Genomic DNA, 144,179 nt, shown 5'->3' with positions numbered 1-144,179 from the left:
GTTGGACTACGTTGGATTCGAGGACTACTTCGATGACGGCTTTTTTTATTATCAATAAAATCGTTAATGAGGGTTGTGTGGTTACATTTTATTTCAATAAACCAGTTTTTTATATTTCTTTGTATATTTTTTAAACTTTATTACTACCGCCTTATTAATATCTGCTGACTGATTGAAAGCGTCCATTACTAAGACGAGGCTTGGTTTATATAACCCCATTTTTATAACCAGCCAGATAAAACACAGCAGCAGGCTAGCATTACTAGGGTGGGAAAGGCTACTGTTTTTGGGCTTTCCCAGTCTAATAATACCAGCCTGCGGCCACGCCACTGACCAGCCATCACTACAGATGATCAGGTACTGGATCGTACCCGGCTCTTGCCAGTATCCTTGGTGGTGGTGGTTACCGGGGTAATAATGGGGGTTAGTGATAGCCTCTCCATGTCCAACATTAAGCCCTGCCTTAGTAATGGACGCTGTCAATCAGCCAGCAGCTATTAATAAGGCAGTATTAATAAAGTTTAGAAAAATACAAAGACATAGGAAAAATATTTTATTGAAATAAAAATTCCACACGCAACCCTCGTTATCCATTTTATTGAGAATAAAAAAAAACGCCGTTATCGAAGTAGTCCTCGAATCCGAAGTAGTCCAACATCCGAACTTGTAAAAACACACAAACACACAAAAATAATTAGTAACACATAAAAAAGCAAAACAATTATTATTCTTACCTTTCCTGCGTCCAGCGCTGGAGACGCAATGTCAGCGAGCTAGGCCCTATATATAATCCTATCATGTGTGATACTGTCTGCTGAGCCACTGTATCTAATCCTATAATGTGTGATACTGTCTGCTGAGCCACTGTTTCTAATATTATCTTGTGTGATACGATCTGCTGAGCCACTGTATCCAATCCTATCATGTGTGATACTGTCTGTCGAGCCATTGTATATAATCCTATCCATAGCTATAGGGTCGTAGTGCTATAGATATGCTGTCTCCTATATACACATATACATACACGCACACACATTTTTTTTTTGGGGGGGGTATATGTATTGGGGCTATTTCCCCTGGTGTTTCAAGACTTTTGTGACGTCCCTAGTTGCTAGTGCTACATCGTTGGGCCACTTAGGCGGTCGGCCATGAGAAGTTCATGGGGGGGGCTCAAGAAGAACCTTTGCTTTGGGCCCATGAGCCTTTAGCTACGCCCCTGCCCTAAATTAATTCCTCAAGGGGCGTAGTTTCCTAAATGGAGTCACTTAAATTTGAGCTCCAAAAGCCAAATGGCGCTCTTTCCCTTCGAAGCCCTGCCGTGTGTCCAAACAGCCGTTTATGACCACATGTGGGGTATTGTTTTACTCAGGAGAAATTGATTTACAAATGTTGCGGTGCTTTTTCTCCTTTAGTCCTTGCGGAAATGAGAAAAAAATAGCTACACCTACATTTTCTTTGAAAACATTTTGATTTTCATTTTCACGGCCTACTTCCAATAATTTCTGCAAAAAAAAACTGTGGGGTCAAAATGCTTACTATACCCCTAGATAATTTCCTCAAGGGGTGTAGTTTCAAAATGTGGTCACTTGTGGATGGGGTTCCACTGTTTTCGCCCCTCAGGGGCTTTGCAAATGCGACATGGCCTCCACAAACTATTCCTGCTAAATTTGAGCTCCAAAAGCCAAATGGTGCCCTTTCCCTTCTAAGCCCTGCCATGTGTCCAAACAGCCCTTTATGACCACATGTGGGATATTGTTTTACTCTGAAGAAATTGCTTTACAAATATTGTGGTGTTTTTTCTCCTTTAGTCCTTGTGGAAATGAGAAAAAATTAGCTAAACCTACTTTTTTTTAATTTTAAATGCTCACTATACAGCTAGATAATTTACTTGAGGGGTGTAGTTTCCCAAATGGGGTCACTTTTGGGGGATTTCCACTGTTTTGGCACCGCAAGAGCCCTTCAAACCTGACATGGTGCCTAAAATATATTCTAATAAAAAGGAGGCCCAAAATCCTCTATGTGGGCCTGTGCTTCAGTACATTACCACACTAGGGCCACATGTGGGATATTTCATAAAACTGCAGAACCTGGGCAATAAATATTGAGTTGCGTTTCTCTGGTAAAACTTTCTGTTACAAAAAATGGATTAAAAATTAATTTCTGCAAAAAAATATAGAAATTTTTGAATTTCACCTCTACTTTGCTTTAATTCCTGTGAAACGTGTAAAGGGTTAAGAAATTTTCTAAATGCTGTTTTGAATACTTTGAGGGGTGAAGTTTTTAAAATGGGGTGACTTATTGGGGGTTTCTAATATATAAGGCCCTAAAAGCCACTTCACAATTGAACTGTCCCCTGTAAAAATAGCCTTTTGAAATTTTCTTGAAAATTTGAGAAATTGCTGCTAAAGTTCTAAGCCTTGTAACATCAAAAAAAAATTTAAGTATGTTAAAAAAAACTATGCTAATCTAAAGTAGACATATGGGGGCTGTTAATTGGCAACAATTTTGTGTGGAATAAATTCCTGCCTTACAAGCAGATACATTTACATTTAGAAAAATGCTAATTTTTGCAATTTTTTTGCTACATTTTGGTGTTTTTCACAATTAAATACTGAATGTATCAAGCAAATTTTGCCAGTAACAAAGTTCAATGTGTCACGAGAAAACAATCTTAGAATCACTTGTATAGGTAAAAGCAACCCGAAGCTATTACCACATAAAGTGAAACATGTCAGATTTAAAAAATGAGTCTCTGTCAGGAAGGTGAAAAGTGGCCAAAGCGGGAAGGGGTTAACAAAACTAAAATTTAATACACATTGTCTTTAAAATATAGCATTAGCTGTGAAATTAGGAAATCAAAGAGTCTGTTCACATGGCTTTTGCTATAAATGGAGCCATGACCGTTATAAATCATCCTAACGGATTCTGATGGATCTGTCAGGTTTGGTCTTTTTCTTTTAGACAGCGAGTTAGAATGTAGCAAACTATGCTTTTCTTGACCTCAAAAAGCAATACAAACCATAATGAACGGAGCCCAAGGTGAGAACAGAGACTCATATCATGTAAAATATCTATTTTGCTTTAAGATGAATGGTTCATTTTTATATAACATTTACACAAGCTCTTTTATGAGATACAGAGTTTACTTTAATCTTAGTATTTTCATTAACGCTTACCTTTTGTACTCTCAATGTTGAAATTTAACTGGTATTCATGTTTTATCTTTTGTACTTCATTTGCATAGATTTTGCTAGAAAGGGAATAAACTGTGTTCAGTGATTGCTAATTAAATTTAATGAGTATATTACACCAAATTGGACGAATGTTTAATTATCCTTTATAGTGTTGTTTAAAAGCAGATTTTTACTAGGTCCATATTTTTGTGTTGTTGGGCATAAAATTAGTTCTGTGTTTATTGGTAAAAAGCAAATAAAATCAGGATGCAACTTAATGGAAGCAATAACCTGTCCAGGCTTCTACATGGAAACTGAAAATGTTCTATTATTTTTTGCTGCTCACACATAATTCTTCAGCACATATGTAGGTCTAAAGTGCTGCGATCAAGTGGGCACAGCGTTTCTGATTGCGCAACCACCTGTGGAAGCGGCGTGGGTGGCTGTTATTGACATCAAAGACTACTCGGCAGTGGCTGGAATCAGAAAAAAACTCTGATACTGGAATTTATAGGGCTCGTCCACACGTAGCGGAATTGCTGCGTATTTTACGTCCACAATTGCGGACGGAAAATATGCAGCAGAATACAGTAGCAACTTAGTGGGTAAGATTTATCAAATCTCATCCACAAGCTGCGTAAAAATTCCGGCCAGAAATTGACCTGCGGTGCGTATTTTTCGAACCGCAGCATGTCAATTCCTGCTACGGAGAGTGGACAGAATTGCTGTGTTTTTCACAGGAGATGCGTGAAAAATGCAGCAAAACACTCACCATTTTCTGCTGTCAAAAACGCAGGAAATGGTGCAATTTTGCTGCAGCAGAAAGTCTGCTACTTTCAACAGAATTTTTTGCAGCGATTCCGTTACGTGTAGATAAGCTGTAACCCTTGTGATGCAATGATCACTAGCTTTCTTTGCCCCCTGATTATCTCCCCTAGCCATAGCGATTGCCAGAGATGATGTTTTTACACAGAAAATAAACTATAAACATGATTAGTAATAAATCATAAAATAATACATATACTGTATTTCCTCTTAAAGAGTGCCTGTGATTCATATTTTTTTCATAAATCAATCGTACGAGCGAAAATAGGCAACTTCGTAATATATGTTATTACAGAAATATGCCTTTCTCCACTTAATAGACTCCTATCCTCTTCTCCATCTGTTTTCTTAACTGTTCACTCACTCTGAAGTCACCTATACAATCCATAGAGCAAAGAGGAGGGGGATTATAAGCTTCACTGAGATATCAGGCTACAGCTGCCCATAGAAGTCTATGGAGAGGGGAGGGGGAAAGAGCTGCTGGAGGGAGACAAATGAAAATCACACAGAGACGATGCTGCAGAAGTGTTTTATATCACCCCAGTGCTGGATTCCAAGCTACATTGCTCATTATTTCTGTGTAATCTCCTTCATACTTCTGCTGCTTCTATATATGTGATAGATAGAGATAGAGGAGCAGGATTCACCTCTCTCTCTGTTCTGGTATAGCAGACATGAAGCAGCTAGCCTCCTCCCTCTCTGGAGCGGAGCTCATGAAAAATTAACAGTTAGAAATAAAGCCTACAAAAGTGGGAAAACTGCTGATAAATGCAGGAAACAAGTCTTATAATTGGTAGGTATAGTGTTATTTCTCGTGTCGCCTGAAAGGTATAGTTAGGCTTCACTACAACCTGTACAATAAATGTAAAAGATAATTTAGGGTGTTCGGAGAATGAGCCAGCTCTATTGTATCCCCAATCATCATGCATTATCTTGGGAATATAGTGCATGTTACACTCTAGTAGCATATTGGAGTACTGATCCATGGTATACCTATATTAGTAACTATACCCATCACCTTTTTCGTAGAATAAAAAAGAGTTGTCTGTGGGAGATGTGGTGAGGTAATGAAGGGGAAAGGGGGTTTGGTATACCTAACAAGTTATAAAGCCCCATCTTTATAAGTCCATTGCTCATTGTGTCCACTGTATTTGTAGTTTCCCCTCCCCAGTGACAGCTGCAGGTAACTAGAATGCCCATGTGAAGGGAAGCTTTATGACTAGCATAAAAGGGTTGTCCTAATAATTAGTTCATATAGATATCACAGGGCGGGGGTATGTTTTTTCACACTCAGGACCCACCTCTATGACCCAGAGCACAGAGCAGCTAAAGAGAGCTGTTCCTGTTTTGGTGAACTCAGGGTGACCACGATCTGCCATTTATTTGGGCACTATGTAATTCTAAATTAATTATGCAGAGGCTATTGGTTTGAAAAGCTAGGCATGTGGCAATCAGGGGATCCCGGCAGCGACTTGATTCTAAGAAGGGGGTATCACATGGGGACAACATCTTAAACAGGTATGCTCTCTAAATTTTTGTACGTTTTTTTTTACTGCTTCACACTGGTGCGGCCACATCTTGAATATGCAGTCCATTTTTGGCTACCATTTCATAGGGAGAGTTCAAAGAAGAGCGACTAAATTAATTAGAGGTTTGGAAAAGATCAGTTAAGAAGAAATGTAATCAAAACTAAATGTACTGTAGTTATCCAGGGGAGGATATGATATCTTCACAGAGAAAACGTGGTCACTACTTATAGTTAATGGAAATGCGATTTTATCTAAAGATTTTAAGACTTTACTAGAACTGTAAAACTATGTAACCTGCTCTCACTGGTAATGGCCGAAAGTGTGGATTGATTTAAGAAGGGTTTAGACATATTTCTAGAAGAATACAATATAAAGGTTTACTGTAATTAAAGCGGTATTTACAGAATCCAAAATTATCACCTATCCTCAGGATAGGTAATAATTGCCTGATAACCTCCATTCCTCCTCACTGCACTCCCAGCAGCGAGGGGCTTGAATGCAGCGGTGGTCAAGCATGCGCCTGCCGCTCTATTCAATGTCTGTGAGAATGACGGAAACAGCTGAAACAGCCGAACGCTGCACTAGGTTATTTCCGTCATTCCCAAAGACTTTGAATGGAACAGCAGTACGCATGCTCGACCGTCTCGCTATTTAATGTTGATGTCAAGCAGTTAGAAGGAACAGGGGGTTCTAGATTGGTGGGAGCTCCAGCGATGGGACCCCCCAGCGATCGGAAAATGATCACCTATACTGTGGATAGGTCATAATTTCAGATTCTGTTTTTACATTTTATGGCAAATTTGTCTATACCATTCAAGGGTGTGTTTATTCTTCCTCTGGATCAGTTGGGTCTTAGAAGTTGGCCTTTACATGAGCGTGTCCGTTTTTGGGCCTGCAAAAAAAGACCATCCATATGAATCTCCGTGTGGGTTCCGTGTGTCATCAGTTTTTCTGCATTTATTTAGCAACTGATCCATGCACGCACCCATAGACTTCAATGAGCAAGTCTGGTCTGCAAAAATCAGACTAGAATAGGGCGTGCTGTGAGTTTTTTTGCAACGGACACACGCTCCGTTGAAAAAACTTGTGTGAATAGCCCCATTGACTAGTTTGTTAAAACCGACAGCACATGGTCGAGCAATACACTTCTATGAATAAGGCCTAAGGGTCTAGGACTTTTATCCAAAATCACTTTGTAACCGTATCTTTTTTATGCAAGTTAGTAAAGTATAAAATGTGTCTGTCCACACATTCCATTTATAAACTGTAATTTTATACTGCTTTAGGCCTCATGCACACGACCGTAAAAACTCCCGTTATTACGGGTCGTAATTACGACCCGTAATAACGGGCTCATAGACTTCTATTGGCCACGGGCACCTTCCCGTTTTCTTGCGGGAAGGTGCCCGTGCCGTTGAAAAAGATAGAACATGTCCTATTTTAAGCCGTAATAACGGCACGGACAGCCCATAGAAGTCTATGGAGCTCCCGTAATGACGGGTGACTACGTGTGTGCACCCGTCATTACGGCAGCGTTGCTAGGCGACGTCAGTAAATAGTCACTGTCCAGGGTGCTGAAAGAAATAACTGATCGGCAGTAACTCTTTCAGCACCCTGGACAGTGAATTCCGATCAGAATATAGAGCAACCTGTAAAAAAATAAAATAAAAGACGTTCATACTTACCGAGAACTTCCTGCTTCCTCCAGTCCGGTCTCCCGGCCGTTGCCTTGGTGGCGCGTCTCTCTCGACATCCGGCCCGACATCCCTGGATGACGTTTCTGCCCATGTGACTGCTGCAGCCAATCACAGGTCAATCACAGGCTGCAGCGGTCACATGGACTGTCTCGTCATCCAGGGAGGTCGGGCTGGATGTGAAGAGAGGGACGCGTCACCAAGGCAACGGCCGGGTAAGTATGAATTTCTTTAACTTTTATTACAGAAAGGGCTGTCCCTTCTCTCTATCCTGCACTGATAGAGAGAAGGGGCTGCCGATTAGTGCAGTGCTATTTTGCAGCCAAAAACGTGCCCGTAAATACGGGTGGAATACGGGTGACACCGGACCCATATTTACGGACACGTGTCCGTAAATACTGGTGCAAAACGGGTCGAATACGTGTGACACCGGACCCGTATTTACGCCAGTATTTACGGGTGGGAAAAAATACGGTCGTGTGCATGAGGCCTTAGTAATGGTTCGGTCCCAGAGAAACACTGACTTTAATTTAAATGGACCCAGTGCTGTTTTGTTTTACAAAGTCAATTTCAGACTCAGAAACACACTGTGATTTAATGAGCACAGTTTGGAGCAGGAACTGAAATGTGCTCAATCTGGACTGCTGAGTTATGGTCATGATTATGTCTTGGTAAAAGGGAAATGGCACATCCCACACAGTATGTATTACATTATAGTCAGCCACGGTGTAGTTAGATCAAATCAAATAATTCCTCTTCAGCTTTACATTGTATCTGTTCACTGTTGGAATTCCAGAGCAGAGTTTTTTTTATGTAAAAGCTAGAATGAAATTATGTACATTTTGCTAATTGCAGAAAGAAATGTTTTCACTAAGGCCTTATTCACACAAATGGGATAATCAGCCATGTGACGGACGGTTTTTTAACGACCGTCACGCGGCTGCATTAAAATGAATGTACTTCTAAGGGGCTATTGACACGGCAGTTTTTTTTTACCGGACCGTGTAAACTGCTTGTGAAAAAATAGGACATCTCCTGTTTTTACCCATTTTCACAAATCGCTAAATAGACTCAAATCCATGAGGGATCAGTGAAAATGGGTCCCGCACCGATGCAAATCGGCCGTGAAATATGGCCGTTTTTCAAGGCCAAATTGACACCCACTCGTGTGAATAAGGCCTAAGCCTATTATTTTTATCAGCTGAAACAAAACTTGTTCTGTAACGATACTCAACAATTAATCTTAAAAGGGATCCCCAAACTAATCAGTGTCCTCCTGCTTAGACCCCCAGCGATCAGCTGTAATCTGTAGGAAACCTGGCAGTAAGACGACTATTATTTGCTACGCCGATCATTCGTCCCCATACATTTTCATCATGTCGGCAGCACATCTCCCTCATTACAAAGGGAGATGTGCTGCCGACAACAATGATTTTTAATTTCGCATAAAAGAGCAGATCAGCTGATAAACAAGTGTATGCTCGTTCATCGGCCTGTTTACACAGGGCAATGATCGGAAACAAGCATTCATAATAACGCTCGTTTACCCGATCAATGGCCAGTGTAATAGGGCCTTAAAGGGAACCTGTCACTATCATTTCACCTATTAAACCAGCAATACCTGGTGGTAGTGGGTGAAAAATAATTTCTATATAACCTATAATTGTCCTCTTAGTCAGCTCTGTAACTTTAGTATTCAGTTTTTTAGTGTTCCCACACTGTATGCTAATGAGCAGAAAAGAGTCATATCTTCGCTTTGAAAAGAGTCATAACTTTATTCCTCAAGTCTTTCCAGGTTTACCCCGCCTCCTTACTTTTGATTGACAGCTCCTCACCTTCCCCCAGCACACAAAATCCTGCGCTTGTGCATTGATGTCCTCTTCTGGATTATTACGGATTAAGGGACACCGGATTATTACGATAAAATGAGCAAAATGTTTGCAGACCGTTATTTACAGTCGGAGGAGGAGTTTAGAAGAGGGGATGACGGCAACAAACTTTTGATAGCAGCGGCCAGTGAGGGATAAATAAAGTTCAATAGGTGACAGATTCTCTTTAAGTGTTTAAATTCCTCTGCAGTGCCAGCACTGGTGAAATTATGCATTACACAGTGCTCTTCCGATCAATGGGTTGTGTAATGCTGGGTGGGACAGGACCTTCAAAGAGAGAGATACTCTTTCAAACCACTCTCCACTCTGGCCAAGAGATGAGAATTTTTGTAAGGAAGCTGAACTGTGTAACCTCCATCTGCAGCCTATGGACGGCTCATGTAACCTTTTTAATGCCTGTTACGTAAGATGAACTATTCGAGATGTTCACTATATATATGCACCACAATGCAGTCAGGTGAGACAGTTTGAGACCATAAAAAAACTTTGGGGCCATTCAGGGAGAGTGCAGACTTACTGTGTGTGGTGCTAGGCCGGTAAAGGATCATCCAGTGGAAACAAGCTTGTTTTTCTTCGGAGAGGTGGGGAGACTGGAGGTTGGGAGACGTGATGGAAGGCCTATGCGGAGCTGAGGAAAGGTGTCTTTTGTGAGCGATTATCTGAGTGGAGAGCAGTGTGAATGCTTTAACAGCAAGGTCTGGAGCATGTGTCATCAGAGCAGATGTGAGCTAAGGAAGTAACCATTAGTGGTCTGTGAGTCTATCCGTTGAAGGGGTAGGACTATAGACATACCATGTAGGTCGCAACTGAAATGGGGGTGACTGAATAGTAACATCAGCCTAGAGTGGTTAGCACTGGAGAGTCTGCTGGAGCTGTGGGGATAATCAGTCCAATGTGGAAACCAGTGGATGGGTGGGCGGTGCTATGCTCAAACTCAGAGGAGGCTGTAGTTATGTCCTTTTGATGATATAGGAGGATCCCTGTCTGAGTGGGTTAGTCAGACAGCTATAGCGAGAATAGGTTGCCCTGCAGGCCTGAGATGTGGCTGGGTATTGCCGTCCTGAATTAGATTAGACTGAGTGATGTAGACAGTGGGAGGGCTGAGCCCTTGAGAGTCATGGTGAGAGACAGAGTTAGAGAAAAGTAGAGACCCCTTTGTAACCCGATCTGCTCCACCTAGTTGAGATTCTGAATGAGGGACCTGAGGAAGAAAGATTCCGTATTTGTCCAGTGTAGGGTTGTCACGAATTTGGACTTTGATACCGATACTATGTGTAGTATTGCGATTCTCGATACCAAAACGATACTTTGCCAACAATAATAAAAAAAAACAAAGTTCTTCCATTTTCTGATGGGAGGCACATGGTGTGATGAACTTTGAACCTCCATGTGCCTCACAGTAATAGTAATTAACCCGATCATGTGTCTCAGTCATAATGGACAACATTGGGTTAATGTGTGAAGTACATGATGAGGTTAATTACTATTAATGTGAGGCACATGGAGGTTTAAAATTCATACCATGTGCCTCACATTAATTAGTGAAAGAAAGCAGTTTTTATTTCATTTTTTTACAGCGTACACAACATAAATGATGCTTTAATTTGTTGTGGTTATTACGGTCGTGACGATACCAAATGTGTGTAGATTTTATGTATTGAGACTTTTATTTTATTGTTTATTGTAAAAAATGCATGTGTGTATTTTTTTACTAAACATTACTTTATATTTTTTACTTTTTTATTTTTAAACTTATATCTATATGCCAGTACATTAGCCTGTGTACTGATAGTACACAGGCAGTAGTTAGGACATACCCATGTATGCCCTGACAGGAAATATGGTCATACAGCCCTGGGATCCTTCCATGGACCCTGGGTTGTCTGCCCATATATGGTATGTCCCTCGATCACATCACAGGGATTCCCTGTGACGCGATCCAAGGGGCATCCCTCTTCTCATTTTCCCCTTAAATGCTGCGGTCAACTTTGATCGCAGCACTCAAGGGAATAACGGGTGAGAGCAGGTCTGCGTAATACAGCCATTGCCCCGCTTCTGACAAGTGTGCACGCGCTGTCAGCATGAGGTGATGCAGCCGGCGCTGCACTAATAAGTGGCAACGCAAGCACTGAAGATAGAACATGGGGGTGTTTTGCAGTGCGCCCGCCATGTTCTCTTTCTTCAGGGCAGGCACTCAGTGCAGCACGTGCACTTGTCAAGAGTGTGGCAATGGCTGTATTACGCAGCCCCGCTCTTACTACATTCACATTTTACAATAACAAGCTGGGCGGCCACACAGCTTAGTATCGAAATACACAAATTAACGGTATTGAACCGTTTGAGGGTGCACGGCCTTGAAATAGTATCAATATATCGATGCATCGTGCAACCCTACTTCAGTGTTCAATTTGTTCGGTAAATTTGTATTATTAAGAAATTGAGCCACCTTGTGTGCACCTCATTTAAAGAGGCTCTGTCACCAGATTATAAGTGCCTGTTTCACTGCACAATCACACTGTACACAATCACACTGTGCAGTGAAAGAAGCTGGGCTGGAACAATGAGAAGTGTATGATGCTGATGGGTCACGGATTGGTTAGCGTCATACACTTCTCGTCACAACGCCCAGGTGGTAAAAAGTAAAAACACGCCCAGTTGTCTATTAAGAAAGTAATTAGCATAAATCTAAAATTGTTTAGAACTTGCTCAAAAATGATAATTTTTCAAAATAAAAACCACTGTTATCTACACTACAGCGCCGATCAGATTATGTAGGAGATAGGGCATTTATAATCTTGTGACAGAGCCATACATCATACTTTGCCTCTTAAAGTAATAGTAACCACAACACTTCTTGTGCCACTGCATGCCCAGTTCTGTCAAAATTAAACTGGTTGCACATTATTTGGTCTATGATTGTGTTTTGTTTTTTTAAAGGGGACCGACTCCAGTAACCCCAAATTATATCCTGAACAAAGGAACCCCCTCTATTAATTCTCTAATGAGGATATGAAACAGGGTTTTCTAAACTGGTCAACCCATTTATCTGTTTTTGTGCTAAGTTGAAAGCCCTGGACTCGAAGCAGCTTTTTAAATCTGGAGAGAGGTGGACTATAGTGTTCTTCAATAGATTTACTGTCAGGAAATCCAGAAAAAAGTGTATACTCCCATAATCACTATTTCATTTAATTGTCTCTACCTTTTATATTCACTAGGAACAATTACATACATACAGTAAAAATTCAGAGATCTCAGGACTGACAAGATGCCTAGCAATCCAATATGTCAGACTATTGGTACTCACTAGCACGTGGTTGGATGGTCTGCTGGGTACTAATAAAGAATAGGACATCTGCTTAAAACAAATGTATTTGCTATGTAGTCCCCATGAAGGAACATACATTAACTAATACAGGACTGATACGATTGTAAATTTCCATATAAGGACATCTGCACCAATGTGAAGATGTCATGACACATACATACCTATACTTCATAGGAGGACTGTAATAGTTAATGTAGGCCCCTGTATAGAAAATTACGTTAGTTTCACGCAATCTCCGCTACAGTATGCCTGCCTATCAGGTTATTTTTTATTATAATTAATAACATTTTATTTTATTTGTAAATTATATCAGCGCTTCTATGAACTGAATTTTACAAAGATCCATACTTTAGTATGCTGCATATTTAAACCGTGAACTTCTTTTTTACTGGCTTTCTAAACTAACTGGAGCATGACCTGGATCTCCGAAAGAAGAACCAGTATTTTCCAAGAGCTGCGTCAAAGGCATCTAATTCCTCCAAAACAACCCTACTCTGTATAAATGATCAGCAATAACTCCAACACAGGGCTAGGTACAAAATGGTGTCACTGGTTTGGCTATTAAGTCAAGTTATGTTTCAAAGCTTTGTAAAGGGTTGGTCATTGACATACACATTATGTCACCTGTAGGTGGCACTACAGAAAATTTTCTTCCTTCTGGAGGAGCGCAATTTTGTATTCCATTTGTGAATAGTGATGAGGTGATGAACCCATATTAAGACAACGATCTTTAAAAGACTCTTATTAAACTTTGCTGCTCTTCCATGCTGGGGTCAATAGCTAAAGGAGATTCTGATAACATCAGTGATATTCGAGTTATCTTGTGTTAACCCCTTAATGACCACCCATACACCTTTTCACTGCGGTCTTTAAGGGTACATATACCACAGCGGAGCTGTGTCATAACCCCAGCACGGGTGTCCCATGCCGGCTAGAGCGGGTGCTAGACTGGCTGGCCGTTTAACCCCTTAGATACCACAGTCAATAGCGACCGTGACGTCTAAGTGGTTTCACAGGGAGGGGACTCCCTCTGTCACCCCATCGTCACTCCTGTGACGCGGGTTTCTATAGCTGGAGGCCTAACAAAGGTCAAGGCCTAAAAGAATGCTTTACACTGGCAGGCATAATACACTGCCATACAAAAGTGTTGCAGTGTATTATAAAAGTGATCAAACAATTGAATAGTGAGGTCTGATAGTGGGACTAAAGAGAAAAAAAAAATAGATAAAGTTTATAATAAAAAGGAAAAAGAATTCCAAATAAAAAAAAATAAAAGAACATTTTTTCCACCGTACAAAATGCTTTATTATGATTTTTAAAAAAAATGTATACGTAATTGATATCACCTTATTAGTAATGACCCAAACTATAAAACGTATATATGTTTTTTAACCAGCATAATAAACGCTGTAAAACAGTAAACAAAAAAACAATAAAATTTCCAAAGGCTGGGTCACTTCCAACCTCATTTCAGTGAAATAATACAGCTGGAAGCTAATCACATATATGCTGAGAGTAAACATGACTTGGCAGAATTTTCCAGCATGCCTGGTTAATAATCCTATTAATGCTGATGAAATCATTATTTTATACCAAATTGTGCAAATTACAAAAGAAATGGCTATGAAATTGCATTATGTGTTGAGTATAAATCCCTGGAAGCCAAACCTCTCCAATGTTGTTTGTAGATCAAGTGTATTCTGTCAAAGGCCTGCTCTGCGTCCAATGACAAGAACACAATAGGGCAGTTAACCGTTGCCGCAACCTCAATGAGGTCCACAATTCTGTTTCTCTGCATTAACCCCATTGGATCCCCAGAAACTAAGCATCCAATCACCTTCTTGATGTGGGAGGCCAAAATGACTGCCATAATTTTAATATGATAATTTAATAGATGTTACAAAGGTTTTGATATCCTCTAATGTGGAGGAGGGTCCAGCCACCCTAGATTATATAGCTTTCCATAGTACTCACTAAAAGAAGTTGCTATATCTTATGGGATAAAATCCTGCGCCTGCAAATGCCTGCGCCATCTTTCAGACAGCCAATATTCTATAGGACCTTTTGTTGTTAAGCCTATTGCTTACAATTTCTCCTGCCTCATCACCCATAAGATAAAATTTGGCCTTTGTTTTCAGAAGGGCATCCGTATATTCATCCAATTGTAGCGATTTAATTTAGGAACGTGTGAAACTTACCTCTGCTAACCCCGTGGGTAGAGGGTTGGCTTTATGTGCCTCTTCTAGGCAGCAGAGATGTTCTTGTAACTCATTGAATTATTCTTCCTTTTTTTTTTTTTTTTTTTTAAACTGAGCCATCAATTGTGTGCGCTTCCCTCTAATTACGACTTTATGCGCACACCACAACGTATGGGCAGAGATATTTCCACAATAATTTAATTCAAAATAAGTTTTCAATGTATTAGCTAGTGTTATGTTTGGTTCCTCTAATTGTATCACAATATTCCTCAAGCGCCAGTATGCTTTGGGTCTAGAAGGGCGGTTACCACCTAAGCGTAGAGTAATGGGGGCATGGACCGACCATGCTCTAACTCCAATTTCAGAGGACTTAATGTTATATAACAAGGAAGGACCAAAAAAAAAAAAAAAAATCTATTCTTGAATAAGTATCATGTCTCGATGAGTAAAATGGAGTAATCTCTTTCACTTCAGTGAAAATATCTCCACATGTCATGAAGATCTGTTTTGACTAGCAGGCTTCTAATACCCTTTCTTGCTGTATTATTTTACATGAAGTATCTAGCTTCTCCTCTACTATGATATTAAAGTCTCCGGCATATATTACATGACCTATCTGAACCTCCTTAACCTTGAAAATTAGTTCCTTTATGAATTTATGCTGACCCTTGTTCGGAGCATACAAATTGACTAGGTTATATGCCACGTTTTGAATCTTACAATTTCATATTATGTATCTCCCATAAACATCTGTATAAAGGACTGTGCATGAGATATCGTTTCCCTGATACCAATTATCACTCCCACTTTTTTACTAGTGAAATTAGAGAAAATATTTCAGGATATGATGTAGTCTGAAAACTAAAGACGTCTTTATTCAACAAATGAGATTCTTGTAAAAAAAATAATTAAAAAACACCACATCCTGAACGATCAATCTCCCTCCATGTCAAAAATGTATTTTGTGGTGCATTAAGTCTGTTGACATTTAATGACAAAAACTTCAGGGCCATAGAAGATCAGTACTGCAAATATGTAATACCTTCTCCATCATTAAGACAGAATAAGAAAAAAGAAGATAGAAAGAGCAGAAAGAATTTATGAGGAATTCGTAGTGATGACCACTTATGAAGGGCCTATTGTACCACAGGACTCCGCATATCAGTGAAAGCACTTCTGATGCAATGATCTTAGTCACTAAGCATCAGAAAGAAGAGGGGGAAAAAAACCAAGCATAACGCACTTTACTGCGGAGAGCAATTATTATTATTATTATTATTATTTTAATGTTAGTCCTATTATCTTCTTTCCTTTAGGCCGTTTTCCAAGCCATCACAATTCATATTGGGGTGCCCCCTTCTAGCCTTGTATCCTGTCGCAGAAGGCCCCATGGGATGCACAATTCCTTTGCCTTTCCTGGTGTCTGACATATATGCGCACTGCCATCTTTAAATATAAATAACCCCACAAATATAATGCTCTTAGATCTTAGAATTGCAGTTAAATCAGCAAATTCTTTCCGCTTCACCAATGTTGCTGAGGATAGGTCAGGAAATACTGTAATATCTTTAAATTTACCCTGTAGATCAGTGGCGTTGCGCATTGAACGTGTAAAGTCCTCTTTTATAGGAAAAAAATGGACCTTGATGATTACATCTCTTGGGGATTTGGCAGGAGCGCGACCTGATTTCCGTAGCCTATGTGCGTGGTCAATTGTTAAATCTAGACTCGTAGCTTTGGGCATTACTGCTAGAATAAGTTCCTATAAGAATCTTGACAGTTTGGTCTCTGGAATCCCCCTCAGGCGCATATTGTTCCTTCTTGCCATGTCTTCCATATCCATAATTTTATTTTTGTAGGACTTCAGTTCCTTCTCTAGTTTCATAGTGTTCTCTAGCAATGCATTGTAATTTTGAATTATGGTGGTCGTTTGTGTCTCCAGGATATCTGCTTGGGTTCCAATAGCGGTTAACTCACTTTTAATATCCAGCACCATATCTTTAAAATCATTTTGAAGTTGTAAGCGGAATTTACTAAATAATCTTTCCGTCGCCACTTCTGTCAATACAAAGTCCTGATTTTGAGCTGACAACATGGAGGCGTTATTTGATTCTTCTCTGGCCTTGAATTAAAACCGTTACGTTTTCTTTAGAGGCTGCAGGTTTTCTTGCTATTGCTGAATTTTCCTCACCCTGTTCCGAATCCATTCTTCCTCCCTTGTCCTCTAGTCATAAATCTGGCCCGGCCCGAAAATAATACATCCAAAAAGAGACTATATAAGCACTTAGGTGGAATAGGTAGTAGAAAAGGCTGGAGGTTCCACACGTATGGGATTTTTTTTTTACAATGTTTCATTAATCAGCTGTACACTATTTAAAATATACAGAACACACACGCACGCACACAAATAATTCCCCAACAGTTGTGATATAGCTGTTGAAACGTTATTTATAATACACTTATGCGAAAAAGTTCAATCCATTGTTAGCAGTTTAGTCTTCTCCGTACACTTATACATATTAATAAGATCACCTCTAAGACGTCTTTTTTCCAAAATGAACAAGCACAATTTTTCTAGCCTTATATTGTAAGAGACACATCCCATCCCATTTAATAATCTCGTTGCCCGCCTTTGAACCCTCTCCAGTTTTCCTATGTCCTTTTTTCAATGTGGAGCACAAAACTGAATTCCATACTCTAGATGTGGCCATACAAGAGATGAATCCCAGGTTTTTATCTCTCCTTTTTATACACCCTAAAATCCTATTTGCTTTTGCAGCTGCTGCCTGACATTGAGTGCTGCTGCTTACCAGAATACCCAGGTCATTCTCTTGTTCCATTATCCCCAGTTTTAATCCATTTAATGTATATGAATTAATGCTATTATTGCATCCTAAGTGCATTACTTTACATTTATCAACATTAAATTTCATCTGCCATGTTTTTGCCCATGCTGCCAGCTTATATAGGTGTTTCTGTAATATTTTAAAGTCAAGCTGATACCGTGCTATCAATACCATCCACAAGGTCATTAATAAAGAGATTAAGAAGAATTGGGTCTAACAACTATCCTTGTGGTACCCCGATGCTGACTTTAACCCATTTTGAGTAAGTTCCATCTATAACGACTCTGTTTTCTGTCTCTTAACCAATTCTTTACCCACTTGCATACCCATTCCCCCAGTCCCTGTAGCTTCAGAACAAGACTGTTGTGTGGAACAGTATCAAATGCTTTTGCAAAATCCAAATAAATCACATCAGCCACATGACCAACATCCAGATTTGCTCTTACCTCCTCATAGAAACCAAGCATATTGGTTAGGCATGACCTGTTTTTCATGAATCCATGCTGGTTTTCAGTTATTCGACTTTGCTCTGCTATATACGTTTGTAATTCATCTCTAAGAATACCCTCAAATACTTTACACACCACAGATGTCAAAACTCGGTTCCACCTTCTTAAATATTGGTGCAACATCAGCCGCTCTTCAATCCTATGGCACTGATCCTGTTACAAGAGAGCCTAAGAAGAGGAGATACAATAGTCTGTCCAATACCGAGTTTAATTCCCTTAATACTCGTGGATGAATGCCGTCTGGGCCAGGGGATTTATCAATATTTAATTTGCTCAGACGTAGCTGTACTTTCTCCTGTGTTAAGCAGGTAATATTGGGTGGGGAACCTTTATCACTTTCACCCTGAATATCTGGCACTGGGTGCTCATCAGTGAACACAGAGGAAAAATATGTGTTTAATATCTCAGCCCTGCCTTTGTCTTCTACAATTATATTCCCAAGGTCAACTTTAAGAAGGCCAATATTATCAGATTTGTTCTTATTTATAAAAAATGTGGGGATTTATTTTAATGTCATTAGTGATTTGTTTTTCGGTAGATAACTTTGCTAACTTGATTTCAATTTTACATTTTCTATAGAGATATTTGTAAGTCTGGAATGCTTTTTGCTGTGCCCTCAGCCTTCAATGTTTTGAATGCTTTTTGTTTTTGTCTTACTATATTTAGTAATTCCTTACTCATCCATATTGATCTCCTTTTATCCGTAGACATTTTTTTTACCAGTGGGTATAAACTTACTACACGATTCACATGATATATCTTTAAAAGCTCCCCATATAGTATCAGTATTTACCATTACATGATCCCAGTCAAGAAGACTAAGTGTTTCCCTCAGTCGATTGAATTTTGCTTTCCTAAAATTCCAGGTTTTTGTTGCTCCCCTTCGTATTGTTTTATTGAAAATTATATTAAAACTTACCATATTGTGGTCACTATTGCCCAAGCGCTCCAGGACCACCACATCTGATATCTAATAGACCAGGCACAGTAAGACCAGATCCAGCACATTATCCACTCTGGTTGGTTTATCAAAAACTGAGTGAAATAATGGTCTTGAATTGTGTATAAAAAAAACGTCCAGCTTTTAGAACATCCAGCAGCCTCTATGTCCCAATTAATGTCAGGATAGTTAAAAGCCCCCATAATAAGGACCCCATTATTATTTGCTGCTTTTTCTATTTGTTGCAGCATTTCATCCTCAGCCTGTTCCGCAGCTTATAACAAACTCAAATTAGCAGTTTACCGTTATTAACTGTTCCATTAATATTTACCCATAAAGACTCCACACTGTCACAGTCTCCTCCAATGTCTTCATTCAGCACTGTTCTTAGGCTGGATTTTACAAACAGACAAACCCCTCCACCTTTTTTATCTTTTCTATACCATCTGAATACGGTGTAGCCCCCCACATTTGTTACTCAGCCATATCTCATCCAGTCAGGTTTCTGTTATGCCCACTACATCATAATCTATGTCGGTCATTAGAATCTCCAACTCCTCCATTTTACTTCCAAGACTTCTTGCATTCGCCAGCATACATTTAATCTTACCGACACCTTTAATATTCTTAGGTCTGTATTTATTCTTAGTCACCTAGTGTGGTCAATACAGAGAACTACATAGCACATGATCTATTCCTTCCAAGGTCTCTACAATAGACATGGGGACACCCATTGCGTGTGGAAAAAGGAAGTTTCAGACATCAATATAGAAAAGTGTTCTTTACAGTTAGAGTGGTCAAGCTATGGAATGCCCTTCTCCAAGAGGTAGTGATGGCAGATACTATGTCATCATTTAAAAAAAAAAAAAAAAAAAAAGGCTAGATGCTTATTTATTTATGAATGGCATTGAGGGTTATAGTAACTCAAGCAAAGAATGACAGGTACTTTAGGCGTAAACGCCTTGAAATACGCCTGAAAACAGTGCGTGTGAACATACCCTCAGAGGGATTATTAGTTTCCTCACCAAGAATTAAATTGTATTGGTATAGTATTAGTCTTGAATGGAGTAAGCTGGAGTAGTATTAAAAGGGTTAAGGATCTCAGGTTAGATTAGTTAGTAGTGTACATATACACTGCATACATATTAACTTGTTATAGACTTATCAATAGTATTCTTATTGCAGTATTAGTTATTGGTGAGGTTAACAGCCATTACCCATTATTCCCAGCCCCGGCTCCCAGTTACCCTTATGACGATTCCACTGGGAGTCCTCTTAGGGTATGTGCAAACACAAAATAAAAAAACCTCTGAAAATACGGACCTGTTTTCAAGGGAAACCCGCTCCTGATTTTCAGCCGTTTCTTAATCAAAAGTGCGTTTTTGGCGGCCGTTTTTCTAGTCAACGAAAAACAGCTCCAAAAACAAGGCGTAGAAAAAAGCCCTGTCAGAACAGAACATCATATTTCCCATTCAAATCAATGAGCAGATGTTTGTAGGCGTTCTGCTTCCATTTTTTTAGGGGCTTTGAGGGGTAAATGCCCCAAAATACACCTAAAAACACTCCGTGTGAACATACCTTTACAGTTAGAGGCTAGCTAGGCGCAGGCTACCTTCCCCACTGTATTGCAGCAGGAGTGCCAGCCAATCAGCACTGCGATGTCTGCCAGCTCCTTTATGGGATAGATCATCAATCTTCTGTGCTAAGCTCAAAGACGTAGCAGTGCCGAGGGTTAGGGTTCCAGTAGCTGTTCAGTGTTATCCATGCCATCACAGTGGCTGACATAACTATGATGCTAGGAGCCCGGCTCCCTGCACTGTGTTCGGTCCGGGAATTGCGGCCAAAATACGTTCCGTCCTTTACGGACCGAACATGCTCGTGTGAATCCAGCCTTATAGTGGGAATATTTTCATGGCACACGTTAGATCCCTTGGTGCCACTCCCACTGCATATCTGAACCACTGAGAAACAATACATACAATATTACAAGATGAAATCCCAGAGGAACATATTCACAAATTTACAATATATATGCCCTCCAATTAAGTCTGCCCTTAAAGGGGTTTCCCAGTACCAAAAAATGGATGGCCTACCCTCAGCATAGGCTATCACTATCTGATCGATCGGGATCCGACTCCCGGCATGCCCGCTGATCAGATGTTTTGAAGCGCTGCTTCCCCTTCATTCCGGTCACTGCTCACACTGTGAAACCCTGCCCCACTTATAGTGGGGGTTCACAGTATTACAGCCTTCTCCTATCGAACTGAATGGGAGAAGGCTATAATACTGAAAAACTTGTTCATCAGCTGATTGTATAGTTTATGCAGCATGAAATATTATCGCTGTGGACAGCACATCTCCTACCGACATAATGGAAATGTACGGGGACGAACGATCGTAGTAACGATCACTTGTCCCCGTACATAACCAAGCATTGCTTCATGAAAAAGCAGCAAACGAGTAAACTCGTTGATCGGCCCTGGTTTACATGGCCGTGTAAGAGGACTCTAAAGGGGGTTTTACACTGGGCAATTATCGAGCAAACGATCACTCATAGAATGCTCGTTGCCGATAATTGCCCTGTGTAAACACGGCAGCGATGAGCAGATGAACGGGCAAACGCTCGTTCATCTGCTTATCGTATAATTTAAAAAAACTGAAATATTATCGTTGTCGGCAGGACATCTCCCTGTGTAAACAGGGAGACGTGCTGCCAACATGATAATGTATGGGGACGAGCGATCGGAGTAACGACCGCTCGTCCCAATTCATAGCTCCTTGCAACAGGAGCAAACAAGTGCCGATTAACGATGTTTCATTGATCGGTGAACCGGCCAAAATTTGCCGATGTAATAGGAGCTTCAGAGCGGAAATTCTGCTGGTGTCTGTACTATGGGACAATAAAAAGATTTGCTTTTTGTAATGCTGATGTTAGAACGGGACAGTTGACATGGAGACCAGACTTCGCCGGTGATGGCGAGAGGGAGAGCAGCACTGGATTGGGGTGAGTAACATATAGTACCACTTTGATGTAGTCTTCAACATGGGGAAATAAAGAATACCTGCAATACTTGGGAGCTGCTCTGCCAATCAATCAACTGACATAAAAAAAAAAATCAGCCGCTGAATATATTTTCAAAATGTTGAATTTCAGCTTGACTGAAATCCTATTTATAATTACTCACTACAGTGTGTTTCCCACAAGTGCCTGAAGTAGCCTTTGAGGAAGATAGAAACCAAACCTCATGCTGCTCCTTTCCCACCAATTACTTTTTCATTTTTTATACATAAAAAGATTTTAAGAATCTAATGCTTTAATGAGTCCTGTTACGGTTATTGCCTGTACCATGCTGTTCAGCTTAAACGTCGCTATTTTTACACAGCTTACGCCATATATTTTCTCCCTTATAATAAAATATGGGTCAAATCATACTGTGGCTTGGTTTTATTGTAAAGACGACTAAAAAATAAAGCCAAATAAAATGTTTTGCATTTTGGTATAGGCTAATTTACACAGCTATTATGTTAAAGACATACACTATATGGCCAAAAGTATGAGGTCACCCCTCTTAATTATGGAGTTCAGGTGTTTCAGCCACACCCATTGAAAACAGGTGCACAGAATCAAGCACACAGACATGTAATCTCCATAGACAAACATTATTAGTAGTACGGGTTGTACTGAAGTGCTCATCTCTGTATGTGTCGATTAACGACACATACCGAGATGGAAAATGGCACATACATTCCCATAGAGAATGCGAACGGGAGCCGTTCCATTCACTGCAGCGTACGCCGTCTGTGTGGGAACAGCGCATGCGCCGCTCCCACACTGACCAAAATAAATCTCGTTAGCAGAGCGAAATCCGGCGCCATTTTCATGTGGACCGGAAGCTGCTGCCGGACAGTCAGATGACGACTTCCGGCCGCGGCTTCCGGCCATATGTTCAAGGAAGCGAAGACGCAAGAAATAGGAGCGGAGGCGGCAGGAGCAGGTAAGTTATGTTTGTGTATGTGATGTGTGCATTATGTTCGGGTTATACTGTCTGATTAGCACTGTATCTAATCCTCCTACACTGTGCATTCGCTCAGAAAATGGCGGCACACAGTGTAGGAGGTTTGAAGATTCAACCCCCTCCTTCTCCTGGCACTAGCCAGAATAAGGGAGGGGGGATTGTGTGAGGACACTAGAGAGAGTGTATCCACCCCAAATTTTCAGCATAAAGCAATGAGGTTGCTTTACCACATTGACCAAGCTGCAATTTAGGGAACTGCTCCATCTAGTGACCAGCACATGGAAATGTTATAAATTATAATCTAATTTATAATATTTCCTGACTTGTGAAAAAATTAAAAGAATGTGTAATCACTCAAATAATGATTGTTTAACTAAACAAAAATAAAAATAATTCTAGCGACACATTTCCTTTAAAGAGCCTCTGTCACCAGATTATAAGTGCCCTATCATTTTTAGAGGAAGTTATGAGCAATTTTAGATTATTGCTAATTACTTTCTTAATGCCCAACTGGGCGTTTTTTAACTTTTGATCAAGTGGGCGTTGTGGAGAGAAGTGTATGACGCTGACCAAATTTAAAAAACGGCCAGTTGGGCATTAAGAAAGTAATTAGCATAAATCTAATATTGCTCATAGCTTCCTCAAAAATGATAGTTTTTCAAAATAAAAAACACTGTTATCTACATTACAGCGCCGATCAAATTATGTAGGAGATAGGGCACTTACAATGTGGTGACAGAGTCTCTTTAAAGCTATGTTCACACAGGGCGGATATGCTGCGTAAAGTATGCCGTAGGGAATCCGGACGAAAAAATGCACCAAATTGTGGTGCAGTTTTCTGGCTGGAATGTTCGCTGCAGGAAACTGCACAGGAAAAAAAAGAAAAGAAGAAACTTGCCATGGCGACGCATTCTTCCGACGTCTGACGCTCTGCAGCCCTGGGATGACGTTTCATTCCATGTGACCGATGCAGCCTGTGATTGGCTGCAGTGGTCACATGGGATGAAATGTCATCCCAGGAGGCTGTCCTGCAGGAAAAAACAGACTTCTAGGTAAGTATATTAAAAAAAAAATTCTCCTCAGTTGAGTTTTTTGCAGAAGATTCGCTGCGATTCTGCTGCAAAAAAATGCAACATCTGCTATTTGTTGTAGATTTTACCTACCCATTGAATTCAGTGGGAAAATAGCACAACAAATAAGCAACGATTACGCAAATACAATTGAGATGCTGCGGAATAAAACTCTGCACCGAATGTCAATTTCTGAGCGTTTTTTCCACTCAGCATTTACGCAACATGTGGATGAAATTTGTTCAAATCTCATCCACTGATACTGTAATATGCTGCTGATCTTCCGCAACAAACTCAGTTGCGGAAAATCCGCAATATGGGTCAATTTATACGTTGAGTAAATACTGCAGATTTTCTGCAATGGAATTAGTTGTGGAAAATCTGCAGCAAATACAGTAGCAGCAAAGTGGATGAGATAAAACAAATGTCATCCACACGCTGCGTAAATACTGAGCAGAAAAACCGCTCAAATTTACCTGCAGTGCGGAAATTCATTCCGCAGCATGTCAATTGTATTTGCATAAACACTGCTTATTTGTTGTGGGTTTACCGCATTGAATTCAATGGGGAGGCAAAAGCCGCAACAAATAGCAGTCGTTGCGTTTTTTTTGCGGGGGGTTCGAAGTGATTCCGCCACATAAAACGCAACTCTGCAAAAAAAAAAAAATTATACTTACCCATGTGGGAGCTGCAGCTAATCACAGACTGCAGTGGTCTCCTGGGATGAATCGTCATCCCATGAGGCCGGCCTGCTAGTAGCTGGTTAAGTGCTGCAGTTTTCCGCAGAAGACATTTCGGCGCACAGGGCGGACACGCAGCTTGCTTTTACGCATTGCGCTACATGTGAACTGACCTAAGGCTACATGCACACGTTGCAGAATTTGGTGCAGAAAATCTGCATTAAAAAATGCAGGTGAATGCAGGTAATTCCAAGGTAAAATCCGCACCGAATTGTGTGTTTATCTGATGCGGAAATAGGTGCATATTTATGCTGCGAATTTTGGTGCGTTTTTTTTTTTTTTTAAAACTAGTCAGATATGGTTCTCAAGCAGAAGCGCAAGATAAATTGACATGCTGCGGATTTTAAAATACGCACCGCAGATCAACTTACGTGCATAAAAAGTCTGCAACGTGTAGATTAATTTTCTTGAACTCTCATTTATTTTGTTGGTACTGTATTACACTGCAGATTTGCCGCACGAAAATATGCGCTGCAAATTCACACAATATATGCATCGTGTGCATTGTCCTAGGGAATTTTCACACATAGCATAAATACTGTGGAATTGACACAATGTATATCATTACGGAAAATCCGCAGCGTAATACAGCAGTAGCAGAATGGATAAGATTTGAACAAAAAAAAAAATCAGCCGAAAAAATTTTCTTCAACTGAACTGAGGTTTTTTAATTTTTGAATGGCTAATTTTCTGTTAAGGTTTTCCGCATTGAACTCAATGGGAGATAAACCCCGCAACAAAATAAGAGAAAAAAAATAAAAAATAAAAGCTTATACTTACCCAGATCTCTGTGCTTCTCCGCCAGACTGGCCTCCTAAGATGACGTTTCATCCCATGAAACTGCTGCAGTGTTCACATGGGATGAAACGTCATCCCAGGAGGTCGGGCTGCAGGACAACAGAGGGGCGCTTCACCATGACTACTGGTATGTAGAAGCGGTTTTTTTTTTAACCCGACATTTTCTGCAGTGGACATTCCACCTAAAAAAACTGCACCATAATTTGGTGCATTTTTTTTTCTGGAATTCCCTGCGAGGTTCAGGGTGTATATGCTGTGTACTTTTACACAGCGCATCCGCCCTGTGTGAACATGGCACTGTCATAGGACGTCACCTTTGCCACAGTTTGTGAAATTTCTGAACTGCTCTGGTCAACTGTAAGTGGAGTACTGGCTCTCTAGAGACCTGGGATTGTGGTACCGGAACAAATAATGTTTCTCTAGGTAAATATATATATGTATATATATATATATATATATATATATATATATATATAGTCATTCTTTGTCCCAATCCTAGGTGTGTAGAGCCAGCACTCTTTTTTTTTACAATTGCATTTTTTTTGGGGTATAGAAAGCAACCAGTGCACTTGCCACAATATTAATTAACAAGTTGTTTTTTTTTTTGCAGAGCTGCCCATTATTGCTTTCTTATGACTGCTTCTATGCACAAAGCAGAGTCCATACATACATGGTTTGAAGAGTTTTGTGTGGAGAAGTGTCCTGCACAGAGCCCTAACTACAACCCCATTCAACACCTTTGGGATGAATTGGAACACCTATTGCAAGCCAGACGTTCTCATCCAACATTACCTGACCTCACAAAAGTTATTTTGGCTGAAATGGCACAAATTCCCAGTGACATTCCCCAAAAGGCTAAAAAGCTTTCCCAGTAGGGTGGAGGATCTTATAGTTGCAAAAGGAGACCCAATTCCATGTTAACATCCATGGTTTGCAATGGGATGTCCAAGAAGCTCATATAGGCGATATCCAGTTGCCCACATACTTTTGGCTAGATAGTGTAAATAAAGAAAAGCTCAAGTAAACAGTGCCCACAAGCCCTACCTAACATCCACTCCCTATTTCTGTCGGGTACACCATTTTTATTTGTCATTACTTGGTCATTGTATAAGGGGTCTATAGAGCTCTGTAGTTCATGTCCATGACAATTATTCCCACAACACTTCTCCTGGTATTCTGGTCACGATCTTCCCCCTTGTGGCTCAAATACAAAACATTCTTAACTTCCTCCATAAACAGCCCTTCTCCCAGCTCCCTAGTCACTCATGCTTTATGCGTTACTAGACCTGCAAGTCCAATATCCTCCTCCTTCCAGACAGAGCTTTATTCACCCATTAGACTGGGTTCTCACAACGCATTCAACATGCAATTTTGAAGCAATTCTCACACAATGGTGCAATACTGCCAGGGTCGAGCAAGAACGCAGTTTTGTGAAAATCGCAGAAAAATATTGTTGTAATGTTGCATTTCGTGGCAAATAAATGCATTGATCCCTTATAGCCTTAGAGAGTTATCTAACAGTGGTGATCCAGAAGACAAAACAGGCCCCATGAGGCAAAAGGCCAATTTTCCTAGAGTAACTATGACCAGGCACACTGTGGGGGAAAAGATAGAATGGCCTAAAAAATGCTGACTCTGGGGCCATTTTCCCCACTCGAACATAGCAGAAGCATTTAGTACAATTTGCTCAAGAAACTAGTGTAAATTATAGCAGAAATGCTATGGCATCTCAGAGAGCGTAGAGTTAATTTAGTAGCGCATGGCCAGCCAAAGATGCAACAAATTAAGTGTGCACCTCTTAATAAATGTCTCACATCTTACCCTAACGAGTTTTTTTAATTAATACATCTCCTAAATGGGTTGCCTCAAGCACACGTCAGTATTCTGGTCAGTATTTGGAAGCAAAAAAACAAGTTGAGCAAAATAAACAGAGAAAACCTATAATGGAAAGACTTGCACCTCTTCCGTGTTTTGGCTTCCAAATACTGAAGCAAAATATGGACGTGTGAATGAGGACTCAATCTGGTGTTGGTAAATGCTGGTGGAAGGAACGCACCCAAATCACAAGGGAGCCAGGGAACAGAGCTGGATAGGTCCCAAAAAATAGCTCTGCAGACTTCTGAAAACTCTTAGGCCTCATGCACACTTCCATCACCGTTTTATCAGCCGTTTCTGTTTCCATGTGCGCTCCATTTCTGTTCCGTGTTTCCGTTTTAAACGGACGTTGTACTTCCGTTTGGCTTCTGTGTTTGTTTAAAAAACGGAAGGTAAACTTCATTTGAACTGGTCACATGTCCCAGGAAACACCCATAGGAAGGTTACAAGAAGTTTTTGTTGGTTTTCTTTAGCTTTCAACGCATAGAGAACAGTTTGAGATTACTCTGCTTGGCTTGCTTTGGATTTTTGGAGTGAAAATATGAGCCCCAAACCTGCTGACTGCGTCCTTTTTGCCAGGCTTCTTTATTGGTGCTTTGGACAGCAATCTGCTAGGCTGGAAGAAGAACCAGAGGAGGAGAAGGAGGTATTGGGTTCATCCCATTGTCTCCCAACGGACTTCTAAAGGGCATTTCCATACCCTCTACCATGACCTGCGAGAGCACCCTGAAAAATGTGTGAATTTGTCATGTCAATCAGCACATTTGATCTGCTGGAGGCCGTGCGTCCTGGAATCACTCTCCAGGACACATATGAGGCGCTGTATTTCTCCTGAGGAACGACTGATCGTCACCTTAAAGAGGCCCTGTCACCACATTATAAGTGCCCTATCTCCTACATAATCTGATTGGTGCTGTAATGTAGATAACAGCAGTGGTTTTTATTTTGACAAACAATCATTTTTGAGCAAGTTATGGGCTAGTTTAGATTTATGCTAATGAGTTTCTCAATGAACAACTGGGCGTGTTTTTACTTTTTACCAACTGGGTGTTGTACAGAGGAGTGTATGATGCTGACCAATCAGTGATCAGCGTCATGCACTTCTCATTGTTCCAGCCCAGCTTTTCACTGCACAATCACACAAATGATTGTTTTTAAAAATAAAAACCACTGCTGTTATCTACATTACAGCGCCAATCAGATTATGTAGGAGATAGTCAAGTTATAATCTGGTGACAGAGCCTCTTTAAGGTAACGTGAAAGTTCCCTTTCAAAAAAAGACACCATGTCCCCCTGATACAGGTCTCTTATTTTAAATAATTTTTTTTTTTTTAAATCTTGTTTTTCAGATTTCTGGCAACTCTATTGCTTCTCTTCACTTAGAGTTTCTGCTAGGGAACAGCACCATATCACGTATTATCCGGGTGACGTGCGAGGCAATCTGGCGTCTACTCGGAGACGGTGATGCCACAGCCAACAGCAGCAATTGGCTACGAATTGCCGATGGCTTCCCGGAAACCACACAATTTCCAAACTGCACTGGGGCGCTTGATGGGAAGCACATTCGTCTGCGGAAGCCACCTCACTGAGGGTCCCAATACTACAATTATAAGCAGTATTTCTCTGTAGTACTGTTGGCCTTGGCTGACAGCAACTACAGGTTTATAATTGTAGATATTGGGGCCTATGGGAGCACTGCGGATGCTCACATTTTCAGGGCTTCCCGAATGGGTGAACGGCTCCAATCCAATCAGCTCTCCCTCCCGGAACCCAGACCACTACCGGGATCATCTGAACCGCCAGCCCCACTTGTAATTTTGGCTGACGAAGGATTTGCACTCTCCCCACATCATGCGTCCATTCCCTCGTAGAGGTTTGAACAACAGGAGGCGAATTTTCAATTACCGCCGAACACGTGCGCGTCGTTTTTTTCGAGTGCGCCTTTGGGATTTTAACCCATAAATGGAGAGTGCTGATGACCGCCATACAGACGGATGCAGACAATGTGACAAGCGTGTGTCCTATTACACAACTTCACCAGGATTCACGATACCTGTTTGGACACGGATATTGATCAATACGCCACTTCTGCAGAGGTCCCTCTTGATCTGACGTCACATAGAAGACCTGGATCGGCTGGCCTGGCTATCCGTGACATTTATGCCGCATATTTCCTGACCCCTGAGGGCGCAGTTCCCTGGCAGCAGGACTCTATTTCTGCTGCTTGTTAAACATGTCATTTTCTAGAATGCTTTTAGTTTTTATTTAGTCGGTTTCAAAATTAATACCCGAATTACCCGGGGGGCGTGGTCTCGGCATGTGAGGAAGAAGGACGCATTCTGGGGAGCTCCCGCCGACCGTGACATTACCAGTGTCATTTACCGTATCAGCGACCTGCAAACACCCTGAATCATCGCGTTATGCCCCGGGGGAAGTCTCTGAAGGCTACAGATAAGACCACACCGGCATCTGCACTGTCCCGTTTCTTGCGGCCACGCGTCTCACAGACACAGGAGGAATCTAACATGGCGACCGCGGCTCACAGTGGGAGTCCTCAACGGCCGGCAGCGATGGTCTCAGCTCGCTCCAGTTCTTTATCAGGTGCGTCCACTTCAGCTAAGCCCCTGACGACTACTCCAATTATCAGTCCAGGCTCCGAGAGATCCCCTGATGGGGTTCATGGTCTCCGGGCCCTGTCTCCCCACCCCTCACTGAGACCCCATTGACTAGACTGGATCTAGCGGAGGCCCTTAAACATCTCCCATCCCAGAACTTTTTTGACAATATGTTGGAGAGGATGGAAAAAATGCAGCGTACGTGCTTAGAGGAGGTGAACCGCACGGTGGAGCAGATGTGCTCTCGGGTCTCAGCCATTGAGCAGCAGACAACTACTCATGGCAGCAGAATAGATAGGTTGGAGGACCAAATGCGCTCGCAACAATCATTAATACAGGCAATGACGCTGGACCACGATGATCTAGAGAACCGAAATAGGCACAATAATGTACGTATTCGAGGATTGCCAGAAGATAAGGAGGTGAATAACCTACGTGCTGTGGTTGTGGAACTGTTCAATGGTATTTTGGGAGACCCACTGGGCAATCATATTGAGCTGGATCGTGTACACAGAGCGTTGGGTCCCATGTCAGCAGACCCAGAACGACCTAGGGACATTGTGTGTCGGATTCACTATTTCACTGTAAAAGAAACCTTAATGCGCAAAATGCGTACCATGGGCCATGTGAAGTTTCGAGGGGCTGAAATTCATATTTTACCTGATTTGTCGGCTCGTACCTTGCACATGAGACGCGTGCTGCAACCACTGCTGGATATAATCAAAGAAGCTGATGCGACATATATGTGGGGGTTTCCGTTTCACCTTATCGTCAAGAAACAAGGCTCAGTGATTGCTATACATACGCCGCAGGACTTGCCCGCCCTTTTTGTTTTTCTGGAAGTCCCGCCGAGCACCGTTCCGGACTGGATTGCGGCATCCTTGAGCTATCGTCCATCTAAATGCAGCAGGAACCGCCCTATAGATCCTCTCCAACCCAGGCCGCAGCGCATCAGACCGGCGAGGCCACAGCTGCCATGAAATGGGAATATGGAATCATGAGAATTTTGGCCGGGCGTGGAGTCATGTCTATGTTTAGCAACGGTCTCCAGATTTTCCCTGAGTACTATGTGTGGTTGTATGATCGTATTGCTAGAATGTTGGGTAGAATATTGCTGTATTATCAGTCCCAATGTAGAGCTGAGTAATAGTCTCCTTGAATTGCTTAAGATTTGTCAGCTGAGATTTGTTGCTTGTTGACACGAATTCTCTTAAGTTGCGGATAACTTTTCATACTGCCTTGAGTGAGTAAGGGAAAATCAGGGATTCACTGGGGTGGGGTTCCGGGGCTGAACCATGTCATGTCTGATGCTACGAGGTTACGCAAAGGGTGACGGGTTCCTCATGGAGTTGTTGGGGTTGATAGTGTGGGTCACATGACTTTTATGGGGGGATTGACCTCGGGTCCCTACTGGGCAGCTCTATACATCGGTTATTATATGTTTTGCATTGGTCTTACCTACCAGAGTTACTTCATAGACAATAGGTAGATTTTTTCTTGAACGGGTGCTGATGGTCGCTGATGGTGTAATATTTATAAATGATAACACGGGAGGTGGACTCCACTTCCTTAGATGCCTTACTAACTCTCCCCCTTAGGTATTCCCACCGGGGTGTCTCGTTGGTTGAGACTCCGCGGTTTCTTTGACTTTCCTTAGAGATTTTCCTGACCCTCTTTATTTACTTGTCTGTCTCTAGTTCTCTTCCTAGTTTTCTTCTCCGCTTTCTTCTCTTTTCCTCTCTCTCCCTTTTGCTTCCTCCCTCGCAGCTTTCGGGAACCATGAACACGGACGTGAAATTAATCTCCTATAATGTCCGGGGCTTGCGGACGCCTGAGAAGCGCTCCATGATTCTGACTGAACTGGGGAGACTTGGAACCCAGATAGTGTTTCTCCAGGAGACACACTTCAGGAAAGATAAGGTACCCAAGCTTTCCAATAGACGCTTTCCATACTGCTATCATGGGTGCTCAGAGGACTCTAGATCTAGGGGTGTGAGTATTCTCATCGCTCAAAATGTGCCTTGGTCATTCATTGATTCTCAAGCGGACCCTCAGGGTAGATTTTTGTTTGTCAAAGGCACTCTATTCTCACAAGTCGTCACGTTGGCTAATCCATATTTACCGAACACAGGGCAGTCGGCAGCGATTGCTGACTATCTGGAACAACTCCAGTCTTTTGGGGAAGGCCTGACTGTAGTTGGAGGAGATTTTAATGTGGCCATGGAACCTCATCTAGATGTCTCCAGGGGTGCCTCTCACCTTCCTTACTCTCAACTTCGGTCCATTAGGAAAATTATTCATGATCACCAACTAGTGGATGTGTGGAGGACTCTGTACCCGGGAAATCGCGACTATTCATATTACTCAGCTACGCACGATATGTATTCCAGGATAGATTACTTTTACATCAGTCACTTCCACCTTGATAGAGTGGAGGGGGCGGACATTCACTCGCCCCCTTGTCAGACCATTCACCCATAGCGCTCTCTCTCTCTTTTGCTCCGTCTTCTCAGACGCAGGGCCAGTGGAAACTTAATGAGTTTTTACTTCACCACCCTGAGGCTCAATCTGAAATTCGCCATGAACTGGAGCTTTACTTCTCTACTAACACTGGCTCAGTGTCAAATCCGTTCACTCTATGGGAGGCCCACAAATGTTATATAAGAGGTTTTTTCATCAAATGGGGTGCGCGGCTCAAGAGAGAGAGTGGCAAAGACGAGCGACCTGTTGACTGGGATTAGTGAAGTAGAGGTCAAACATAAACAATGCCAAACACCAGAAACTAAGGGTGTCTTGATGACCCTTCGGGAGGAACTTAGATCACTTTATGAAGTCAAGGCTAAAGCCGCATTGGTTAGATGCCGGAGAATATTTTCTGAGTATGGAAATAAACCCGGGAAAATACTGGTAAACGCTCTGAGAACACAGAGGACCTCCACATATGTTCCTCATCTTACGTCTAGCGCAGGGTTGAAGGTCACTTCGCCGAGGGAGATTGTCCGTTCCTTTCGGGAGTTTTACTCCTCGCTCTACCAATTAGCACTACATTCTCCTCCCACTAGGGAAGTCCTATAGGAGTATATATTTTCCTAAGGTTTTCCACAACTGCCTGATGAGGCTTGTACTGCACTGGATCATCCAATAACTCTTGACGAACTAACAAGGGCAATGCAGGACACTAAGAAAGGGAAGGCTCCGGGCCCTGACGGTGGGCTACTATAAAATGTTCTTGGACCAGTTGGCGGATGGCTTTTTGTGGGCTCTTAATGCAATATCATCGGGCAGCTCAGTCCCTTCAGATTCATTGAGGGCTAACATAGTGGTTATCCCAAAGGATGGCAAGGACCCCTCTTCCTGTGCCAGTTATAGGCCGATATCTCTGCTTAACGTAGACCTGAAACTATTCTCTAAGATATTGGCAAATCGGCTAGCCCCATTGATGACCACTGTGATTCACAAAGATCAAACAGGCTTCATTCCATCTCGGGAAGCAAGAGATAACACGACTAAGGCTCTCAATCTCATTCATTGGGCCAATGCACAGAAAAATCCCGTTATCTTATCAACAGATGCGGAGAAGGCTTTTGATCGGGTCGGGTGGCCATTTTTACTTGGAACTCTGGAACATCTGGGTTTGGGACCTAACATGCGCTCCTGGGTCGGGGCTCTGTACTCGTCGCCTTCGGCTTCAGTGAGAGTGAATGGTACTTCCTCTTCCCCGTTTCTGATCCATAATGGTACGAGACAGGGGTGTCCACTTTCGCCCCTGCTCTTTGCTTTGGCCCTGGAACCTTTTTTGTGTAAAATTAGAAGCAACGTTAATGTGAGTGGCTTAACTTTAAAAGGTAACGTTTTTAAAGTAGCTGCATATGCAGACGATTTGCTGTTTTTTGTGACTTCTCCCCACATTTCTATGCCCAATCTTATGAAGGCGTTCAGGGAGTATGGCTCATTATCCAATTTGAAACTAACTTTCAGAAGTCGGAGGCGATGACTTTGAATGTTCCGCAAGACTCAGAGAATTCCTTACGCGCCAGTTTTCCCTTTAGGTGAACACGTGACTCGATCAAATATTTGGGTATCTAGTTACCGGCCTGTATAGAGCGGACATTTCAACAAAACTTTGTACCTCTGCTACAAACATTGAGGAGTGATTTGGCTCGGTGGACGAAGGGGACCTTTTCATGGTTTGGGCGAGTGGGTATTATTAAAATGAATGTTTTACCTAGATTTCTGTATCCAATGCAAGCATTGCCAATTAAATTACCTTCGTCCTTCTTTAAAACGGTGTATCAATTCATTACATCCTTTGTATGGGCCAATAAACACCCGAGACTTCAGAGAATTCTGGTCCTGGCAAGCGATGTAGAGGGATTGGGTTGCCTGATGTGGAGCAGTATTATCATGCCATTCACTTGACTAGGGTAGTGGACTGGTGCCGTCATGAATCATTTAAGGATTGGATAGCAGTGGAGCAGGGCTTTACAGATCTTCCGTTGAAATGTTTGCCCTGGATACCTATGGTTCATTGGAGATCCTTGGGGGATCACCCTACTGTGTATCCAACCCTTCAGGTGTTCAGGACTATGCAGAAACGGGAGGGGATTTCGTCGACACCTTTGCCGCTCACACCGGTCCTGGGTACCCCAGAGTTTGGGCCAGGATTAACAGATTAGACATTTAGGACCTGGCTCCAGCAGGGACATTTTAGGGTTGGCAACTTCTACAGGGATAATACATGGCTATGCGAGGAGGAACTTCCTCGGCCCGAGAATCCCAGTGGCAGACACTACAGCTGACTCATCACTTAACACATCTGCCTACCCCTGCTACATATGACCGCCCACTGACCCAGTTTGAAGTGCTTTGCTCCCAGAAGGGACATGTGAAACTAGCATTGTCCAATATCTATGGTTTGCTAATCGCTCCAGCGGAGGATTTTACGCCACCGTTTATTGCGAAATGGGAGCGAGATCTTCGGATGTCCCGAACGCAAGAGCAGAAGGAGAAGGTCATGCTCCTTTCACATAAAGCTTCTATCAGTAATGATTATCAGGAAACGAATTATAAAATACTATCCCGCTGGTACCGAGTCCCACATGTGCTTCACAAAATGTTCCCCGATGTATCCTGTCTCTGTTGGAGATGTGGCAGGGAAGACGGTACGCTTCTACATATATTTGAGTTGTGAAAGCCTTCGGTCCTTTTGGTCAGAGGTTCAAGATATCATATTTGTAATTACGGGACTCTCAACGGGAGACGACCCGGCGTGGATTTTGCTATACCACCATGACATTGCTATTGGGACTTATAAGAAGTTGTTGGTGAGGCATTTATTAAATGCGGCTGAGGCATGTATTCCAGCGAACTGGCGGTCCTCTGAGCCCCCTTCGATTAGACAATGGTTGGAGCGCGTAAACGACATCTGGAGAATGGAGGAACTGCTTCATTCTTCTCCTGAACGTGCAAATCAATTCCGGAAAATAGCAATTAGACCTACCGGTAATTGTATTTCCAGGAATCCATCATGACAGCACTACAGGAGGTTGCCCTCTTGACCTCTGTAGGGACAGGAAGACAGAGAGGTTAAAAGGCCCCTCCCACCACCCACTTGCCAGTGTTTTTCAATTACTACACCAGGATGGATGCAACCCTATTTTATTTCTAGGGATAATAACTGACATGTTAAATGCACAAATCAGAATTCGATAAGGGAGGGAATATAATGGTGCTGTCATGATGGATTCCTGGAAATACAATTACCGGTAGGTCTAATTGCTATTTTCCAGTACATCCCTCATGACAGCACTACAGGAGCAATACCAGATTATAATGCTCAGGGCGGGACTATGGATTGGAGGACTTTCCGTCCAAAACTTAAATCCGTATCGGACAGCACATCGAGTCTATAATGTTTGTAAAACGTATGATGGCTTGACCAAGTGGCAGCTTTGCAGATTTGGTCAATAGAGGCTTCTCTTCTTTCTGCCCAGGATGCCGAGACTGCCCTTGTTGAATGGGCTCTGATGCCTTGTGGGGCACATAGTCCTTGGGACTTGTAGGCTTCTTGTATGGTGGTTTTTACCCATCTCGCTAGAGAGCCTTTTGAGGCTTTCTTTCCTCTATTCTTTCCCCCGAATAGGACAAATAGATTTTTATCTCGTCTCCAGGAGGAGGTTCTATCCAGATACTGAAGAATTGTTCGCCTGACATCCAGGCAATGGAATTTTTCTTCTTGTTGGTCTTTTGGATCTGGATAAAAGGAAGGTAGAATTATTTCTTGTTCTCTATGGAAAGCGGTAGATACCTTTGGAATAAATGAGGGATCCAGCTTTAGGATGATCTTATCCTCTTGTACTTTTAGGTACGGTTCTATGATTGACAGAGATTGGATTTCTCCAATCCTTCTTGCTGAAGTAATAGCGACTAAGAATGCAGCTTTTAGAGTTAAAAAATGCATACTAATTTCGTCGAGCGGCTCAAAGGGGGGCTCACAAAGAGTCGTTAACACCACATTCAAATCCCAGGTAGGAACTGATTTCTTTAGGGAAGGTTTCAGTTTAGAGACCGCTTGGGTGAATCTTCTGATCCACCGATGTTCAGCCAGAGGAATGTTAAAAAAATTACCTAAGGCTGAAATCTGTACCTTTAAGGTACTAGGGCTAAGTCCTTTTTTGAATCCCGATTGTAAAAAATCTAGGATTTTTGCAATGTTGGGAGAAAAGGGATCTGGTCCTGGGATTCCATGCCAGGAACAGAATTTCTTCCAAATCTTTTGATAGATTTTTGAGGTAACTTCTTTATGACTTGATAAGATAGTTTAAATTACCTCGTCTGACAGACCGTGGTTCCTCAAGATCTGCCTTTCAGGATCCAGGCTGACAATTTCAGAGTCTCTATTCCCTGGAAGAATAAGGGACCCTGGGAGAGAAGATTCTCCTTGACTGGGAGCATGATAGGATCTTCCAACGCTAGGTATTGTACGATTGTAAACCAACTTCTTTTCGGCCAATAGGGAAGAATAATGATGAGCTTTGTCAAATCTTCCTGGATTTTTCTTAACACCATTGGTATTAGAGGAAACGGAGGAAAGGCATAGGCCAGATCCATGTCCCAGTGTTGGGACAATGCATCTACTCCCAATGGGTTGTCTCTGAGATTTAGGGAGAAGAATGTCTCTACTTGAGTGTTTTTCCTCGTGGCAAACAGGTCTATTTGTGGATAGCCCCAATTTCGGGTTAGGCAACGAAAGACTTCCTTGTTTAGGGACCATTCTCCTGGGTCTACTTTTTCCCGACTCAGGAAATCTGCTGATAGGTTCTCTGAGCCTTTTAGGTGGACTGCCGTGACTGATAGGATGTTTTCCTCTGCCCAACTGAAAATTTGTGCAGAGAGGCCCTGAAGAAGAGTGTGTCTTGTTCCTCCTTGATGGCGAAGAAAGGACACTGCTGTCGTGTTGTGCGATAAAATTCTTATATGCTTCCCTTTTATGGTGGGTGAAGCTCTTATAAGTGTCTCCCATACAGCTCTTAGTTCTTTGAAGTTTGAAGACATCATCTTCATTTGACCAGTCCATGTGCCCTGAAAGTGTTGGTCTTGGATTACTGACCCCCAGCCGTGTTGGCTGGCATCTGTGGTAATCACTACATAAGGAGAAGTTCTCCAGGGGACTCCCTTGTCTATGTTGTTTGTGCAGAGCCACCATAGGAGAGATGATTTCACAGTCTCGGAAATTTGCATCTTTAAATTCAGGGAGTTTTGTTTTCGATCCCACCGGGACAAGATCAGATTCTGTAAGGGTCTGGAGTGAAATTGGCTCCATGGAATAGATTGAATGCAAGATGTCATCATTCCCAACATCCGCATACATTCCCTTATGGAACAGGCGTCTTTCCCCCAAAATTTTCTTACTTCTGCCAGTAGGAGTATTTGTTTCTCTCTTGGGAGGAAGGAATGTTGAAGGGAGGAGTCCAGCAGTACTCCTAAGAAGACCTTCTGTTTCTGGGGAGGAAGACTCGACTTCTGAAAGTTGATTATCCATCCCAATTTTTGTAGTAGGGAAAGAACCTGTGACTGATGACTGACTAAGATAGCCGGAGTATCTGCTGTCAACAAGAAGTCGTCTAGATATGGGATAATTACTGTACCTTGACTTCTTATGAATGCCATGATCTCTGCCATAATTTTTGTAAAAATTCTGGGGGCGGAGGAAAGGCCGAAGGGGAGGCAGACAAACTGGAAGTGGAGAATGGAAGGACCGTCCTGAATTGCGAATCTGAGGAATCTCTGGTACGCGGGGTGGATAGGAACGTGATAATACGCATCCTTTAAATCGATCGTACACATTGATGCCTCTTCCCTTATTAGAGGAATAGTCGATCTGATAGACTCCATCTTGAATTTCCGATAATTCACCCATTTGTTTAGGAACTTCAGGTTGATTATTGTCCTGTAGGAACCATCTGGTTTTTTGACCAAGAAGATTTTCGAATAGTGGCCCTTGCATATCTCGTTGTGGGGAACTGGGGAAATGGCTCTCAATCTGAGTAATTTCTGGACGTCCTGGATAAGTACCTGATGAAGATCTTTTGCTTGGTACTGGGTTATTAGGAATTTCTCTGGAGGAATTGAGGAAAATTCTATTTTGTATCCTTCTTCTATTATCTTTAGAACCCAGGGGTTCTGGGTTATTCTCGACCATTCGGGATAAAATTGTAGGAGTCTTCCCCCCACACTCTTGGCGTCATTGCTTTGAGGGCTGGAATGAATTATTTGGGTTAAGGAGATATCCTCGACCCCTTTTCCCTTTGGGGTAACTCCAGCGACCGGACTTCCCTTTCCCGCTGTAGTTCTGTGAAGTAGGATCCCTCTGTTGGCGAAATCTTCCAAATTGAGGGGGTTTTTTTGGTTTCTCTTCAGGAAACCCCTTTTTTCTATCTGTTGCACTCTCCAGTATGTTATCAAGGAGAGGACCGAACATCAGAGACCCTGTAAATGGGATAGAACACAACTTGTTTTTGGACTTCGTATCTCCTGACCACATTTTGAGCCATAATGCTCTTCTAGCAGCATTTGAGAGAGCCCCATTCCTGGCAGCAAATCTAATAGATTCTGCTGAAGCGTCTACCAAGAATCCGGTTGCCATTTTTAGTAACGGTAGAGATTCTAGTAGCTCTTGTCGTGATGTCTTCATCATCAGATGGGTCTCTAGCTGGTTTAGCCATATGAACATTGCTCTTGCTACTGATGTGGCCGCGATATTAGTTGAGATCAAGGCAGAGGAAGATTCCCACGCTCTTTTTAGTAGTCCGTCTGCCTTTCGGTCCATGGCGTCCCTCAACTGAGAGGAATCTTCAAAGGGGATTGCGTTTTTTTTTAGCAACCCTGGCGACTGGGACATCTACTTTTGGGATTTCATCCCAAGGCTTAGTGTCCTCTGGATCAAAGAGAAGTCTGTTCTTAAAATCTCTTGAAATGAAGAGCCTTTTTTCTGAATCTTCCCATTCAGTTGTCACCATTCTTTTAAGATTTTCGTTTACCGGAAAAACCCTTGTTTTCTTTCCCGTTAGACCTCCAAACATCTCATCCTGGATGGTATGTGGTTGGTCCACTTCGGGAATATCCATAGTTTCCCGTATTGCTTGAATTAGGGTATCAGACATCTCGGAAGAGAAGAAAAATTTTTTCTCTTGAGTGGAAGAAGTTGAAGGTAAGAGTTCGTTTCTTTCTTCTAACTCATCTTCCGATAGGTAATAGCACTCCTGTTCAGAGTCCGACCCCTGAGAAGGAGGCCAATATTTTTGATCCACTTCAATCCGTGGTCTTTTTGCCCGGGAGTGTGAGGGAGTTTCTTGCGGAGGGGCGAGGGAGGCTACTGACTGACCCACTTCCTCACGAATCATAGTCCTAAGTTCGGACATGAACGTTGGTTGTTCCTCCTTTAGTATTTTGGCAATACAATCCTGACACAATTGTTTTTTATGGGACTCTGGCAATTTTTTTGCACAAGTCGCACATTTTTTAACCTTCTTTTTATCAGTTTGTCTCTGAGAGAAATCTTTTTCGTGACCCTGGGACATATCTGGAGTTCCATCAGGACGAGGAAGTTCCATATCGCGACAGGTAACAGGCAATGCAATATGCAAACCACAAAAAATAAATCCAAGTTAGAGTTATCAGCTCTAACTACATACCTGTGCGTGTCCCTTTAAATGCGGGCGTTTTTGAATTTCCCGCCTTCCAAGATGGCCGCGGACCGGAAGTAGCCCGACGTCATATCCGGTCGGCTATTCGTCCAGCGTGTACCTGGAGTGCAGCCGCCATAGCCGGCGCTAAGGCTTGCTATGCGGTGCAGCGAGGATCCCTGCCGGTGCATCCATGCCTATGGAGCTGCCGGTCCCCGCCTGGTCCGCGGTCCGGCCGAAGCCTGCTTGGGAAACCCCAGCCCCCACACACTACCAGAACCCTGCCTAGGATTCCTCCGGTAGGTGTCTTAGGGAGGGAGCTAAGGGACCCGTCGTATGAGGGGTGTTAGCCTGGGCTTTAGGGGGGAAGAGAAGGGGGAGTGCACGGACCCCCCGATCATGCCCCCTGCCCGAGTTTTTTCCTGCACTAATACAGGAGCGACGCTCTCTGCTCCTGACCCTTGTGGGGACAGGAAGAACACTGGCAAGTGGGTGGTGGGAGGGGCCTTTTAACCTCTCTGTCTTCCTGTCCCTACAAAGGTCAAGAGGGCAACCTCCTGTAGTGCTGTCATGAGGGATGTACTGGAAAACATGGTTTTACTGGTTCGACTTTTGTGGATCGGACAGGTACAAAGGAGTTATGGGCGAGCAGCCTGGTGGTGATAATTGGAGTGCTTAGATAGCCTGGTTTCTTGGGGGGCTGCAGGGGGGAGGAAAGTTGGGAGAGGTCTACCCGATCCCCCCCTTATCTCTTATCTTCTTCTGTTTTCTTTTTCTCCTTCGTATCTTACTCTTTTTAGGGTTTGTTCAGTGATTTCCTAAACAGAATGACTAAATTCTGATGGGTGAAGATGGGGATTTGGGAACTGCCGAATAGAGGCGTTGAGTACATGTGCAAATCTCGCACTAACACTAGATAGGTGTAAGGGAAATGTTGCAGTAACAACGGTAGTTGAATACCTACAAAATTGTTGAATAAAGTGTTATGTTATGATTTGGCTGAAATATATGTACCCATGGCACCCTTTCTTCCTTCTGTATCCCTAATTTCTTTGTTGAAAATAAAAATGTGAAATACAAAAAAAAATTAATACCTGTTTCGTTAGTTAGTGTAGGGACTCGCAAGGCAATGAGGACCCTTGACGTGGGCTTGTGAGCTTACATATTTTTGAACCAAAATTTAAAAACTTAACTGAAAATACTATTTTGGCAAGGCCAAAAACAGTCTATGCTAAAAAAAATATTTGCAAAAATATAAACAAATACCTCATTATGTGTTAAATGAGCGGTCTGCAGATTATCTTACCCAAAAATGCTACACAATTTAATCAAAGTCATAGAAATGAATACAATTTGAAGTAAAACTCAAAACGGTTTATTGATGAAGAAAATAAAAACCAACATGGTTCAAAATCACCAACATGGTGAACAGTATAAACATTACACAGTGATAAGTGGAAAACCTCTGGTCCAGTTGCTCCTGAAGGAGAGGTTGGCAGCTGAGCGGGGGGCATGTCTCTCGTGTGATTCAGGCTCACGATGGTGCCCTTGGTAGGGGTGATCCACGTTCCCCTGGTAGGTTTGGGCGCTTGATGGCAGGTAGCTTGGTCCGCTACCTGCCTGGTAGCTTTGCATGTTACTCGAGGGGCCATAAAAATCTGTCCGTGTGTGTAGGCCTCCATCTTGGGATAACAAAGATTGTTAGGAGTCCAAAGAGGGCCTTAAATGATGCTGTTGCAATTGTTGTTGGGATTCATGCCCTCACTGCTCACCACCATCTGCCTGCTCATCGTTATGCAGCCGCCACAAGTCAATTGCCCTTAATATGGGCCTTGGATCATTTGGTGGCTTGGCCGCCTCGAGCATCGCTATCATTGCTCCCTGGACACGTAGACGCCGGTCTTCAGGGAGACATGTCAGATGTGGGGTGAGGCTGCGGAGGAAGGTCTCCTCAGGGCTCTCTGCGCTACTTTTTTTTTTAAAGTAATCTAGAATGTGGGACTCCAGTACAGCCCTATTGCCCACTGCAACAGACCTGCGTTTGCGCCTTGCACCCCAGGGAGTTACTTCACCAGAAGCAATGGGAGAACTGGTAGACGCCTGCATCGAGTCCTCTGTTAGGAGACAAGGTGATTCGGTCAGAGTAGACTCTGCCGCCGGCTCCTCCTGTTCTGTGACGTCGCTGTCCACCTCCTCCAGATTGTCAATTGTTCTTTGATGTTGTGAAGGAAAAACAGAAATTTTTAGTACAATAAAGTGTGTAAATTACTTTTTGCATAATTAATACATTATCCACATAGGCCATCTACTGTACATCAAATTGGTGGGTGTTGAGACTACATGAACATACGACTATCAGCGGTCATGGCAGTGCTCGGACCTACGGTTCTTTTGACGACAATCGTTCATAACCTGTTTGGACGGTCATTATCTGAAACTTGGAGGGAAGTTGTTTCCACCAAAAACTAAATATGCATACAATTTGAAATAAAAAAAAAATAGGCCTACGTCATGTAGAATATTTTAGTATGAAATTAAATTATTAACTTGAAATTAAGCAGAAACAAATTTACTTACGGACGAAGTTCCATAACTTGCTTCAGGAACATAAGCTGTTTCGTATAAATGTACGCTTTTTATTTGCTGCCCGCCTGACCACTTTTGGATCTCTTTAACTGCTCACGTCGAAATTGGTCCTGGCAAGAATTCCAGCGAGTTTTCACATGGTGGACTTTGAAATTAAAAAAACAAAAAAATTTATATTGCACTAGAAATACAACTGTGCGAGGTGTACGCTACCCTCTGACACACCTGAAACTGCGAAAAGTCTATACCAGTCAGAATTTTGGGATTGCAAAGCACATTTTATGAGACAGCAGGTCAATGCAAAAATAACATTACTGTGGGCGTGTAAAGTTTAACCTACTAATTGCATACAATGGAACAAAGTATAAGCATGTTAAAAAAACAAGCAGTGCAATGTGTGAATTTACCTAATTATTTTGTGACGCTGGGCACTAGTTCCCTGCTGCCATCTGTGCGTCAAAAGCTCCTTGGCAAGTTCCTCCCACGCGGCGTCCTTTTTATAGCGGTCGAGGTAGCATTCTGCCCACGTATCCCACAGATCTGGGTGATCATGCACCAATGCTATGAGTCTCTCCACATCCATCTTCAGGAATGAACGTATACTGTAGTCTGAACTTTGGCTCACGCAGCCATTGCTATGGCAACGGATCCGTCAAAAACGGACAGCACACGGAAGCCTTCCGTGTGCCATCCATTTTTTTTGACCGACCTAATGACTTCTATGGGCCACACGGTCACTGAATCACTGACCAAAGTAGGACATGCTCTACTTTTAAAGGAACGGAACAACGGATCCGTTTAAATAACTGGTGTGCATGGGGCTCATTGACATGAATGGGTTCAATGCGCCATCAGTGACAAAAATGGATAGCACCCTGAAGGAAAAGACTGAAGTGGGCATGAAGCTTTAGGGTATGTTCACACGTTTAAAGAGGCTCTGTCACATTATAAATGCCCTATCTTGTACATAAATGTGATCGGAGCTGTAATGTAGTTTACAGCAGTGTTTTTTATTTAGAAAAACGATCATTTTTGGCAGAGTTATCAACGATTTTAGCTTTATGCTAATGAGTTTAACCACTTCCCGACCACTCACAGTACATTCACGTTGGCCCTTGCTGGGCTCTGCAGCGCCAACATGAATTTACGGTGGGTGTTAAAAGCGCAATCCGGGTGTCTCAGAGTAGGGCTGACACCCGGATCGCGCTGTTATCCCCTGACTCTAGTCCCGGAGACATGATCGGGACCTAATTGGTTCAGGTCCCGGTCATGTGATCACAGGGAAAGTTTGTTACTATAACAAACTTTCCCGGGGACCCAATTGCGGCTGCTGCAGTCGGTTATAAGGAAAACTGTCCATACAACAGCCCCCGGGTCTGCCATGCACGGCAGCCTATGAGAACCAGCCGGAGGCCGGTCCTCATAAGCTTCCTGTCAGTGTGACTCTCACAAAAAATAAAAATGTAGAAACAAGTTATAAGTTTCAAAAACCAAAAAAGGTTTTATTATAGGAAAAAAATTTAAATGTTAAAAAAAAAAAAAAAAAAAAAAGTATACGTTTGGTATCACAAAAGTTCATAACGACTCAAACTATAAGGGTATGTGCACACGAGAACTGACTTTTACGTCTGAAATTACAGACTGTTTTCAGGAGAAAACAGCTGCGCCGTTTCAGACGTAATAGCTCCTCCTCGCATTATGCGAGGCGTCATTGACGCCCGTAATCTTGAGCTGCTCTTCATTGACTTCAATGAAGAACGGCTCAAATTACGTTTAAAAGAAGTGTCCTGCACTTCTTTGCCGAGTCAATTTACGCGTCGTCGTTTGACAGCTGTCAAACGACGACACGTAAATGACAGGTCTGCACAGTACGTCGGCAAACCCATTCAAATGAATGGGCAGATGTTTGCCGACGTATTGGAGCCGTATTTTCAGGCGTAGATCGAGGCATAATACGCCTCGTTTACGCCTGAAAATAGGTTGTGTGAACCCAGCATAAAACTATAATATTTTTTTTTCCCGCACGGTGAACACTGCAAAAAAAATAAAAAAAATGTCAGAATGACTATTTTTTGGTCATCAACCCTCCCAAAACATAAAATAAAAGTGATAAAAAAAGTCGCACGTACCCCAAAATAGTACCAATAAAAACTACAACCCGTTCTGCAAAAAACAAGCCCATACACAGCTTTTTTGACTGAAAAATAAAACGTTACGGCGACATAAAAAATAAATAATCGAAAAGTGATTTTATTGCGCAAACGCCACAAAACTATATACATATGGTATCGCCGTAATGTCATTTATAGCGCACGGTGAACACTATTAAAAAAATAAATAAAAAAAAAACATGTACCCTAAAATGGTACCAATGAAAACTACAGATTGTTGCGCAACAAATAAGCCCTCACACAGCTCCGGTAAAGAAAAAAAGTTCTGGCTCTCAGAATATAGTGACAGAAATTGTGCAGTGACCAAAAGCGGATAAGATCGGGCACCATTTATCAATGCGACACCGGCCACATCTGCGGATTATTATTTATTTACCCCATTATTAAACCCTCTTATGTCCTGATGTACTCCGCACAGGTTACATATGCCCCCACATTATAAACCGAAATACCAGCAAAACCCAAAACAGAACAGTTACCAAGCAAAATCTGCGCTCCAAAAGCCAAATGGCGCTGCCTCCCTTGGGAGCCCCAAAGCGTGCCCAAACACCAGCTTATGTCCACATATATGATATATCCGGGAGAACCCGCTCAACATTGTATGAGGTATTAGTCTTCAGTGGCACAACATATTGTGCCTTAAAGAGGCTCTGTCACCAGATTTTGCAACCCCTATCTGCTATTGCAGCAGATCGGCGCTGCAATGTAGATTACAGTAACGTTTTTATTTTTAAAAAAAACGAGCATTTTTGGCCAAGTTATGACCATTTTTGTATTTATGCAAATGAGGCTTGCAAAAGTACAACTGGGCGTGTTTAAAGTATAAGTCCAAGTGGGCGTGTATTATGTGCGGACATCGGGGCGTGTTTACTACTTTTACTAGCTGGGCTTTCTGACGAGAAGTATCATCCACTTCTCTTCAGAACGCCCAGCTTCTGGCAGTGCAGACACAGCGTGTTCTCGAGAGATCATGCTGTGTCGTCACTCACAGGTCCTGCATCGTGTCAGACGAGCGAGGACACATCGGCACCAGAGGCTACAGATGATTCTGCAGCAGCATCGGCGTTTGCAGGTAAGTCGATGTAGCTACTTACCTGCGAACGCTGATGCTGCTGCAGAATCAACTGTAGCCTCTGGTGCCGATGTGGCCGACACGATGCAGGACCTGTGAGTGACGTCACAGATCTGCACTGCCAGAAGCTGGGTGTTCTGAAGAGAAGTGGATGATACTTCTCATCAGAAAGCCCAGCTAGTAAAAGAAGTAAAAACGCCCAGTTGTACTTTTGCAAGCCTCATTTGCATAAATACAAAAAAAATGGCCATAACTTGGCCAAAAATGCTAGTTTTTTTAAAAATAAAAACGTTACTGTAATCTACATTGCAGCGCCGATCTGCTGCAATAGCAGATCGGGGTTGCAAAATCTGGTGACAGAGCCTCTTTAAAATGGCAGATCAGTTAAAAACTTTAATTTTCACTTTGCACCATCCGCTGCGCATTAACGCCTTCGAGCACGACTAAATAGCATGTTGTGGTGCAGGGGGTTATATATGGAGCTGGCTCATGCCCGTTCCATATTCTGCAGGTGTCAGCTGTGTATTACAGCTGACACCCAGAACTAACGGACAGGAACAGCGATGGCGCTGTAAGGGTATGTTCACACGCAGTGAGCAAACGTCTTAAAATACGGAGCCGTTTTCAAGGGAAAACAGCTCCTGATTTTCAGAAGTTTTCTGTGCCACCCAAGATTTTCGCTGCGTTGTTTTACGGACGTTTTCGGAGCTTTTTTCAATAGAGTATGAAAAACGGCTCCAAAAACGTCCCAAGAAGTGTCCTGCACTTTTTCTCGGCCGTTTTTTTTATGCGTAAAAAACGCCGCGGAAAACGCTCCGTCGAAACAGAACGCAGTTTTCCCATTGAAATCAATGGGCAGATGTTTGGAGGCGTTCTGCTTCCGATTTTTCAGCCGAAAATAGGCCGTGTGAACATAGCCTTACAGGAGCCTGTAAAAACGATATTATACTGCAATACATTAGTATTGCAGTGTATTGTACCAGCGACCGAATGGTCGCTCGTTCCAGTCCCCTAAAGGGACTTTTGGGAGGTTTCCACTGTTTTGGTACCTCAGGGGCTTTGCAAATGCGACATGACACCCGAAAATCATTCCAGCTAAATTTGAGCTCCAAAAGCCAAACATTGTTCCTTCCCTTCTGAGTCCTGCCATGGGTCTAAATAGGAGATTACAGCAATACGCCATCTGTGGTAATCAGGACAAATTACTTTACAACTTTTGGGGTGATTTTTCGCCTTTATTCATTGTAAAAATTAAACATTTCTATGTTTTTTCAGAAAAAAGTAGATTTTTCATTTATGGCCTAACTCCACTAAATTCAGCAAAAAAACTGTGGGTCAAAATGCTAACTACACCGCTAGAAAAATTCCTTGAGGGGTGTAGTCTTCAAAATGGGGTTACTTGGGGTGTTTCCACGGTTTTGCTCCCTCCAGGGCGTTGCAAACGCGACATGGAACTGAAAATCAATCCAGCAAAATCTGCGCTTCAAAATCCAAATGGCGCTCCCTCCCTTCTGAGCTCTGCCGTGGGTCCAAACAGAAGTTTATTGCCACATATGGGGTACTGCCGTAATCGGGAGAAGTAGCTTTACAAGTTTTGGGGTGCTTTTTATTCTTTAATTCTTGCAAATATTTTATCAGGAAAAAAAAAAAAAGTCGATTTTCACTTTCATAGACTCCAATAAATATAGCAAAAGACCTGTGGCATCAAGATGCTAACTGTGCCCCTAGATAAATTCCTTGAGGTGTGTAGTTTCCAAAACTGTCACTCTTGGGGGATTGCCACTGTTTTGGCACTACAAGACTTCTTCAAACCTGACAAAAATAAACAAAAAAACTAGGTGCTCCTTTGCTTCCGAGGCCGGTGTTTCAGTCCATTATCACACTAGGGCCACATGTGAGATATTTCTAAAAATTGCAGAATCTGGGCAATAAATATTGAGTTGCATTTCTCTGGTAAAACCTTCTGTGTTACAGAATAAAAAATGTATTAAAAATGAATTTCAGCAAAAAAAATAAAATTTGTCAATTTCCCCTCTACATTGCTTTAATTCCTGTGAAACGCCTAAAGGGTTAAGAAACTTTCTGAATGCTGTTTTGAATACTTTGAGGTGTGCAGTTTTTAATATGGGGTGATTCATGGGGTCTATCTAGTACAGGGATCTCAAGCACGCGGCCCGCATGCGGCCCCTGGGGCTGTCATCTGCGGCCCGCGGGACACAGAGCCGCTAGTATCGGCTCTGCTCCGAGACTCTGGAATTCCCTGACATTGCTGTCCACATATGAACAGCGATGTCTGGGGTTTCCCCAGAGCCGGAGTCCCGAGCAGAGCACTGGTGTCGGCTCTGTTCCGGGACTCTGGGGAAGCCTCTGACATCGCTGTCCATACATCGACAATGATATCAGGGGCTTCCCCAGAGCAGGAGTCCCAGTGATGTCAGGAGCACAGCTGGAGTCCCAGGAAGAGCCTACTAGCGCTCTGCCTGGGACTCCAGCTCTGGGCAAGCCCCTGACCACCGAGGGCACTGCGGCCGCAGCCACCGAGGGCACTGCGGCCGCATCTAAAAAGGGTCTGCCCAATGTTGACATGTGTGCTAACTGAGCCGCCGGACTGCATTTAGCGACACTAAAACTGGAAAGCTGGATTGTTGAAATAAGCACGTGGAGAAATCTCAAATTTTAAACCTAGCGGTATTATTATAGTAATGTAGTATTATTATTCTAGTAATATAGTGTTATAGTAGTTCAAATAACTAATTGATTAACAATAATTTTGTATTGTATCAAATTTGAAAGTAATGCGGTCCGTCAACTTCCCATTTTTGACGGGCCACATTCCCACTTCCCCGGCCGAGTTTGAGACCCCTGATCTAGTACATAAGGCCCTCAAAGCCACTTTAGAACTGAACGGGCCCCTGTAAAAATCGCCTTTTGACATTTTCTTGAAAATGTGAGAAATTTCTGCTTAAGTTCTAAGCCTTGTAAAGTCCTAGAAAAATAAAATAATGTTCAAAAAACTATGCAACTATAAAGTAGACATATGGAATATGTGAAATAGTAATACCACACAAAATAGTTACTATCTGTTTTACAAGCAGATACATTCAAAATTAGAAAAGTCATAATTTTTGCAAATTCTCTAAATTGGTGTTTTTCACAAATAAGCTATGAATTTATTGACCAAATTTTTCCACTAACCTAAAATATGTCATGAGAAAACCATCCCAGAATCGCTTGGATAGGCAAAGCATTTCAGAGCTATTACCATATAAATTGACACGTCAGATTTGAAAAAATGGTGCTGGTCCTGAAGTCCAAAATGAGCTTGGTCGTGAGAGGGTTAATGCCCAATTTGGCGTGTTTTACTTTTTGACCAAGTGGGCGTTGTAAAGAGAAGTGTATGACACACGCTACTGCAGGTCCTGACAGTGAATATACATTACTTCCAGCCAGGACCTGATGTCTATTCAGAATCCTGACACTTCGCTAACGTTTGTGTGAGATTTACAGCAAGGCAGGCGTAATCTCGTTTTAAATGCCAGTTTACAGCGTAATCTCGCTCTTTCATTCTGGCCACTGGAGCGGACACAATCGGCCGACAATTCCTGTTTTGCGCAACACATTTTTTTAGCTCTGCTGTGCAAACTGAGACCTGCATCGCAACCCATGTACCAGTGTATACCTCTGTAAAACCTGTGCATGAGACCTTACAATAAAAAAAGCCTATTGAAATAAAGACATGCCATAAAACGGAACGAAAATACAGCAAAGTTTCCGTCCAGATTTGAGGGTGGAAATATCTGCACGCTACTGAACATTTTCCTCACAGAAATCCGAGCACGCTGCAGATTTTCAAATACACAGCAGACTCCTTCTGTTCCAGATATTCACTACAGATCTTTTTTTTTTTTTTTAAATACAGTAAGACGAACCCAGGTTTTAGACAACAGAAAATAGAAAAAAAATAATTTGTTAAATTATTTATTCTGTTTCACCAAATACTGAGAGCCAAAACAGTTTTTATATATTTTTTTTCTCATCGAATGAGCGGTGTGAGTGCTTATTTATTGTTGGACGAGCTGTAGTTTTATTGGGACCATTTTTTTGATCACTTTTTTATTTAATTTAATTTTTTAACCCCTTAATGACCGGGCCATTTTGCACATTAATGACCAAGGATTATTTTTGTTTTTTTCACGGTCACATTCAAAGAGTCGTAACTTTTTTTTTATTCCGTCGACATAGCCGTATAAGGGCTTGTTTTTTGCGGGACGAGTTGTATTTTGTAATTGTACCATTTTTAGATGCTTATAATATATATAACTTTTATTAACCTTATTTTAGGAGAGAATTGAAAATAAGCAGCTATTCCAGCATTAATTTTCACGTTATAAATTTACGCCGTTTACTATGCAGCGTAAATAACATGTTAACTTTATTCTATGGGTCGGCACGATTACGGGGATATCAAATATGTAAAGGTTTTATATGTTTTCCTATGTTTGCACAATAAAAACCCTTTTAGAAAAAAAACACTTGTTTTTGCATCGCCGCATTCCAAGAGCCATTATTTTTCCGTCAATTTTTCCGTACATGGCCTTTACTTTTGCGGGCCAAGGTGTAGTTTTCATTAGTACTATTTTAGGGTACATAGGACTTAGATTAACATTTATTGAATTTTTTATGGGAAGGGGGGAAATAGAGAGAATGTTGCGTTTTTTTGGACACCGTTCATCCGGCGGTTTAATTAATGTGTCCATGTTATTGTTCAAGTTCTTACAATCGCAGGGATACCATATATGTGTTATTTGTTTTGGCACTTTTACTAAATAAAACCACTTTTTGGGTAAAAAAAAAAAAAAGTCGTTTTATTTGATTTTAACTAATTTTTTTTTTCCCCACAAACTTTATTTAACTGATTTCCATTTTTTTTTTCTTTTAGTCCCACCATGGACTTCACTATGCGATCTGATGATCGCATATATAATGCTTTGGTATACTTAGTATACCAAAGCATTATTGCCCGTCAGTGTAAAACTGACAGGCAATCTATTAGGGTATGTTCACACGCTGAGCCAAAAACATCTGAAAATACGGAGCTGTTTTCAAGGGAAAACAGCACCTGATTTTCAGACGTTTTTTTGAGCAACTCACGTTTTTCGAGCTGTTTTCAATAGGCTATGAGAAAATGGCTCCAAAACGTCCCAAGAAGTGCCCTGCACTTCATTTGACGAGGCTGTAATTTTATGCGTCGTCTTTTGACAGCTGTCAAACGACGACGCGTAAATTACAGGTCGTCGGCACAGTACATCGGCAAACCCATTCAAATGAATGGGCAGATGTTTGCCGACGTATTGGAGCCGTATTTTCAGGCGTAAATAGAGGCATAATACGCCTCGTTTACGCCTGAAAAATAGGTCGTGTGAACCCAGCCTCCGGCATGGCCTAACAGGCATTTGCTGAAGACAGACCAGGGGGTCTTTGTTAGGCCCCCGGCTGCAATGGAAACTCAACTGCGCCGCGCGATTTCTTTGCGGGAGCGCCGGTGGGGTGACAGAGGGAGCTCCATCCCTCTGTCCAACACATTAGATGTCTCTGGAGCGCGCTTCGAATCCGACAGTTGCCAGGCTGTGTACAGCAGCCGTGCTCCTTCCGCTGAACGCGTATGTACACTGTCAGTACCCGCGCAACCCGGGTGACGGATATATCCGTCCTCCTGCGCGAACTGCCAGCTGCAGAGGAAGGATATCAGTCCTTCGGCGTTAAGAGGTTAAGCGCGGAGGTGACCAAAAAAAAAACAACTCACTGTGAGAGTTAAATAATGGTATATTGTAATAGATCTGACTTTTACAGACACAGCGATAACAAATTAATTTTTTTTTACATTCTGCTTAGGGAAATGTTTTGTTTTTTTTACTTTTAATAGATACATTTTCAGGAGTGTAAAAAAAGATAAATATAAAATTTGAAGTTTACACGCATGCAAAACAGACACATTCGTGTGAATAAGGACTAATTGCTACAGCTTCTACAATAAAGTTAACATGTAAAGGCTAAATTCACACGGCCGCGAAGGTCCGTGAGATACGGACAGTATATCGGCGGCACTTCCCAGATTGAGTACGTTTCAGGGAGCTAGTCATGTACGATGACTACACAGTAGCGATGTGCAGCCACATAAACAGAGATTAACGTTAATCAAGTGTCCTGATAATGAATACACATGACCATCCAGCCTGGACGTCATGTGTACTCAGAATCTTTTCTGTGAGATTTGCAGCAAGGGAAACAAAATCTCGTTTATCTCCGAAATCTCGCTTCCCTTGCCGGAGTCTCTGTTTATGTGGCTGCACATCGCTGCTGTGTAAATCAATGGAGAGGAGTGTATGATGCTGACTGGTCACTGATTGGTCAGCGTCATACAAGTAAACACGCCCAGATAAAAACACAATACACGCCCAGTTGTCCATTTTAAAGCTCATTTGCATAAATATAAAATTGCTCAACTTGGCCAAAAATGAATGTTTTTTTTAAAAAAAACACCCGTTACTGTTATCAACATTGCTGCGCCAATCACATGCAATAGGAGATAGGGACTTGAGAATCTGGTGACAGAGCCTCTTTAATCAAAGTCCCACAAAATGGAACCAATTTAAACTATACCTCGTCCCGCAAAACAAGAAGCCACCGACAGAAAAATAAGTTATGGTTCTTGGAAAACGGACGGCAACACAAATTTAAAAAAAAACAAAAAAAAACGGAAGGACATGGCGGCCAGAAAAAAAAAAAGTCTCAGGCCCCGCGCACACAACCATAGATTATCTAATTACAAATCCATTCATTTCTATTGGTTAGACACCATGTGCGTCATAGCAATAAAAAAAAATAAAAAAAAATCTATGAGTCACAGAAGCATCACTATGCTATTCCTCAAGATCTCTCCGTTTTGTTTTTATTTGCGGATGACTGCAGTTCCGTATTTGCAGACAGCAAAAACCCTTGCGGTCGTGTGCATGAGGGCCAGAATATAATAACTTCTGTCAAAACTGTTGCGCCTTTCCCCATCTAGGGGGCGCCCCAGAAGTAGGAGCTTAGAAACGTACGAGTCTGTTGGCCCAATACACAAGCATGAAAGCTGAACAACAGCTCTGCTCACAGCAATGTAACACTTCACTGCAGCAGCCAAAACATACAGATTACCTAAACACACTCGTTTCTTCAGTAGCACTACCAAAACGGAGACCTATATAATTTCCAGTTACTACTAATCTCCGGCACATATTCCGCTCCTGTGCCGCTGAGACCAGCAGACGAATGAGGTAATAGCGCGCCAGTGACCTCTTATAAAGGCGCCTTACCCGCGCTGCTTTTTGTTTATAGGACAGCCGCCCAAGCTCCGCCCTCTTCTCAGAATGTACCAAGTCTTTCGAAGGAGGGGGTTTATCACACATTTAGTCTACTATAAACCCATTTCGCAACGGAAAATAAAAATGATTGTTACGGTTTATGTGCAATCAACATATGCTGGAACGTAGAATATAAATGGACCGCTCCATATCAATAGTCGGCCTATGTACATACCGCAGACGGGGCGCTGGCCCCTAAACAATTGATAGTCGGTGCCGCGGCGCGATCTCCGCATCTTGGTGACGGTGTGGAGCCTTCCCCTGACCCTCTCATTGATTCCCGCCCGAAAGTGACCGGCGAAGGGAATGTAATTCACGTTACACAGCGGAGACTAGCCCAAATACACCCTTCCCCCGCAGCCGCCATGGCGGACACTGAACTGAAAGTTCCGGAGGACATGTTCAAGGATGTGAAGTTTTACCTCGTGGGGGATCTGGATCCTCAGGTAGAGATCGGGGACATAGAGGGATTGTACAACCTGAGCTCTGCAAGCGGATCCCCTACCAGTCTGTGTTAGAAGTAGGCGGGGTGGATGACCGGCTGCAGGTGTGATTTATGATCTAGCGACGTCCATGTAATCGCACTTGTTCCCCGGCCTGTTGTGTCTCAGGTGCCGCTCACTACTCCCGTTACGGGATGCTTAGTACCTGCCATATAGTGGTACAAGTCTGTAGCGGCACGGATGACGCAGGGCGTGCACTTCCTGCAAAATAGTGAGACAGCATTGAGTACAGGAGTTTACGGAATGGTCTGGTCCTCAGGTGATGACCGCAGATGATGGGTGTTGTGGTACTAGTCACATAACCGTACACCTCTTGAGTTACACAGAAGTTAGTATTGTTGTGTTCATCCCCTGCAGATGTCAAAAGAAATATCATGCCAGCTGCGATCTTTCCATGGGATGCGACTGCCGCACTTCAGTGTTAACCCCTTCACAGCCCGTCGTGGTACTATGTTTATCGTGTACATTGAGAACGCCTGGCGTGCACGATAAATGTGTTCAAATGGCTCCCGGACTGAGGTCAAAAATGTCCTTTTCGCGTCTGTGGGACTGGTATACGTTATATACCTTTTTTTTAGGTATGGAAGAGCATATTAAACGACACTATTCCAAACAACGGAATCCCATAATGAAACCGATACCGCCCGGTAAACTTATTTTTTTATTATGGGAGTCTATGGGTGACTGCTACCGCTTTATGGCCTACGTGGAACGTAACACGTCATGGGTTTTTCTATCTTTTTCGTGACGTTTATGTTAAACCGATATGGTTATTGTGTATGTGTGTGTCATCCGGACTGCTGGATCCCCAACAATTCACCAGTATTGGTGAATCCACAAATCCGGACCGTAAAACGACTTGCGGATTTGCGGCCCCCGCACCGATCCATGTAATTTCGTTTGTATGCATGAACCGTAGAAAATAATGGGTCCGCAATTTATCAGAAAATACGGTCGCGTGCATGTGGCCATAAGATGCACAGATGTTGCCGTCTTAATACAGGCTGCGGTCGTGCTGTATTGAAGTCTCGCTATGTGCACAAATTTGAGTAGATATACCAACAGTCTAAGGCCTAATTCACACCAGCGTGTTCGGTCTGTGATATGTGGACCGCGTGACGGCCGCATTTCTCGGACCGAACACACTGCAGGGAGCCGGGCTCCAAGCATCATAGCTATGTACGATGCTGGGAGTCCCTGCCTTCCCACAGAACTAGTCCCGTACTGAGAACATGATTACAGTACGGGACAGTTGTCCTGCAGCGAGGCAGGGACTCCTAGCATCATACATCACTATGATGCCCGGCTCCCTGCAGTGTGTTCAGTCTGGGACTTGCGGCCGAAATACGTTCCGTATATCACAGACCTAATAAGCTCACGTGTTTTTTTGTTTTTTTTCCCCTCATCATTTCTTTAGCAACAAGTGCATGAAAAACACGGATAGCACACGGATGACGTCCATGTGCTGTCCGTTGTTTTCACGTACCCATTGACTTCAATGCTGCGTGGTACGCAAAAACGCACAAAAATAAGACCTGCATTAAGTTTCGTGCAGCGGACACACGCGTGAAAAACAACACGTCTGAATAGCGCCATTGAATTACACGTTTGCGTGACGGCCGTTGTTTTAACATCCGTAACACAGATGTAAAATACACTCATGTAAATAAGGCCTTACAGTAAGGACCAGTTCACGCAGTTTTTTTTTTTGCACTTATTTTGACATAAAAACAGTGTTGGATTTGGCGCTAAGGAAAAAAACGCTCAAATCTCCCTTCATTGATACCAAACTGAGGGAGGCAGAGGCGCTTGTTTTGGAGTTTTGTTTTTTTTGCGGCGGTTTTTTGTATTAGATTAAACGCCACAGGAAAAACAAAACAAGTCTGCCAAATCAAACATCTGCCTCCGAATTCCTGAGGAAATTTGGAGGCAGATTTTTTCTGCCTGCAAAAACTCTGTGTGAGCTAGGCCTAAGGCTATGTTCACACGGGGTCTTTTGCCGAGTTTTTTGACGCGGAAACCGCGTCGCAAAGCTCGGCAGAAACGGCCCGAGAACGCCTCCCATTGATTTCAATGGGAGGCGTCGGCGTCTTTTTCCCGCGAGCAGTAAAACTGCCTCGCGGGAAAAAGAAGCGACATGCCCTATCTTCGGGCGCTTCCGCCTCCGACCTCCCATTGACTTCAATGGGAGGCAGGAGAAAGCGTGTTTTATGCCCGCGGCGCTCAATGGCCGCGGGCGAAAAACGGCGCGATAATTGCTATTCACACGGAGTATTTTGGGGGAGGAATATCTGCCTCAAAATTCCGTTTGGAGCTTTGAGGCAGATATTCCTCCCCCAAAATACTCCGTGTGAACATAGCCTAAGGCTATGTTCACACAGAGTATTTTGGGGGAGGAATATCTGCCTCAAAATTCCGTTTGGAACTTTGAGGCAGATATTCCTCTCCCTGCACGCCGATTATCGTGCCGTTTTTCGCCCGCGGCCATTGAACGCCGCGGGCATAAAACAGCGACAAATACGCTTTCTCCTGCCTCCCATTGAAGTCAATGGGAGGTCAGAGGCGGAAGCGCCCGAAGATAGGGCATGTCGCTTCTTTTTCCCGTGAGGCAGTTTTACTGCTCGCGGGAAAAGGACGCCGACGCCTCCCATTGAAATCAATGGGAGGCGTTCTCGGGCCGTTTTTGCCGAGTTTTGCGATGCGGTTTCCGCGTCAAAAAACTCTGCAAAATACTCCGTGTGAACATAGCCTAAAACTGTCCTTGTTGCCCTTAGCAACAAATCAGAGCTCTGCTTTTTATTTCTTAATCTGCTCTGGAAAGATGAAAGTTGTGGTTGGTTGCTATGGGCAACAAGATCAGTTTTTTACTCATAGACCGTTTTGATGAATCTCAATATGACATTGCTGTGTGCCCATGGTTTGCACTAATCATTAACTAAACTTTTAAAAAACTTTTGAAAATGTCAAAAGCGGCAGACGCACTCGGGTGAGCGATGGTCTGCTTAGTTTCTGATCGGCTCTGCTTGGCTTTCCTCGGAGCGGTGCACGGGCTCAATAGAAAGTTTGAGTCCATACACCGCTCTCAGCCTTCCGAGGAAAGACAATCAGAAACTAAGCGGCAAAGCGAGCACGAAGCGCTTCCGCTGCTTCATTTTAGTGATCGGTAGGAGATCAGAACTCCAGTGATCAAAACTTATGTCGCTATGATATGTCAAAAGTTTTTTAAAAGTTTAGTTACCCTTTAAGTTTTGAGATCTAGACTGGGACACCTAGCAGCTTGTCTAGTAAAATAACAAATCCTTTTTTTCTCGCCTTGGTCTCTGTGAGCAGCTTTACACTCTGTGTCGTAGAGGGGGGTCCTGAGCAGGAAATCCTTCTCCGTGATGTCCATATGCCCTACTATTGTAACTAGGGTTGCACGATGCATCGAAATTTCAATACTATTTAGATGCCATGTACCCTCAAACGTTTCAATACCGTTAATTCATGTATTTCGTTACTAAGCTCTGCGGCCGCACAGCTTACTATAGTAACACATGAATGTTGTTAGAGCGGGGCTGCGACTGTTTAATACAGCCATTGCCCCACCTCCTGAGTCCTGACGTGTGTGTGCGTGCGTGTGTGCGTGCGTGCGGTCTTAATGATGTGATGCGACAGAACATGACGGGCGCACTGCAAAACACCCCCATGTTCTCTGTTTTCAGTGCCTGCGCCACCGATCATTAGTGCAGCGCCGGCCGCCTCACCTTATGCTGACCGCGTGCACACTTATTTTCAGGAGGGGAAATGGCTGTATTACACAGCCGCAGACCCGCTCTAACGGCAGCGATCAGAGAAACCACTCATCTCCGCCTCTATTCCCTTGAATGCTGTGATCAATGCTGACCGCAGCATTCAATGGGGAAAATGAGAAGGGGGGAAGCCCTTTGGATTGCGTCACAGGGAATCCCTGTGACGCAATCGTGGACATACCATATATGGGCAGGCAGCCCAGGATCCATTGAAGGACCCCAGGGCTGTCTGATCATATTTCCTGCAAGTATGCCCTAACAACTGCCTGTGTACTATCGGTATATAGATATATGCCAATACACTTAAGTTTAAAAATAATGTTAAATAAAAAAAACTACACACACATTTTGTGTTTTTACGTCGGCCGTTCAGGGTAGTTCTTCTGAAGCGACGTGTTTCCACGTCGGCACTTCAGAAGAACTTTCCCCGCATTGTGCGGGGTGCTGCTGAAGCCCGGGTGCCGCGAGTGATTCGTGCAACAGTAGTACAAACAGTAAATAAAAACAGAAAAGCACCACGTGCTTTCCTGTTTGTAAGCATAAAACCAGAGTGTCATCGTGATGCTGGCTGCGCGAAAATCACACAGCCGCGCACCATATGCTGATGCCACACGGACCTAATGTGCGTGCAAAATGCAGCGTTTTTTTGCGCGCACAAAACGGAGATGTCCGTGTGAATAAGGCCTTAAAGTATGGCGACACAAAAGCAAATAATTTTGAAAAACAATTGTTTTTATTGTGTAAAAGTAGGAAAACATAAAAAAAAAACACATAAATTTGGTATCGCCGCAGTCGTAATGACCCGCTGAATAAAGGTATTATGTTATTTATACCACACGGTAAACGGCGTAAAATTAAGACGCAAAACAAGTGGCAAAATTTCTGGTTTTTTTCCAGTACCCCACTAAAAAAAGTTATTTCAAAGTTAATCAATAAATTATATGTACCCCAAAATGGTGCTATTATAAAATACAACTTGTCCCGCAAAAAAAAAAAGTCCTTATACAGCTATGTCGAGGCAAAAATAAAAAAGTTATAGCTCTTTGAATGCGACGATGGAAAAGCTTAAAAAATTGCTCTGTCATTAAGGTTTGAAATGGCTTCGGTATTAAGGGGTTAAAATAAGTCTCAATACATAAAATATACACATTCGGTCTAATCGCGACCGTAATAACAAATTTATAGCGTCATTCATGTTTACGCTGTTATAAAAACGGCTTTCTTTCACTTATTAATGTGGGGCACGAGGTGTGATGAATTTGAACCTCCATGTGCCTCACATTATTAGTAATTAACCCCATCATGTACCTCACAGATTAACCCAATGTTGTCCATTATGACTGAGGAACATGATTGGGTTAATTACTATTAATGTGAGGCACATGGAGGTTCAAAATTAATCACACCACATGCCGCACGTCAGAGAATGGAAGAACTTTTTTATTATTATTGTTGGCAAACTATCGTTTTGGTATCGAGTATCGCAATACTACACAAAGTATCGGTGTCGAAGTTCAAATTCTGGTATCGTGACAACCTTAATGGGGACGGGTTGTCTTCATGGGACAACACCTTTAACCTGGAATGCCCCCACACTGTCTGACAAAAAACTAAAATTGTATGGCATCGTCGCCGCTCCTCTTTTCCCCCTCTGGGTCCCCTCGGGCTCTCACTACAAGCCGTGACTCATAAAATGTACTGATGCCGGGCAGTGTCCGGATGTTGTATGTGGCTAAACATTGTGCAAGTTGATGCTGCGTCGCTTATAAGGCCCTAACGCTGCCCGGCGTCTGTATCTTGTATGAGCTGCGGCCGGTAGTGAGAAGCGGTGAGTATACATTTTTTTATTTTATGGGGAGGTGGGATGGATAACACATTTGTATTGAAAGGTCAGCAGAAAGATTAACTACATTTATTAAGAGACGTGTGCCTCCAAATAAATTTTCCACATCTTCAGCATAGCAAAAAGCTGTAGCCGATGTATAAAATGCCAGTCATTGTAAGGCTGGATTTTTTTCCAGGAGGAAAACCTGCCTCAAAATTCCTTTTGGAGTTTTGAGGCAGATTTTACTCTGCCTGCATGCCGTTTTTTGCAGCGTTTTTTGCCCGCGGGCATAAAACGCCGTGAAATACGCTTTCTCTGCCTCCCATTGATGTCAATGGGAGGTCAGAGGTGTAAACGCCCGAAGATCGGGCATGTCCCTTCTTTTTCCCGCGAGACGGTTTTTCCGCTCTCGGCAAAAAAAGCCTCCGCCTCCCATTAAAATCAATGGGAGGCATTTTCGGCCAATTTTTGTCGCGTTTTGCGGTGCGGTTTCCATGTGAACTTCCCCTTAGTAACTCTGCCCCCATGTCTGCAGCTTATCCAGGGGCTCTGCTTTATGGATCTGCATGTGTAAATAAAGAAAAAGGCTGGGCTCCCTGAGACTTTAACTCCTTAACGCCGAAGGACGGATATATCCGTCCTCAGCAGCTGCTAGTTCGCGCAGGAGGACGGATATATCCGTCCTGTGATCGCGCGGGTACTGAGACTGTAACCACGCGATAAGCGGCAGGAGCACGGCTGTTATACACAGCCTGGCTCCTGCTGCAACTGCCGGAATCGAAGCGCGCTCCGATTCCGGCAGTTTAACCCATTAAATGCCGCTGTCAATAGTGACAGCGGCATCTAATGTGTTTGACAGAGGGAGGGAGCTCCCTCTGTCACCCGATCGGCGCCCCCGCAAACAAATCGCGGGTCGCCGTCGGGTTTCCATGACAGCCGGGGTTCTAGCAAAGACCCCCAGGTCTGTCTTCAGCATCTGCCTGTTAGGCGATGCCTGAGGCATGACCTAACAGATTGCCTGTCAGTTTTACACTGACAGGCAATAATGCTTTGGTATACTAAGTATACCAAAGCATTATATATGCGATCGGCACATCGCATAGTGAAGTCCCCTGGTGGGACAAAAAAAATAAATGTAAAACAGTTAAATAAAGTTTGTGAAAAAAAAAATAAAAAAATTACAGTCAAAGTCAAATAAAACTACTTTCTTGGCCCAAAAAGTGGTTTTATTTTGTAAAACTGTCAAAACAAATCACACATACACATATATGGTATCCCAGCGATCGTAAAAACGTGACCAATAAAATGAACGCATTAATTAAACTGCCGGATGAACGGCGTCCAAAGAAAACGCAAAAAACAACGTCAAAATTCTCTCTTTTCTCCCATTCCCCCCATAAAAAATTAAATAAAAATTAATCTAGAAGTCCTATGTACCCCAAAATAGTAGTAATGAAAACTGCACATTGTCCCGCAAAAATCAAGCCCACATACGGCCACATAGACGGAAGAATAAAAAAATTACGGCTCTTGGAATGCGGCGATGCAAAAACAAGTAATTTTTTTCTAAAAGGCTTTTTATTGTGCAAACGTAGAAAAAACATATAAAACCTTTACATATTTGGTATCCCCGTAATCGTGCCGACCCATAGAATAAAGTTAACATGTTATTTACGCTGCATAGTAAACGGCGTAAATTTATAGCGTGAAAATTAATGCTGGAATAGCTGCTTATTTTCAATTATCTCCTAAAATAAAGTTAATAAAAGTTAATCAATATGTTATAAGCATCTAAAAATGGTACAATTACAAAATACATCTCGTCCCGCAAAAAACAAGCCCTTATACGGCTATGTCGACGGAATAAAAAAAGAGTTACGACTCTTGGAATGCGACCGTGAAAAAACAAAAAATAATCCAAAGGTCATTAACGTGCAAAATGGCCCGGTCATTAAGGGGTTAAAGAGGCTCTGTCACCAGATTTTCAAACCCCTATCTCGTATTGCAGCAGATCGGCGCTGCAATGTAGATTACAGTAAAGTTTTTTGTTTTTTTTCAAAAACGAGCATTTTTGGCCAAGTTATGACCATTTTTATATTTATGCAAATGAGCCTTTCTTAAGTACAAGTGGGCGTGTATTGTGTGTACCATCTGGGCGTTTTTACTTGTTTTACTAGCTGGGCGTTGTGAATAGAAGTGTATGATGCTGACGAATCAGCATCATCCACTTCTCATCGTTACCACCCAGCTTATGGCAGTGCACAGACACACAGCGTGTCCTCGCGAGATCACGCTGTGACGTCACTTCCTGCCCCAGGTCCTGCATCGTGTCAAACGAGCGAGGACACATCGGCACCAGGCGACAGAGGCTACAGTTGATTCTGCAGCAGCATCGGCGTTTGCAGGTAAGTCGATGTAGCCTCTGTCGCCTGGTGCCGATGTGTCCTCGCTCGTCCGACACTATGCAGGACCTGGAGCAGGAAGTGACGTCACAGCGTGATCTCTCGAGAACACACTGTGTGTCTGTGCACTGCCAGAAGCTGGGTGTTAACGAAGAGAAGTGGATGATGCCGATTCGTCAGCATCATCCACTTCTATTCACAACGCCCAGCTAGTAAAACAAGTAAAAACGCCCCGATGTAACGAACACAATACACGCCCACTTGGACATAACTTTAAACACGCCCAGTTGTACTTAAGAAAGGCTCATTTGCATAAATATAAAAATGCTCATAACTTGGCCAAAAATGCTCGTTTTTGAAAAAAAACAAAACGTTACTGTAATCTACATTGCAGCGCCTATCTGCTGCAATACGAGATAGGGGTTTGAGAATCTGGTGACAGAGCCTCTTTAACGTTTTGAAAGGGTTTTTCTCTTTAGATAATCCCTGTCCTTCCAGACAGAAACTACCTGTTATTTCCTGTAATTATTGACATGCATGGACCATAGGTCCCCAGAGTGAAGGTCATTGTAGAAGTTCTTCTCAGGCTGAGGTTCTAAATGGGGCACTCCTTCTATCATCTCTGTGTTCACTGATACAGGGATGAAGAAAGACTAGGCTAGAAACCAGCCTCCATTACACTCGGACTCATGTAGGTGGCCGCCACAAGTAGTTAGATGCCACTGCTCCATGCTAACTCAAGGAGACGGGTTAGGCTGGGGCTTCACAGTGACAAGGAGTCGCCTCCATGGTGAAAACTTGGCATTGCTTCGACCATTGCAAGAATTTCTACATTGGTTTTCTTGTGATTGTCGCATGTCGTCCACAGCTAGGTTTTTTACCTCAGCCCCTGTCGCTAGAATGGGTTGAGCTTCAGTGAACTCACAGCCGCACTCGTATGTACTACTGCACTGTGCCTGGATAATTAATCAAGTTATGCTGATCAGTGGGGGACCCAGGGGGTGGACACCCACCATTGATAAACTATCCTAAGGGTCAGATAACGCAGGGTTTTTCTGAAAAGTCGATGTAGCTACTTACCTGCAAACGCTGATGCTGCTGCAGAATCAACTGTAGCCTCTGGTGCCGATGTGTCCTCGCTCGTCTGACACGATGCAGGACCTGTGAGTGACGTCACAGCGTGATCTCTCGAGAACACGGCTGTGTCTGCACTGCCAGAAGCTGGGCGTTCTGAAGAGAAGTGGATGATACTTCTCGTCAGAACGCCCAGCTAGTAAAAGTAGTAAACACGCCCCGATGTACGCACATAATACACGCCCAGTTGGAATTTTACTTTAAACACACCCACTTGGACTTTTGCAAGCCTCATTTGCATAAATACAAAAATGGTCATAACTTGGCCAAAAATGCTCGTTTTTTAAAAATAAAAACGTTACTGTAATCTACATTGCAGCGCCTATCTGCTGCAATAGCAGATAGGGGTTGCAAAATCTGGTGACAGAGCCTCTTTAATCTTAATCTTTTCACCTATTCTTTATAATAGATTTATCCATCTCATTGCTATTCGTGTTTCTGCTCGTTCTTCGCATGGTAGATTGAATATGGTGTGTTCACTTATTTTAAGCTCAGCACAGGTTGTAAAAACTGTCCATGAAGTTTTCTTTCATATAATGCAATTTGATATTCCATGCTGTGTTTAATACAGACAGTGTGACTACACTAATAAAAATGTTTCTGCCTTGAAAGGTAGTTTACTCAAGTGGTGGTGATGATGGAACGCAATGTGAGCTCTGTTCTGGGAATATCTGTGCTAAATGGTTATCTTTGATACTAAAGCTTTTGAAAATTGAAAAACCTGCATACAATGTACATCTCAGCAGCATAACCAAACACGGAGTCAAGCAGCTCTGTCTGCCTTCCTCGGAGCAGGAAATCCCAGCATGATGTAAAGCACCAATCAGTAGTGGACTTACCTGCGACCTGTACACATAGCTCTAGCTGGGAAAACATCTCAGGCCCTTATCAAGTCCCACATACTGAAGATGCTGACTCTGGAGATTACTTCTCTGCTCTTAAGGAGGCTCTGTCACCACATTATAAGTGGCCTATCTTCTGTGATCGGCGCTGTAATGTAGATTACAGCAGTGTTTTCTTATTTAGAAAAACTATCAATTTTGACGGAGTTATGACCTATTTTGGATTTATGCTAATGACTTTCTTAATAGACAAAAGGCCGTGTTTTTACTTTTTGACTAAGTGGGTGTTGTAAAGAAGTGTATGACGCTGATCAATCCGCGTCATACACTTCTCTCCATTCATTTATTCAGCACATCGTGATCTTACTAGATCACTGTGCAGCCACATACACACACATTAATGTTACTGAAGTGTCTTGAGAGTTAATAGACATCACTTCCAGCCAGGACGGGATGTCTATTCACAATCCCGACATTTCGGTAACGTTTGTGTGGGACTTACACTATGTGATGAGTAAATGAATGGAGAGAAGTGAATGACGCTGATTGGTCAGCTTCATACACTTCTCTCCACAACGCCCACTTGGCCAAAAAGTAAAAACACGCCCAGTTGTCTATTAAGAAAGTCATTCGCATAAATCTAAAATAGTTCATAACTCAGTCAAAATTGATCATTTTTCTAAAGAGGCTCTGTCACCACATTATAAGTGCCCCATCTCCTACATAATCTGATTGGCGCTGTAATGTAGATAACAACAGTGGTTTTTATTTTGAATAAAACGATCATTTTTGAGCAAGTTATGAACAATTTTAGATTTATGCTAATGACTTTCTTAATGCCCAACTGGGCGTTTTTTAACTTTTGACCAAGTGGGCGTTGTAAAGAGAAGTGTATGACACTGACCAATCCGCATCGTACACTTCTCTCCATTCATGTCCATTTGTATTCACAGAACGGCGTGATCTCGCGAGATCATACTGTGCTGTCACATACACCCATATTAACTTTACTGAAGTGTCTTGAGAGTGAATAGACATCACCTCCAGCCAGTTCACGATGTCTATTCACACTCCCGACACTTCGGTAAAGTTTCTGTGGGACTTAATCACACAGCACAGCGTGATCTCGCGAGATCGTGCTGTGAGTACAAATGGAGAGAAGTGTTTGACACGGATTTGTCAGCGTCATACACTTCTCTTTACCACACGCACTTGGTCAAAAGTTAAATGCCCAGTTAAGCATTAAGAAACGAATTAGCATAAATCTAAAATTGTTCATAACTTGCTCAAAAATAATCGTTTTTCAAAATAAAAACCACTGTTGTTATCTACATTACAGCGCCAATCAGATTATGTAGGAGATAGGGCACTCAACTTGTATTACTTTATTGTTTACACTCCTTTAAAGGATATGCAAACTTTTGAAGTAATTCTTTTATTTATTTATTTATTTTGTTTTTATTTGAACACCTTTTTAATTGTTTTTTTTTATTAAAAACATCTTTTACTTTTTAACTTACAGCTTATATGTATGCTGAATACATAGAAGCTGTATCTTGTGTTCTAGGCTGAATCCGTCAGGTCTGCAGGACTGATTGCTTCAGTGAACGCTGGTCCTGCGTGTCCTGTCCTAAGTATTGCTTTTTTGTTTTACTCATTTAATTTGCGAAGGAAAAAAAATGTCACTTCCCAGATAACCACATAAATCTCTGCACATAAAAGTAAAAACACAGCCTAAATAAAGGGGTTGTCCAGATTAGAAAAACATGGCTGCTTTCTTCCAGAAAAACATCACCAAACCTGTCCACAGGCCCCATTCCCTTCAGTGGAGCTGAGCTGCAATACCAGACACAACAAATAGATAGATTTGACGCTGTTTATGGAACAAAGCCGTCATGTTTTTATAATCCTGAAAAACCCATTTAATATATTTATTACAATCATTATCATAATTTGTGCGGAACGCAAGACAAACAAACAATGGCAGAAGATGCTGCATGTCAGGAGACTGAATTCTAAGGGAATGGATGTTTCGAAGGTCCTCTACAAGTGTATTGTAGGGGCTGTTATCTCTTTTTTTTTTTTTCCATCTTCAAAAGCTGGGCATTTGTTTACTATGATGCATTTATAAGGCGTTGCAATAACTTATTTTACAGGTTGTACAGTTGCTGAAGGCTGGAAAAGCAAAAGAAGTGTCCTATAATGCTCTGGCTACGCACATTATCGCAGAAGATGGTGATAATCCTGAAGTCGGAGAGGCTCGAGAGGTCTTTGATCTTCCTATTGTAAAGGTAGGTGACATAAACATTTTTTGAGGCTTTATATCTTCCTTTACGATGCATTTATGGGACCTGAAAATCAAGGCAATTTATTGCAGAATGCTACTTTGTTTCTTTGATTCAAAGTTTACAATGTGTATCTTGAGGAATCAGATGATTGCAGGGGGTGCTTGCTTTTGGGAATGGGTAGTCCTGTTGGGAAAACCCCTTTTAAATGGAAGGTGTCACAATTTATTTATTTTTTTATATAATATTGCTTTTAGTATGATATTAAAATACATTTTATTTATTTGTGTTCTTGTGTTGTACTTTTTAAGTTTTTCTTACTTTTTCTTCTCTATGGGGGCTGCCATTTTTTTTTCATCTCTGTATGTGTCGATTAACGACACATACAGAGATGGAATACGGCACATACGTCCCCATAGAGAATGCGAACGGGAGCCGTTCCATTCACTGCAGCGTACGCCGTGTGTGTGGGAAAGGCGCATGCGCCGCTCCCACACAGACCAAAACGAAGCTCGTTATCAGAGCGAAATCCGGCGCCATTTTCATGTGGAACGGAAGCTGCTGCCGGACAGTCAGATGACGGCTTCCGGCCATATGTTCAAGGCAGCGAAGACGCAAGGAATAGGAGTGGAGGCGGCAGGAGCAGGTAAGTTATGTTTGTGTATGTGATGTTTGTATTATGTTCGTGTTTTACTGTCTGATTACCACTGTATCTAATCCTCCTACACTGTGCATTCGCTCAGAAAATGGCGGCATACAGTGTAGGACGTTTGAAGATTCAACCCCCTCCTTCTCCTGGCACTAGCCAGAAAAGGGAGGGGGGATTGTGTGAGTGTGTCTACCCCAAATTTGCAGCATAAAGCAATGAGGTTTCTTTACCACATTGCCAATGCTGCAATTTTGGGAATTGCTCCCTCTAGTGACCAGCACATGGAAATGTTATAAATTAGAATCTAATTTATAATGTTTCCTGACTTGTGAAAAAATGAAATCAATGTGTAATTACTTATATACTAACTGTTTAACTGGGAAAAAAAATAAAAATTCTAGCGACACATTCCGTTTAAAGTTTTATCATTTGTCACACAGATCATCTGTCACGTCTGACATGTCTATTTTAGTAATTACTGTATTTCCCATGAAAAAAATATTTTGTAACATTTTATTACAACTCTGCATTGTGCCATTCCTCTATTATTCTTCTCTGAAATGTATGAATAAATTGACCGCTATGAGTTACCATTCCCCTTGTCAAAGGGGCGTGTCCCTACATAATCCTAGTCTGTCAGCACTGATTGGACATTGTCAGTCTGTGTAAGGACACACCCCCATCTGTTAACACCCAGTTGTCAATCCATTCATACTTTTTTATGAGGAATAACAGAGGAACGGCACAATGTCGAGTTCTAAGAAAAGATGCTCCAGAATTGTTATTTTGTGGTGAATACAATTATTCACTAACACAGACGTGTCAAGTGGTCCTCTTAAACACTTTTACTGCTAGGACAATTTTCACACATTTGACAAATACAAATATAGCCTGTACTATAAAACATAAAAATCATATTATACCCCGATAGCCATATTTTTTCTGAAAGTAGACGCTAGGCACATTTCACCCAGCACTTCACTATCATGGGTGCCTTCATGCAATTTAGCATCAAAGCGTAACGTGTCGTAAAAAATACATAAACATCCAACACCTACTAAAAATAAAAGTTCAAAATGTGCAAACTTCATACATGCCACTTAAAGAGGATCTGTCACCAGTTTATCAACTCCCTATCTCCTAACTAATCTAATGGGTGCTTTAGTGGTGATTTCTACAGTGTGATTTGTTTTAAAAAAGTTTATTACTAGCAAAGTTATGAGCATTTTTCTAAATTTGCTAATGTGGCACTAATAGCCAAATAGGAGGTGACACTTTCTTTTCACTCTCAGCGGGGTAATGTTTTCTGTATGACTCTGTCCAATCCGCATCGTACAGTTCTCCTCTTCCCTGCCCAGTAACACAGCGTGATCATATAGTATACAGCTTCCATTCCCGACTGTGTATTCAACTGGTGATATCTCCGGTTCTGTCACCGCTGTTCTAGGTGGTCCACAGCTGGAGATATGTCCATTTGAAGTGATCCCCCTTCCCTCCAGCCTCAGTCTCCCACACTGTGTGAAGCAGCTTCATGTTGATAGGACGGCGTCAGAGGCTGTGAGGAGGCTCCACCTCAGGAGAATCGCTGCTGTCACCTCCCACTTGTCTAATAAATCCTTATTTACAGGTTTAGAAAAAAAGCTCAGCTTTTAAAATAATAAACTTTTTGGGACACAATCTTCACTAGCATTATCAGTGTGACAGCGTCTATCAGATTAGCTATAAGATTGGGCGTTACTAAACTAGTAACAGAGCCTCTTTAAAGGGGTTTTCCACGACCGATCAGCTGATGCCCTATCCACCAGATAAGTCATCAGTACATGATCGGTGCGAGTCCGACACCCGGACCCTGCACCGATCAGCCGCACCGGGTGCTGTTTGTTTTGAAGGGTATGCAGTATTTTGAGCTGGAAACAGATTGCTCTGACCACTGCATATTCGCTTGAATAGGAGCAGAGCTTCAATACTGCAGCTCGGCCACTATTCTGTGACCGGAGCCATCTTCCATCATGGACGTCCAGGTGTCGGACCCCCACCGATCATATACTGATGATCTACCCTGTGGTTAGGTCATCAGTTGTCTGTTCATGGGCAATCACTTTAATTCCTATGTCTTTATTCACATATCTTCACAAAAGAATCAAAACTGAAGACATTAAAAATCTCTGCAATCCTGATGTCGGTAAAAATCTGATCCTCTCAGCAATGCTTACTGACATATTCCTGGTGATCACATGATCATGGGGCAGCTGCAGGAGCTGCTGGGTTTTAGCAGACCCAGATCAGCTCTACATGGCATGCAGGGAGGCTGAATTTCCCTCTGAAAATGTCTCTTATGACATAAGGGGCACAATCTTCTTTTTATTTATTTATTTACCACAAAAAGTTATCAAAATACAAAGGAGACCATCTCTAGCCCAAACCACAGTTGTCGCTCCGCCCTAATAACGCGAAACATACATCCCCCATCTAAAAAATACTACAATGGAAAGGTGGATATACCGGTAATTTAAAAAGAAAATATTTTATTGGCACTATGTGCTATTAAATAAAAAATAGAACACACTTGAAAAACACACTTTTTGCATTATTTTGAACATTTTCTATTGATAATTCAAAAAAAACCTGAATATGAAAATGGCATTAAAATAAAGTTCCATGTTTCAAAACGCAACATCAAAATAACCGAAAGAGGAAAAAAGTTACAGCTCTTTATAGTCCACGTGTACTTTTAGAGAAACTGCCTGGTCATGAACAGGAGGCAATGGCCTGGTCTTGAACTAGTTAATGGCTATGTAAAACTTTTTGAAAGCAATTTTTTTTAAATAAATCAATGTTTTATTTAAATTTGTACAAGTTTTGAATTGGGTTTTATAAAAAAAAAAAAACGTAACTATTTCAAACACCGCTATCTTGCGGTCAAACCCGAATCTGTCAGGTCAGCGGGACTGACTGCTACGGTGAGTGTTGGTCCATGAACTTAGATGTAATCGATAATAACTGGATCCCGTGTGCCAGAGAAACGTAGGACCAGCGCTCACTGAAGCTGTCAGTCTCGCTGACTGCAAGATACAGCTTCTATGTATCCAGGATACATAGAAGCTGTATCTGTAAAATATAGATATTGATAGATAGTTTTTTTGTTTTTTTTTAATAGAATCCAATTCAAAACTTGTATAAAATAAAACATAGATATATAAGAAAAATTGCCTTCAAAGGTTTACATAGCCTTTGAGTTTTAAACTTGAAAATACCCTTTAATATTAATGCAGATTCTCCAATGAAACTGAACAGCTGTATATAAGTGTATACAGATTGGACCCCCTAGTTGTGAAAGTAGCCTCCGAGATTTTGATAACTGTGGAATAACAAAAGAGAATCCCGGCACCGTGGGCTATGTATACTGAGAAAACACTTCAATTCTTATATACTGCTCCCTATAGCTGTTCCATATAACTGGAGGTGCACTTTAATAAGAGTGGATACATTCTGCCCCCCCAGTTAATAAGCTTTTATGCCACGACTGTTGCTTTTGTACCTTGTGATTATTTTCTCCAACAAAACTTTTGATTATCTGAACACAAATAAATGCTCTTTGGTATTGGTCTGAGTTGCACCGGTATTGCCGTCACATGCTGAGCCTTGCCTCCGGCTTACAATGCTTTTATGTGTTTCTTGTACTATAACAACAAGTTCCAGACAGTTTGGTTTTTCAGAAAATATATCCGAGCTTTGTCATGACTATCACAATGTGAACCATCTAAGGGGAATTTATTGAAGTGTTCTTGTAGCCGTCGGTATCGTGAAACTATTTGATTTTTTGCCAAATCACAAGTCAGAACATTTTGTTTAATCCATTTGCTGCCACAAAAACTTTTCATACTTTTGATCTATGCAAACAAAGGCTAAATTATAAAACCAAAAAAATCACATTATAACACATTATAATAGAAAAGTGGTGGAAAATAAATCTAGGGAATATCTGGTGTTTCAGTGCATGCGCCTCATCCCTCTAAAGTAATATGGTGCACACTGCATTACATGGACAATGCCCTATTCTTGGTAAATGTCCCTCAATGTTTCCATTCACTGACTGCAAACAGAAATCTTGAAAATAGTCAAGAATGGAAGCACAAAGTAAATGAGAAATTCCAGAGTAAGAAATGTGGTAGCCTGGAGAGGAGGGGTCGGGTGACTACTGAAGTTTGCCTATTATGAATGGCTGAGCCAAATCTAAAAATTGCTGCAATTGTAAACCCAGTAAAATGTGAATGTGTTTTGGTGTGATCTGCTGGCAATGTAACTCCAACGTGGCCACCTTAAGAGAATGGTGTCCTTTTCATTATTTAATGCTACAGTGCGACATTTAGAATATAATTCATATATAGATGCGTCTCTCTGTTTTTCACGTTTCCTAAAGCATCTTGTATTGAAGTATATTTGTAGCTGCTGTCGCCATAACGCTTGTATAATCCACATATTCCGTTTCCTGCAAGAAATCTAATTAAACTTTTTTTTCCCCCCTTCTTACAGCCCTCCTGGGTCATATTATCAGTTCGTTGTGGAGCTCGTCTACCGTATCCTTGGAATTACTGCTTTAAGTGTTTTTACTTTGTTCTTTTAGTTTCTTTTGCCCTTTGTGCTTCTTACAGGAAAGCTGACCTATCCTCTTTAATAACCGCAGGTTCTGGTTGATTTGGCCAGGCGTGAGTGAGTTACTATGAGGACAGTGATCCAAACCTCCTGTATACAGTAGACTGGATTCTGTGTATGGCTCAGCAGGCCCCACGGCCTTTAGTCTGCTGACAGGCTAACCTAGAATTAGAATTCCTCTTGTAAAGCTGTTCTGTTTACGCTTATACTAGGAAATTGCAGTTTATCCTAATGCAGTGAAATTTCGATTGCCGATGGTCCGGATGATTGAAAATTCTGAATACTTGGCCGTTCCCCGGCAACTGATTTTACATCCACATCTTAAGATGCTGTAAAGTTCCTGTGTTGAGGTTTAAGGGAAGATTCAGCTTTATATGTCAGAAAATGTCATCGGAGGGGGTCTCTGCCCAGGGACTTCCATCTAGTGCTAGACAAAATTCGGTATCGTTTATCCAAGTACTGCACCTCCTTGTTTTCTGACTCGGAGATTCTGATGACCGATTTCAAATTCACTGTGATGGGACTGTAATGAGGATTCAGTCATGTTGACCTACAACTGCCATGTCTCCTTTGTTCTATTGGTGATATGTCATAAAATGTGTAAAGTTAAACCTTTCCTTTAAAATGATGGCTGTGACAATGATGCTCACACACCAATTCAGGTAATGGGAAATATTCAACTATCTTATAAGTAACCCACTTCAACATAGGGATGATCTCTATCAAGTCAGCACTTATTGCAGAGAAGTAAAACCCATCTTAAAGGGGTAGTCTAGTATAGAAAACCTATTTTCAAATACTTTTTAGGGAATTGAGCTAAAGGGATTGTCTGGGCGTGAAGTGGTGTTTCATACTGATGACCTATACACAGGATAGGTCATCAGTATATGATCGGTGGGGGCCGACACCTGGATCCAGCACCGATCAGCTGTTCTGGAGCTGGAAGTTATGCAGTGGTTGGTGCCACAAGCAGATGGATCCGACCACTCTATAGCTGACCCCCACCGATCAAATCCTGTGGATTTTTTTTTTAGTTAAACAATTATTATTTGAGTGCTTACACATTGTTTCAATTGTTTTAATTTTTTCACAAGATTAGATTCTAATTTATAACATTTCCATGTGCTGGTCACTATAGGGAGCAATTCCCAAAATTGCAGCATTGGCAATGCGGTAAAGCAACCTCATTGCTTTATGCTGCAAATTTGGGGTAGACACACTCTCTAGTGTCCTCACACAATCCCCCCTCCCTTATTCTGGCTAGTGCCAGGAGAAGGAGGGGGTTGAATTTTCAAACCTCCTACACTGTGCCGCCATTTTCTGAGCGACTGCACAGTGTAGGAGGAGTAGATACAGTGGTAATCAGACAGTATAACACAAACATACACGAACATAATACACACATCACATACACAAACATAACTTACCTGCTCCTGCCGCCTACGCTCCAATTCCTTGCGCCTGAAGATATGGCCGGAAGCCGCGGCCGGAAGTCGTCAACGTACTGTCCGGCAGCGGCTTCCGGGCCACATGAAAATGGCGCCAGATTTCGCTCTGCTAACGAGCTTCGATTTGGTCTGTGTGGGAGACGGCGTACGCTGCAGTGAATGGAACGGCTACCGTTCGCATTCTCTATGGGGATGTATGTGCCGTATTCCATCTCTGTATGTGTCGTTAATCGACACATACAGAAATGGAAGAAAAAAATGGCAGCCCCCATAGAGAAGTAAAAGTAAGAAAAAAAGAACACACAAACACAAATAAATAAATATTTTTTTTTTATCATACTAAAAGCAATATGATAAAAATAAAAATCATGACTCCTTCCCTTTAATTTGAGCTGTGGTGGCACTGCAGGGGAACTCTTCCTGCCAGGTTCTGCCACATATTCCATCTGATTGTTGAGTGATCCTTCAACAAAAAGAGATAGTCTAAGAGGCTCTGACACCAGATTATAAGTGCCCGATCTCCTACATAATCTGATTGGCGCTGTAATGTAGATAACAAGTGGTTTTTATTTTGAAAAATTGTCATTTTTGAGCAAGTTATGAGCAATTTTAGATTTATGCTAATTAGTTTCTTAATAGACAACTGGGCGTGTTTTTTCTTTTTACCAACTGGGCGTTGTGCAGAGGAGTGTATGACGCTGACCAATCAGTGACCAATCAGCGTCATACACTTCTCATTGTTTCATTATTACAGTGTGATTGTGTAGTGAAAGAATCTGGGCTGGAACAATGAGAAGTGTATGACGCTGGTTGGTCACTGATTGGTAAGCCTCATACACTCCCAGTTGTCTATTAAGAAACTAATTAGCATAAATCTAAAATTGCTCATAACTTGGTCAAAAATTATAATTTTTCAAAATAAAAACCACTGCTGTTATCTACATTACAGCGCCAATCACATTATGTAGGAGATAGGACACTTATAATCTGGTGACAGAGCCTCTTTAACATGTGGATGACCATTTCCTTTTTATCAAGAAGCGTCTGCATTCTGCTCACGTGACAAAGATAATTTGGGCTCCTGAAGTAGGAATTGTAGGATCTCTGCATTTTTCTCATACTTAATTTATTCCTTGATGCAAACAATCAGTGAAAATGGATTCTCTCCAGAGTCGGGACAGATATTTTTTGGCGTTACTGCTTGTCTTTCACAGGTATGTATGATGACTAATTGGTGTAAATTGTTTGTAGGTTAAGATATAAATTTTTTAGATCGCACTAGGGCTGGGCGATTTTTGACAAAAAATAGAATCTAGAATTTTTTTCAACAGTATGAACGATTTTCGATTTGAATCTCGATTTTCAGATTTTTGTTAAACTGAAAAAAAAAATACTAAGATCGGGTATTTATAGTATATTTCTAGTAAACTATGTACAGTATATATGGTGTGGTGTTTTTCCTACGGTTAGGGGGGATTCACACGAGCGTGTATTCGGTCCGTGCGGGCCGCGTGGTTTTCACGCGGCACGCATGGACCAATACAAGTCTATGGGGCAGTACAGACAGTCCGTGCTTTTTGCGCAGCGTTTGTCTGCTGCGCAAAATGCGCGACAGGTTCAATAACTCTGCGTATTTCGCGCATCACGCACCCATTGAAGTCAATGGGTGCGTGAAAATCACGCGCACCACACGGAAGCACTTCCGTGGGACGAGCGTGATTCGCGCAACAGCAGTGAAAAGGATGAATGAAAACCGAAAAGCACCACGTGCTTTTCTGTTTCCGAACATCCAAACGGAGTGTCTTTGCGTACCGAACTTCACCGGGTTCGGCCAAACTCGTTTTGGCCGATCCCGGCAAAAAAATTATCGGTACGCGACGTCAGGAGATAGTCACTGTCCATGGTGCTGAAAGAGTTAAACTGTTTCAGCACCATGGACAGTGACTTGCGATCCCAAAATACATTAACCTGTAAAAAAAACCCGAAGTTCTAACTTACCGATTACTCCTGTCTCCTTCCTGCAGTCCGACCTCCCGGGATGACACTTCAGTTCAAGTGACAGCTCCAGCCAATCACAGGCCAAGCACAGGCTGCAGCCAATCACAGGCTGCAGCGGTCACTTGGACTGCTGCGTCATCCAGGGAGGTGGGGCCCGATGTCAAGAGAGGCGCGTCACCAAGGACGCGTCACCAAGGACGCGTCACCAAGGCAACGGCCGGGAAGTTCTCGGTAAGTAGGAACTTTATCTTTTTTTTGTACAGGTTTTTCGCTGTTGTGTTCGGCATTCACTGTCGAGGGTGCTGAAAGATTTAGCTCTTTCAGCACCTTGGACAGTGACGGGCGTTGACAAGCCTCATCTCTATGATGCCGGCTGCGCGAAAATCACGCAGCCGCGCATCAGACACGCATGACACACGCAGCTGTCAAATGGTTTTTGCGCTCGCAAAACGCTGCGTTGTTTGCGCGCGCAAAAACGCAACGTTCGTGTGAATCTCCCCTTAGAGTGTACACCTGGAAAGATCCAGACATACACGCTTAAGGCCCTTTTACACTGGGCAATTATCGGGCAGACAAGCGTTCATAGAAGGCGCATTGCCGATAATTTCCCTGTGTAAACAGGGCAGTGATCAGCAGATGAACGACTAATCGTTAATGTAATGGTTGATCAAAATTATTTTAAGTTAGTTTAGTGACTGATCATTCCTTGATTTTAAGTGGCCCTTTAGTCTCCCGGACTGGAAATCCATTTTAATTTGTACTAACCCACCGCTGGCTGTATATTTACGGCCAGCGGTCAGGGACGGGTCCTTAAAACCCGAGCCATAGACTTTTTACGGCTCGGGTTTCAACTTGCTGCCCGCGCGATCGGGCAGCTAAATGTCGGGTCCCCGGCTGTCAGTGACTGCCGGGGACCCTGAGGAGAGGATAGAAGCAGCTTTCGTTGCTTCTGTCTTCTCCGATCTCTTTTACACAGCGTTCAATGCACGCTGTGTACATGAATAGAGACAGCAGCAGCGGCGCTGTCTCTATTCCTCCCGGTGATCATGTGACTGGTCACATGATCGCCGGGTGCCGTTACTGACAGACTGCTGCTGGGTCTTACTAGACCAAGCACAGCCCTATTAGTGACAATCGTCACTATGAGATGGCTGATTTCCCCAGTAACTGGGGCTGCTGTGCAGCTCCAGTTACAGTGGAAAGGATGGTGTAAAAGAAAGAAAAAAAATTAATAATAAATACACATAAAATACCCATGCAAAAAAAAAAAACGTCCCCCCCCGCCAATCATTTTTGTGACGCTAGCGCTGACCCAATTACCCTAATATAGACATGTAATATATTACAATTTACGGTAGACAATGACGATCACAAATAAAAGGTCTATTTTAGTGTAAAACTATGTTATTACCAAAAAAAAAAAATAGCTAAAACGTAAAAAAAGCAAATTTTTTTTTTTTTACTATTATTTTCAAACTTTATGAATAAAAATTCTAAAATAGCAAAAAAGGTGTGTATAAAAAAAGAAACCGACATGGTCTACAGAAAAAAACATCGCAAAAATCACGCCGTTAACCCAACAAATGAAAAAGTTAGAGCCATTTAACGAACACGTGCTAAAAAGGGCTAAACGGTGTCTGGTCCTGAATGCTCAAAATTGCCCGGTCCTGAACTGGTTAATGATGGAAAGCATGTTATCCCCCCCCCCCCCCACCCCCAAACGTGAAAAATAGATCTATACTTGCCTTCAAATGCATCAGGTTTCCCTGTACTGCTATTACCCCAGCATTGCAGTGTAGATTAGTCAGGCAGCTACTTGTATGATATTGTCTCATTTGTCTGCCTGTTCGTTATATTCACTGGTCATATCTAGTAATAGGTGCGTATGCGGTCTATAGGCACCATGAATACAATGTATTGTTTGCTCAATCTTTTTAGCCAAACGACACAAAATCTTGCTTGTGCCGTTTTGACTAATAGGAAAGCAGACCAGAGCAGCTGTATCTTGTGCTGAGACCTGAATCCGTCAGGTCAGCGGGACTGACTGGTTCAGTTACAGCGGGTCAGACACGCAGGATCCAGCTGTTATCGATCACATCTGGGTTATGAACTCTGTCACGCAGGATCCGCTGTCACTGAACCTTTTCGGACCACTGACCTGATGGATACAGGATTCAGCGCTAGATACAGCTGCTCTGTACACAGGATACAAAGCAGCTGTATCTCAAAAAGTACAAATTATTTTCAATTCAAAGTAACTAGGAAGTTGCAACAAACACACGGATATAAATTTTTCCCCAAAAATTAAAATAGTTTTAGCCTCTAAGTCATGACATCTTACATACGTCATTGGCAGTGTACGTGGTTTTGCCTCATGACAGATGCATTTTAAGTTGAATACCATCCCAAAGCCCAATATATTTGGAGTTTGAATTGATCCTCCAGGGTATTTCTCCCTCTTTGTCTTTATGAAATGTGGGGGAAGGATTGAAATCACCCAAATTAGTTTTTAGTTGAGTTATTATTTAAGATTCTCTATTTTTGTTGTTTTCTGGAAATCCAAATATTTTTTTTGACATATAGTTTTTTTCTTGTTTTTTTTTTTTCCCCATCAGGTTTCGCCTGATGATAGAAACGCTCTTTGGGCACTGATCACATTTTATGGTGGGGACTGTCAGCTGAGTCTCAATAAGAAGTGCACTCATCTGATTGTTCCTGAGCCTAAAGGGGTAAGATAATAAAAATAAAAATTGTATAATGGTTTGATATCGGTAGTAAATTGTTTCTACATTATAATGGGGTTCTCTCATTTCTCAGACCAAGTATGAATATGCCTATCAACGGGAGAACATAAAAATTGTTGCACCAGACTGGGTGTTAGACTCGATATCTGAGAAGGCCAGAAAAGATGAAGATCCATATCACCCACGTCTTATATTCTATGAGGAGGAGGAAGAAGAGGAGGAGGACGAAGATGAGGAAGAAAATGAAAGGGACTCCCAAAATGCAAGTGCAGATGAGGATAGATACTCCTCAAAATCAAGTCCCATTACATCACGGGAGGGATCTCCTTTGCCCAACCAGGAGGCTTCACCTAAACGCAGCATTGCAGAAAAAGTTAAAGAGGAACTGATGTTTGATGACTCCGATGACTCCTCACCGGAAAAGCAAGAAAGAAATTTGAACTGGACCCCGGCAGAGATACCGCAGATGAGCACTGCAAAGAGGAGACTGCCCCAGGGCAAAGATTCTGGCCTGATTAATTTATGTGCAAATGTGCCACCTGTGCCAGGGAGTATTTTGCCACCTGAAGCCCGGAGTAATTTACTCTCATCAGGCCCTGGAACAACCAGTTCAGAAAGGCCAGATATTATGGCTTTTCGTAGTCCAGCAACAAGGACACTTCGAAACATCACTAATAGTGCTGATATACAGCAGATAAATAGACCGTCAAATGTAGCACACGTAAGTGTTTACTATTGTCTCTATGCATGTGTATAGCCTGTCACATCATCTGCACCTTTAAAGGGGTTGTCCCTCAAATATAAACCCCTTTTTTAATTGAAAGCCAGCACAGCGATCAGGTACGGCTTCTCTAAGGGAAAAAAAACATCTGGTTCATAACTTACATGTGATTGATAACAGGTGGATCCAGTGTGTACACGCAGGACCCGCTGTCACTGAACCCGGATTCAGGACTCTGCTGCGCTAGATACAGCTGCTCTGTATACAGGATACAAAGCAGCTGTATCTCAAAACGTAAAAATAATTTTTAATAAAAAGTATTTAGAAAGTTGCACCAAACGCTAATAGACATATATCATGGCCAATTTGGCACTCAACTTTTTTTAAATTTTATTTTACGTAGATGTTGTGTGTTTGTATACTTGGGTGTCACGCACACAGGTTTGCATTTTAGTGAACAGAACGATATTGCACACCATATTGTGGTCCCTTAGCTCTGCGCAAGGTTAAATTTCATAAATCCTGTTTTTAGGGTTTATTTTTTCCTGTGCAGACTTGTGCATGCATGCTTTTATCACTATATCTTGATAAGGTGGTAAGCATGGCCCCAATAAAATGCAGTAACACCGTATCTGCATGAAATGGATCCCATACATGCCTGTGTGCATCAGGCCTAAGACCGTGTTCACACTGGCATTTTCAGGAAACCGTTTTCTCTTGGTTTCCAGCATAATGGCGCCTGAAATGTTTTCTTACCCTTTCTTTGCTATTCAGCATGGAGTGCAGATTCAAACACGGTCTTGTTGTTTTTGATAGTGAGTTTGTAAGATGTTCTCTGGAGTTAGGGACCTACTTTAGCTGTACGGTGCATTCAGATATGGTTACCCTGTAGAATGTTCCTTAGGTCTTTTGGGTGCACTTTCATATGACCGCTACAGAGGTTGGTTTTAAAGGGGATCTGTCACCAGTTTATCAATTCCCTATGTCCTAACTAATCTAATAGGCGCTTTGCTGCTGATAACTACAGTGTAATTTTTTTCAACTAACATTTATTTGCAAACTTATGAGCATTTTTCTAAATATGCTAATATGGCTATATTTGCCAAATGGGAGGTGACTCTTTCTTTTCACTCCGGGCGGTGTGATGTTTTCTGTATGGCGCTGTCCAATCAGCATACAGCTTCTCTGCCCAGCAACACCGCGTGATCATAAAGTATACAGCTTCCGTTCCCAAATGTGTTTTCAACTGGTAATATCACCCGGTTGTTTCACAGCTAGAATTGTGAGATTATAATCTCATCTTTCATATGCCACCAGAAACGCTGTTAGGGGGTCCACAGCCCTAGATATGGCTATTTGAAGTGATCCCTCCAGCCTCAGTCTCTCACACTGTGCGAAGCAGCTTCATGCTGATAGGACAGGGTCAGAGGATGTGAGGAGGCTCCACCTCTGGGGAATCGCTGGTGTTCACATCCACTTGTCTAGTATAGCCTCATTTGCATATTTAGGAAAAAACCTCATAACTTTTAAAATCTTTTTGGGACACCATTTTCACCAGGATTATCAGTGTGACAGCGCCTATTAGATAAATTAGGAGATAGGGCATTACTAAACTTGTGACCGATCCTCTTTTTACGGCGGTGCCATATTATTATTTTTTTTTAAAGGGGGCTGATACTCGATATCTGCATTGTGGCACCTTGTTATTGCTCTCACTGTACAGTTGAGAAGTCCCATGTAAAAGAAACCAGGAATATTCATATGTGCTTTGCAGGTGAACTAGATCCTACACTGGTTGATATATTTTATAGGAATAATATGAGTGAGTATGTATCTATTGTCTGCAATTTCTCCCTCAACTTGTTTTTATTCTATTCTAGCTTTTGCAAACGCTCTCTGCTTCCACCAAAAATTTGGAACAACAAGGCAGCCATCCCCAGCCCGGACATCCAAACTCTGTGTTGTTTAATCAAATGAAATCCTTAACACCAGAAGCTCAGCAATTATTACAGCAGCAATCCCACCAGACCCAACAACAGCAGCAGCAACAACAGCAGCAGCAGCAACAGCAGCAACAACACCATCCACTTGTGCAGCTTCAGCCTCAGCAACTTATGCAATTGCAGCAACAGCAACAACAACAAATTACCCAACAAGTTTTTCCACAGCATCAGTTTTCGCAAGTAAACCAACAGCACCACTTCACACAGCTGCAATTCTCGCAGCAACAACTTGTTCGTCCACAGCAGCAAAAAATGCAGCACTTCCAACAGCAGCATGCACTTCAGCAGCAACTTCAACAGTTACAGCAGCAGCAGCATCTTCAACAGCAGCAGACACTACAGCAAACTCTTCAGCAGCAAAATATACAGCAAATCCTTCAGCGGCAGCAAACACCTGCACAGCAACAGACACTACAGCAGCAGCAAACAATTCAAACATCTATACAGCAGCAACAGGCACTGCAGCAGAACATACAGCAACAGCAAACACTTCAACCAGGTATACAGCAGCAACAGGCACTTCTGCCAGGTATACAGCAGCAACAGGCACATCCGCAACAGAATCCAGCCATGCAGCAGAATCTTCAACAAAGCATTCAGCAGCAGCAGATCCAACATTTAACATTGCAGCAAAAGCAGCAACTACAGCAGCACGCCCTTCAGCAGCAGCAGCAGCAGCAAATTCAGCCTCACCCTCAATTACACACACTGCAGCAGCAGCAGCAAATTCAGACTCAGGCCCTACAACAACAGCAAATTCAGTCACAGACAATTCAGCAGCAGATTCAGCCAACGTCCATTCAGCAGCAACATCAAATCCAAGCACAGTCACTACAGCAGCAGCAAATCCAGGCACAGACTCAGCAGCATCACATACAACCACAGGCCCTTCAACAGCAACATCCGGTACAGACACATACACTTCAGCAACATCAAATGCAATCCCATAATATTCAGATTCAGCATCAAATTCAGAACCAGGCTCATCAACAGCATCAGATTCCATCACAAATGCTACAACAGCAGCAAACACTCACTCAACAGCAATTGCAGCAACAACAAACACTTCAGCTACAACAGCAGCAGCAAATGAAACAACAGCAAATCCAACAGCACAATCTGCTCCAACAACAGCAAATTCAGCAACAGCAGCAGCTTCAACAAGCCGGTCTTCAGCAGCAACAGATGCCGCAATCTCAACCATCTCAAATTCAACAGCCAAACCTTCAACAATCACAAGTGGCGCTGCAACAGTCACAGGTTCAACAGACAGCCCTTCCGCAGCCTCCGCTCCAAGCCCAACAGGCTCAGCAAAAACACAACCTTCAGCAGCTACAGCAACAACTCCACATTCAGCGTTTACAGCAGCGGCAAATGCAAAATCAGACACAGCAGCAACTAGGACAGATAAACCATCAGGTACCACTTCAAGGACCTAATCAACAGCCATCCCAATCTCACCAGCTTCACGGACATGACCCATCACTGGAGAGTAAGTTAGTCTTTTTTACAATTGTAAGTTTAGATGGCGCTGCTATGCGTTAGATTTGCCTTCAGTGTGGCCACCGCCACAGATACAACATATACAGCTATCCTAGTAATCGCTCTAATATAAACTTGTTGAATTAAAACTGGATTTAAGAGGAAAGTCTCATTTAATTAATGCAGCTAAAAATTACATTCGTGTAAGGCCGTAGAAGAGAAATTAATAATTTTTTGGGGTTTAAAGTTGTAGCTTTTTTTCTTTTTTTATACTTCCCTGAGGGCGGCCATATTGAAGGCACACACCTCTTTCCTGCATTGGTTGTATAAACCGTACAGCAGTTGAAATGAATGGGAATTATTTTTTCAAAGAAATGTCAGATTATTACAGTCTGCAGAAAGTGATGGGGTACAGCCCCCTCGACCAGGGAGTGGCAGCGGAACTGTATACAGAGCCTTACCTTTGTATATATGTGTATAGCGGCGCTATCCTGCCTTATCTGGGCCTCTAGCAGTATAATAGAGCTGTCATTAAAGGGAATACGTCAAGTAGGAATTTTTACTTTCATTAATTAGATTTAGGCCTTATTCACACAAATCTATTTCTCATCAGTGTGCTGTCCATTTTAACAACGGCGAGCACACTGACCCATGCGGCTATTCACACATTATTTTTTCACAGACCGTGTGTCCGTTGTAAGAAACTCGCAGCATGTCTTCATATGGTCCTCTTTTGCAGACCAGACTCGCTCATTTAGTCTATAGGTGCATCTCTGTGTGCTGTCCGTTTTTCACGGATCAGTTGCTATAGAAATTCAGGAAAAAAGTGAAACCAGGAAGTGCTTGTAGAGGAGAAAAACTGATGACACGGAAACCACAATGGCGCAACACAGTCATATGCATTAAAAACGGTCTGTTTTTTTTTTTTTACGGATGCAAATTGAACACGGTCATGAGAATAAGGACTACTGACCTACTTTTCAGTATGTTTTTTATTTAGATAATCACATAAAACCGCAACACCAATTATTTAACAAATTATTAACTATTTTTTTTTTTATAAAAACAGGTTTAAATTGTAATTTTCTGATGAGTTCCCTTTATTTACGCTGCTTATTCTTGATCTTTCAGTTCCTGAAGACTACTTTTTGATGGGCTGTGTGTTTTCAATTGCGGATTATCCAGAACAGATGTCTGATAAACAACTATTGGCAACTTGGAAACGGGTAGGTTAATGCGATTCGTGGCCATCTTCCTACTTGTCTTCCATTGTTTCAATAGTTTTTCCACAAGTTCATGATGGTACACCTAGTTTTATTTATTTTTTGAAACCCTCCTCTTACACCAGGTATCTAAATTGTAACTTATTGGAGCATTAATTAAAGATTAAGATGTCACACTAATATGTTATAAGTCACAAAAGGGATGTTGAAATTTAAAGGGATTTTTCCTCCAATATAAATGATAGCCCATCACTAAGATATACCACAACTTTCTGCTGGAACTTCTTTCTAGAACAGTTTCTCAGCATAGCCCAGCAACCGACTTGTAGACTGTTCTGGTTCCAGCTCATCTGGGAGAAAAAGAATAGCGATCTGCCAACATTAAGTCCAACTTTTCCCTGTGCGGTTTCTCCGTGAGAACAATCATCAGGGCGCCTGATGACCCTGGCATGCGTGAATACTATTGCCAGATCAATTCACAATCCTCTGATCTAGAATTACGATTACTAATGTGTAATGAAATGTTTTTCTTGTGTATGGTTTCGATTTATCCGTTTTTGTTTCTGACTATTAACCGTTATTTGTATGTATCATTCCTAAAGATAATACAAACACATGGTGGCACCGTGGACTCTACACTCACAAACCGCTGCACACATCTTCTGTGTGAGAGCCAAGTCAGCAGCATGTATGCCCAGGTAGGTTTTAACGTGACTGAACACTTCAAAGCTGCTTTTCTTGATATTGAGAAAGTGATTCAAGAAAATGATCACATAAACGCAGAGTTTTAGGGAAATGAAGGGGCCGTTTTGAGGGGTGGAACTGGCATGCCTGTTAAGTATGATTTTGTTCAGTCGTTACAATATCTGTAATTACCCCTGACACCCCTACATGTTCGCCTTTTTTTACTTCTAGCTTTTCTCTAAAAGTAACCGGATTCTGTATTTTATAGGCAATGAAAGAAAGAAAGCGTTGCATCACCGCTCACTGGCTGAACACCGTCTTAAAGAAGAAAAAAATGGTGCCTCCACATCGGACGTTACATTTTCCAGTGTCATTTCCACCAGGAGGGAAGCCATGTTCTCAACATGTAAGTCAATCATCTAATTTCGTCTCCGTGGACACTTGCATCTTGGTTTCTGTTTATTCCAGAAACCAGCGCATAACGGGATCCATCACACAATAGATACCAGCGGTGCTCCGGACGTGCCCCATTGATTTACAATAGGGGATGTCCGGTTCCGCCAAGGTGTCCATCATTTTAACAGGAAAAATTGTGCTTTATGCAGCGCTATTTTATCCCGTCAAGTTTGATGCAATCTGCGACAGCCTCCAAAGCAGATATTAACGTGTAGCCCTATGTTTTGTATAATGCGTAATGCAGTGTTCATTTAGAGTGTATTTAATAACTTTTTCTTTTTTTTTCCGCTAAAAGGGATTGTAAGGTTTGTGAACCTTAAATTGAATCCATGTTTATTGTTTCCAGATAATTTCTGTAACTGGATTTGTTGATAGCGATAGAGATGACCTGAAGCTAATGGCCTATTTGGCAGGTGCCAAGTACACTGGATATCTATGTCGCAGCAACAGCGTTCTCATCTGTAAAGAGTAAGTCCGACATTATCATTCCTGCTGCTGGTACTACTGGTTTCCACATCACTTGTAAATCTAAAGTAATGGTTTTCATTAAGGGCAGACATTATTTCTTATTTGGGGACCTAGACCATGGGTAATATACTTTTTCCACTAGGAGGAATGACACTGAGAATAAAAAAGTGTTGGCTCATCCTACAGGATATATCTCGCTTAGAGACACGGAGTTGATTCAGTCTTCGCTTAGTGTCCGCAGAAGGCAGACACTCCTGCTGGTTCAGCAGGCTGTCTTTACTCTTTTTATGTTCGTTTATTTTTTTTCTCCTAGCTAGGAAATAGGGACAAAGCTGTCCCCCTGTTTTCCCCTTCTAATGGCGGGCACTCGGTGTTGATTTCACTATGCCGTTGTCCCCCTGCCAGATGAAGACCAGAGTTGCCCCTCTTACTCTCCACCAGAGTCCCACATGACCTGTAGATGGGACATTGAGGGGTGTCCCAGCTCGTCCCCAACCTTTGGTAGTGAAACTGGCTGGTTCTAAGGGGGGCAAGTATATGAGTGGGCTCATTGTCACAATTTTTCTCTAGTTTTTGCAGTGGGACCTGGTAGAATACTCTACTGCCAAGTTGGACCCCTGAAGAGAATCCTCCCAACAGACATCCATTGTAACTCGCTATCCTTGCTCCAAATGTAGGCAAAAGTTTACATTCTATGCATTCTGGCCTCCAAACTAAGCATCCGTGGCTTCACCACCCTAGCCATCCTCAGCATTGCCCACGCCTAAACCGAAATTGGACCATTCCTCTTCCCGGGCCGCTGGTAACCTCACTTATGTCACCCAGTCCACAATGGGCATCCTGATCAAGCTTATCAGCACTCCAAGAATAAGCCCTCCTTCAAGCCACATCCCGCTTGGTGCCCTTGTCCTCAGGCATTAAAGGGTTTTTCCGAGTTAACAGTCTTAAAAAATATTTAATACATTTACCCTTACATACACAACCTTTAAACACTAGTATATGAAATAAAAATTCAACTTGCCCATCGACTTTTTATATTTTCCTGCCGTTTGTTTACATCCTTCTAAGGTTCGTTTTGTTGTTGCTCACACTACCTTTCCCTGCATACCTTGCAGGCTGTTCTAAGCAAGCATTTTGCTCCTCCCTAGAGCTCATGTGGATTCTCCACGCTCGTCCCCGATGAGTTCTTGCCCCATCCAGCAGCTTGCGATCCAGCATCTATTTTCCTATGGTAAATAAACTCTTCCCCCCCCCCCCCCCTTCTATACCTTTTCCATTATTTCCCCTTGCTTTTATCCTGTCTTTTACGTTTGAAATCCTCTCCCTAGTTCCTATCTGTCACAATGCCTGTAGCAGCGATTTGCTGCCCTACATGTGGAATAGCAGTCAAGGGAATATAAAAAATATATATTGGAATACCCCTTTAAAGACTGAAGCCTTTAAAGCCAACTCTGCCTGAATGTGTGCCCCCACTCGAGTCTCAGTTGGGGGGCAGGCTTCAAGGATGTCTGGCTCTCTCACGTCACAGATGCTTGGGTGTGGGAAGTCGTCTCCACAGGATACAAAATCGAATTTGTAAGCTTACCACCCAACCGATTCTTCCAGTCCACGCCTCCTCCATCACCTGCTAGGGCAGCCACCTTTTTTCGAATAATACACTTACTCTTGAGTCAAGGCGTAATCATCCCTGTTCCTCACGATCAGGAATGTCGAGGGTTTTACTTCAGTCTCTCAAAGACTAGTCGGTTCACCCCATCCTAGACCTCGAACGTTTGGATGCCTATGTTAATCTGTCATTTCACTCGGTTATCGCTTCCATGAATCGGGGATTTGCTCTTTTCTGTGGACATAAAGGACGCGTCCCTCACGTCTCCATTTGCCCGTGCCATCAATGTTTCCTGGGCTTTGCAGTTCCTCCTCACCATTATCAGTTTGTGACACGCCCGTTCGGGCGTCACCATCAACACGTGTTTTCACCAAAATCCTCTCGGTGGCAATGGCGCTTCTTTGCTCTAGTGGGGTTTAAATTGTCCCCTACCTGGATGACATCCTGGTGTAGTCTTTTTCCGGGATGGACAATCTAGCCAGTCTCCAGATAACTCTGGATACCCTGACCCAATTTGGTTGGATTATCAACTGCTCCAAGTCCTGCCTGACTCCTTGCTGGAAGATTACCTTCTTGAGTATGATGTTCGACACCCACTCGGCACGGGTGTTACTTCCTTCAGAGAATTTGTCACCCCTCTAATAGGGAGTGCGGACGGTGCTCCTACCTCTCTGCGCTTCTGCATGAGTGTCTGGGAACCATAGTGACATTGATTGAGGCCATTCCATTTGCCTAGTTTTATACTCATGCGTTTCAAATGGAGAGCAGTTCCACCAGGAGAGGATCGCCATGTTCCTTGGACCGACAAATCCAACTTCCCCTGACTTTCCCTCAGCTCCCGCTACTTTATCCTGCACCTCTGGCATTTCCTATCCACGGTGCGAGTCTCAGAAGTTGGGGGGGTGCGTTCTGGAACCTCACGGCACCACGCCTGTGGTCCCAATAGGAATCCTCTTCCCATCAATCTCCTGAAATTGAGGGCAATCCTCCTGTGCCTCAGAAATTGGATGACCCTTTCTTCTGGTGGCTTAGTTCAAGTCCAGACTGACAATGTCATGATCGCAGCCTATCTGAATCACAGTTCTAATTTTTATTTTCTTGACTTTGAATATTGTTTTTTTTTCTGCTTATGCAGAGACTGAATTAGTTCAGTGTTTGTAAGAGGGGTATATCCTGCAGGAGGGACCAACACTTTATTCTTAATGTCACGCCTCCTATTGGCAACATCATGCTACCCATGGTTTGTGTGCCCTAATGGACTGGATGAGAAAAGGATTTTACATTGAATACTCAAAAAAAAAAAAACTGTTTTTCTTATGCTCCAGTTTAACTTGGATTTACATTGAGGCTATTGATTTGTAACATTGTTTTATGTTAATTAGGCCCACTGGTATGAAGTATGAGAAAGCCAAAGAATGGAGGATACCCTGCGTCAATGCACTTTGGCTTTGTGACATTCTTCTTGGAAACTTTGAGGCTTTACGACAAATTCAAAACAGCCGGTACACAGTGTTCACCTTACAGGACCCGCTTGCTCCTTCATCACATCTGGTGTCAAATTTGCTCGGTAAAATGCTGATTTTATTTATTTTTTGAGTAACTAGGGGACTTCTAATTTCAATCTGGGATTTGTTTTATGGAAAGTTTATTGGGCTTCTGCTTGATAATGAAAACGAATATTTAAACAACATGTGTTTAACAAATGTTTAAATATGTGTTAAAAGACACAAATGTCTGATCTTCCTACCTGTTGTAGCCTATGATCAAATGTTTGCCATGTTATATGTTTGTAGATGCGTGGAGAGTTCCTTTAAAAGTATCCTCAGAAGTGCTAATGGTACGTTTTATTCCACTTTGCTTTCTGTATTTGTTTGGGAACACATTTGATATAATTGTTCTCTGCAGAGTCATGTCTTAAAACATTTACATATTTCTTGCAGAGTATCAGAATTCCTCTCAAGCCAAAACAGAACGAACCTGCAGTTCAACCGAAACGACCCAGGTATAGGATTTACCTGAGAATATGTTCTTACGTACTTCTGATTTTAAATATAAATATTTATCTGGCCACGTAGAAGCTCTGTGCTCAACAGAAAATGTAGGTAGAGAAATGTCTCTTCAGTTGTGTATGTTACGTCTGGTTTATTCAGGAGGATTAAATATTGTGTGCCTCTTGCAGTAAGTGCACCGAGCAGTCTCTACTGTATATAACGCAATCATTTCAGTGGGTGGAGGCAGCGCTCGTATGGTCAGCTTTTTCCCGGGAATGAGGCAGAAAACCGGTCCGTTATCTGGGTTGATAGGGACTCCATCATTCAGACCCCCCCATGATCGGTGTCCACTAATTCCATTGTTTTAATGGATTGCAAATGTGCTTCAATTAGATTAACAGACTTGCTTAATTTTTCTATCATCATCTTCATTTGGCTCTATTGAACCAAAATGCCCACTCCAGTAAATAGTTGGCGTACAAGTCGATACAATGAAAAAGCATTTTAATGTTTGATGCCATCACAAAGAGAAGGGCGATGATCATTGTTGAATTTCTTCTATCGACTCCGGGATCAAAGCTATTCGAGCACCAACTTTAAACTTGTCACTAGGACATCAGTGTGATACCCTGATAGTTGTACTAGTGGGCACTGCTACTCTCTAGTATAACACTATTGGGGTACCTAAAACACCCACTAGAGGATGTGTGCTTAATTTTATTAACATTTTGAATCTTTTTTTAATGTATTTATTTTTCCCTCTTTTTCCAGAATCGAAGACCTTCCTCCTCCAACTAAAAAACTGTCTCCTGATCAGACACCTCATGTAATGTTCACTGGGTTTGACCCGAGTCAAGCTCAGCAGTATGTTAAGGTAGGATCATTGTCACACTTATCAGTCTAAAAGAGTTCTCTGGGAATTAACCGTCAATGAACTATGCTTGTCATAGACTATGAATGTTTGATCGGTGTGGTCCGAACACCGGGACACCCACCGATCAGCACAGTGAAGGAGCTATGGTGCTCGCAGCTGGTCCCACTAACTGTGGCTCAAGTGAATGGGACAAGCGGCAGTGCCAGGCACAATCATCCATAGAGACGAGCCGCTGTGTAAACAATGAAGGGGCTGAACAATCAATGAAATGATGGTGGTTGTGATTTGCTGAACGTTGCCTGAACTGCTTATGAGACCAGCCCTGTGCCCAACTCCACCAGATATCATCCAACTATCATCTTACAGAAAATCTCTAAATAGTTATGACTTATAAATGCCCCTGGATTCCTGTCTGTGTACCTGGAATGTAAGGCCAAGCACAACAAAGGACTACAATATGTTTAGCCTTTCTATTTACACGGCCAAAGCTTATAGGATATATTCATGTATCTACTGCTTTAATTGAACTTACGCAGACTGTTTTTTACTTTTTTTTTTTTCTTCTCAGAAACTATATATTCTTGGAGGAGAAGTAGTAGATTCTGCACTGAAGTGCACTCACTTGATTGCCAATAAAGTCACCAGGACTGTCAAATTTCTGACTGCCATCTCTGTAGCAAAGCATATTGTGACTCCAGAGTGGCTTGATGAAAGTTTCAAATGCCAAAAATTTGTTGGTAAGTTTTAAATCCGCAGTAGGGTTTAGCAGCTGATATTAAGTTGGGCAGGTGGAGTGGTTGAGAAGTGGCATTGGTATTAGGCAAGTTGAAATTGGTTAATTATACATTTACCCCGGTGTCTCCTCTGCTCTAGACCATTTCTGTTCGTACTGATAGTCTTCTCACAATACAATAGTTGAGTTTGGGGACCTGGCTAAATAGTAGTAGATACAAATTTGACAGACTCTCAAGATGCTGATTCACAGTCTCTGACTCTCTACATTCCCTTAGTTTAAAAAAATTTGTGTGCTCCATACTATATGAAAAAATCTTTATACAGTGACACCTCTTTATATAGACCAGGTATCCTGTGACAGATTGTCAGTTCCATGATATTCTTTGTATCCTGTCCACTTCCTTGGGGAGGACCACCCCTCTAAAACATCCTTTTTCACGCAATTGTGGGTGGTCATCTGTAAGGTTTCACTGTATGTCATGCAAATGTAGAAAATGAAGTAGTGTAAATCATTGCCAGAGTGGTGTAAGTGTCAGGTATTCCCAGCAGAATGACCCGCTTTCCATTTATATTGTCTGTTTTTATTAAGCTTTTTGTCTTTCTCCTTGTAGAGGAGCAGAGTTACATACTGCGAGACGCTGAAGCAGAAGTGCTCTTCTGCTTTAGTTTAGAAGAATCTTTAAAAAGGGCACGCGTGGCGCCTCTCTTGAAGGTAACTGATTACTCTTTATAATTCACTACACTGGTGAAGTACAAATATCTTATAGTTGTTTTTTGTTTAGTTTGCTTATTTGTGTCTAAAAGGGGCAGTGATTCTATTAGAAATGAATAGCCGGTATGTATTGTTACCTTTCCCCCGTACCGGAGGAAAATGTATGGACAGGCACGGCTTCATCCAGCGATCACAGCTGATTGCCAGGGTTAGAGAAAACAATTGTGTTAATCAGCTGACTCCCGGCCATCTTCCATCCTTGTTACAAAATCGGTTTATGTGTCGTTGGGAGGGGATCATAAGCATATACATATGTGTATGTTTATATTATTATATAGTGATGTATGTAAAGATTTGAATTTCCTTTTTAGGGCAAGTATTTCTACGTTACTCCTGGAATATGTCCCAGTCTGTCAACTATGAAATCTATTGTAGAGTGTGCAGGCGGTAAAATATTAACAAAGGCCCCTTCTTTCCGAAAAATTATGGAGCATAAACAAAACAAAGTAAGTTGAATTTATACTTCTATTTATTTCTAAATTGTCCAATGTAGTTTAAGGGGGAGTTCACACTGCGTTTTTTTATGCGGGAAAACGCAACAAAAAACGTCCTAAAATGGCTCCCATTGTTTTCAACGGGAGTCTGAGGTGTTTTTTTTGAGTTGAAAAACTATCTCGCGGGAAAAAGAAAGGACATGCCCTATCTTCGGGCGTTTGCGCTTCTGACCTCCCATTGACATCAATGGGAGGCAAAGAAAGAGCATTTCGCTGCGTTTTTTGCCTGCGGTTCTCAATGGCCGTGGGCGAAAAACGCAGCGAAATTCGGCGTGCAGGCAGAGCAAAATCTGCCTCAAAATTCCAAACGAAATTTTGAGGCAGATTTCCTGCCTGCAAAAAACTCTGTGTGAACCCGGCCTAACTAGTTGGTATGTGGTAACAACACATATACTTGGTCTATACGACAACCGGATGAGATGTCATGGCCAAAGCATTGCATTAAAACTTGTTTGTAAACCGGAGCAGTGAAATACAACTGCAACTTTTTGCGAGCATGTGCCCTGCCGCTCCATTCAATGTCTGGGACTGAAGGAAACCTCCGCCAGTCCCATAGACTTTGAATGTACGGCACAGCGCATGCTCGTCCACTGCTCCATTCAAAGTGCTACTCACCGCGGTCGTGCAGTGAGAAGTAACCAGGAGAGGGGGGGGGGGGCAGATTTGTTACTGAAATTCTGACAACATTTTAAGCATACTGCCATTGATTTTATTAGGCATTTACTCAGAATATAACCTAAATCTCTGAGCAGTGTTAGAGGGATTTATGCTACCTAGTGTCCTTTCATTCTGGAGATTAGACATTTAAAGGGAATTTTTTTTTACACATAGAATATTGAAGCATCCAATGAATACTTGACAGAAAGCAACTGCGTTTACCTGACACAGCCGGAGGTTTAGGAAAGTGCTCTGATTGCGGCCTGTACTGCTGTGCTGGTTTCTATCACAGGGGGATCCATCAATAGTATACAACACCTTAAATGTCACGGTATTGACCGTTTTCCGCATTAGAGCATACATCGAATTGGTGAAATAGGAACTGCTGAGAATATATTTTGTTTTCCACGTTTTATATTTATACATTTTTCCATTATCATTTGTAGAGTTTAGCAGAGATCATCTTGATATCATGTGAAAATGACCTTCACCTCTGCAGAGAATATTTTGCTGGAAGTATCGGTAAGTAGGATATTTCTAGCACATATCTGCAATTCGGCCATTTTCAGTGTAAGTCATAAATTGACGTTTTCTTTTTTGTTTTTTTTTAATAGATGTACATAATGCAGAATTTGTCCTGACTGGAGTTCTCACCCAGACATTGGATTATGAGTCATATCCTTTGCAGTGCTGAACGTGTTTAATAATGTGGTATGAGATTGGTGGGGGATTATATGATCTATTGCCAGAAATTCATGCCTTATTGTAGCGTGTACTTAATGATGTTACTACTACTCGCCATTCTTTTATGTGCCTCCATAAAACTGCTTGTCTTTACTCCCCAATCATACCGTGTTTTTTTTTTTTTCTGCCAAAAGACAAGATTGCACATTTGGAAAATCGCTTTCTGTGTAACATTGATCTATCTGAGTTTTACACAGTTCAATTATTATAAAAATATTTAGCAAAAATCTGGATGATTTTTCCCATTTTTCATCTGTCACAAATTTCAGTCTAGCTGGTTTGCTTTACGACCAGTGACTGAGCAGAAAGATGTATGTATATCTAATAAATTTAGCGACTTGAGTAAATGGGTCTCCATCAGATGGAAAGGTTGCTATTGGGAACTTGCACACACTGGGGCAATTTGTGAAATGATGTAAGTGGAATATGTGCATTACATTTATTTATGAACCATGTATACAAAATATGTAATCTTCTAGGACCAACCACTGTGAGAATTAGGAACTGAGGTCACTTTACCTGGTTGTTATATGTATATTTCTTTTAGGTATAAAACACAGCTGTTACCCTTTTATATTGTTTCAAAGAGGCCTAGTTAGATTGTGGTGTATAATGCAGTATGGTTAAAAATGGCACACGCAAACGTCAGGCTACACCTGCGTAGTCGCTTCGTGTATCTATTCATAAAGTGATCCTGTCATGTCAGACCTGTGAGCTGAGCAGGGACTATACATTGTGTGCGAAAATATTCAGGATAACCTGAAATGTATTCATATAAATCCCTGCTAACTGTGCTTAAGAGTCCAGTGGGCGGTCCTTCTCAGTGATCAGCAACTATTTCTTTATACACACTCATACAGGGAAGGCTGTCAATCAATGGCTGAAACCTCCCTCTTAAGCGCGCAGTGACAGGCATTTAACTAATAAATTGCAGGTTATCCTGAATCTTTTCACACATAGTTACATATATATCCGCTCTATGACATAATGCCTGCAGATGGGATACCATGTTCAACGTCACAGGTTTCCTTTTAGTCGTAAATTACACGTCATCCAATATTTCAAGTGTTATGGTGCAGAGCCCAATAATTGAAGTGGAAGCTGCAAACAGTGCTTTAAACTATTGTATTAAGTGTGACATTATTAAATACATGGCATTATTGATACATGTGCCCCATATATAATGGTCACATCATTATATAAATGTTTTTCCCAACTCACCCTCTAAACTTACTGTTGTCCATTTGAAAGTCTGCTTATCTTGGCTCAGGCAGTAAAATAGTACTAATGAATATTTATTTAAATATGTCATTTTTGAAGAAAGGAAAAAGATCAAGCCACTTTTAATGTCCCTTTTTTGTATTGGCTATTGTGTGGAATAAAGGTTCAGAAGTCTCAACTCGAATATTGGAAATGTATTTTATTTTTTTCTCTCTATTTTACACTGTCCTCTGAATGCAGACGTCCATGTAGACAATGGGTGTTCCTATACTCGCCTCCACATCTCCATTGCAATATAGATACACAGCAATTTTCTTTTCCGTTCCATCATGATTTCGGTGCTTTTGGTGGCAAGAACATTGCAGTCTGCAGATTTATTATTTTCTTCAAAAACACTAGAACCCCATGAGCTCAACCAGGTTTTTTGGGATACATTTTAAAACAAATCCATCATATCTGTCGTGGCTCAGTTACTTTTTTTTAATTTCATGACTAAAGATTTTGGTTTATAAAACAAGGTTCAGAATGCCTTTATGATGCACTATCTGGCAAAAAGTATGTGGACACCAGACCATCACACTATTCGCTTTCAGGACAACCCATGTTAAAACCTCAGGCTTTATTTATGAGTTGGTCACCCTTTTTGTAACTAGAACAGCCTTCACTCGTCCACAAGATTTTGGAGTGTGTGGGAATTTGTGAGTTCAGACACTGATGTTGAGGGAGAAGGTCTGGCTCACAATCATCATTTCAATTCATCCTAAAGGTGTTGGATGGCGTTGAGGTCAGGGCTCTGTGTGGGCCAGTCAAGTTCCTTCACACCCCTCGTCACCCCATGTCTTTATGGACGTTGCTTTGTGCACAAGCGCACACAGTCATGCTGGAACAGGAAAGGGGCTTCCATAAAAAGTTGCTGCACAGTTAGAAGCATACAATTTTTTTAAAGGTCTTTTGTATACTGTTGCAGTAACACTACCCTTCACTGGAACTAAGGGGCCTAGTCGAAACCCTGAAAAACAGCCCCAGAACATTATCCCACCTCCACCAAATTTTACAGTAGGTTGCGTTTTTCTGCCGTTCACCAAACCAAGATCCAGCCATTAGACTTCCAAAAAGTTGGCCGTGATTCATTGCTTCAGAGCCCAGTGGCAGCGTGCTGTACACCACTCCATCCAACGCATGTCATTGCGCATGGTGATCTTAGGCTAATGTGGATACCCATTTTATGAAGCTCCCAACGTGCAGTTCTTGTGCTGATATCACTTCCAGAGGCAATTTGTAACTCTAATAGATTCAACAGAGGATAGGCTATTTATTTATTCATTTATGTTTTTATTATGTAACACTCGCTTCAGCTCCTGGGATCCTGGACAGGTTTGGTGTCCATACACTTTTGGCCATATTGTGTAGACTGCATGCATAAAGGACTCGGCAAGAATGGTGCAATTCTATTAAAGTTTAGCCAAATGGGACAAGTGATGATAAATTAGGCAGCTCATTGCTCTCGTTGCTCTTTTCTTTAGTCTCCTCATGCATGTCTTGTAATATTGGCCAGGTATGAAATATTTTTTTTTCTGTATACAATGTTTCCTTAACGAGCACACGTATAAGTTCACATGAAACCCCAGAAGCATCGGACATGTTGGAGAGCATAGCTTTATCAGCCATAATGAAGAATACGTGCATTTTTGCTGATACTGGTTCTTGAGCAGAGTTCCTTGGTGAATATTCAGCTGTGTGAACAGGGAAGTAAAATGATGTACATCTTTTCTTGATGTGTATTTTGTTAAAAGTTAACATGAATGATTATGTTTGTATCATAGTGTGGTTTTAAAAGCCCTCGATACATTCTTGGTTTTTTGTTTTTTATGTAAATGTAAAATAATGAAGGTACGTTAAGTATTTTTGTGGAAAAAGGGCTAAATGTTTGTTAAATAATAGAACTAAAGAAAATAAACATTTTGTATTATTTTATATTTCTAAATTCAGAGTCCATTTTATATTGATATTTTCCAGAGTTTCAAATAAACTTACTTTGGTTGTATGTTTTCTGTGGTCTGACTTCAGCAAAAATATTTTTTTTATTATTAAAATAAAGATTTTTATTTTTTTTAACCTCAAGGCATACAAGCGATTGGAGGGAAATTGTTGCATATATTTGTGCCATGAATTGAGTGATTGTGTGTGTTGCATAGTATGGCTGAAATAAATGTAGATGTCCTTAAAGTGGTTGTCCAGTTTAGAAAACCCATTTTCATACATTTTTTATTAGGTAATTCAGAGTTAATAGAGGAGGGTCCTGTTCTGGATCTGCAAAGAGCAGTTACAAAGAGCGTCTCTTGCTCTAGAGGATCTGTCCTGCAGTATGCAGACAACCCAATGATCTGAATAGGTACTGTGTAATCCTCTCTCTCACCTGTGGTGGCGCTGCAGGAAAACTGAACACAAACTGTCAGGATTCACCACAGATTACAGCTGATCGCTGGGGGCGCTACATGGGACACTGATCAGTTTACTGTCAATGGACCTTTTTAAAAAGTAGACTGTCCTTTGTATAGAATCCCTTTAGGTCTAGTTCACACTGAGTGTTTTGCAGACTATCAACATTTAAAAAAAACATAACCTGATCTTTATTTACCTGTTTGGCATATGTATAAAACTTTCTGTATTTTAAAGTAAACTAGAGGTCATAACATTTTATCATTGAGTTGTAATATGTTTTATAAGAGGGCAGGACAGGATGCACAAATGAAATGGCAGGATCAAAAGTATTAGTTATAGGATGAAAATGACCCACACAATGCAACATATTTGAATACCATATATCAGTGGTGGGATGTAGCTAATTTACAACCCCATCTCACTCCTGTTTATATCATCTGTGTAAAATAGTGGAAATCCACATTCCATCTGCAAGGCCTCACACAAGGCAATAGTGATATAGTTGAGAAATTGACTTTCAGGTCTGCATCTAAATATTTCTCACATGCTCACTGAAGGCCCTTTTACACGGGCCGATCGTACGAATGCTCGTTTCCGATGATTGCCCCATGTAAACAAATGCTCGGTCAATAAAATTGATTTTTTTTTTTGGCGCCCATCTCCCTATGTAAAAGGGATGTGCTGCTGACAAGATGCAATATGTACGGGGACGAAAATTTTTATTGACGATTGTTCATCAATATACTCTTGATGAGCCTTGGGTTCGAGTGACCCTCCTGCCAGTTAACTAGTTGTCCTACTTTGGGCCACTTTTGGTAGGTACTAACCATTGCACACCAGGAGCAACCCACAAGAGCTGCCATTTTGGGGATGCTTAGGCCCGGTCTCTAGCCACCACAATTTGGCTCTTTTCAAAGTCACTCACTATCCCACTTTTTCTGCTACCTTCACATTAACGTCAAGTACTGACTGTTCGCTTGCTGCCTAATATATCCCACCCCTTGTCAGATGCCATTGTAACGAGATAATTCATGTTATTCACTTCACCTGACTGGTTTTAATGTTCTGGTTGAATGGTCTATGTATGTCGAATATTTTGTGGTATTGTGTATCCCCCACTTGGATAATGGTAAATTCACTTCTCCGTAGTAATAGAATAATAAAGAAAATAGATCCGGAGTACTAAAATATAACTTTTACTGATCTGAATAAAAATGGGTATAAACAATTATGAAATGAACATAAGGAACCTATTTGCCAATACTGCATACAATGAATTATTTTCCATCGTTTCAAGTTGTTGTCAGAAATTCTTTTGACAGCAGAAAGTAATCAGTCCACCTTTATAAGGTTTTTAAATTTTTAAATGATTCTTTGGATCACAAATGGAGGAAAAAGAATAATGGGGCAGTTGCCCTCCTACCCCGTATTTTTCGGTTAGTAGTCCTCCATATTGAAGTGTCCCGCAATGATGTTGCGTCCTCTCTCAGATGGTAAAAAAAGCGACAGTTAGGTCTCCCTACGCGTTTCCTGCTGACCAGGCAATTCCTCAGGGGAGATAGGTCAATAAAGCAGAAATTTCCAAAGTCGGGGATGGTGCTTCTAATAGTCCAAATGCAGGCAGCTGCCAATGTATGAAGAAGCAGGAGGCTGACCTCTGTGATTCAATCGCAATATGGCTGCAAATATATTGTATCCCTGTGCCTGGCATTGTGGTGTGGTACTGTATCTGTACCATATTGCCTGAATATTATCCATAGGAAATGTACAGTAGAAGAATAACCTGTCTCCTCATTTTTAACTACGGTGCGTCTTATGGAATAATAAATATATATAAATTTGGGTTTTCCCGTAATTGTAGTGACCTGCAGAATAGTGTTCAAAAAATTGCATGTAAGCCAAAAGCTACAACTCCTTTGTAAAAACAAGCCCTCACCAAGCTCAATTGACAGAAAAATTTAAAGTTATGACTCGGAACCAATAGCTGTGACTAATTTATAGGTCTAGCTGTTTTTCACCCAATGCCCCACTCCCTCGTTTTCTAGACCCCAAAGGTGAACCCTGTAGATGCAGCAGAGATGGAGATGTTTTGAGGCCTTCTGCTGCATATGGGGCTAGTGAAGGAGTCAAAGATTAGACAATATTGGATCGTGAATATTTTGGTCAAATTACCGTCTAGCCATGCCCCATAGTACAAAAAGCTGGTTGTGTACATCGTACAGATGGTGTTATATAACGCTATCCCGAAGTGAAGACCAAATGGTAACATTTAAAAGGTTGTTATCAAGGCCCTAATATTTCAGAAGCAAGAAGTGTTGGGCCCAAGCACATTTGCCCCGAAACATCATCAACATGCTGGAAGCGAGGCTGACTGTACTGTATCAGAGCAACACTTTCCCAGTAAAGTTACCCATACTGCAAAGAAGGGAAGGGAAGGGAAGGACCCAAAAAAGGCGTAGTGTGGATTAGAATGGACACCATTTATAAAAGTGCCGCCTAGCTAGGGCATAAAGTATTGTTTCAAAGTTTACCACAACATCCATGGATTATGAATTGTATTATTTATTTACCGCATTATTAAACCACTTTATTCTGCCCTGATATACTCCGCAAAGTTTACATATGCCCCCATCTTAGGCATTGAAATATCAGTAAACTGTTACTAGGCAAAAACCATGCTCCAAAAGCCAAGACAGTCCTTCTGAGCTGGCAGTGTGTGCAAATAGCAGTTTATGACCACATATGTGGTGTTGCTATACTCTGGAGAACCCACTTAATTTATGGGGTGTGTCTTCAGTTGCACAAGCTGGTCCCAAAATATTGAGCGCTGAAATGGCATATCTGGAAAAATGGCAATTATCAGTCTGCAACATCCAATGAGCAGTAATTTCTTGAAAGTACCTATGGCGTCAAAATGCTCACTACACATGAATGCCTTGAGGGGTATAGTTTCCAAAATGGAGTCAATTTTAAGGGGTTTCTACTGTACTGGTACCTGCGTCATACAACATGGCGTCCAAATCCAGTCAAATCTGCACTTCAAAAACCAAATTCTGCTCCTTTAATTTAGCGCCCTGCCGGGTGAAATAGCGTAACAAAAATTTGCGCCTTTTCTCATAAATAGAAAAATTATGAGCTAAAACTATATATTATTGGAAAAAAATTGTTTTTTTTAAAGTCCAATTCTAAATCCAAATCACCTATGGGGTCAAACTTCCTTTAGAGGTATAGTTTCTAAAATAGGGTCACATCTACGGTATCTCCACTGTTCTGGTACCTCAGGGGCTTTGCAAATGGGACATTGCACCTAGAAACCAATTCAGCAAAATGTGCGCTCAAAGCCAAATGTCGCTCCTTCCCCTCTGAGCTCTGCCCTGTTCCCAAAGAGCAGTTTACAACCACATACGGAGCATTGCTGTATTTGGGAGAAAATGCTTTACAAATGTTGGGGTAATTTTTCTCCTATAGCCCTTGTAAAAATATATATATATATATTTTCCATTTTTATAGCCCAATTCTAAAAAATGTGCTGAAACTTTTGTGGGATCAAAATGCAAGGAAAGTTACCTGGAAATGCCAGATATACTATAATATGCATTATCATATATAGGGCAGTACCAGGTAAATGTCCTTTCATATGAAAGCAACTTCTTTTAAGAATATTTTTAGTGCATAAACCATAATGCGCTGGTCTGTATATTTTAGAATGATGATCTTTATATTCCTTTATGCTACATTAAAATTTATCCCTGCAGAGGTCAATGTCCTTTTAGTAAGATATTCTGTTTACCACATTAAATCCATATTCAATCTGTAGGAATTGTCCCCTTCTCATCATAAAATGTCATGTATCTTGTGTAGCATCTGTCGGTGGCATTTGGTATATGGCATCCTGTCAAAAATTATCTTGGAAAATTCCTGGCAGGTGAGAGATTTATGTCCTTAATGAATCATTTTTAGCCAAGTGGTCACATTGGATTGATGACTAACTAAGCACCTGACCCATATGAAGAAGACGCCTAGTAATCACATTAAATATTGATGAGAATGCGCGTCATGGCATTACTTGCTTCTTTAGGAGGTTTTCCACCTAAATTCATTTTTAAAAGAATTTGAACAAAAAAAAACCACAAGCCAACAAATTACTGGCATAGCTGGACTGCTGCCAATTTGCTTTTGCCCATCTATGTGATCCGCACAGCTCCAATTTAACTCTGAGCTGATAATTTTGGTCTTTAGATACACCCGATATTATGCATATATGGTGTTGTCAATCACGGTCTCTCAGGATGCACATACCATAAGCTGCTATAAGACCCCTGGAGAGGGGGGCATTCCAGGTTGGTCTCTTCCCCATTTTATTGGATGGTGAGAACCTGTCCAAGGATGTAGTTTTCAATGTTAGCAGGCAAGGACATTGTGTAAAATATACTGGCACCAGATTTCTAGTAGTTAGGAGTGTGGTAGTGTCAAGCAGTTCCTGAAAGGCGCCTCACTTTTATCATTGATATGAGGCCACATGTCCTCTGTGTACTGCACGGAGTGTATTACTAGCAACTGGTCTGATGAGTTCAGGTCAAGGTTAATTTGGCACCGATGTGACAGCAGAAAAGGGGTTGAAAGTTCTCATACTATACATTTCTTAGTCTCCTATTGCCCTATTTTGATTTTTGTAAAATTATTTTTCCATAAAAAACCCTCTACACTGCTCTGTGTTCCTCTAGTCTACAAGTTACTGTGAACAGAAGAGCTAATGAGACTTAGGGTATGTTCACACGCAAATGTAAAATACGTCTGAAATTACGGAGCTGTTTTCAGGCGAAAACATCTCCTGAATGTCAGACGTTTTTGCATGTGCAGGCGTTTTTCGTGGAGTCCATAACGGACGTAATTTTAGCTGTTTTTCTATGGAGTCAATGGAAAACTGCTCCAATTACGTCCCAAGAAGTGACATGCACATCTTTGACGCGGGCGTCTTTTTTACGTGCCGTCTTTTGACGGGCGCGTAAAAGAAAAAGCCCGTCTGCACAGAATATCGTAAAACCCATTCAAGTGAATGGGCAGATGTATGCCGACGCTTTGGAGCCGTATTTTCGGGCGTAATTCCAGGTGTAAAACGCCTGAATTACGTCCATAAATAGGGCGTGTGAACATACCCTTAGAATGGAGCGGTACCTCTCATGTCAGGCCTCCGCTCCATATAAACTCCTCCTAGTGGCTGTCTTGCGGCTGGGGGAAAAGTGGGACTGGTGATTGTGGAGGTCCCAATTGTTGGACCCCCACCGATCTAGCATTTATCACCAATCCATTGTATAGGTGAAAAATGTAGGCTGGAACGCCCCTTTAGACCTAATAAAAAAAAATTGCTCACGTACAATCAGTTTCTTTGAGAACAATGAACAAAATGTCAAAAGCATAGAATTTAGACCTGTTTCTGTATTCTCTTCCATTCAATTGGATGATTTGTGATCCTGGCCGAAAGGGTTTTTTTCTGGGAAAATGCATTGTTGGCCTGTGAAAAAAATGCTGTAAAAAAATCATTTCATCATTGTTTTTCCACATCTGTTCATGCGGCTGAACTGTAGCATCGGGCACAGCCATATAAACAGATGTGGAAAAACAATGATGAAATGATTTTTTTTAGTCTTGACTATAATGAACTATATGTCTTCAAAGTAGTTTTGCACTCCGTACAATATGCTGTGAAAACCTGTCATCTCATTAGCCAACACTCATTCAGAGTCATGAGATATTCTCAATTGTCTACAGCCAATTTCTAGATAATAACTAGGGCAATCAGAACCTGATGAGGTAAGGCGCGATTATAGAGGAAGGAGGACACAGATAATAAGAGTTTGCCTTGGATTTTAACATGAAGATATTCTTAAAGAGTGATATTTTTATTTCATCAGAAGATTAAATTGAAAATAAAATGAAATTGAAATAAAGCAATCTGTTTTATGTGAAATGGGTCGTCTTGGAGGATCGGGCAGTATTGTTCATTTATGAGCCATTTATTGCATGTTTTGTTTGTCTAATTCACGCAGAATAAATATACTTTCTTTCGTCACTGAGGTATGAACTACCTTATGGATTTGATGCTAAAGCCCCCAGTTATTGTTTAATTATACACTATCTGGTCAAATGTTTGTGGACCACACACCTATGTGAGTTTGTTTGACATTTCATTACAAAACCTTGGGAGTTAATATAAATGCAGTTACCCATTTGTGGCTGTAACTACCTCCAGCCTTCTTACACAAGATTTTGGAGTGTGTCTGTGGAAATTTAGCCAAAAGAGCAGTATTACGGTCAGGCACCGATGTTGGACGATAGGACCTAGCTGGCAATCATCGTTCAATCTCATTCCAAAGGTGTTCAATGGGGTTGAGGTCAGGGCTGTGTGCAGGCCACTCGAGTTCTTCCACATCAAACTCGTCAAACCATGTCTTTATGGACCTTGCTTCAAGGCCCAGTCATTCTGGAACCAAAAAATTGCCTTTTCCAATCTCTTGCCAGAAAGTTGGAATTTACAATTGTCTAAAATGTTTTTGTATGCTGTAGCAATAACTGAAAATGAGGGGCTTAGCCCAAACCCTAAAGAAAAGCTGTAGACTATACGGTAGGCAATCTGGTAGGTAGCATTCTCTCGACATCCGCCAAACTCAAATTGTCCATCAGACTGCAAGATAGTGAAACATGGTTCATCGCTCCAGAGAACACATTTCCAGAGTCCAGCCGGGTCAGGCTTCACACCTCTCCAACTGACCCTTGGCCTTGCGCATGGGAATATTAGCCTTGTGTGCAGCTGATCGACCATGGTATCCTAATTCATGAAGCTTTTGACACACAGTTCTTCTGCTGATGTCACCCCTAGAGGCAGGTTGGAACTCTGTGGTGAGTGACAGAGAATAGGTGATTTTTATGTGCCTCGCACTCGGCAGCCCAACTCTGGGTTTGCATGGTCTACCACATTATGGCTGAGCTGTTGTTACTCTTAGATGTTTCCATCGTAATAGCACTTACAGTTGACCGGGGAAGACCTAGCAGATTCGTTTTCATAAACTGACTCGTGGCAACGGCAGCATCCTATGACAGCGGCATGTTTAAAAAAAAATCACAAAAAAGTAAAGATGCAGCAATCTCCACACCAATGGGCTGTTAGGTCACTAGAATGGATCAGTCCTTTGAAGACAGTAAAAAAAAAGAAACAAGATGACAACATCACATAGACTTTCACAAAGAAACTTGCTGCTTTATTTACTAGATGTGTTCACACGTTTTGGCTCTTTCTCAAGCCAAAATTGGAAGGCCATGTTTAAAGTAACAGCTCTTCGGTATGACCCATTTTACTACCAATATTTGTCTATGCAGATTGCATTGCTGTGTGCTTGATTTTATGCACCTGTTTGCAATAGTTGTGGCTGAAACACCTGAACTGAATAATTAGTAGGGGTGTCCACGTGCAGTACTTTTGGCCACATAGTGTACCTGAAACTATATAGATTACAAGAGCTAACAAGTCAAACTGTTGATATAGATATCGATGTTCTGTCGACACGGACATTAACGCTTTGGCAAGTGATTGGCTGCCATGGTCATGTTTCAAGTATCACTTGTCATGGTGGTGCGCAAAATACTAACACAAGCGACAGCATAAAAGGAAAGCATGCATCACCCTGGGTGGACAAAATATAAACACTTAAAGGGGTTGTCCCAAGATTAAATGTTATCCCCTAACCGCAAGATAGGTGATAACATGCACACCAGTGGGGGTCCCATTCCTCAAGAGTGGTGGGTCCCATTTCTATGAATGAATGAATGAAGTGGCAGGTCGTGAATGCACACTGCTGTTCCATTCATTTTCTATGTCACTGACAGAGATAGCTGAGTGTTGTACTCGTCTATATCCGGCAGTCCCATAGACCGTTCATTCAGAGGAACGGGATCCCCGTTTTCGTGATCTGTGGGATTCCCAGCAGTCGGACCTCCACCGACCAGCATGTTATCACCTATCCTGTGGTTTGGACAACCGCTTTAATTCAAGTATAAGCAACACATTTGACAATTAGAAAAAATAAATAGTTCATACATAAGAGTCACAAATAATAAGTTGAATCTACTGTAATCATAACCATTTTTTCCTTATCTGATCATTCCTATTTTTTTCGGCTAACGAATCAGCCTCTACACAAGATCATGTAATGTGCCGAAAGACATACAAAAAAGTCAAATAAAAAAGGGCTAAAAAGTAGCTCCACAAAACATACACATAAATAACGTGACATCCAATAAACAATTATAATATAGGACAAGACCATGAGTCTACCCCAAATGGGTTAGAAAAGAATGTATTCGTAGCCATACAAAATGCAAAAAGTGAGAGGAAAAATGACGTCTGGTCAGGACATACACGACTGCAGAAGCCCCACACATATCGCTGATACAAAATTCAGCATCCTTATAGTTGCGGCCATGTACACAATAATGGGCAGAACACCACAGAACTGTCACGCTGAGTGTGAGAAATGTGAGTTTATTTATTAAAAATTTGTACCCATATGCGGCTTTTAATGTTTTGTTTTTTTTAGATGTATCCTTCCTTTTACTTTATGATGAGGTTGGTAAGAAACTGTAATAATCTATGCGTTTTAAAACGTAAAGCTTCTTTCTCTCTGTGACGCCCACGGTAGCTGACCACCAGCATTTCCCTCTTACTGGCAGCCGCGACCACAGGACTGTGAATCTTCATCGGCGTCTCGTTTTGCACGCGCTGGTTAATGTCCTTAAATGGCCAGTGCATGTACCAGTAAAAGTGTCCCCAGCCTATCCCTAGACACCCTGGACTATTTAAGGAACCCTGCCCACTAGCCCAGTGCCTCAGCAATGTTGTTGCTAACCCAATGTTAGTCTGTGAAGGTTCTGTAGCCTGTTCCTGGTACCTGTTTCCGTGACTTCAGTATCGGTTTCCGTGACTTTAGTATCTGTGTCCGTGACTTCAGTATCTGTGTCCGTGTCAAGTCCAGTGTCCGTGACAACTTCAGTATTCATGTCCAGTGTCCGTAACGAGTCCAGTGTCCGAGACCAGTTCTGCTTCCTATCCAGCACAAGCCAGCTTCCAGCAATCCGGCACAGCCTGCCATCCAGGTACCATTGACCAGAGACTGTCCTGTATTTGTTTGGCTACTCCGTTACGGCGGAGTGGCCCAGTGGGTCCACAACCCCGGTGGCCGTAACACTCTACTGTTACAAGGATTAAGCTACTTACACAAGGTGTAAAAAAAAACAGTACGTATACGTTATAAACATGCATATTAATTGTTTAGATTTGCATAATTATAGGTCCTAATGAAGAATCTGGCTAATGAGGTGTTATATTGTTTATTGCATGGCAAACATTTATGCAAATATTTAGCCTTCGCCGCTGATCTTTCCCCAGTGTTGAGTTTTTGATGTATAGAATACAGTGAATGTATATTCTAATCAGCATGCTGGGAACATACAAGCTGTTATATCACCTCAATCAATTCAGAAATACGTGTGCACTTTTATGAAATTTCCCCTGCCAAGTGTTCCTATTCTCGGAGCCAGTTCATGCTTCTTCTCATTGAGAGCCACTTTCAAAGAAAATAGATGTAAATTTCGTAGAGACTATCTGAGAAATTGCCAATTCTAACTTTGAAAGTGATCATGGGCATTGGAGTGTGAAGTGCTTGCCAATTCTATACAAAGGGGAATTTACCCATACATTTACAAGAAAAAGTAAGAACCCTTTGGAATGACCTGGATTTCTGCATTGATTACTAATAAAATGTGGTTATTGTTATTTAAGTCACAACTATAGACAAACACAATGTAACTAAACTAATAACACACATAACAGTTGTACTGCTCATGTCTTTTATTGAGCACATTGAGTAAACATCCACACCACAGGGAGAAAAAGTAAGTGAACCCTTGAATGTAATAACCCGTAGATTTCATTAGAAGCAAATACCTCCCCGATGTTTCCTGTAGCTGCAAATAACATTTACACAACGAGAAGGAATTTTGAGCCATTCCTCCCTGCAAATGTGTTTTGGGTCATGCCACAGCAACTTGAAAGGGTTAAGGTCAGGACACTAACTTGGCCATTCCAAAATACAATTTAACCACTTTAGTTGATTCACTTGTGTACTTTGGGTCATTGTCTTGTTGCAACATCCAACGTCTCTTCAACTAGAGGTTATGAACTTGATGTCCTTATATTTCCTGTTTTTTCTTTTTTATACAACCTTAAATTCATTGTTACCTCAATGTCATTGGGCAGCAAAGCAGCCTAATAAAAAAAAGTTAAACACAGTTAGTTTTTTTAATATATAGAAAATAAATAAATAATAATAATAATCATATATATATATATATATATATATATATATATACATACATATCTATATATATATATATACACATATATATATATATACATATATATATATATATATATATATATATATATATATATATACACACCCTGTTCCAAATTATTATGCACATTGGATTTAAGTGTCATAAACATTTAATTATTAATTTTTCAATTAAACTCATGGATGGTATTGTGTCTTAGGGCTCTTTGGATCATTGTAATCAATCTCAGACACCTGTGATAATTAGTTTGCCAGGTGTGCCCAATCAAAGGAGAACTACTTAAGGACGTTCCACATTATTAAGCAGGCCACAGGTTTCAAGCAATATGGGAAAGAAGAAGGATCACTCTGCTGCCGAAAAGCATGAAATAGTGCAATACCTTGGACAAGGTATGAAAACATTGGATATTTCAAGAAAACTTAAGCGTGATCATCGTACTGTGAAAAGATTTGTGGCTGATTCAGAGCACAGACGGGTTAGTTCAGATAAAGGCATAATGAGGAAGGTTTCTGCCAGACAAATTAATAGGATTAGGAGAGCAGCTGCTTAAATGCCACTGCAAAGCAGCAAACAGGTATTTGAAGCCGCTGGTGCCTCTGGAGTCCCGCGAACCTCAAGGTGTAGGATCCTCCAGAGGTTTGCCAATGTGCATAAAGCTATATTTCGGCCACCCCTAAACAATGCTCACAAGCAGAAACGGTTGCAGTGGGCTCAGAAATACATGAAGACTAATTTTCAAACCGTGTTGTTTACTGATGAGTGCCGTGCAACCCTGGATGGTCCAGATGGATGGAGTAGTGGATGGTTGGTGAATGGCCACCATGTCCCAACAAGGCTGCGACGTCAGCAAGGAGGTGGCGTAGTCATGTTTTGGGCTGGAATCATGGGGAGAGAGTAGGTAGGCCCCTATAGGGTACCCGACGGTGTGAAAATGACCTCTGCAAAGTACGTAGAGTTTATGACTGACCACTTTCTTCCGTGGTACAAAAAAAAGAACCGTGCCTTCCGTAGCAAAATTATCTTCATGCATGACAATGCACCATCTCATGCTGCAAAGAATACCTCTGTGTCATTGGCTGCTATGGGCATAAAAGGAGAGAAACTCATGGTGTGGCCCCCATGTTCCCCTGACCTCAACCCTATTGAGAACCTTTGGAGCATCCTCAAGCAAAATATCTAACAGAAGCTCTGGGAGGCTATTCTGACATCCTGCAAAAATATTCAAGCAGAAACTGTCCAAATACTCACAAATTCAATGGATGCAAGAATTGTGAAGGTGATATCAAAGAAGGGGTCCTATGTTAACATGTAACTTGGCCTGTTACGTTTTTTTTGATTGAAAGAGCTTTTGATTTCTGTAAATATGACCTCCTGATGCTGCAAATTCAACAAATTACCATTTTAGTTCTCTTTACAACCATTAAAATGTTTTGATCTCTGTTGTGCATAATAATTCGAAACAGTGCATTATGAGTTTTTTACGTCTAAAAAAAATATGTCATCGTTAGGAGATTTGTTCAATAAAATTCGCATTATTCTCCAACGGTTGATGGCTTGGAGATTATACTGACTGTCATTTGCATCGACTATTTAGGAAAATTGGCGAAAAATAACATTTGCATAATAATTTGGAACGCGGTGTATATATATATATTGCTGGTATCGCCTGGTCTGTAAAAGTCTGACATTACAATATAACATTATTTAACCAACACGGTGAACACCGTAAAAAAACAAACATTAAAACACCAGAGTCGCTGTTTTTTCGTCACCTTATCTCCCACAAAAAAAAATGAAATAAAAAGTGATCAAAAAATCTACTGAACCTCAAAATGGTACCAATATAAACTACAGCTCACAATGCAAAAAATAAGTCCTCATACCACTGAATCAACAGAAAAAAAAAGTTTTGGCTCTCAGAATATGGCGACAAAACACAAATGTTAAACAATTATTTTTTCCTTGTAAAAGTAGTAAAACAGTAGATGTGCTGAGTGCAGCAATTGTCAATCTGTCTATATGCGGAACTGATTTCATGATGTGAATTAGCTTTATTCTAGAGTATTACAGTAAGGTTACATATAGAATTTGTGCTGTTCGAGCTTCTGTTGCTCTTTAAGGGCGTTTTAGCCCCGAATTACGTCCGAAAATGCGCCTCAATAGCGTCGTCAAACATCTGCCCATTCATTTGAATGGGTCTTACGATGTTCTGTTCAGACGGTCATTTTTTTTACACCCCGCTGTCAAATGGCGGGGCGTAAAAAGGACGCCCGCATCAAAGAAGTGTCATGTCACTTCTTCAGACGTAAATGGAGCCGTTTTCCATGGACTCCATGGAAAACCAGCTCCAGTTACGTCCGTATTGGACGCGGCGTTCAAGCGCCTGCACATGCCGTTACGGCTGAAATGACGGGGCTGTTTTCTCCTGAAAACAGCCCCGTAATTTCGGCCGTTACGGACGCTGTAGTGTGAACATACCCTTAAGGGAATGTGTCGCTAGAATTCTTATATTTTTTTTTTTAGTTAAACAGTTAGTATATAAATGATTACACATTGTTCTAATTTTTTCACAAGTCAGGAAATATTATAAATTACATTCTAATTTATAACATTTCCATGTACTGGTCACTAGAGGGAGCAATTCACAAAATTGCAGCATTGGCATGTGGTAAAGCAACCTCATTGCTTTATGCTGCAAAATTGGAGAAGACACACTCGCTCTAGTGTCCTCAAACAATCCCCCCCTCCTTTATCCTGGCTAGTGCCAGGAGAAAGGAGGGGGTTGAATAGTCAAACCTCCTACACTGTGTGCCGCCATTTTTTGAGCGGATGCACAGTGTAGGAGGATTAGATACAGTGGTAATCACACAGTATAACACGAACATACACACACATCACATACACAAACATAACTTACCTGCTCCTGCCGGCGCTGTTGCTGTCGCCGCCACTGCTGCCTCCGCTCCTAGTCTGAACATATGGGCTGAAGCCGTGACCGGTAGTAGTCATCTTACTGTCCGGCCGCGGCTTCCGGTCCACATGAAAATGGCGCCGGATGTCGCTCTGCCGAAGACCTTCCTTTCGGTCTGTGTGGGAACGGCGCATTTGCCGTTCACACACAAACGGCGCACGCTATAGTGAATGGAACGGCTCCCGTTCGCATTCACTATGGGGATGTATGTGCCGTATTCCATCTCTGTATGTGTCGTTAATCGACACATACAGAAATGAAAAAAAAAATGGCATCCCCCATAGGGAAGTGAAAGAAAGAAAAAATAAAAAAGTACAACACAAAAACACAAATAAATAAAATTTATTTTAATGACATACTAAAAGCAATAACATATAAAAAAAAAAATTTCCGTGACACCTTCGCTTTCATTTCCATTCTTCAGTATACAGCTCTAACATATACGACATAGAAATTAATGGGTTCGTAATTACGGTCTGTAATTACAGACGAAATCTATGGTCGTGTGCATTGGGCCTACTTAAAGGAGCACTCCAAAGCTTTTTTTTTTCCTTTGTATTATGAGATAGTACAGTGCATGCATCGTTCACCCTTTCTTGTACAATTTTTACCTTTGTCCTCTTTTATTGTGCAATTGCCCCCCGTATTGTTTAGTTTACAGCACCACGTGACCGCAATCAGACTCACTAAAATGTTCTTGAAGTAACGGCCGGACCGGCAGACAGTTTGAGTCAACGTCAGGCAAACGTGTGACATCGCTCAGAGCCTGCTTCCCTCCCATGCCCTGCCCCAGTGCCCATGTAGATAGCGCCACACACACCCCACCCTTCTGATAGCGCTTCGCCCCTTCTTTTGTTATCGCCATTAGGACTACCTATGCAAGCGGGTGGTGTTGCCGATGCTCTGGTCAGGGCTTTCCGCTCCTGAAGCAGCCCCTGATCCGGTTTAATTTATGAGATCCACAGGTTTCAGATTCCTAATTTATATCTTGATATTTGAAGTCCCCCGTAATAACAACCTCATTGAGATTTGATGCCTCATCTATTTGCTTTACCAGAAGATTTTCTGTGGATTCTGTTATATTTGGTGGTTTATAGCAAACCCATAATAGTATTTTATTATGGTTTTTCCCTCCATGTATTTCTTCCCATAGAGACTCCACATGATCATTTCCCGCACATATATCCTCCCGTAGCGCGGCTTTAGACAGGACTTTACATAAGGGCAAACCCCTCCCCCTTTCCATTTTTAGGATCCTTTCTGACCGTAATCCTGTAAGTTAACCGTCCAGTCATAGCTATCATCCAGCCATGTCTCCGTTATTCCCACTATGTCATACTATTCCTCTCTTATTATTATTCATTTCACTTCATCAGTTTTATTTGTCAGGCTTCTAGCGTTGGTTAGCATACTATTGACCAATTTTTGTTAATTTTTTTAATTTAGATTTATCCTTTAACCTCTCCCTCTGTTCCACCAACTCGTTTCATGAATAAGTCCCAGTTCTTTATCTGCACTGTCTTGCCCATTATATCTGTAGGCATCTGAATGTTGATGGTGCCGCTGTGCTTGGGGAGAAGATGTCTAGGAGGTTGGAGGCGCCAACTTCCTAGCCATCTTCTCTCCAAGCACAGCAGCACCATCACCATTCAGGTGCAGCCCTTCCCTACAGAAGAGTTTTCAGATTTTTCAGGATTCCGCTACTGTTTTCTCCTGCAACAGAACCCTGAAAATCAGTATATCCAGCCTCTGGATGTCAACAGGGATGTTTCAATTCACTGACAGAAAGGGATTTTGAAAACGGTGAGGGGGTGGGGGATTGAAAAACAAAGCATATTTTAAAATTGAACATTGCATTATACAAGTAAAGCTTTATTTACATAAAACTAGAACACTTTTAATAGGGCATAAGGAAATGAGGTTGGCAGTTTACCATTATTTTATTGCCCTTGCCCAATGAATATGTTTCCCTATACCCTAATAATTTTTAACGTTGTGAAATAGTTGTCTAGAGCAATACTAAGGTAAATAAAGGGTATCTATTACTAGAACTTGCCTTTACATTAGGGCATCAAACTTGGGGGCACAAGTCCAGCTGGTATAGGGCAGTGCTTCTCAATCTGCGAGGCATGCCCTAGTTTTTGGTGAAGCGCAGATAGGGAGGCGGTTTTTATAGAAGTTCTCATATTCTCATATAAAAGGTACTTTGAGCAATAATTTTGTCATGGACTTCGACCACGGGTGGTGAAGCCCAGGCATTATTATGTTCTGACTGGTAAAGCCTGAGTAGAAAAAGAATGAGAAACACCCAGTATAGAGCATCGCCCTAATCCAAGTCCAATAGTTCAAATTCTGGTCTTTTGCTGCCACCTGGTGGTAAAAGAGTTAAGCACAGGTGTTCAATTTATATTACACTATTAAAGTGTAGCTAAACGTTTGACATGTCAGAAGTTTGGATTGGTGGGGGTCCGAGCATTGAGACCCCACCAATTGCTAGAACGAAGCAGCTGAAGCGTTCGTGTGAGCGCTCAGCCACTTCGTATCTGTTTGGCTTTTTCCGGAAATAAATGAATCGGTGTATAACCTCAATAGAAAGTCTATGAGCCCATACTCCGATACATCGGCTTTCCAGAAAAAGCCGAACAGACACGAAGCGTCTGAGCGCTCACACGACCGCTTCAGCTGCTTTGTTCTAGCGATTGGTGGGGGTCTCAGTGCTCGGACCCCCACCAATCCAAACTTTTGACATGTCTCTATGACATGTCCGAAGTTTGTCAAACGTTTAGCTACACTTTAAAGATTCACTGTCAGTCTTATTTAGGCTCTTGAGCTAATTCAATTTATCACAATAATAGATTACTTTTTTTTTGTTTTAAAGGGTTAACAAAGGACAGGATAATAAAGCATGTTTAAATATGTATTCTTTGTCAATATTTAACACTGTAATAAGGGTCAGTTCATAAGTTGTGCAAACACTGCGGATTTTCCGCAACACAACGCAACTCAGAAAAAAGAAATGTTCATACTTACCCAGAAGTCTTCTGAAGACTCCATTCATCGCCGTACTATTACTGCACTGGTCTAACTGTGGAAAGTAGAAACATTGGGGAGAGTCATGAAAACTGTTTAATAGACAAAGTCTTTGATGGCCACATGGCCGGCCTTAGATACGTTCGACCAGTGCGGTCGCACAGGGCGCCAGCCGCCACACTGCAAGAGGGGCGCCAGCGGGTGTGTGTATCCCCAGCGGGTCAGGTGCCACTCGCTAACTGCCCCCAAGGCTGGCCTTAGGCAGTGGCCTTTCCGCCCAGGCACTTCTTCACTTATGGCCGTCACTACCGCTGTAGCACCCATAGCGGCTGCTAGCGGCGACACCGGGCATGAGGGCGGTGGCGCCACTAGCAGCCGCTATAGCGGTTTGCTATCTACAAGGGGGCTGTGGGCTGTGTGGCACTACCTACAAAAAAAGACAACTGTGCAGGAGCACACAAAATACCCAGCTTTCCCGGCTATCAAATTATGTGTGGAAATAAACGTAGATATAACTTTTATTTAATCCTTTTAGCTGGACTAAATAAAAGTTATATCTTAGTTTATTTCCACATATATATTTGATAGCTGGGAAAGCTGGGTATTTTGTGTGCTCCTGCACAGTTGTCCTTTTTTGAATGTCTATTGCCCGCCAGCTATCAGGGTCATTTCGTAGTGTGTGACATTACCAACCAGGGGACTGTGGGCTGTATGGCACTACCAACCAGGAGGCTGTGGGCTGTGTGGCACTACCAACCAGGAGGCTGTGGGCTGTGTGGCACTACCAACCAGGAGGCTGTGGGCTGTGTGGCACTACCATCCAGGGGACTGTGGGCTGTGTGGCACTACCAACCAGGAGGCTGTGGGCTGTGTGGCACTACCAACCAGGGGGCTGGGGGCTGTGTGGCACTACCAACCAGGGGGCTGTGTGGTAGTGCTGTGTTGAAATCAATCCTATCTCAAAATCATTTGCAGTGTCGTTTTTGTATTGAAAAGAGCTTTCAAATGTGCCATTTAAGATTTTGCTGCCCCCGCCCACTCCATCGCCACCAAGGTGGTGGGGGTGTTTTGTTTTTTTTTGGGCGTTAACTGGTAGATTTTATGACCCCATTAAATCACACCAAATTTCAAACCTCTACCTGGAGCCGTTCAAAAGTTATGAGGGTGTTCCGGAACTTTTGGTGGGGACTGTATATAAATCTACTAGAAAACTTTTCTTCTGTATAAAATCAGAGTTACATGAAGGTACAGTATCAGCTCATAGAAAGATATGAGGGCCATATTACCGATCCATACAGCACAGATCAGTAATACGGACTTGTGGATGTGCAATCCCATTCAATCGTTATACATAGTCGAGTCACATTATTATGACTAGAGATGAGCGAACTTATGAAAAGTTCGGTTCGGCTAGTTCGCCGAATTTCACGAAAAAGTTCGATTCGGACCGAACTAGTTCTGACCGAACCTGTAATTTCCGTGCGCCGAGCATGGTACTGTCCAGGGTGCTTAAAGAGTTAATGGGCTGCACTAACTCTTTCAGCAACCTTGACAGTACATGCTCGGCGCGCGGAAAATAAAATTTTAATGTAATAAAAAAAATATATAAATACGTTCATACTTACATTCCTCCTGTCCGGCCTCCAGCGATGACGTTTCATCCATGTCGCCGCTGCAGCCAATCACAGGCTGTAGTGGCGGTCACGCACGTCACGTGACCCCCTCTGCAGCCAATCACAGGCTGCAGCGGCCTCTGCAGCCAATCACACGCTCCTCTCCTGAAATATTCTGTGCTGCTGTGAACTCTGCTCTTACCATTACGTAGCTCTCAGTCTGTTACCTCTCCTCCACTCCTGTCCTCAATAACACCTTCACATGATTGGCAAGTCACCACCCCGCACAAGATCCGCACGCTCATCTCCTGAAATACTCTGTGCTGCCTTAAACTCTGTGGACAGTTCAGGATCCTGTTACTTTTAAATGCTGCTGGGGAACCCGCTTGATCCACTATATAAGGCTGCGCCTCTATCCTCTTCTGCCCCAGTCACTTATTCCCAAGCACTGTATCGCAGCCTTATATAGTGGATCGAGCGGGTTCCCCAGCAGCATTTAAAAGAAACAGGATCCTGACCTGTCCACAGAGTTTAAGGCAGCACAGAGTATTTCAGGAGATGAGCACGGCCGGCCACGGGCAGCCGGTCGTTTTTCCGAGCCGTGCTCCCATTATAAAGTATAGGAGCACGGCCCGTAAAATAAAAAAATAGAACATGTTCTATCTTTTTAACGGCACGGGCACCTTCCCGTGAGAAAACGGGAAGGTACCCGTGGCTAACAGAAGTCTATGGGCCCGCTATTTTGGGTCGTAATTACGACCCGTAATAACGGGTGTTTTTACGGTCGTGTGCATGAGGCCCCGTAATGACGGGTGACTACATGTGTGCATCCGTCATTACGGCAGCGGTGCTAGGCGACGTCAGTAAATAGTCACTGTCCAGGGTGCTGAAAGAGTTAACTGATCGGCAGTAACTGTTTCAGCACCCTGGACAGTGAATTCCGATCAGAATATAGAGTAACCTGTAAAAAAAGAAGACGTTCATACTTACCGAGAACTTTCTGCTTCCTCCAGTCCGGTCTCTTGGCCGTTGCCTTGGTGACGCGTCCCTCTCGACATCCGGCCCGACATTCCTGGATGACGTTACAGCCCATGTGACCGCTGCAGCCAATCACAGGCTGCCGCGGCCTCTGCAGCCAATCACAGGCTGCAGCGGCCTCTGCAGCCAATCACAGGCTGCCGCGTCAGGAAAGAAGGTCGGACTGGAGGAAGAAGAGGGACTCGTCACCAAGACAACGACCGGGTACGTATGAAATGCTTTTTATTTTATTTTTAATCAGCAGCCTCTTTTCTCTATCAGTGATTGATAGAGACAAGTGGCTGCCGATTTGTATAATATTTTTGACCGGGTTCGGTCAAAACGTGTTCGGCCGAACCAATCGGCCTCGATGGGCCCCCTGGCAGCCTCGGGCCCCGGGCGACTGCCCGAAACGCCCATATTATAATCCGCCATTGTATGATGCTAGGAGTCCCTGCCTCTCGGCGGAAGTACTGTCGCATACTGTAATCATGTTTTCGGTACGGGAAGGTATTTCCGTGAAGAGGCAGGGATTCCCAGCATCATACATAACTTTTATGCTACCCTGAACTGTGTTCGGTCCGGGAAATGCGGCCAACATACGGTCCGTATCTCACCGACCAAACACGGTCGTGTGCATGAGGCCTTAAGATGTACTTCAATAATAGCATTGATCTGAATAGAAGCTGATGAATCTGATAAAACTCCCTAGTGGTGCAAAGTGGCTGTTGAGATTTTTATCTCTATGGCCGGCTTCACACGAACATGTGCGTTTTGCGCGCGCAAAACGCACTTAACAGCTCGGTGTGTCATCACCATATGGTGCGTGGCTGTGTGATTTTTGCGCAGCCGCCATCATTATGACACTCTGTTTGGATGTTTGTAAACAGAAAAGCACGTGATGCTTTTCTGTTTTCATTCATAGTTTTACAGCTGTTGCGCGAATCACGCTCGTCCCACGGAAGTGCTTCCGTGTGGTGCGCGTGATTTTCACGCACCCATTGACTTCAATGGGTGCGTGATGCGCGGGAAACGCCGAAATATAGGACGTGTCGGACTCACGCTGCGTAAAGATCACGGACTGTCTGCACGGCCCCATAAACTAATATAGGTCCGTGCGAAGCGCGTGAAAATCAAGCGAGTTGCACGGACGTATATCACGTTTGTCTGAATAAGCCCTAAGGGTAATGACACACGGAGCGTCACTGACCCGACGTGAAGCAGCCAACAATTGCTCCGGCACCATGTTTGGTATGGCTGTCAAATAGCCTATTAATAGCCGCAGGTAAAATGTCCTTTTACCTGCAAAATTGTGCGGCCATTAAGGGTTTATTAATTAATGGCCACACGATTTTGCAGGTAAAGGGCCGTTTTACCCTCAAAAATGCACGGCCATTAACAGGCTGTTTGATAATACATATTAGTATATGGCAGGTGTGACTGCAAGCTCTGCACCCTGTATAATCTCTAGAAGGCAGCAGCACTGGAATCATAAAGCTTAATGGGGTGGGCCTCACAGGACTTAAGGGTCCCTTGTAGAAAAAAACCTTTATCCACCCATGCCCATTTTCTCTGCATCCTCTATAGTTACGCTTCTGATGACCCCAAGAATATGTTACTACATGCTCACAATATTGAAAAATAACCTTTTTACAAAAACTTTAACAATTTGGTGCCATTCCCATACTGCTGTATAGCAGGGCTCCTGCCACTTCGTGCTGAACCGTTAGTGTTAACAAGAAGCAATGGGTGGAGTGGTGCTTAGTGACTGGTGGCATAAGAACAACTCTGAATTTTAATTTGTTGAGCTATACGCTTTATCGTATTTTAGGAAACTATGTTTGTATCAGTTTCATAATACACTGGCCAAAATGATCAGATTGTACACACAGCTCTTCTTCTACATTCACACTGCGGCCCATCGCACAGTTAAATTGACTTAAATGCAGGCTTTTCTTATATAACATAACTAAGCTCTGATACAGGAGTTACCTTCATGTTTTTTGTTCTCTTGATTTTATTTTCATTTTTTTTTTTGCACTTTTCTAGATTCGTCCTCTATCCCTTATCCTGCCATTAAAGCAGATGAGCGGAACTCAGGGCCCTATAAGTAAGGCAAGAGCTCCCTCTGCTGGAAGCTTTATTGCATACACCTGGTATAATGCTGTACTATCTCTGTCACAGTTGTTTTTTTGTCAGGCCTCATGCACACAACTGTAGTTTAGTGACCACATACTATCCGCAATTGCGGATAGTATAGGACACATTCTATCCTATGGGCTAAAGCAAACCACAGTGGTGTTCACTGTCCGTGCATTGTCCAGGATAGTTCAGGCTCCTTGAACTCAATGCACATCTTGTGTGGGCATGGTCCGTGATTGCGGACAGCACGCGGATGACACTCCTCGGGCCGCCCCGTGCCGTAATCACGGACCATGCCCACAGCTACAGTAGTGTGGCTTTAGGCTTCTTTCACACTGACGTTACTATCAGTTTACCTCTCTTTCGTCTGAGGAAGAGAGGATCGATTCATTAAACGGAAAGCAACGGTTTCCGCTAGAATTACCATTGATTTCAACGGTAATTATTTTGTTTCAGTTGCTTTCCGTTTGTCTCCGTTCGCTAGGTTTCCATTTTTTTGAACGGAAACAAAAGTTCTGCAGACTGCACTTTTGTTTCCGTTCAAAAAAACTGAAATCTAGCGGACGCAGACAACCGGAAAGCAACTGATACAAAAGAATTACCATTGAAATCAATGATAATTCTAACGGAACTGTTACTTTCTGTTGATGTCCGTTTCCGTCAATGGGATGTCAGAGGCATAAACGCTTGCGGAGAAAAAAAACGCCTCCACCTCCCATTGAAATCAATGTGAGACATTTTTGGCCGCATTTTGGCGCATTTTAGCGTAAAAAAACTCCATGTGAGCTCCCCCGAAGAGGATGTCACCATTGTAACAAGTCAGTTAGTAAAATGTCTTTCCTCCTAGAGTCATTTGATTGCAAAGTGGAGGTGTTTAGGAACCACAGCGACTGTAAAGTTACAGAGCGGGATCACCGAGTGCTGAGGTGCATAGTGCTTAAAAGTCACCAAAGTTCTGCTGACTCAATAACTGCAGAGTACCAGACCTCCTCTGTCATTACCATCCACACAACAATTATGCGCCGGGAGCTTCATGGCATGAGTTTTTCATGGCGGAGCAGCTGCATGCAAGCCTTCCATCACCAAGCACAATGCCAAGTGTCGGATGGAGTGGTGTAAAGCATGCCACCACTGGACTCTGGAGCAGTGGAAACATGTTCTGTGGAGTGACAAATAATCCTTCTCTATCTGGCAGTCTGATGGACGATTCTTGGTTTGGTGAATGCCAGGAGAACGTTACCTGCCTGACTGCATTGTGAGATCTGTAAAGTCTGGTGGAGGAAGAATAATGTTATGGGGTTGTTTTTCAGGGGTTGGCCTAGGCCTCCTATTTCTAGTGATGGAAAATCTTAATGCTTCCGAATACCAAGATGTTTTGGACAATTGTATGCTTCTAACTTTGTGGGAACAGTTTGAAGAAGACCATTTTAGACTCGTCGTTGCGGCTGTAATTGTAATGTCCGTGGTCTCCTTCCATCCAGTCGACACCCTTCTCTCCAGAGATGTCTGCACATGCGGCCGTCCTGTTCCACAGTGACTACCAGTGTGCGCTCGCGAGCTCAGTCCAGACATAAGGAGCCAAAGCGCACACAGGTGGGAGATTGAACTGATTGCTCCCAGAGCACCCTGGGCTATAAGAAGGGCTATGCCACTCCCTGCAATGCCTGAGTGTTGTTGTCATACCCTAGTCTGTCTAAGCAAATGGTCTCCTAGTGTTTCCCAGTTCCCAATGTTTCCTGTTCCTGCTACCTGTAACCTGTATCCCGTGCTATCCTGGTCAAGTACCGTGTTGAGCTGAAGTTGTGCTGTGCTGTATACCACGCCTGTTTTGCTACACCACGCCTTGAGCCTGCCTGCTGCCTAGTCCCAGCCGAGCCTGTCTTGCTACTGTCTGAGCTACCACAGGTACACTACACGAACTATAGACTGTGACCTATGTCCTGTTGGCCAGCTGCCATACCGTCAAGGCGGTACGGCCCAGTGGGTCCCCGTACCCAACATGACAGTACGCTCAGGCCATGGACCCCGCTGGTCAAACCAAGACTATGATGACGTCACAAGAGATGCAGGCGGATATGCTGGACCCCCAGTCTCAACAGGACCAACTCCTCCAGACCTTAAACATTATTGCACGTCGGCTGGAGGTGCAAGCTACCGATCCCCCTACTACACCTTCTGGCAGTCCTGATCCTCTGACTACTTCTGCTGGAAGTGCAGATCCCCAATTTTCTTTGCCACTTCCTGACCGCTATGATGGAGATGCAAGGACCTGCCATGGATTTTTGAACTAGTGCCAGATCCACTTTAGCCTGTATGCAAGGGCATTTTCGTCTGATGGCGCAAGGGTCGCTTTCATCATCTCTCTCCTCACTGGCAGGGCCCTTGCATGGATTCTTTAATCCTATATGGGAGAGACAAGGACCAGAGACCCATGACTTCCAAGGGTTCCTCCGGACATTTTGTATGGTGTTTGAGGTGCCTGGACGAGTCTCGTCTGCAGCCGCCTCCTTGCTGAACTTACGCCAGGGAGACACCACCGTAGGGCGAGTATGCCATCCACTTCCGCACCCTTGCGGGAGAACTGTTGTGGAACAATAAGGCCCTGGTGGCTACATTCTGGCAGGGACTGTCTCCTAAGATTAAGGACGAGCTTGCCGCCCGAGATCTACCACCTACCCTGGATGACCTCATCGTTCTGGCTGCCCTGATTGATATAAGGATCCAAGAATGGCTTCAAGAAGCTCGTTGGGATAAAGGACTCCCTAGTCCGGTCCCTGCTTTGCAGCAACCCCTGCTTTCCTCAGATGCCGATCCTCCTAAGGAGTCTGTGAGGACAGACCAGTTTAAGCTAACTACCCAGACAACGCAAACGCATCTCGGGACTCTGTCTATATTGCGGCCTCGGAGGCCATCTTGTGCGTCTGTGTCCCCAAAAGCCCCATAGCCTAGGGTTGGTGGGAGAGACTTTCGTCTAAATTGTGCATTCCCGTGACCATAGTGTCCAGCGAGAAATCGCATCGTGTCTCTGCGTATCTGGACTCTGGATCCGCTGCTAATTTAATTCGTAGAGACCTGGTGGTTCTTCTCCAATTGTCCACTACCCCTCTGGAGAGGCCGTTGATGGTTGCATCTGTAAATGGACTACCTCTGCCAGACCCAATTATATCTGTGACCAAGCCGCTGAGGCTCCAAGTGGGAGCCCTCCACTCCCAGCTCCTCTCGTTTTTTTTCCTGCCCAAGGCCGTCAACCCCATGCTGCTGGGTCTGCCTTTGCTTCGACTATATGCCCCAGTCCTGGACTGGAATTCTGGAGAATGTTCTCCAGTGGGGCTCCGAGTGTCTCAACCGTTGCCTGGTACATATTTGTTCGGCTCAGCCTCATCTGCATCGGTCCTTGGCAGGATTGCCTGGTCATTGTTCTGCATTTTTGGATGTCTTCAGCAAGAAAGAGGCGGAGACGCTGCCCCCTCACCGGGCGTATGACTGTCCTATCGACCTAGTTCCTGGTGCTTCCCTTCCCCATGGTAGGGTATATCCTCTCTCCTTGCCAGAGACTCTGTCCATGTCCGCCTATGTTAAAGAGAACTTGGAGAGGGGCTTCATATGGAAGTCTTCCTCCCCGGCAGGAGCCGTGCTCTTCTTTATCAAGAAAAAGGATGGTTCTTTGCATCCTTGCATCGACTACCGGGCTTCAACCAGATCACGGTGAAAAATAGATATCCGTTGCCAATGATCTCTGAACTGTTTGATCGTATACGTGGTGCCAAGTTTTTTCTAAACTAGACCTGCGTGGGGCTTACAATCTAATACGGATTCGCCGGGGTGACGAATAGAAGACTGCATTTAACACCCGTGATGGACACTATGAATGTCTAGTAATGCCCTTCGGTGTGTGTAATGCTCCAGCGGTCTTCCAAGAGTTTGTTAATGACATCTTCCGCGACCTCCTCTTTGTTTGTGTTGTGGTCTATCTTGATGACATCTTGATTTTTTCTCCAGATCCAATGTCTCATCGGACACATGTCCGTCAAGTTTTGCTGCAGTTAAGGGAGAATCGCCTGTACGCCAAGTTGGAGAAGTGCATATTTGAGAAAGATGCCCTACCCTTCCTGGGCTACATCCTCTCAGAATCAAGGTCTCAAGATGGATCCTGAAAAGGTAAAGTCCGTCCTGAAATAGCCACGCCATCAAGGCTTGAGTGCCATACAGCGCTTCCTGGGATTTGCCAATTTCTACAGACAGTTAATTTCAAACTTCTCCTCACTGACATTTACTATATCTAAACTCACCAAGAAAGGCATGAACGCCAAGGTGTGGACTCCAGAAGCAGAGTCCGCATTTAATAGCCTGAAGAGTGCCTTCACATCAGCCTCTATCCTCAATCATCCAGATGTTTCTCGACAGTTCTCGTTGGAGGTGGAATGCCTCCTTTGTCGGTGCTGGTGCACTCCTGTTCCAGAGAGGTTCCAAGGGCAAGTCAATTGTATGTGGCTATTACTCTAAGCACTTCTCTTCCGCAGAACGCAACTACTCGATTGGGGATCGGGAGTTACTGGCCATCAAATTGTCTCTGGAGGAGTGGAGACATCTATTAGAGGGCGCAGTTCATCCCATCTTGATATTTACGGACCACAAGAACCTCACTTATCTCCAGACGGCCCAACAACTGAATCCTCGTCAAGCCAGGTGGTCGCTGTTATTTGCCCGATTCCAGTTTGAGCTCCACTACCGTCCGGCCGACAAGAACGTGAGGGCCGATGCCTTGTCCAGGTCATTCGAGACAGAGGATACTATGGAGTCTCCACAGAGTATCATTAACCCATCCTGCATCATCCCTGTCAACCCTCTGCAAGTTAAAGACAATCCCCCGAGGAGGACTTTGTTCGTCTGGCGGACAGAAGAAGAATCCTCCGCTGGGGACACAGTTCCAAATTGGCAGGTCACACGGGCGCCCGTAAGACCCGAGACCTGATTGCTCATCAGTTCTGGTGGCCCACGCTGCCCAAAGACATCACAGACTTTGTCTCCCCTTGCACGGTGTGCGCAGCAAATAAGGTTGCCCACTCCAAACCGGCAGGCCTGCAACAGCCGTTGCCTGTGCTCGATGCCCCCTGGCAACATATTGCTATGGACTTTGTCACGGACCTGCCTCTCTCTGCTGGTTGCAGTACGGTCTGGGTGGTGGTGGACCGATTCTCCAAAATGGCTAATACCGTCCGCTTACCGACTGGCCAATCTCTTCGTTCAACACATCTTCCGCCTGCACGGCTTGCCTCTACATTTTGTGTCGGATCGGGGGGTCAAGTTCACCTCTACGTTCTGGAGAGCCCTCTGCGTACTCCTCGGTGTGAAGTTGGACTTTTCCTCTGCCTACCATCCCCAGTCCAATGGTCAAGTCGAGAGAATAAACCAGATTATGGAGAACTATCTACAACACTTTATCTCCAGGCAGCATGATGACTGGGTGCAGCTGCTTCCTTGGACTGAGTTCTCCTACAACAACCATACTAGTGAGTCCACCGCTAAGAGTCCATTCTTCATTGTCTATGGCCAACACCTTCATATACCTCTTCCTGTTTCCACTATGTCCCAGGTGCCTGCAGCTGACTCTGCATTCAGGGACATTCTACAGATCTGGCAGCAGACTCCATCTTCTATTCTGCTGGCAGTCGACCGCATGAAGAGAAAGGCAGACACAAGAAGACGAGAGCCTCCCCAGTTCCTTTCAGGTACTAAGGTCTGGCTGTCCTCTAGGAATATCTGGCTGAGGGTGCCATCATACAAGTTTGCTCCCAGGTTCCTTGGACCCTTTGAGATTTTGCAACAAATCACCCTGTTTCCTACATGCTTCGGCTGCCTCCTACCCTCAAGATCCCCAACTCCTTCCATGTCTCCCTGCTGAGGCCGGTGATCTTGAACCACTACTCCAAGACTTCCATTCCTGCAGTGGCTCCCAGCGGTTCAACAGAGACTTTTGAGGTTAAGGAGATGCTGGACACTAAAAAAGTAAGAGGAAGAACCTTTTATTTAGTAGATTGGAAGGGGTTTGGTCCAGAAGAGAGGTCTTGGGAGCCAGAAGAGAATCTCAATGTTCCTACCCTCATTAAGAGGTTTCTCTCTCGTTCTGGTCCCAAGAGGAGGGGGGTAAGAGGGGGGATATTTTAACGTCTGTGGTCGCTGACCATGAACTCCTTCCATCCAGTCGACACCCTTCTCCCCAGAGTTGTCTGCATATGCAGCCGTCCTGTTTCACAATGACCACCATGGTGCGCTCACGAGCTCAGTCCAGACTTAAGGAGCCAAAGAGCACACAGGTGGGAGATTGAGCTGATTGCTCCCAGAGCACCCTGGGCTATAAGAAGGGCTGTGCCTCTCCCTGCAATGCCTGAGCATTGTTGTCGTATCCTAGTCTGTCTAAGCAAATGGTTTCCTAGCTTCCAGTGTTTCCCGTTCCTGCTACCTGTAACCTGTATCCTGTGCTATCCTGGTCAAGTACCGTGTTGAGCTGAAGTCATGCTGTGCTGTATACCACGCCTGATTTGCTACACCACGCCTGGAGCCTGCCTGCTGCCTAGTCCCAGACGAGCCTGTCTTGCTACTCTCTGAGCTACCACACGTACACTATACAAACTATAGACTGTGACCTGTGTCCTGTTGGCCAGCTGCCATACTGTCAAGGCAGTACGGCCCAGTGGGTCCACGTACCCAACGTGACAGTACACTCAGGCCATGGACCCCGCTGGTCAAGCCAAGACTATGATGACGTCACAAGAGATGCGTGACAGTAATAAGGCTAAAATGCATCTAAAGTGTAGCGTATGAATGAGGCTTAAGACTTACCTAAATATGCATTAACAACAGGCAACATAGGCAGAAAGTCTTGGTATCTTTCAATGGACCCTGGGCTGTTTACTCATATACGAGCACTATATATGAGCACTTATCGTGGCATCCCTACCCTGTGATGCAGCATTGAAATGAGAAACCAATTTGCTACTAACCTTATATGCCACGATTAACTAACAGTGATTTAGGTCCTCTACAGACAGACATCATTCACAGTTGTGTGCTGTCTGAGTGTAGAACAGACAGCACACAAACTAAACGCTGTCCGTGGCACCTGGTGTTCAAAGTGTATAGCAACGTGCATGTCCCCCTAATGAGCTGAATGCTGGTGGACATGCTCAGTCACTCCCCACACAGCCAGTTCTATGCATAAATATCATCTGTTCAGTGTAGAGCAGCCAATAGAAATATTTTTCTGTTCTGCTTGTCAGGGAAGGAGCAGAGCCGCTGTGTGAAAGATTTTTTTCATGCTTATCTTCACGCTTGAATAGTTTTTTTTAATTATACATGAACATAAAAACCATCTCAATAAAGACAATTTTATGGTTCAAATTTCATGAGATCATGATATTGCATACACATTTGGGTCTAATTAGCTATTATGAACCAGACAGATGCCTGTATAATAAGGAAAATCTATTGATCAGGTCAAAAACAGGGAATCTGTCACATTCAAAATTCAGTCCATTCTGCAACAGCGTGTTACAGAGCAGGAGGATATGTATTTTTGTGAGAAAACATTCAGATTAAATTGTAATTTATTAATTTGCACCTCTGCTCATTTTGGTTTTAGGAGTCCAGTGAGTAGTCTCAATCAATAATTCACAGCCTTCATTGTATAAGTTTGAATACAAAAATCGCTGTCAATCAGTAGGACCGTCCACTGGAGTCATAAGAACAGAATGAGCAAAGGTTTCAATGAATAAAACACTAGTTATACTAAATCTTTACCACAAAAATATATATCAAACTGCTCAGCTCCTCCTGCTCCATAACATGCTGCCTGCAGATTGGACTGCATTTTCAACGTGACAGGTTCCCTTTACGGACCAGAGGGGGACAGGAGGATGTGCGGTAAAAGTAGGTACTGTCCCTCCAAAAGAGGGACACTTGGGAAATATGCCTCCACAGTAGCATGACAGTATAGCTGAGAAGACTCCTTCTGTAGGAGAAGTAAGAAGGGACTATATTGTCAGCTGCCAGAGGGGGGGGGCATTCTGCTCAGAGCCACTCTCCCAGCAACACAGACTAGCAGCAGCACCAAGAGGAACACATGGAAGCACAACATTATTAAAAAAGTTTTTTTGTTTTTTTTTAAAGTAGAAACACTGCAAAACAGCTATTAACAGCATTTCCGCACTTTTGGTATGAAAATTATTAATTCGATAACCCCTTAAATATATAACAATATAATTATATAGTTCATTATTATAAAATAGGATGGTGTAGAGATAATGGTGAACTAGGGCAGGAAAGTGTACCTAATGTATAATTACATTTTATTTAGTCCACATAGGTCCAAAGTTATTACGGGGATCGGAGTTCTGTTTAGCAGATACAGAGCTCCAAATTGAATGCTTCCCTTCACACAACTATCCAGTTAGATGATACATCTGCTTAGAATAGGCCATCGGTATTAGATCAGTGGGGTCAGATTCCCTGCACCCCTGCTCTCCAGCAAAGGCTACGTCTCCTACATTATTTACTCAGGTACATCGTAGTAAATTTGTTGTGGCTGCACCTGGTATTGCAGCTAAGTCCCATTCACTTAAATAAGGACAGGCCATCCATTACAGTCCTGGACTACCCCTTTAATTTCAATAACAAATGAGTATGCCATGAGCTCCCCCTAGTGGCAACCAAAATATTACTTTTTTATTTAACTCATTATTTTCTCCTGAATTGCTCAGAGGGGGATTTCCAGATACTGGGAAATGCCTTAATGGGAATGTGTCGCAAATGCAATTTTTTTTTTTACGTAACTTACTTATTTTTATTATATTTTGAACGTTTTTTTGCTGTAATTTTTTTTTTCTTCCACATGGTGGGAAGTATTAAAAATTAAATAATAATTTGACATGTTTTCCTATGTTGGCCACCATAGGGAGCACTTCCCAGAATTACAGCAAGGTGAATAAGGGAAAGCAACCTGAATCACAGCTGCCGTAAATGTGGGAGGGAATCTCACCCCTCCCAATTGTTGGCTACAAGCCAGGAAAAGGTGTCTTCAAATTTCTAAGCATTGTCCAGCTCCCATTTTGCGAGAGCTTTTAACAATGCAGCTGGTAGAAGCTAAAGGACACACCAAATGGCTAAGAACGATGAAAGTCAAGAGGGAAGCCCCTGTGGTCAATGACTTTTCAGTTGACAGGTTCACACGGCATGTATTTGACGCATTTTTGTGGTGCATTTTACGTGCCAAAATCTGCATAAAAAGCGCTTGATTACGCTTTTCATTTACGTAATTGGTAAAGCGCGCTCTTAGTACATACAACGCACTTTTTTACACACGCGTTTTAAAAAAACACTTTGTGTAAATAATGAAGTGTTGAGTCAATTCCTTTGCACGTAAAACGTGCCAAATTTTCCCATAGTCAATGGGAGTCCTAATTATTTGCCAAAAAGTGCACACAAAATGCATAAAAAAAACACGCGAAAAAAGCGTCCACGCAAACCATCACACAACCCCCCCACAAGCACCCGGCACAGAAACCTCCCCACAGCGGTGGGGGTTGTGTGTGGCGCAGTTGCACATTTGGGGGATATGTGCTCTGCTACACACACACACACACACACACACATACAGCTCTGCTGCACACTCACACAGCTCTTCTACAGACACACAGCTCTCCTACACACACACGGCTCTGCTACACACACAGCTCTGCTACACACACACATACACACACAGTTACAGCAGGTGTGCAAGGGGGGTCGCACAGGGGGTGCGAGAGGGGGCACATGAGGGGGGAGCCGCGAGAGAGAGATAGACACACAAACACCTTACCTGCAGTGTGGCCGGTCTTCAAAATGGTGCCGGCTTTCCCCTTACAAACCAGCTTCTATACTGAGTCGCTCTGAACTGCACCTGCGCAGTACAGAGTGACATAGCAGAAGCAGAGGACATATTTAACAGGAGACGTTCATTATGTCCTATGCCCTGTAGCTGGCGTATTTCATCTGTGTATGTGTCCTTAAGAGACAAATACACAGATGAAATAAAATATGGCAGACCCCAGTAAAGTAAGAAAGTGTTAATAAAAAAAACATTGTGTGTGAAAAAATCAATAAAGTCAATATTATATTTTATTAAGTAAAAACACAAATTGATAAAGAAAAAAATTCATGACACCTTTCCTTTAAGTTTGCTCTAGGCCATGAGGGAGCCCAAAGTTAGAAGTACCAAGAGGGTCGGTTTAACACTCTTAGGCCTGATACAGACGAGCGTGTCCGTTTTGCGTCCATAAAAAGTATTTAATGCATTTAATTTCCGTGTGCCATCAGTGTGCGTTCCGTGTGGCATCAGTTTTTAATGTCAGTGTTGGTGCACGTTTTTTTATTTATATATTTTTTAATTAATTAATTTTTTTCTCAACATTTCTTTAGCAACTGTTGCGTGAAACATGGACAGCACACGGATAACGTCCATGTGCTGTGCGTGATTTTCACGCACCCATAGACTTTATTGGGCAACGTGGTCCGCAAAAACAGACCAGAATAGGACATGCAGTGAGCTTCACGCAACGGAAACATGGTGCATGAAAAGTCACGGACGTCTGAATAGCCCCATTGAATTGCATAGGTTCGTGTGCTGTCCGTTTTTTAAACGGACAGTACACGGACGAATAAAACGTTCGTCTGAATAAGGCCTTAGACTTATTGGAAGCACAACCTGGTCAAAAGAGTCCAAGGGGCAGGAGAATGCTGATGATGAACCTTAAGGAAGTTAACTAGGATGATCATGCTTCATTTTGGTGTCTCTTATGGAGTAGCATTTAGTAGGTTATATTTTGATGACAAATTGTGATGGCTAGATAACTGGATCAAAAAACGTCACCACAATTTGGTACAGTTTTTCGGCCGGAATTCCCTGCGGGGGCCAGGTTCGGATACGCTGTGTACATTTTCACAGCGTATCTGCCCTGTGTGAACATAGCCAAATAGTTGGGAATCTACAATTTGCTACTAGGAATGACAATACACTAGACGTCCACTAGGGGGAAATCTTGCATGTCGATAAACCGACATACTCGCGAATTCTTTTATGAGTAACATGAGTTTCCCCATGTTACTTATTATTTTATACTGTTAAACATTACAGTGACAATTGTAACTGAGTCAAGTCAAACTTTCTTACTAAAAGGGAACAGTATAAATCCTTATGAAAGGAGCTCCCCCTAGTGGTGGCTGGTGGAAGCTCAGTGCCAGGCAACTTCACCCATGAGACCCATAACAGTCTATTTATACGTATGCCACTGGTCACATTTCATGTGTGAGCACCTGAGGAAAATGTATATAAATCCAGGAAAAAGTACTTTTGCCCTGCCTGGACCGAAAACCCATGGTCTTACTGCAAGTCATCTGCTAACCACTGTGCCACCTATCTAATGCATCTATTAGCATGAAGGATTTATATATAAGTTTTGACAAACTTATATATAAAGTTAGAGGCGAGGTTTACATGTGATGTTTAGATACTCACCATAATCATTTATTACCAGGATGTTAAAGCAATTGTCCCGGATTAGAAAAACATGGCGGCTTTCTTCCAGAAACAGCGCCACACATGTCCATAGTTTTTTTTCTGATATTGCAGCTCATTCACGATCAAGTGAATGGGACTGAGCTGCCGTACCAGACACAATCCATGGTCAGGAGTGGCGCTGTTTCTGGAATAAGCAGGTCCTTTTTTCTATTCCGTGAAAGCCCCTTTAATGCGAGCTGCTTAATTCTTCAGGGATATTTTGCGCAAATAGGAAAACATTTCATGTAATAATTGATCCTATTAGAGCAAAATGAAAATAACTTTTCCCTACAAAGGGGTTTTCTGATTCAATCACATTTACATGTCCTGGTTATGATGAGGAAGTTAAATGGATACAAAATAAAATTTGGGGAAGATAAAGCTGCATTGGATTAATTTGATCCTGTGTGAAGAGAAGCAAGGGATTTGTAATTCTCTAACAAAACAAAAAAGTTAAAAGAGTGTCAAGCGTCATAAAGGTACACTGTGGACTTGGTTGCCTTGGGCCCACCAATTGAATTGATTCTTGGGGCCCACACTACACCTAAATGGATATATTAGGCTAGGTTCACATCTGCATCGCAGATCTGGTCAAAAATGGCGGTAAAAATAGCGCAAAACCTGCTTGTTTTTTTTCAGTGGCTTCGTTTGGTGGGTACTTAATATTTATTGATTGAGTTTTATTTAAAAACATTTAGGGGGATGGGAAAAAAAATAGTAAATCCGCAATTGTTTTTTAAGCATTATTACAATATGCACCATGCGGTATAAGTTAAATAATAACTTTATTCTACAGGTCATTATGGTTGCGACAATAAGTTGTATTGGCTTACTAGGTGGTTTATTTTATATGTAGCTGCTCCGTTCTGGGCCGCCATTGGGTCATGTAATCTCCATTACTTGCTGTAGGGACCAGAAGTCAACCTCTCAATGCAATTCAATGAGAGCCTCGATGTGAGTCTCATAGACTTGCATTGAGAGACTGACTTTAGGTCCCTACAGCAGACACTGTAGGATTCAGGGTGTCAGAATGTAGATCATGTGACCCAACGGCGGGCGGAAATGGGGCACCTACCCGTAAAATAAAGCACTTGGTAAGCCAATACACCTCATTACGTTGTACTTTATGACATTTTCAAATGGGGGAGGGGCAAAAAATTGCTCGAGTGCTTTTTTAAATATGGAGAATAAAACACAAAAACACCTAATCACATAGTCAGGGACAGGTGTACACTTGCTCGTTTAGTCAGGGACAAGTCTACGCTGCCACCAAAGAAAGACGAATATAACCAATAATACCGTCATACAGTGACCATATAGTGGTCAGAGACCAGTTCAGCATAGGCAGTCTGGAGAGTATCATCATTCTACAGACTATACAAGAGAATCCAGTACCGATCAGACGCAGATTAAACACATTTTTTTTCAGTGACTCACAGGTGACGTTTTTTCAAACTGGCCAGACCACTACGACAACTTCTCCCGATGACTGTAGAATTTGCTGCCCAGACATCTTTGGCCCCGCACTTCTGCAGCCCATCCTCATTCTCTATAGCAGGGCTGCACAAACATTTCTGTTCTGAGGGTGACAATGTCATATTTACCACTCCCAAGGGCCACAATAAAAATTAAAGGGTATTCCCATATGAGACATTTATTGCATACTGACAGTATATGCTATAAATGATGGGTAAGGGTTCCACTTCTATTATGAGAATAGGTGTCCCCTGCACTTTAGAGAAGAGACCAGGGATGGGTGTTACGGAAAAACCTAAGGATTTCACAATTCCTATAAACTACAATGTAAAGAGCCACACGCATGCATAGCCACCTCTCCGCCTTGTCTCCTCCTCTCTGAAATGCTGAACCTATCAGGTATTTAAGGTATATCAGGCCATAAATGTCTCAGATGGGAATACCTCTTTAAAGGAGGAATCTAGGTCAAACTGAGGGTCATGGTCTACACAAGGGATAACACAGGATAACACAGTAAGGGCATGTTCACACGTGGCGGAATTTCACTTAAATTCCGCTGCGGACACTCCGCAGCGTTAATCCGCAGCGGTGCCGTTTGTCCATTGACTTACACTTTAATTTAGCAGTGTTCGTTTAGACGAGGCGTAAAATTCCGCTGCGGAGCATAGGCTGCGGAGCGGAATTTGGTGTCCGCAGCATGCTCTGTCTGTTGCGGAGCAGTGGCGGACTCATGGCGGAATTTCTCCATTGACTTCAATGGAGAGTCAAAATTCCGCAATGAAGTCCGCAGATCTTATGTGTGCTGCGGAGCGTATTCGTTTTACTACCATGACATTTCTTCATTCTGGCTGGACCTATGTATTTCTAGGTCTACAGCCAGACTGAGGAAGTCAATGGGGCTCCCGTAATGACGGGAGCGTTGCTAGGAGACGTCGGTAAATAGTCACTGTCCAGGGTGCTGAAAGAGTTAAGCGATCGGCAGTAACTGTTTCTGCACCCGGGACAGTGACTACCGATCTCAATATACATGTATCTGTAAAAAAATAGATAAGTTCATACTTACCGAGAACTCCCTGCGTCTGTCTCCAGTCCGGCCTCCCAGGATGACGTTTCAGTCTAAGTGACGGCTGCAGCCAATCACAGGCCAAGCACAGGCTGCAGCGGTCACATGGACTGGCGCGGCATCCAGGGAGGTCGGGCTGGATGCCGAAAGAGGGACGCGTCACCAAGACAACGGCCGGTAAGTATGAAAATCGTTTACTTTCACTAGGGAAAGTGCTGTCCCTTCTCTCTATCCTGCACTGATAGGGAGAAGGGAAGCACTTTTCCCGCAGTCCGCAGCAGCTAGTCCGCATCAATGTACTGCACATTTTGTGCAGATCCGCAGCAGAATCTGCAACGCAGATTCTGTGCGGCATTGATGCGGACAGTTGCGGAGGAATTCCGCCACGTCTGGCCGTGCCCTAACAGTTTTACCTGGATTGCTCCGTTAAGTTGCTTAAAATAGAGTTCATAGAGTTCCACAGTTCCTCCATAATAGTGCCAGCCACGCAGTACCTCCTATCAGTAGGATGCGGCTGTCAAAAGAGGTCGACAGATGTGTCTTTCTGAAGAAGCACGTCTGTGTTCCAAAGGCAGGGGGCCGCACAGAACAGCATTGAACACAAACCCCCAATCCAGCTGCTGACACCCATAATATGTCTGCTGCTACCGCATGTGCCCCTATCACTGTACCTGCTGTGCTGTCCAATGACTACAAATACTATACTGCCAAAATAATAATGCCTGAGGACCCCACACTTTCTGTTAAAGTATGATCACTTTATTCATCCTTGCATTTATATAGATCATTTAAAATTGTGAGCAGGATTCCAAAAGGCCAAGAAGTGGCAGCAGTCCACGCCCTATGCAACAGCGTGCATGTCATATGCAATGTGGAAACAGGTGCTGTTTAACCCCTTCCCGCCGCAGCCCTTTTTCAGATTTTCATTTTCGTTTTTTCCTCCCCACCTTCCAAAAGCCATAACGTCGTTATTTTTCCGTCAATATAGTACTATGAGGGCTTGATTTTTGCGGGACGAGTTTGTAGTTTTTCGTAGCACCATTTATTGTGCCATATAATGTACTAGGAAAAGGGAAGAAAATTATTTGTGGGGTAGAAAATGAAAAAGACAGCAATTCCTCCATGTTTTTTGCGCGCCGTTTTTACGGAATTCACTGTACAATTAAAACAACATGTTAACTTTATTCTGTGGGTCAATACTATAACGGCGATACCAAATATATATAGTTTTTTCTATATTTGACTACTTTTACAAGTAAAAACCTAAGTGTAAAAAAGAAAATTTATTTTGTATCGCCAAATTCGGAGAGCCATAACTATTTTATTTTTCTGTCGATTAAGTGGTATGAGGGCTTATTTTTTGCGGGATAAGCAGTAGCTTTTAATAATACCATTTTGGTGTACATGCAATGTTTTGATCACTTTTTATTTCATTTTTTGTGTGAGATTAGGTGACCAAAAAATAGAGATTCTGGCGTTTACAAATTTATTTTTTTACGGCATTTTTTACGGATGCGGCGATACCAATTATGTTTATTTATTTATTTTTTTACTATGCTTTAGGGGGAAAATGGGCAAAGGGGGGTTTTTTGAACTTTGAATTTAATTATTTTTTTTTACATAAAAAAAACCTTTATTTAACTAATTTTTACTTTTTTTATTAGTCCCCCTAGGGGACTTCAACCAGCGATCGTTAGATCGCTTGCATGATATACTGCAATACTAATGTATTGCAATATATCGTGACTCTGACAGGCATCTATTAAGCCCTGCCGGAGGTAGGGCTTAATAGGTGCTCAAAGATGGCGGACCTGGGGGCCTTCATTAGGCCCCCAGGCAGCCATAGCAACCATCGCCCCCCCCCCGCGTTTGCGTTGTGGCGGGGCATGATGACCTGTTAGAGGGGGTCACCCCCCTCTTTCTAACGATTTAAATGCTGCGGTCGCTATTGACCACAGCATTTAACGAGTTAAACTAGTGGGATCGCGCTCGAGCGCGATGCCGCTAGTTACTCTGAAGTGTCAGCTGTAACAAACAGCCGACACCGGCATCGTATGGAGCGAGTTCACTCCTTGAGCCCGTTCGATAATTTCCCCTACCCGACTTTGGCGTATGGATACGTCAAATGTCGGGAAGGGGTTAAAGAAGGAGGGAAAGATGGGGATGATTGCCCCCTAAACTGCAGTGCTGAGTGTTTTTTGTTTTTTCTTATTTTAGCTATTATCTATTGGGTTAATCCAATAGATAAAGGCCAGTAGTGTTAAATGGGTTGTCCGGTTTCAGCAAATTAATTTTTAACGATAAAAAAATAAACTTTTAATTATAAAAAATAAAAACATATAATTTTTCAATATACTTTTCTGTATTAATTCCTTACAGTTTATAAGATCTCTGCTTGTTGTTACTCAGTAGGAACATTCATTGTTTACTTCCAGTGGATAAAATTCTGTTCTGGTCATGTGATGGACACACAGACGCTGGGATCATTAGAAGACACAACTCTAATACACATACTGTAAGGCTGGATTCACACGAACGTGGCGTTTTTGCGCGCGTGAAAAACGCAGAGTTTTGGTTGCGTGGTAGTTGCGTGTGGCATCCGTTAGGGCTGCGTTAGGACTGCGTGATTGCATATTTTACGCGCGTATGGTATGCGGTTTTAACGCGTGTCAAAACAACGAGGGTGGAGTAATGGAGAGGGCAGCCTACAAAAAGACACCTTCTCCAACACATCAAGTTTGCACCTTGCAAACTACTTTTGGCCGTGTTGGGTGTTTTTTGGGATTTTTTCAGGTAAAAAAGCTACACTATGCCCTTGACTCCGCTGGGCCGTGTGCTGATATCATGGATGGTTTCTCGGAGATTTGGTGAGCGCCGACCCATGCTTCAGGAGGGAACCCGGAGAAGAGGGAGGATTTGGGTTCATCCACTTGTGGCCCAGCGCACCTCCAAAGGCCATTTTCATACTCTATATGATGACCTTCGCAGCCACCCCGAGAAATTTCGGACGTTTTGCCGCATGTCTGTGTCGACTTTTGATATTCTGCTGGACCTGATTCGCACAGGAATAACCTACCAGGACACAAATATGCGGCGCTGCATTTCCCCCGAGGAGCGACTCCTTGTGACGTTGAGGTATGTGTGTTTTAAACAATTGCAGCTTACAGGATGGTGTGTGGTTGTCATGTCCTACATCACGTTTATTTGTGTGTTGTGTTTTTGCATCTCGCCCATGTAAATTTCTAGCTACCGGAAACAGCTATCATTCGTTACATTTCGAATTCCTTCTTGGAGTGAGCACAATTTCGGGCATTGTGACAGGCACCTGTGTTGTGATGTGGCTGCGATTGAAAGCCACAGTGATGCCTCAGCCCACGACAGAGCACTGGCTTTCGATTTCTGCTGACTTTATCACCACCACCCAATTTCCAAATTGTATTGGTGCCCTAGACGGGAAGCATATTCGGGTCAAGAAGCCCCCCACTCAGGATCCCGATTCTATAACTACAAACAGTTTTTTTCCATCGTCTTGTTGGCCTTGTCCGACAGCAATTATTGTTTTACCATTGTACATATAGGGTCCTATGGAAGCTCAGCTGATGCCCGCATCTTTCGTACATCCAGGATGGGCCATCGTCTGATGTCCAATCTACTTTCTGTGCCGGCGCCGAGCCACCTGCCTGGCTCGCGAGGACCACCAGTCCCTTATGTAATCGTGGCAGATGAGGGTTTTGGACTCACAAGTCAAGTAATGCGCCCATTTGCTCGAAGAGGCTTGGATGACCGTCGGCGCATATTCAATTACCGGCTTAGCAGAGCACGCCGATGTGTGGAATGTGCATTTGGCATAATGTCCTCCAAATGGCGTGTTTTTCTCACCACCATGCAACTGACACCGCAAAATGTCACCCGTGTCATACAAGCGTGTGTCGTGTTTCATAATTTTTGTCGCATACATGACGCCGGTTGTGATGCCGAATATATTAGGCAAAATGTTTCCATATCAACCATTCCGCAGCAAATTCCACTTGGAAGGGCTCAAACATCTGGGATTCGAGTACGCGACATATTTGCACAATATTTTGACAGCCCCGATGGAGCTGTGCCATGGCAGGAGGATGTTCTGTGAGGGCTATCCTAGTGTAGATTAGTGGCCCACTGTAGCATTTTTTTAGTTAAATTTGTTGTTATTTGGGGAGGGGATATTTTGATTAGGGACTCGCATGACATGAGGACCCTTGACGTGGGTTGCGAGCTTATATCTTTGGTGGTTTTTCTTTTTATTTTGAATGTCCTCTAAACGAATTAGCATGGGAGGCAGATTGGCTTAGCCCATGTTCACTAATCCCAAGCCAAAATACATTTGTTCGACATTTCTCACACCACTGCAATGCAGGCGAGCACAATATGAGGAATGGAGGAAAACCACCAAAGATACACTAATACCTCAATCATTGCATGCAACAATCTTGCTCCGTTTGCATAATGTTTGAACATTACCTAAAAGAACCTTTTGGGGAACCTGTGTTCCACCACATAGATGGAGGCAAACACATCAAATCTTACTTGCAAACAGAAAAACAATTTAATGTGTAATTTCGAACGGTAACTTTTAACAGAAACCAGCAGGCATCCAAAAATAGAAAACGCACCAACATGATGCTACATTTACAAACTGGAACTTCGATGTTTACATCACCACATCGAGCCACCCGTAATCTGCCTACACACATCTATAAATCATGATACCTCTGTGATGGCGACTGATGGCTCTGCATTTCAGCACCACTATACTGTCTCTGGGCCTGCTGAGGATGTTCCTCAACAGCATAGTGGTGCTGATACAGAGGGTTGAACCCTGCCGGGGGGGCTCTGGCCAAAGGGTGGCTGGGGTCTGACGTATGGGGCGAAAGGGCGCTATGCTACGGCCAAAAGCGTCACATCCATCCTCCTCCGAACAGCGCCGGAGGTACTCCAGGACTCTCGAGTCCACGTTGGCACCTGCTGTGGCAACCTGGGTGCGCCGGCGTCTGGCTGGTGGCGTCCGGGGATTGTCCACATCCCGTGGCAGCTGTGGTTGGCTGCTTAACTGGGTGGCTGCTTGTGTTTGCGTGAGCTCGGGGGTCAAGGGCAGCACGGGATGTTGTTCCGTGACCAGCTGCGACTCCACATGGCCAGCCTCCTCCGCGGTGTCATTGAGATTTATCACTGCATCTGCCAGAAACATTTTGCGTTACTCCTTTTAACATGTCCACAAGGGACAAACAGCTTTTTTTGGCCGATTATACAGTGAACACACACATGTCATCAAGGTACAGTCAGTACTTACGGCCGCATCTCCATAATGTCCTTGAGGAACATCAGCTGTTTCATATATATGTAGGGGCGTTTTTTGGACGCCCCATCCCCACTTCGCCCTCTGCTTCCAAATTCCCTCCTGAACTGATCCCGACAGCTCCTCCACCGGGTTTTAACATAATCAACTGGACATAGGAACAGGAAACAGACAAAAAAAGGAGAACATGTGACCTAACTGAAAACTGCACTTGTCCGAAACGTCGCTAAACTTTAAACACAACTAAGCATTAAACACTTGCCTAATGATGCAGTGACCCACCCGCGACCAAGCACAGTAGAAACATGTGAAACACAAGGATATACACTACACCATGGCCGATTGCATTAGCATCAATAGAGATCTGCGCTTACCTATGCTTTTGCGGTCTCTTGTGGTGCTTTTATCCCACTCCTGTCCGAAGAGGCTCTGCGCGACCTCATCCCAGCCAACCTCCTTGCCCGTGTGGTCGTGGTAGGCCTCTGCGTTGGTGTTCCACAACTGGGGTCTGTCATGGACCAAGCAGATAAGTTTTTCAACATCGCACGCACGTGGCATTGCAGCAGATGTCGGTTGGAACTGTGCGCATGTGCTCAGAAAGTGAAAAGCCACTTCCTGGTTTGTACTTGTTTTGTCTAGTTTGGTCAACTCATTTACATAGACTTAACAAGTGTTGCGTGAAAAACGCTGTGCGTACGGAGGTGCTTCCGTGTGCCGTGCGTTGTTTTCACGCACCCATTGACTTCAATGTGTGCGTGATGCGTTGAAAACGCAGAAAGAACGGACATGTCGTGACTTTTTTGCAACGGAGCAACGCAGCACAAAAATCACGCACATGTCTGCACGGCCCCATAGACTAATATAGGTCCGTGCAATGCGCGTGAAAATCACGCGCGTTGCAGGCACATATTTCCCGTTCGTCTGAATAAAGCCTAATGCCTCATTTACACGAGCGTGTGCGTTTTGCGTGCGCAAAAGGCACTTGACAGCTCCGTGTGTCATCGGTGTATGATGCGCGGCTGCGTGATTTTCGCGCAGCCGCCATCATAGAGATGAGGCTAGTCGACGTCAGTCACTGTCCAGGGTGCTGAAAGAGTTAACTGATCGGCAGTAACTCTTTCAGCACCCTCGACAGTGAATTCCGATCACCATATCGAGTAACCTGTTTAAAAAAAAAGAGGTTCGTACTTACCGAGAACTTCCCGGCCGTTGCCTTGGTGACGCGTCCTTGGTGACGCGTCCTTGGTGACGCGCCTCTCTTGACATCTGGCCCCACCTCCCTGGATGACACGGCAGTCCATGTGACCGCTGCAGCCTGTGCGTGGCTTGTGATTGGCTGCAGCTGTCACTTGGACTGAATTGTCATCTCGGGAGGTCAGACTGGAGGAAGAAGCCGGGAGTTATCGGTAAGTCAGAACTTTTTTTTTTTTTACACGTTCACGTATATTGGGATCGGAAGTCACTGTCTAGGGTGCTGAAACAGTTTAACTCTTTCAACACCCTGGACAGTGACTGTCTCCTGCCGGGTTCGGTCAAAACGAGTTCGGCCGAACCCGGTGAAGTTCGGTTCGGTCATCTCTAAGACATTCCGTTTGGATGTTTGTAAACAGAAAAGCACATGGTGCTTTTCTGTTTACATTCAGTTTGACAGCTCATGCACGACCTTCGTGGTTTTCACGCACCCATTGACTTCAATGGGTGCGTGATGCGCGAAAAACGCAGATTTTTAGAACATGTCGTGAGTTTTTTTCAGCGCACTCACGCTGAGCAAAACTCACGGACTGTCTGCATGCCCCCATAGACTTGTATAGGTCCGTGCGACCCGCGTGAAAATCACGTTAGTGTAAATGAGGCCTAACTGTAACAAGTTGTGCACCTGTTTGTCCATCACAAGACCATGGACAGAATTTATCCATCTGGAAGTAAGCAATGAATGAGATCTTTTAAACTGTAAGGAATTAATACAGGAAAGTATATTGGAAAATTATATGTTTTTATTTTTTATAATTAAAAGTTAATTAGCTGAAACCTCCCCCATCTTTCCCTTCTTCCTTAATAAGCCCCTGTTTCCACATTGCATATTATATGCACGCTGTTGCATAGGGCACGGACAGCAGCCAATCCTGGGCCTTTTGGCATCCTGCTCACAATGTTAAAGGGAATGTGTTGCCAGAAAAACATGTTTTTTTTAAAAAAATTAAACATTTAGTGTGTGGGTGATTAAACATTGTTCAAATTTTTTTTTTTTTTTTCACGAGTCAGGAAATATTATAAATTATTTCTAATTTATAATACTACCCATTTTTGGTCACTAGATGGAGCTGTTCCCAAAATTGCAGCATTGCAACATTGGGTTAAAAGCCCTCGCTCTAGTGAGCTCTCAGCATCCCCCCCTCCTTTATCCTGGCTAGTGCCGGGATAAACGAGGGGTTTGAAAGGTTTAACCTCCTACACTGTGTGTCGCCATTTTTTGAGGTAACCCACAGTGTAGTAGGTTTACATACAGTAGTAAACACACACAAACACTAACATACATTGAAATCTCTTACCTGCTCCTGCCGCCGCGGCTCCCTCCGGCCCGTCCGCTCCGTTTGCTGCCGCTGTTCCATGTGCATAAGCCCGGAAGCCGCGACCGGAAGTAGTAATATTACTGTCCGGCCGCGACTTCCGGTCCTCAGGAAAATGGCGCCGGACGGCGCCAATTTCGAATAGGACTGTGTGGGAGCGGCGCATGCGCAGTTCCCACACAGACGCCGTACACGGCAGTCAATGGGACGGGAGCCGTTCGCAGTCCCTATGGGACTGTGGCTGCCGTATTCCATGTCTGTGTGTGTCATTAATCGACACACACAGAAATGGAACAAAAAATGGCAGCCCCCATAGGGAATAAAAAGTGTAAAAATAAGAAACAGTAAAACACAAACACACAAATGAATATAAACGTTTTTATTAAAGCACTAACATCTTTAACATATAAAAAAAATATTTGTGATGACACTGTTCCTTTAAATGATGTATATAAATCTAAGAATTAATAAAGTGACTGACAGAACTTTAGACCAATAGGGATGACTCATAAACATCCCAGGATGACGGAAATATAATCGGTCCAATGAGAGGCCAAACCTCCGGAAGGGGAGTGTCTTACTGATACACAAAAAGACGCGGAAATGAAGCGCTCGCTGACACTGCCAAACACCAATGAGTCAGATTACATATACTCCTGACGTCTCCCTGACGAACCCAAAGTAGGGTGAAACGCGTAGGAGGTGGAGTTGCTCACTGCACTCAAAATTTAATTGAGGTAGATCAGGTTATCAGGCTTTGAGATAGTCTATCAGATCTGAATGCAGACCTGAAAAAAGACAGGACAGATATAATGCACAGTAGTACTACAAGACTAAGCATATTAAACAGGAATGCTGTTCACAAAGCCTAGACATATATACCACTGCCTCTTCGATACTTATATGTATGTATGTCAGTATTTTTTTTCACTCCAGAACAGGTTATGTTCCATATTTTATTCAAGCTTAATAAAAGCTAAGTATTATAATTAATACTTCCTCTATATTATACTATAATTTAAATTGGAAGTAACCAACGGGAACCAGTCCGTCAGTTGACATCTGGGAATGTTATAGAGGATGAATAAAGTGATCATACTTTAACAGAAAGTTTAGGGTCCTGTGTTTTCCTGAACGTATTAAAGAGGTATTCCTATTTTTCACCGCCAGCATTCTATATTTCCTGCTAGTTTTCCCTCTGGTTGTTTATAGTGTACTTCACTGAATTACCGCCAATGGGGATATATTTTTGTTACGCCTTAACCATGGATATTTATTGGATTTTAAGCATTAGCAATAATCAATTGTGATATATATTTATAAAATAAATTCTAGTGCTTGCACACTTTACGTTGACACATCTAAAGAGAGTTCAGAGAAACCGAAAGTGTATTAGATCATTTTTTTTTTACTTTTTACCTATACAAATTTTTTGTCGTTTTTCCTATATATATTTTTATGTTGTTTTTTTTTGTATATTATATTAATATTTTCATTTTAATCTTGTATATTTTAAGTTGGGACCAGTAACCCTTCTTAACAAGTAACCAGCACTGGGGTTTCCCTTTAGTTGTCAAACACTATAGCTGTTTCTCTCAAGATCACAGTGAATACTAGGTCTGGTGTCCACTGTTGTTGGAGTTATGTATGTTTATCGGGTGTTCCCTCAGTGCATTCAGACACTCTCTAGATCTAACTGCAACCTGTTAGCCCTACGTCTTTCTTTACTATTCAGTTGTTCTGCAGTAAATCGTCAGGGGCTTGCAAAAGGGTATTCCTATTTTAGGTATTTATGGCATATCCACCTCTGGGACCTTCACCTATTAGGAGAAAAGGGTTCTAGTGATCCTTGTTTGCCGATTCCAGGAAGCAGCTTTTGCTATTCACTACATTAAAGAGTTGACGAAGCTTGGCTGCAGCCCTTTCCATTGCAGTCTATAGGAGTTACAGAAAGAACCAAGCAAGCAGCGCTTGGATATTTCCAGAACTTCTAAAGACTTCAATAGAGAGGGCCATGTACAAACACAGTCACCTATCCATTAGAGTATATGGAGAATTCGGCGGCCCAGAATCGGTGAATGGGGGTTACCAGACACCTATCCCTATAGGTGAGGGTTCCAATCAGACATTTATGGCATATCCTGTGAATATGCCATTAAAGCCTAAAAAGGGTATAACTTTAACTTTACAATCTGATCAATGTGATCTGGCCACTTTTCTTTTTGATGTCTGGGCAAGGTAATATGGAATATGTAGTTACCAAAACTGTTTTCTGCATGAATTGTATATTATGGACTGTGCTTACCACTTTAACAGTGAGTCGGTTATTCTTGTTCTGAATACTTATGTAACCTGTTTTCGGAGCTTGCACACTAAAATGATCAGTGCTACTGCCTGCAGACAGTGATTTTGACAATTAAGATGGTAGAGAGAAGCTGGATCATTCTCCTCTAAAAAGGTGGCATAGTGGGAAATAGAAGATCACTGTTATAATGTGAACTAAGTAAGGAGTGGTGGGAATGATTTCATGTGTCTACTGGAGTTTCTCTTTAAACTCCTATCCATTGAGGGGCATTCCATTATTAAGATGGACACTTCAGAACCTGAGGGTAGCTGTGTGTAAATCTAATATCTGATAGGTTTAAACTAAAGGCCCTTTTAGACAAGGCGATGATCATACATACAAACGATCGCTTGTACGAACATTCGTTCCTGATCATTGCCAAGTATAAACATGCCCAGCAATCAAACAATGAATGATAAAGCGCTCATTTGCATGAGAATTAACGTTTGTTACAGCACTTTTCCACATGTAAAGAGGGATGTACTGCCGACAATAATGTAAAGTGTGTGAGGGCGGTAAGAACAAACAATCAGACGACAATCGTTTGTATAAATCTCTCTTGATCATTGATACGTGAAAATAAAAGGAAATGAGCATCGATCAACTTTCTAAATTGTCAAACGGTGCTCATTACCCAAAGATAATCTGGCTGTGTAAAACTTATTCATCATAGAAAAAAACATATATATTTATTTAAAAATCACAGAAAAAGGCCATACTTAATAACGAAAAAGGCAGGTTCAATGACCAGTTCCCAGCAAGATGCAGACAAGCCACAATGCTAAATGGAGGGAGATTGCACAGGTGAAAAATACTGATGAATAGCCACTCTCACACCTACTATTCATGAGGGGGATGGCTGCTTAGTATTATTATTGCACACAGATATAACTTCTATAAGTGTGCCCTGTCAGAAAAGTTTTATTTTAAATTTATGCTTATGTGATGGAGACCAAAGTGTTGAATATGCTATCAAGTGTGAGGGTGGTGGGCAGTCTCCATTTTCTATTCTTTATATGATGTGTGTAATTTTGTGCAGCGACCATCTTGTCTGGAGTTCTCATCTTGTTTCTTTTAGTAATGAATAAGAAAATCATTGTTCCTTTAAGACACGTTTTCATTCATTATTGAGGTTACTTATCTTTGACCTTGCTTCTCATACGAAGCTTGCAGAGAAAACACAGGGAGTGAGATGGTAGGGCGGCAAAGATGCTTGTGGGAATGCCTCCCCCATTTTACAGAAATAGTTTTGCCAAGAGAGATAAGGCTACCTGCAAACCTAATTTGTGAAGCATTATAATGTTGTATCTGGAATATATTGTGTCTGTAATTGGCTGAATAAGAAATACGTTTATCCCATGTATAAAAACTATGATACGCAAGATATCAGCAGTCAGAGGTTGAAAGATGACTTAATCTGATGTCGCTTTGTCTCCTCATTAATGAGAATAAAAGGCCGCAATACTTCAATTTATTCCGATGACTCCTTGAATCTCATTGATAGATTATAAATTCTTCTAACATGCCCATTACACCGTCACGTGTAGTGCACCATGCTGACAGCCTATTGATCACGCCCATACTATTAGATCAGATGGGCTGCTCAGCACCTTCTAATTGTACCACACACAGTACTGACACACTATTGTCCCCCAACATTACAAGGCCTGGCTGCATCCTGTAAAAATATGCATGATAAACATGAGGTATTAGTTGATATTTTGGCCAAAATATGCAAGCTCGAAACCCGCGTCAAGGGTCCTCATCATCTTGCGAGGCCCTAAATTTTACTACACATTACAAACAAATCACAGAACAAGAAAATATATTTACTTAAAAACCACTGAAAAAGGCCATACTTATTGACACAAAGGCAGGTTCAATCACCAGATCCCAGCAGGATGCAGACAATCACAATGCTACATGGAGGGAGCATCCTGCTGGGAACTGGTGAGTGAACCTGCCCATGTGTCGGTAAGTATGGCCTTTTTCTGTGATAGAACTTTATGTCTGCAATTGCAACTGTATTTGACCAAATATCCTGAATTGAGTAGAGTACATCGCATAGAGATTTTTCCATATGATAGAAAATCATTGAATGTGATAACAAGAACTTCAGACCTCTTCAAGAGCATCTCCACATTCATGGCCCAATTCTTAACAAATTGTGTTGCCCCAATACTACTTTTACTTGGTATTGTGTTTTTGTTCTGCTTGAGACAATAATGAATAAATAAATAAATAAATAAACATGTTTTTTGGTTAACATTCTTCACGAAAAATAGGTTTAGATTTCAACTTCATCAGTGTGCATGTAGT

The 144,179-nt window shown here is 42.5% G+C and overlaps 1 protein-coding gene and 1 long non-coding RNA gene across 4 annotated transcripts; one reads left to right on the top strand and one right to left on the bottom strand.

The window, feature by feature from the left end:
- Positions 1-41,585: 41,585 nt before the first annotated feature.
- On the bottom strand, positions 41,586-53,347 carry LOC142652987 (uncharacterized). 2 transcript variants are annotated; one of them, XR_012848009.1, is made up of 3 exons: positions 53,253-53,347; positions 42,804-42,957; positions 41,586-42,438 (listed from the first exon to the last, which is right to left on the bottom strand). It is a non-coding gene; the product is annotated as an uncharacterized LOC142652987 (long non-coding RNA). The 2 variants fall into 2 exon arrangements; XR_012848008.1 differs by lacking the exon at positions 53,253-53,347 and adding an exon at positions 43,220-44,350.
- A 309-nt stretch (positions 53,348-53,656) lies between these two features.
- Positions 53,657-95,860, top strand: PAXIP1 (PAX interacting protein 1). 2 transcript variants are annotated; one of them, XM_075827378.1, is made up of 21 exons: positions 53,657-53,904; positions 66,112-66,246; positions 71,423-71,466; positions 74,141-74,204; positions 77,604-77,717; positions 77,806-78,453; positions 80,334-81,948; positions 83,070-83,164; positions 83,764-83,859; positions 84,114-84,251; positions 84,648-84,769; positions 87,758-87,942; positions 88,169-88,212; positions 88,316-88,377; positions 89,138-89,240; positions 89,809-89,977; positions 90,587-90,687; positions 91,059-91,193; positions 92,345-92,420; positions 92,513-92,573; positions 95,468-95,860. In XM_075827378.1, exons 1-21 carry the CDS (start codon positions 53,824-53,826, stop codon positions 95,481-95,483), a joined length of 4,104 nt encoding a protein of 1,367 aa, XP_075683493.1. In that variant the 5' UTR covers positions 53,657-53,823; the 3' UTR covers positions 95,484-95,860. The 2 variants fall into 2 exon arrangements, with proteins under 2 accessions (XP_075683493.1, XP_075683492.1); XM_075827377.1 differs by lacking the exon at positions 95,468-95,860 and having other exon boundaries at positions 92,513-92,607.
- The last annotated feature ends 48,319 nt before the right edge of the window (positions 95,861-144,179 follow it).

This window comes from Rhinoderma darwinii, chromosome 5, assembly GCF_050947455.1.
Source record: "Rhinoderma darwinii isolate aRhiDar2 chromosome 5, aRhiDar2.hap1, whole genome shotgun sequence".
NCBI lineage: Eukaryota > Metazoa > Chordata > Amphibia > Anura > Rhinodermatidae > Rhinoderma > Rhinoderma darwinii.
The sequence above is the reverse complement of the archived record's forward strand: the minus strand, read 5'-3'. Positions and strand labels throughout refer to the sequence as shown.

Bases quoted from the DNA above. Each gene is read 5' to 3' on its own strand.
- PAXIP1 (XM_075827377.1), top strand. From the start codon at position 53,824: ATGGCGGACACTGAACTGAAAGTTCCGGAGGACATGTTCAAGGATGTG. The intron at 78,454-80,333 runs GTAAGTGTTTAC...ATTCTATTCTAG, and splicing joins GACCGTCAAATGTAGCACAC to CTTTTGCAAACGCTCTCTGC. The intron at 89,241-89,808 runs GTAGGATCATTG...TTTTCTTCTCAG, and splicing joins AAGCTCAGCAGTATGTTAAG to AAACTATATATTCTTGGAGG.